The sequence below is a fragment of the Molothrus aeneus genome, chromosome 1 (assembly GCF_037042795.1).
Source record: "Molothrus aeneus isolate 106 chromosome 1, BPBGC_Maene_1.0, whole genome shotgun sequence".
Taxonomy (NCBI): domain Eukaryota; kingdom Metazoa; phylum Chordata; class Aves; order Passeriformes; family Icteridae; genus Molothrus; species Molothrus aeneus.
Genome location: NC_089646.1, coordinates 86,780,775 through 86,898,153, shown reverse-complemented (window position 1 = coordinate 86,898,153; position 117,379 = coordinate 86,780,775). Strand labels below are relative to the sequence as shown.

The window sequence follows — 117,379 nt, the reverse complement described above, 5'->3', positions numbered from 1 at the left end:
ACAATCCTAGAACACCCATGGCTCATTGAGAAATAGGAACAATGACAATGTAAACAGTGACAGTGTCTGTGGGGGATGAGTAATGGAGTCAGGGATGAGAGAAGGGCTGTGCAGTTACATGGTGCATTCCCCCACTCCTTTGAGTGGCTGTCTATAACCAGCTCTGCTGAAAATGGAGAGGTGTTTTTCTGCTGAATAAGTGTCATATGTACCTTGCTGGGTTCCTGTTACACACTTAAATGAGCAGTTGCTTTGTGATACAGACGAGGCTCATTTGAACAAGTGCAAATTCCTAACCTGGCTTGGTGCAACAAGGCTCTTCCTGCTGTTAATTTTGAACCTGGCTTGAGTTTAGTACCTTTCCCTTACTGGTGTTGCAAGGTGTGTTTTTGTATGCTACGTTGCTGATATGAAAATTAAATACAGCTCAGCAACAACTCTGCATGCTTTCTGATCTGAATAGTCTTAGGGAACTGGAAAAGCCTCTGGTACTTTTTTTAGTAATATTTGGGGCAAAATGCAGGAATTTCCTGAATTAGGGAAGAAGATCTTAGGCTCTTATCTGAGATTTGTGATGTGGGGTTCAGGTTTTCTTGTTTGGTTTCAGTTTTTGGCTTTTTTTACCGTTTGGCTGGATGAAAATTTGCCATGATAATTTTCTCATCATGCACAGGGGATTAGTACAGTGTGAAGCTTTTGAGGCATGTGAAGGGTGGTGGGTGCTTCACAATTTAAGATTCAATTTTTTTTTATGGAGGAAGAAGGTGCTGGGAGAAAAAAAAAAAGTTTGGAAAGCCAGCAGAAATATCTTTAGTGTGAGTTAGGATAAGCAGAGTGGAGAGTGCAAGGTCCCCAGGAGCCATGTGAGTCAGAGCTGCTCCCTGCCCCAGCCCCAAGCGCAGCTTCCCAGCCAGTGGAGAGCTGTGCCAGCTCTCTTCCTGCCGGTGAGCTGGCCCAGTGGAGTGGCTGCCTGTGGTGGGAGGCCCTCTGACTGACACATTCAGGCTGCCTGGGAGGAAATGTGCTGGATGCTTTCAGTTCAAGTGCATGGCAATTCTTCTGCTCCATCAAAAGGAAAAGGCTAGTATGTGTAACTGTGTATTTATTTTATTTCAAGCTTTGAACTTATATCTCTCTCAGTACCCAGCTTCCATCCTTTCTGGCTGTTTAATTATCAAAATTCCTATTATTCTTACTACTGTACTACAGAAAAATGTGTGGATTAAAAATGAAATAGTGTCTTTACTTCTTGGCTATATTGCAGGTTGTAAGTTTATCAGGTACCTAAAATGAAGCAAGAGAATATGTATAACCCCTCTGTATATCACTGAATTAGAATGAAGAGTTTAGACTTCTTAACTAACCTCTTCCTGGTTTTTTGGGTGGTGTTTTTTGTACCTACAAAGTGGGGTAACCTTTTATTGGATGGTAGGTTGAAATGAAGATAGGAAGCTGTGGTAGTTAAGAAATAGCTCCTAGTGATGGTTACATAGTGATTTGTACTATTACAATTTCCTGGCAACAGTATCCAACACGTTCAGACAAGTTTTTTGTTAATTTAGCCATTTTTAGCAGCGTTGCACAGGTGCAATTTGTGCTCTAATTTGTAAGGTTTTAACTCTTCAAAAAGTCTCAAGTTGTATTAAAACCAAAAACAACTGTTTTTTTCCATTTTGGTTGTGTATGTGTCTACTGGGTATCATGTGAATTTTCCTAGATGCTCTGGAAAAAGGAAGGATTGAAGTTCTTATGTTCACTGCTCTGTCAGGTACAAAGGAATGGATTCCTGCAGGGTAGCTTGTGGGGTTTTGGTGGTGTTTTGTACCTTATACTTTAAAAGTACTTGGAGGCTTTGATGACTTTTCAGAGCCTGCAGTGTGAACTCTTGTGATTTGCATTTGTTCCCTGCAATTTGCAGCTGCAGGCACTGCACTAGCTTTGTTTAAATATAATGCCAAATGCCTTTAAAATAGGTATTTGAACTGTGGATTAAGAAGACTACTTTGGTATTATTAAAGGCCTTTTTACTGCACACATCAAATATCTAACATGCAATGCAATCTTCCTGAAGCCGTTTCTGTATTCTTAGTAACACAAAAAGAGAAGCAGGGTCTTTAGAAATGCCTTTTGTCATTTTCCTAGTAGTCTCTCCTTCTCCAAGTTTATTTGAAAATGTGACAAATTTGACACATCAGAAATGAGCAATAAGAGTCAAAGTGCTGTTCTGTTTGCAGTTTAGTTGTTCTTTACTTGAATTTTTGGTACCAACTTTAGTAAAGTTATGTTGATACTTATCAGTGTTGTTACTTGAAGACTACTGACCAAAAATTATATTCATGCTATGCCTGGCAGGTTTTACCAAAATACTGTGAAGCAAGGAAATCCAACCCAAAAGGTTTTGTTAAATACAGATTTCACTATGGTAAAATAGAGTTTTATGCTGGGGAAAAAAAAATTACACGTAGTATTTGACTTTGATTTTAAACATGATTCTGTTTGCATACAGTATAAAAGGAAGAAACTGGGCATTGTGCAAGTTAATGGAATCCTGTATTCTGTATATCCCAAATAATTAATTATTAAGCAATATTGTGTATATTTAGGTCCTGTCTCAAAAGATTTATGAAATTAGTTTATCATATTAAATTTAATCTTTTCTTTTTTGGAAGTGAAAATGGGTTAAGAATTTCCCTATTTAGTTTGCATTCAGAGTCTGATGAATGTTTTCTGCAGTTATTCATGTGAACAAGTTCTTGATTTCCGAAAGGCTCAGCTGAGAAAGATAAAAATGTCATGATACTAATTTGCATAATCTTTAATGTAGTAACCACCTTGAAAATGCTGAGGGTTTGTAGACTGAAAAATACGTGGATTAGCTGAATAAGTAATCTGATTTATGAACATAAAATCTTGGTAGGATGGCTATTAGTTTGCAAGCAATCTGGAGACTGAGCATGGTTATATAATTAATTTATTAATAATTCTAAGGAATAAATTCACAGAAATAAAACTGTCCCATTGAATTCGTTACCAGAACAGGGGTTGAAGTCACTGAATAAATTGCTCAGAGGGATTAGCTCATGCATCTCTGCTTGTTGCAGCAAGTCTTATGGTGCTATAGCACTCTTAATTCTATAGTAACTTTGCATTTGCCTGTACATTAAGCCTGTGGTATTTTTATTGCAATTGGGATACAAATTTGAGTAAGTCTGTAATGCCAGCAGTGTCTCTAACTGTTAGTGGGCAATCTGTGGGTGCTATTTGATTTTCTCATTATTAATTCTCAACACAAGAAAAAAACTCAAAAGGTGAAGGTGCAGAATTCAACCAAGGTCTGACATCTGCTTGACGACATCTTGGCTTTGGTGGTTGTTTGTCGGTCTCACTTGTTTTTTTTCCTAAATGCTAGCTAGGACTTCAAGTGCTAGATTATCTACTCTGGTGTGTGCAGAACTAGTCAGACTGCACCCAGTGTCTGCTCTGAGTTGCTACTGTGCAAACCAGATGATTGGATGGACAAAAAAGCCCTAATTAAATGTGCAGATACTCAAGAAGAGCCCAGTTGGAGCATAAGATTAGAACTTAGAGAAAATGTTTCTGAGCTTGTCTTTTTTTGGTCTTAAAAAAAAATATGTAAATGGATCAGCACAGACAAGCACAGATTTGCACTTAAATTTCTACATCCAGTAATTTTAAAAGTCTCACCTGTTGATCCTGGGAAGTCCTTACAGTTCATGTGTAGTGACCAGAAGAAGTAAATTGATAGTGCTTAGCATCAGCGCAAAGCTAAAACTCCTAAAAAGGTTGTCTCTTCTTTAGTAGAAACTGTTCTGTGTGAAGGAAAAAAAATGAAAATGATTGGAACTCCATAAATCATGGGCTGGAGTAAAAAGGAGTGGATAACAATTGCAGTAGAAGGCATTGCAGAGCCTGGCTGATTTATGAGCTGGCTATGAATCAGTGGGATTGCAGAGCCCTGAAACGCACACGTCACACGAGCAGGAAGCCTGCAAGGCACATCCAGTATTCCCTTCTCTTGTCAAAGCTTTGCTTAGGCTCAATTTGAATGCTATGTCTGGCTTTGGGCATTACACCTCTGGGCTCTCTCCAAATCTCTCCTGTCTTGAAGAGAAGAAGAGGATGTTCTGAGGTCTAGGGAGTGCAGTCTGTGAAAAGTGGTTGAGAATTTGGGTTGTCTATGTAAGATACAGATAAGGAGGAGAAGGGGACTGGAGGAGGTTCCAGCAGGAAAGGAAGAGCTGTTCTCTGTGCCTGTTGTAGATGAACTCAATTTATTATGTGCTATAGGCCATTCTTTATATACTAAACAGACTTCACACATTTTTGGGTTTGTGTTTGTGGGTTTTATTTGTGTTTGTGTGGATTTTGGTTTTGTTTGGTTTTTATTTTTGTTTTGTTTGTTTGTTTGTTTTAATAATAATGTCCCTACTAGAAGAATCTGGTTTTTTACTTCCTATGATGCACTCAAGTGGGAATAAGTAGAGGAATTTTAATATTTGCTAAGAACAATGCTTGGATTTTTCTTTCAATGATAAGGTGACAACAGTTTGAGAGGACTTTCTAGGTTTTGGTAGAGAAGTCCAAAGGTATGAAAGGCCACTGCAAAAGGGGAGGGACCATCTCTCTCTGTGTCTGTAACAATGAAGAAATAAAGGGATTAACTTTGCAGCAAGGAAGATTCAGGTTGTATTACAAAGAGCTTTTTTTCAGAGAAGGCCTGCTTCACACTACAATAGCTTGCTTTTGAAGGTTTTGAAAAACAGGTTAGACATCTGCCACAAAAGATCATGCACATCTGATTCTACCCAGAGACAGGAGAGTAGATTAGATGACCTCTCAAGAATTTTTGCAGTTCTGTTTTCTGTGATTCTGTCAGTTCCATGGTTATTTGTTAAAGGCATGTGCTTTCACAGGGAGCAGTGAGAATGTGAGCCTGGCTGGACGAGGTCAGAGTGTTTAACCCAGTGCACCATCCCAGTGGGAGCTGAAAGCAGATGTGCAGGGAATACTGTACAAACAGGGCCACTATACAAAGTGATACTTTTACTGTAGATGGTTCCTGTGTATTTAGTAGCTTTTGTTAGATTCCAGTTCCTTGAATTTATCTGGTGCCCCTTGAACAAGTCTGAGCTTTTGGTGTTCACGGTATTCCACAACCAGAGGCTCTGGCAGCTCCATCACCTGTGTTGAAACCTTTCTCTTGGTTTTGCACTTGACCGTCTTTTAGCTTCATTTGATGCTTCTTGGCTCTCATTCTTTTAGACAGACATTATATACCCATCCTCTTTGTTGCAGCTGAAGACTTTATCAACCTCTACCTTATTCATTTTTAAACATTTTTGTGTCTTGATTCAAAAGTTCTAGCTTACATAACTATTTATTATGTGGCAGATGATGCTTGGATTTTCCTTGTTGCCGTCTTTGGAACATGTTGAGCTCTACATCCTTTCAGATGGAGGGCACAAAAGTCATATAGAAGTTAAGATGCAGTCACTGTGTAGGTAATAAAAAGATGTTCTTTGTTTTATTCTCAATTCCTTTTCAAGTAAGTGATTTCTTTCTTTTTGTGATATTGTTGAGCATTAAGCTTATGTTTCCATAATCTGCTGTCCTAACCTCAAGGTCCCTTTTCCTGAGTAATACTGGTCAGCTCATTGTTTATTTGAAATTTGGAAAGCTTTATTCTCCTGCCTCTTTTCTGGCTTTCTTATAAATACAACAAGCAGCACGAGTCCCAGGTAGATTTCTGTGAGGACTGTTAATGTCCCTAACTCTTGTAGGTGATTTTATTCTATTTTTGAAAAATTCTTCATCTGTGCAAGAGCCTTCATTATTTTTTGGTAGGTCCTTAGCTTCCTTAAGCCTTCTGGAAATCCTGATAGATTGTATCATCTGGATTTCCACTGCCTGTGTGCCTTTGGGAATAAAATTAAGACCGTAGTAGCAAACAATGTGATTATCTTGGACATGAGAAGCTATTCTACTCACCAAATGCAAATTTGTTAGTTTAGTCACACTGTCATGTTCCCAAGTTGTGACACATGGCCTTTCTGTGCTTTTTAATGCTCAGAATACAATGATTTAATCATGATTTTTTTTAATACTGGCATTATAAATGGATGCATTTTACTGCTTGCAGAAAGATTTTGATGAAGATCATTGTTAACTGAGTACTGTTGAATATGTCATGTTGTACAATAAAAAAATTGCAAAACAATTTAAACCTTTTCAGTACTAATCATGCCTATTGAAACAAACTACATTTTTTTCTCAATACTGCTTGGTGTTGTGTTATTGCTGACATGATTGACAAAAATAGATGTATTGTCTTTTATATTGTCTAATTTGTAGTTGAATATCACACAGCAAACTGAGGGAGGAAAAAGGAAAAGTAGCTTCAAATCAGGGTTATGCTCTACTGATCATGTCCATTGCTCTGGATTTGGTAAAAAGGCTGAATTTTCTTGCCTGTATTAGGTGCATGTACACAGCCCTTTGCCAACAGGAAATGTTGCTGATTGTGTCATTATATGAGCAAGCTAAGATCTCTGCCCCTTTAATGGAAAAGAGCTCATCATTAAAAATGCAATGCATATTTTCAGGTAATTAAAAATGATGCATCTGAGTACTTTTCAAGGTTTTTCCCTTCCCCCAATTCCTTCCTTCCTCCAGCACACTTCTGGCATGGGAATGTGTTGTTTCCTGTAGCAAATACTGAGGGCTGACATAAACAGAAGATATTGTCTTGATCACCTTTCATCTTTTCTGATTGAAAATGTTATCTGCATGGCTTTTTATATAAAAAATAAAAATAAACCCTACAAATATTTAAATTCCTCTCTTGAAGTGTTTTAAGGAATTTGTCTTCTCCAGCTAAGGATCTGAGAATGCATATAATTATACATAATAATTTCACCACTGTCAGATTAGATTGATTTTTAGTCACTTTTGTGCAGATTAGATTCAACTCAGGTGCTCATACTGAAAGGAGGTACATTAATCTGCAGTGACATTCAGTCTCTCCCAATTAGTAAGTTCTAAGAGATGTTAGATAATGTGAGTTTGGTGATGTGAAGCATTTTTGTTCTGCCACAGATTTAGTAAATTTAAGGAGGTTTAGGCCTTCAAAGGCAACTATCAGCAACTTAAGTGTCTGGCTAAAAAAAAAAAGAATGAAAAACTAATAGGAGAATATTTCTGACAGATTTAAAGCTTGGAAACAAATTATGGTGGTTCAGCTAAGACTTTGAGGGACACTTAAAAAAAAACTCCAACAGAACATTTCTGTAATGTAAGGATGTAACACACACATCTTTGTGCAATCAAAAGGTGTCTTAAAATTTTGGTTGGTGTATTGACTTTTAAAATGTGCATAAGTTTGCATGGTGGTTTCCCTAATGCTACATAACCTTGTTTTCTAGCATGTATGTGTTTCTGTGTAGTGTTGAAGGTCACACATTAATTTCTTCAAACTGCATGTGGTCAGACCATAATTTTAATTATTTGCAAGGCAATGGTACATTAGCATTACAGAAGAGAACAGTGAAGGACGAAGTAGTGAAAAATGAAGTGTGAATAAATGACATTGCAATGTGTGCATGTCTTCTGATTTTGCAGAATTAATGCTGTCAAGGCTGTGCTGTAGCTTGGAGTATATATGTGTTGCTTAATTATCTCAGTTACTGAATATGCTTATTGCATAATCCAGGGTAGGAGTAATTGAGTCCATTACTGTACATAAACAATTGCCAATTTATAGTACTTCAGAAAAAATTCTTGACTGTAAACAGATGTTACAGAATCTAAAATATTGATGCTATCCTGCTTTTGCCATGATGAAATCTTAAGTGATTTTCTAAATGTGTGCTTTGCCAGTGCTTGTTGAAAATTGATGGTATTTTTTTTATGTTTCTTGGAGAAAAGAGTCTACTCTAATTTTTTTTTTCCTATCCACTCTTGCTTTAATTTTTGAATGAGCTATTAGTTTATTTTTATTTGTTTACTGTTGGTGTTAGCTAATGCCATATGCCACTTCTGTTTTCTAACTTAGGATGACTGGCTTTTGATTAAATGAGAGCAACATTGGATGTGATTTTACTGATGAAGCAATGATGATTTTACAGGCAGGTAGGCAGTTTTCAGTCTCCTGATTAAAAAGATACAAGTTCATTGTATTTCAGAAATGTTACTGTACAGGAGCTTAGTATGAATACCAGAAAGTAGTTTGAACAGCCTGGCAAGATGTAAGGGTTTTTCTGCAGATCAAAATCCCTTGTAGTTTTAAGGTTTAAATTCTTAAATTTTGCCATAATGTTAACCTGCCTAGTCCCAAAGCAGTGGTCAATATCCACTTTCCCACTTTCATATGATTCTGATTGTTTAAAATTGCACATGAGGTTAAAAAGAGGAAATTTTTTCTACATCTGGAACAATACATAGAAGAAATAAACTTGGTTGGTGTGGTTTGGGGTTTGTGTTGATTGAAGTGTTTTTCCTTTATTGGTGATCATGAAATATCTACTGCTTTAAAATATGTAACTCCTGTATCAGAAGGGAGACCATAGCCTTGTCTGTGTGATTTCTGTTGGGGTGGAGCAAGGCCTGGTCTGATTCTTCTTGGAAGCAGAGGAAAGTTCTCCATTGACCATAGCTGGAGCTAGAGTTCCTGCAGAAAGAGGAGTTACTTCATACATTTAATGAGATGATATTTCTCTAAAACTGGAGTGGGAGCTCTGATGTCTTACGAGAATGAAGTTGCAACCTGTATGAAAGACTTTGTTTCTAACTGGCCCCTTGCTTTCTTATCTTACAAATTCTTCATACACTGTATGCCATACAGCAGTGATAGATTGGAGTTTATAAATATAGAAATATAAATATAGATATAAACAAAGATATATATAGATATAAATATAAATATAGATATAAGTATAAATATAAATATACTTTGATATTATGTGATTGGACGTCACATACCCAGACACAATTATGTATTTAAAAAAAGATAAAACATCCAGATAAACACATATGTAGAGGTATGAGTGAGTGTGTATAAGAAGACAACAGAGGGCTCTCCTATTATCATTAAACTTTGCTGTAGAGTACAGTAAGTGAGTACATGCCTCCTGTTATGCATAATTATTCTCCAGTCTCAAGGGGAAATTTTGTATCTTACGTCTGCAGTATGAAACTGATCTCACAAATACTCAGCCTAGAAGTGTTCATTTAATCTTGGAAGTAGTCCCACTGAATTTAATGAGCCCTTAGATGGTAAATTCTTTGGGGCTCTTATTTTCCTTTGTGCCTTATTCAATGGTAAGAACACTCTCCATTAGCTTTTACATTAGCTTCTACTGTTACTTACAGCAAAATGCTTTTAGGTTTTGGCTTGAAAATGTTAATTGAAACACAGAGGCAAAAAAACTCTGAGGCAAAACACAACAATTAAATTAGAATTATTCCAAAATCACATTTTAGGAATTTGAGTTGGCTTTCTGAAATTTCAAAAGCTGTGTTTTTGAGTGCTGCTCCAGGCCTCATCTCATTTTTGCCATCTTTGTGGCTTTTGAGAGGAAGGATTGTAGACCTTGGATGGTAAGATTCCAACCTACTGATGAATGTTGATAGTCAAGGTAACTTTGGCTTCTCTTCAGCTGGGTGTAAGTGTAGAAGATCCCAGCTTTTGTTAACTCTGATGCTGGCAGCCAAAGATATCTGCTTTATCCATCAGAGTCCTTTGAATGCCATTCCAGCTAACAACATTCTTCCAAATGACTGCAGAGGCCCTGGATGAGCCTTCTTCTCTTCATGCTTCCCAAATCACATGCATAAAGTAAGTTTTCTACAGGCTGGATTGACTCAGTAGAATTGCTGTGGCTGTATGTCAAGCGTAAGCTCATTCTAGATAATTGACACCTCATTTTTTTTTTCTTCACAGATGGTTTGAATCATTGCTTTCAGAGCAGGGGGTAATTTAACCTTGCCAGCAGAGAATTTCTAAAACTTTGCAAGTTTATAAACTTCATAAACTTTTTCATACAGTTAGAGCAGCATTTCTATTCTAGCAGTGTAAAACTATGTCCCACACTGACCAGAGCTCAGTCATGAGGCTGCAGTTCATGAGCGTACTCCTTTAGGTCCCTGCTTTGAAAGAATTAATGGGAAATTGTGCGTGGTTTCTTAGGTGTTTTTGTCTTGAGGGTTACTCTGCTAGCATCCATTATCTTCTCTTCCGAGAAAAAAGAGTAGAGTAGGAAATGGGAGAAATAGGGAACAGTAATAAATATAAATATAGGTAATAAAGCCATTAGGTTATGAGAAAATTAGGTGAGATGATTTGGTTTGTGTATTGGTTTTTACTTTAAATCTGTATTTGAAAGGCACATTATTTACTGCATTGGTTTTCATGTTAAAAAATGGTATTCTGGCTCAGCAGTACTGTCAAGAAGTACAATATGTCCCACCTCATTAAGTACTATATTTTTTCCTCTCCATCTGTCTAGAACAGCAGGAAAACTTGTTTTCAAATAGAAAAATAATCAGTTGTGTCCATTTCCATTCTTTACCTCTGTATCTTTATATGTCCAAAAATTTGTTTGAATTTGAATAGGGAAGTGTCTCTAGCACAGCAATCCTAATAAAGGCACTAGTCAGAAGATCAGGGTGTGTTGTTTGGTAGCAAGGTGATCAACTATGAGAGCCCAAACAAGAAAAAAATAAGAGTCATAGACTGGTTTGGGTTGGAAGAGACCTTAAAGATCAGCTAGTTCCAACCCCTGTGCCATGGGCAGAGACACCTTCCACTAGAGCAGGTTGCTTTTACTGGACACATGAGGGAAGGCAAATCTGCCCATTTAATAAAAATAAAAACTCTGGCTGACTGACAGCATGGGGGAAAGAAATTCAGAAAGAGAGGTATTTCCTGCTCTGTTTGAATATGTGACAAGGAGTTTATCACTATTTGGATATTAGAAGCAGCACAGCAGTTGTGACTAAAAAGCATGTTTTACATGGAAGCAAATAACATAGCCATACAACAAATAGCTGTGCCATACACAGGAGAATGCCCTGGAGGTTTTTTGATTCATTACAGACAGTACTGTTCAGATTAAGGGCCTGATCCACCATAACAAAAGGGTAATACTGGACAATGATAGACAGCAGCAAGGCTGCTGCAGGGCTGGCTTTACTACTGGAGCTAGGAGAAAAACAGCTCCAAAAGCCATGAAGAAAAGCCAATAGCAAAAATATCAAAACACTGCCTATATTTTCAGATAATTGCTTTCATCACCATTCAGCTTTTGGGAATTCCAGTGCTCTTCAGGTTAAAGTGATTTTCCTCATGGGACTCCTAGCTGTGCTATCTCCTTATTCTCTGCAGCAGCCACTCACAGGTCCTGCAAGAAATCAATTTTAAGCCTGTATTGTCTTTCTGAAGAATACTTCCAAAGACTGAATGAGGGGCTCTGATGAAACCTTTTGCTTTCAGGGGCCTCAGATCATCCTGATAATGTTCAGCTAGTTGGAGTAGTGATACTGAATGAACAAAACAGTGTTAACTTCAAAAGGTCACTCCTTTGCAAAGCCAGGGAGAGTAGCCATGGGCAGAAGTTGGCTGCACACCAGGCAAAAGTCCTGTATCAAAGGTTGGATAGAAAATAGCATTTTGCATCTGAGGTAATACCAGAGGATGTGTAACTGTGTGAAAGAGTATTGTTTGCATGAAAAGAAGTCATTTTTAAGAAGTAAATAAATACAGGTTTAGAAAATGGCAAATAGGCTAGAATAATTCATTCTCTCAATCCTAAAATATTTACATCCTTTGTTCTGTTGTAGACACAAAAGGTAAGAGACCCCAGTGAGTTAACAAAAGGAATAAGCATGCAAATCAATTTCAGACAAGAGACATCAGTCACAAATTTGCCACCGGGTGATGTTTAACAATCTGAGAGTAATGAAAAGAATTTTCAGGAAGAATAATTTACGTGTTCTGGGCTATGCATGTGCTGAAGATGATGTCATACCCTGAAAGAATAACTATGCAGACCATAAATAGTCTTTCAGCTAGAGATTTAATACTTACATTTCAAGATGGGAGTGTATTTTAGAAGAAAATGCTTTTCTCTTTATCCAAAGAAGGATACTTAAAATCATAAAGTAAGTTTTATTGTTAAAACTCTGCTACACAGTGATACATTGTAATGAAAAGTGAGATGCATGTAATAAAAGGGAAGGATGACTTAATTATGGAGCTCAGGAATGGGAGGCAGGGTGAGACCTTGAATCCTTTTGGCACTATGTCATTGACTTGCTTTGCAGCCTGAGGCAAGACCCCACTTGCCTCCCAAGAAGCAGGGAGGGAGGTCACAGGGTTGCACCTTGCATTACAGGGTCACCTGCAGTGCAGTTAGGATTCCGTGTGGCGCCTCCTGGCCTTGGTGCAAGTGTAGCTGTCTGTCTAAAAGGAATGGGGCTGAGGCAGCTGCATCTGCAAAAGCTGTGAGAACCTCAGGTTAAAAGCATGGGGGATGTGCATGTTTACTCACCTAGTACCTGCACCGACCAGTGCCAATGCTTCAATATTTAATAAAACTCAGATCTTGTGTGCGTTCGGATGAGTAGCAAACAGTTGGACTTTGTTTAGATGCAAAGGTGCAACTTTAAAACCATACTTTTGAAATTATAAAATTGTGCTTGCTCCTGGCTCTGATGGTTAACCCCAGAATTAGTACAGAACAGCTGGAATGCAATTAATAACCCTGAGCAGGTACTATTTTACCTTCCATGGCCACAGCCTGTGCTGCATCATTCTGTTGACTGCATCAGACTGACAAGTTCGCACAAAGGTTGTTGGATTTTGAAACGGTTCAAAAAGGTCATATTCCTGCACTGTCTTTGACTTTTCTTCCATTGTCTCTTTTCCATAGCAAGCTTCACTAACCCACTGGGACTTGTGGTATTTGGGCATCATATTAAGCACTTTATCTAAGCTCTCTGGAAATACCTACTTACTGAGCTGTACTCACACACATCTGCTACTTGCTTATTATACTGGAAAGCTCATAGACTTTTCCCTCTTGCATTATGGGAAGCTGTCTCAGAAATGGCACTCTGGAGAGTTAAACCTTTTTCTGGAAAAGACTGGATGAAAAGAAACCTATGAAAATATATTCATATAGAATTAAATACATTAATGCTGCTCTGCTGGTTCTAGACTATATGCTCAATCTTTTCTCACAATTTCCTAAAGTATAGCTCATTTCTTGCACAGTCTCGATGTTTGTTACATTTGAGGAAAGGATCTTTCTTACTGTCCACCTCTAGGATTTCTAATATATAATTTTAATGTATGAGATATATAATTTCTGAAAATAATGTGGTTTATTTTTAATTTAGCATAATATTTACCTGGGGGAAATATAGGAGAGGTTTCTGTGGCTGTATTGTGTAATAGGGATGAAAACATAGCCTTTCTCTTGGATCCACAAGTTTACTCTCCAGGTAGAACTGTTTGCATCATGTAAAGGATGAGTTAAAAAAATGAAGGCAAGCCACAAGGTTTTTGCCTGCCTTCCTTTCTTCCACAAGGGAAGAAGCACATCAGGCAAACCTCCCTTATTTTGTCTGTGCCAAGCACTGCTGTTTTGGCTGTGGCAGCTGCTGTAGCTCTAAGGCTGAAACAGCAGCTGCCAAGTACTGCCTTGAGGTGCTGGATTTTCTTTTCTCTAATCCCTCCATCCTGGGCTTGTGCTCAGCCACAGTGCACTCTGTTCCTGCACAGGATTTAAGAATTGGGCAGTAAGCATTAAAATAGCTCCAGGTGGAGGGATTTTCATCCACCTTGTCTAAAATCAGTGCAAGCCTGGAAGGGAGGCAGTGAATGTACTAAGATCAAAGATCATTGTTACACAACAAGACAGAAGGAAACATGTTAGAATGCCCTTACACTTAAACATATCCTGAGCCAAATTTTTATACTTGTATATACCTTGTTATTGTGGGGTAGGAGGATTTAATATATATAATGAGAATGGAGTATTAAAAATTTAGACATTTTCCTAATTCTTGAAAATTGATAATAAGGAAATCTGAGTGATGGGTTATTTCTTGGTTATACAGAAAAACATCTTTATACTTTGGATAAATTATTTGACCCACATTGATATCATCCACTATTTCCAGAATTCAAACCCCTAGGGAAGGTATGTGAATTCCCATGTTCTAGGAATGATCACAATGGAGAAACTGAATTAACACATGGAGGTGATGTTTGCCTTTTGCTTTTGCCAGCAGCTTGCTTGTCTACAAAGCTCACCTGCAGCAATTGCATACTGTTAGTACATTTCAATTAGGCATGTACTTAAGGAGACCTAACTAAGGATTGTCTTCAGGGTTATTGCCTCTGCAGACTCCTGCAAGTTGTAGAAAACAAGTGAACAGCAAGTCACCTTTGTGTTCAAAAGAGTAAGGAAACCCAAGGTCAGCTAGAAGCTGGGGAGGTGTCACCATGTGTTTGTACTGGCCTCCTTAATCTTTTCCAGGGTACTCATTTTGGGAGATGTCAGAGATGATACAAAGTTAGACACACCTTTGGTCTGTCCCAAACCATCCATTGGTGCTGGTGTAGCTCACTTGCAATGCCATTTAGGTAAATGATAAATGTAATGAAATTATTGAATTGCTGTGGGTATTAATAATTTTAAAAACCCAGTTGAGACATCAACCTGGAATCTAGATTAGGGGTGGAGTACTTTACTGAAAATAACATGTTGGAATGCTAATTAATGCACACTTTAGGAATACCAGACTAATGGAAGACTTACCAAATACTTCTTAAAGGCTTATTCTACCTGAAAATTGAGTGGGTAAGTAGTGTATTTTTATCACATCAGTCCAGTTCCTTTATCTACCAGTAATTTCTTCTGGTGCTTGTAACCAAAAAAGCCCACTAAACAACGCTCCTGCTTTCTTCTACCGCTTGTGTTTAACAAGCCATATATATAACAAATAGTGTTTTTCTAACACAACTGTTTATTAAGTTCCAATCATTGCCTTCACTAGAAAGCTGCTGAAGGCAAATGGACTATTCAGTTGTCACTGAAGGCATAGTTTAATGATGCAGTGTATCTCTAGACTGATGAATTCAGCCTTTTTATTCTGCTTAATCTATGATGTGTGAAGCAGACGGTAACTTCGCCTTGCAGACCTGTCTGTGGGAAGCCCATTTCCTCTCCTTTGCTCTTCTGTATGTGATAAACAGAGCTTGTTTATTAAAGGAGCCATCAAGGTACAAAGTTGAAGCCTCAGGTGCTGCTTTAAGAGTCCCTTTTCAGAAGGTACCGTCTCCTTCAAGCAATCAATTTCCAAGTGGCCTCAAGCATTCCCTACAAAATTGTCTTGTTTCACTTTTGGCAAAAATATTATACTGCTGACCCACTGTGTGAACAGCAATGGTAAATAGTGAAGGATAGATGGAAGCATTTGGGTGAGAAATCTGTGACAGGCTTTTATGTGAAAACATTTAGTGTCTGCTCTCACTTTAATCGCTTATTATTTTTAAGTCAGTGACAAAAACATCCTGTTGAAATAGGAACACTGGGATCCCATCTGCAGGGAGAATGGTGGTGTTAGACAGACCTTACTATCCTCTAGATGAGACAGTGTATCAGGCAAACTTATTTGTTGCTAGTTTTACTGTTGTTTTTAAAGGCTGCTCCTGAAAAGCTTTAGCCAGGCTTATGAACTTTCAAATGGCTGCATAAAATTATATCTTGTCTTTGTTTATCCATAACATAAAGTTATTGTGGTAAAAAATAAAATAGAGACTTCATCTTTTAGAAGTTTACTATACCTTTATGTTGCCCTCAGGCTGCCTCTATTTTTCTTGGGAGAAAGCACATTCATATTTCTTCCGGAATGGGACCACTTTGTATAGGCTGGAGCGGTTTGTGATAAATCTTCAGTCTTTTTGGTTGCATGTGTATTTGAATGAAACCTAATAGTTTTTGTTTTTTTTTGTCTTTTGAACATCCACATTTTGTAGCTGTGGATCAAGTGTTTTCTAATATATTGAAACTATGCTGTGACAGAAATGTGCTAGATAAACAGGACTCACCTTTTTTTTCCTGTTACAGAACTTAAAAATAAGTATCAAAACAACTTACCACATATGGAATAACAACAGGCTGTGTAAGAGTGATGAATATGTTCCAGCTTTAATGTAGATGGAAATGGAAGCACTTTCATACCTGCCAAAACCTTTTAATAATGTTTTGAAAACTGGTATTTACATTCTTTGAATTGTTTATACCTAGAAGCAACCTCCTACTTTGGCAAACTTGGTTTAAATCCTCTTGGACCTCTGACAACCAAGCTGATGAATATACTGGTATGCTCTGATGTTATCTTACCTGAAAGCTCGTTTTCATCACAAAATGGGTTTTTTGGAAGGGATCACAGTGACTCGTCTGGTTTAACCTCCCTGCTCAAGCAGGGTCATTCTAGAGCACACAGTGTAGGATTTTGTCCAGATGGTTCTTGAATATCTCCAGTTAGGAAGACTCTGCAACCTCTTTGGGCAACTTGTTCAATAGGAGAGTTAAAAACAAATAAAAATTAAAGACTGGGGTGTGAGAAACTATCTCCCAGTGAGGAACTAACAGTCTGACGATGTTATCCTCTGGTGGTTTCCTCCAGCAGGCCCAATAGGAAATGTATAGTATCAGTCAAGATGAGTTTTAGAAATATTTTTTAAAAATGCAATGCCCTTTTATCAAAAGCTTTCTTAATGATTTGTGGTCTCCTGCAACTCCTGACCCTTCTGTGGTACAATATTGGCACATAGATGTCAGGAGTGCCATGTGGCTGCTATGCAGTTTGCACATGATGCCAAATGATTTAATAATTATTAGGCTGTCAATCCCCCACATGATATCTTTAGGGCTAGGCTTACTCAATCCAGTTTTGCAGGTCCAGTCTCACTGTTTTTCTGTCCTGAATTTTCTCACTTACAGGACAGTATCCTAGCTCCAGTCCAATAGAGGGGAAGGAATTCTGTGAAGGAGACCTGTTCTCTCTCTAGTCCTTCCCAACAAAGGATCAAAGCAGACAAGGGCTGTGCACTCGGGCTCAGGAAGCATTCATGGGAAGTGAGAGTGCTGGGATCTTTGTACTCCTCATCTTGGGAGGCGAGGACAGTGTTCTTACCCTCCCTCTGGGTGTCAGGACAGATCCCAGCTGCTCCCTCCTTCCATCCTTAAAAGTCGAGTGAGATCAGCTCCAGCTGGGAGGTAGGACTGGGTTCATGAAAGACTGACAAGTTTTTGTGGTGCTCTCTCTTTCTTTTTGCCATTTGCCCCAAAGGATGTTTTAATTGATATTAAGAAAAATCCACTCAGTGTCATCATAGTTCTTTTGGAGCAAATCAATGGTGTGAGTGAGGAGTATAGAGATTACCTCCTCCTGTTGTTTGATTTTGAGCAGAGGAGATTTACCCACCTTTATTCACTGCATGTCATGGGAACAAATGGAGGGCATAAAGCACTTTGTTCTTGCTCAGGCTCAAGGGAAAAAAAAAAAAAAAAGAAAAAAAGGTTCCATTTAGAAGACAGGAGCCTGGGATTCTGGAGTAGAAGCCGTGTATGACTGCCTCTCAGATGGTGCTCCATTTCAGGAAAAGTGGTGAAAGGACATCTGTTGGCAACCCTTTTTTGGGTTATTGAAAGCAGCAAGTTGAAAAACAGAGCAGATGAGGATGTGTGGGATCCCAACTGACCATAAGAAATCAGATTGCACTCTTTAAAAGAAAACTGATTACCAGACATATTAAACTTTAATCTTATTTGCAGTTAGTAGCCCCAAAGAGAATGCTTTGTTGGAGACCTTCCAAGAAAAGCTATTTCAGACAGCTTGTAAAGCAAAGACGATGCAGTAGAAATAATGCAAATACAGTTCAACTTTTGCTATAATGAAGTTAGTTTATGACAACCTTTGTAACAACCTCAACAATAAATGCCAATATCCTCATTGGTAATTAGCTCTGGTGAGACAAACACTTCCCCAAATTCGATGTGAAGACACTATTTACATATTTCTTCCTTTTGAAAAAGCAGACTGTATCTGGCACATAAGTATACATTATATTCTAAGGTTTCTAAGCACCATCTAAATACTGAATGAGTGCAAAATGACCTCCACTAAGGTCAATGCCTGTTTGCATTCAGTTCAAATGGGATGCTGCTTCAGATGCAGCAAACTGCCAAACCCTGGCACTGTAACCTCCTTCAGCTAGGGAGTATTTTAATCCCAGTTCTGTGAGGATTCTTTGGCAAGGCTACTCCTGGCTGTTGTCCTCAGTACACTAAGTCATGCTGCTGATGTGTATTATAGTTACACGTGCCTTGCCTGTGGGATCTGGTCACTGATGCTTCCCTTTACCTTGTAGGTAGCCTGAACTTCAGCTCCTCATCTGGCAGTTTTGGCATTGTCATGGTCAATTCACCCCCCTGCAGCTGTAGGTGGGCTGCAGACATAAGATGGAGACCTGTACAGGGCACACCTGTGTCCATTAGTGCCTGGTGGAGTACAAATGACATGGGGCAGGGAGGGGCTCCTCTCCTCTATGGTTTTCCTTAGACCTGGTGTTTTGTGGGGTTCTGGGCACATGAAAGGAGTGGCACAGCTTGGGCAAACAAGTAACCAAAGTAAGAAAAAATACTCAAAGTTGTTTCTTGCTTCCCTCTAGGCAATTCTGCAGTATGTATGTTAGAGGAATTTGATAGTCTCATGAAATCAAAAGGCTAGCATTGACTATAATTACAAACCATCGCAAAGATTTTTAAAAAGTATTTATTCATTCTCATGACCTAAAGATGTGCATGTTGTAAAAGATCCCTCCAATAGTAATTTTACAAAGTTGACTTAGTAGTGCTCCACAATCCATAAACCTGAATCTCAGAATAATTCTCTAAATACAACTGCAATAAACATAGCCTTTAAATTATAGACTACATTTTTGAATGTTCACTTCAAAATTACATCTTTTTATTTACAGAGTTTAGTGAATTCATGTCACTTCTTAAAGTGTTTCTGGCTGTATCTAGACATCTCACATTGACTTTTTCTTTTCATTAAATTAATAGCATTTTTGCTAAGTGAGTTTCCTGGACTTGGCAGCAACGCAATAGAATAGTTAATTGAGGTGTCACAAAGGCATTCCACCATTCTACTTGGGATACATCCTATGGCACCATCAATCATAACAGAACAAGTGTTAATCTGCTTGCATACAATAGATCATAAAAAAAATAGTGTGAATTTAACACTTTTTTGACAGGAAAGCCTGACACTTCTTGTATTATCTGCCTGTGTATAAGTACACACATATTTAGTGCCCAGCCTATAAATGCTAAATGAAGGTAGCTCGACAGCTCCTGTGTGCATTACCTCTCACAGGGAAGCTACCTGTCAGTGCACACACTCCCTCCTGAATGTATCAGCTGAACAATGCAGCAAAGCTCAAACATTTAAGTTGTTTAAGCACACAAGGAATCCCTTTCAGCTCATGGAAGGTGAACATATGTGAGAGCCCTCCACTGGGCAAAGAATGCCTCCTTGTCCTACTGTTTATGCTTTGGCTACCTTGGTATTTTCACAGGAATGTTTACTCTGTCACCTGACTACACCATCAGGCATTTTCCATAATGTTTTTTTTTTTTTTAATATTCAAACTGTTTCAGTCAATATTAGTCAAATCCTCTTTTAGTTGAATTCTCAGTGCACCCTGGTCTTCTCAGGAATCCATCCTGCACTTTTGACTCTTCCCCAGTGAGGGGAGAAAGGCAGATGGACGTCAAATGCAACCACCGTGCTGCTGCCTGCACTCTACTGCTTTAAGAGGCTGGGCCTGAAATAGCTTCAAAATATACATCAAAATATATGGAGAAACAGAGTCCTGTATGCTACCTCACAAACCTAATGCTCATCCTCAACAGATCTGTGGGTACATGAGGATTCTGAATTCGCTGGTTTTGTCTGAAGAAAAAGCATCTCAAATGAATGGCTGGAAACCCTAAGTGCCTTTAAAAAGGTCTAAGTTACTTTGGAGGGCAGCAAGAGCAAGTGCCACAACAAAAATTAACTCTTAGGGTTAAATAAAATGAAAACACCACAACTTCAAGTGTGTTGTGGATAAAGGGCTAGACAGTGACTGAACTTAAAGATTTTTAAAGAGAGAAATAAATGGACACACCAGCAATATCCCCCTAAAAATGATGAGGCATCAGTATGACGTGTTCAGCATTCACCTACCTTTGTCTGCACACTTTTTTTTCCCCTTTCTCTGTTTAAGTTCTATTTTGAATATAGGGTTTCTGCCAAGAAACTTGTTAAAAATGTCTATAATGAACACAGCATGATTTTTGGATTCTGTAAACAAATACCTCTTTAAAGTTATATATAATTTCAGAGACTTAAGATTCACTCGTCAAGGAAACCCAGCGTTTTCTTCACTAAAACTTTGTGAGTTAGACTTTCTAAAGGGGACATACAAACTTTGATCTATAAACTTTAAAAAGCTGAATTTAAGATTAGGGAGAAGATAAAACACTTCACAGAATTTAGATGGCAGTATATATCTTGTTCTGTGTGAAGTAATTTTCTAGTTGTATGGAATAATCTTAGAACACGTAGTACTAGGGCAGGTATGTAACGTTTTGATGCTTCCTTGGCCAGGGGCCACTGCTAAGAAGAGGCTTGTTGCAGCCTAATGACCCAATGCAACATTTGTTTCAGCTATTCGTCCCAACATCGCTGCTGGGGCACCACGTTGCCGGCACACAAACTATGCCAAAGCCGTGGCCCAGCAAGGAGCTGGGAGCTACTGCTGACCCCCACCACAAGGCGTAGCAAAGACGAGCCGGTGCCACGCGGTTCCCGCTCGTCCCCGCCGACCAGACCTGCTTTAAAAGCACACGTTAAGCGCGGGTGCAGCAGGTGCCAGCGCAGCAGGGATGACACAGGAAAACACCACACCTGCTCCCCGGTACAAAGCCTGCACGGCCCGGAGAGCCGCCACCCGGCTGGCAGCCACGCACCCGCAGCCCGCAGGGCAGCGCTCGAAGCGCCGCAGGGCCCCCTCGGCCAGGGAGCGCCGGGTCGGTGCGTGTTGCACTAGAGCCCGCTAGAGCCGGCAGCCGCCCTCGCCCGGGGCAGGCTGGCACCGGGGGCACCGGAGCCCGCCGGCTTTGCTGCACCGGGCTGGGCGGCGGTTCCCGCCCCGCTCCGGGCCCCCGCACGCCCGCGACAGCGACCCCCGCCCCGGGTAGCGACATCCCCGCCACGGCGACCCCCGCACATCCGGGGCAGCGGCGGGGCGGAGCGGGGCCGCGCGGGGCGGTCACCGCCCCTTCCCTGATCCCGCCTCTCCGCGCCGCCGCCGCCGCTGCCGCCGGCGATGGAGACGCGGCGCTGAGCGGGGCTCGGGCGGCAGCGGTGGTGCGCGGGAGAGCGGGCGGGGGCGCCGCCGCCGGCGGCAGCAGCGGGAGCGGCGGAGCGCGGGGCATGCGGAGCGGGCGCCGCCGGGGGGCTGCAGCTGCGGGCTCCGAGGCGCCCAGGGAGGCGGCGGCTCCTCCGCGGGGCTCCGTGTGACCGCGCTGCTGCGCCCGGAGCGCGGCTCCCGGCAGCCGCAGGAAGAGGGGGGCCGAGGCGGCGGCGGTGCAGCGCTGCTTCCCCGGCCGCCCAGCGAGGCGGCGAGCGGAGGCGCCGGCTCCCCGGGGCCGTAGCGGCGGCCGCCTGCAGCCCGGCAGTGCAGCGGCAGCGGCGGCCGCGCCTCAACTTGGTCCGAGGCAGCGGCCGCCGCGACGAGCGGCGTGTGTGCCCGTCCCCGCCGCCGCCCGGAGGATTTACCCTGCGGGACTCTTGCGCTCGGGCGCCCAGTGACCGGGGCGGCAGCGGCGGGGCTGGCGGCGCCTCTCGCCTCGCCCCGACGTCCGCCCCGCAGCGACGGAGAGGAGGGCCGAGGTGAGTCTGGGCTCCGGGCTCCTCGGGTTCCGCTTCCCCCCGCCCCACTCCCGGCCGCGCTGGGGCTCGGGGGAAGGGAAACTCCAAGTTCATGCAGCGCCGGGCTTCTTCCCTCTCCGGCTGCCTGCGGGAGAGCCGCCGCCTCGGCCGGCCGCTGCTTCCCCCGAGCGGGGTGACCCCGCCGCGGTGCCCGCTCGGAGGCAGCCGGCGCGGGGGACGGGCACACACAGCCTACGGCTGCCTTCCGGCGGCTCCGCGAGGTGCTCTCGCCGCGGAGAGGGTCGTGGGGCTGGGGACGTCCTGTTGCTGCTTCCAGGGGTTGGAGCTGCCGTGTGTCAGCAGCCTCCGGCAGCGTGGCTGTTTGTGCCTGTGTGTGTGCAGGGGGGAGTACCAGGGCACCATTGTCGGCTCTACCTCTTCACCGCTGTCACATCAAGTTCGTTCAGTTGATGATTATTATGTAACATGTGACTTATATTTTAGAGTTTCTCTTATCTGCTGGGCTCCGGATCAGCCTTATTTTGTTGCATTTTAATTCATAAAGCTGAAGAGGCTCGGAAAAGCTCTCATTCTAATTGGTTGCCGAATGGTTTTCATGTGACTTTGGCCGTGTTAACGGAGGGTTACTACCTCCTTCCACTCTAGGAAAGCAGAAGTGCGTGTCTTCTGCCCCCTCTACCTCCGCCCCCCTCTTATACTATTAAGCATGGGCAAGTTTCTTTAGGTCCCGCTTGTTTTTAGTAGATTCTGGAACCTGCCACTTCGTGAACTTAGAGCTTGAGATACTGAAATAGAAACTGATTTTTGTGCAGCAGCTGCTGAGAGAAATAACTTTTATGGCGATGAACAGGAGTGAAACAGCCTCCTCGGTTTATATAAATGATGTTGGCACTACATGAACTGTAAATGAACATAGCCAACAGCTGTGCAAACCAAAACTATGTAACTAACCATGTATTATTATAGCTTGCTGCTCTCAACTTCATTCCTTTGCAAAGACATTGAAGATCATGCTACCCTGAACAGTTGGAGCAGCACAGAACTCGTTTTTCTTGTAAATACAAAGAATTACTTATCTTGAAGATAGCACTTGACTTTCTAGTGCCAGCTTCATCATTTTCTGTGACTTGGAATTGTGTCTGTGTCCTCCTGTGATGCTGGCTTTTTTTAAAGTGGTATTGCTAGCACTTTGAATTTGTTTGCTGCATTTTCTCAGGCTTACTTGTGAAACAAGAATGTAAACCTGAGATAGTTATTGTCAGTAGGGAAATTGTGGCAGCATGGTGATCCTCAGAAAAATGATACAAACATTACCTGGCAAGGATACCACACACAAGTCACCCTTGAGATCAAGGTGGTAAGGACAGCACATGGACTATTACTGGATGATGTCTGTCTGCTCAGAATTGTAAGCTACATGAATGAGTATACCTTATTCCTCATGTACCTTGTTCTTATAGGAATAGGGCAATTCAAAGACACTAATGTAAGTCATGAAAATGCTTTGAAAACACCATGTGACAGTCATTTCTTAGCCTAGTGGTGAGGTGGTACTGTTTCACTTTTATACGAAGATTTATTCCTCCCCACTCATCATCTCAAAGTGAATTTGTTTGAATGAGTTCAGGAATAAACTGTTCAGAAAAAGAATGGTGGTAATTTAGAATAAATTTCAATACTGAATTTCTGCTTTAGGAAAACAGTATTCTGCTGTCCTTTCATTGTTGTATATGTGTTGATAACCCATATGTTAGCTGTAAACTTTTAAAATATTTTTCTTTATTCTTTCACAAAAGGAGTGTAATCTTTGTCTTTGGTCAGAGAACAAAAAGTAGCTCCAGAGGCATGTATCTAAAAAAAAAGTACTTCCAAATATTTAAATCCTTTGAATGCAATTTGCATCATGTTTTGTTCAAGAGACAAGAGATTCTTGACAGATTTTATATTTCTAGTAGGTTTTGGTTTTTTTTTTTTTTTTTTTTCATTTTAGGGCATATGGTGTCAGACTGTCCACGTAGCACAAAAGTTTGATTCACAGGACCAAAATGGTATGGTCTTTGGCTCTGCAGTCTTCCCCAGCCTGTCTTTAGATGTCTTCTCATGGAAGTGCAGGGACCATCTCTAGACTTAAGCTGAGCTGTATCAGGAGCTGTCACTGCTTATAAAGAAAAGAAATCACTCACAAATTCAAATAAATTGATTTTTTTGTGTGTAAGGTACATTGAAATACCTTTTAATAGTTATAGTAGTGCTGTTTAAAATGGTGCTGTTTCATACTTAACCAATCACTTCATTAAGAATTTTGGAGTTCTTTTATCTGTCTTAAATTATAACCAAAATCTGGAAGCATGTTATGCTGTCCTTCAGGCCAAGTTATAGTGCATCATTTGCTTTCCTGTGTTGCTCTTTGATTTTTAAAGTTTGTTTGGAAGGAGGTGGTTTTGGTGCCCCCCTCCCCCTTTGAAGGGTCAACATGTTGATTTTAGTATTGAAATTGTGACACTGGAGTTTATCTGGAGTTCATCTGGTTGAATAACTCATGACAGACACAAGAAGTGTTAAAGAGGTAAATGTTTAATATTTCTGTCGTAGTATGTGTCTTGTACCAATACTTAATAGAGGTAGGCTTGGATCATTACATGGGATGTTCTTCATCCCAGTCAATTTTTTCTGTCCTCCTTTGAATAGTGAATAAGTGAATATTCACTTATGCTTTGTATCAAAAAAGAGTATCTCTGGACTGTGTACTTCCTGCTTTCACTGAGCAGCATCTTAATTTTTGAGGTGTAAATTATTTCCCTTCTGTTTACATTTAGTCTTCCTATAACTGTGTTTTTTCATTCTTTGTCTTCTTAAACTTTCTGTTGGATTTCTAATTCTTAACCTAGTCTAATGCTGCAGCAACCTTTTTCAAGTCATCATTAAGAATGAAGCAGTAGTTTTATATGAAGGCAGTTGTGCTAGTGCTTGCCACTGCTGCTTTTGAATTTTGATACTTTTAATTATCAGCAGTGGTGTTCTCATATTGAGCAGAGATCTTCCCTGAGTTCCACAGGGATGCTTGTAATCCTCTTGTTTGTACTAGGCCTTTTTAATTTAGAAGGTTGCTGACCATACAAGTAATTATTTAACTTTCAGTGACACTTCTTCTACATTTATTAACATTGACTTTTATCTGCCAGTGTATTACCTGTACATCATGGTTGATTAGCTTCCAGTTGGTTACATTTTTGGACTTATGTACTTGACCAACCTATATAACTATTAACTTTTCTGCTTTCTTTTTCAGCTCATTAATTAGTGCCTTTAAATGTTGCTAGCTTTGTGGATCCTTGAGGCATCCTGCTGTTAACCTTTTGTTGTGTTGCAAGTTTGATTACATATTCCTCGTTCCAACTTCCTGTTTCTTAGCTAGGAATAAAATACTTAAAAGAAAATATGACAGAAATATTGAAAATATATCTGCAGTGTTGAAATCATGGCTTTTATTCAACTGTTAGCACCAGGTCTATTCCTGACAGAAGTACTCTAAATTTAGCATCCCCAAATAAAATGTTTTAACTGCATGCTTGTCATAAAAGCACTTTGACACCATCTTCCGCTAATTCTGGCAAAGCATTTTTTCCCCTTTACAGTCTTTCTAGAGAGCTTAATCCATTATGTGAAATCAGCCCATTGTAAAAATCAATGGAATTGATATACTTTTAGCTAATGTATTAAAGAGCTGGCTAACTGCTCTATTATTCACTTTTTGATTACTTAAATACAGTTTTGCAGTATGAAATATGAAGGTTCTTTAGGGGCATTTACTTTCGGCTAAATTGGAAGCTTGTGACTTTGAGCACTGCTTAAATTATCTCATACATGGGTTGTTGTAGGAATTCCCAACTCATGGAGGCATCCTTACCATTGGGTTCACATTGAAGTCTTTTTATAACCCACAAAAGAGAATTAGCTTGAATTCTAAAGCCCTTCACTATGCATCTTACTGAGTGCAGGTTTGTAGTCCCTTACAGAAGAAGCGATTTTGATTCCTCCTGTCTTTGACCAATGGAACTGAACAGTCAGCATGGAAAAGGTGTGTTTAGCTCATAACCTCAGTTCTCACTGAAAGCAAATGTGCTTGGAGACTTGGTTAGTTAAGAAAAGGTACCGGTGGTAAGGTAGTCTTCCTAAGCTGGCTTTTGATACCATTTGCCAACCTTGTTTTTGTGATCCAGAGTTTTATTTTCAATTATTAAAAAACTCTACCACAACACGTTTTTGTTTTGGGTTTTTTTTTTCTTTCTCCTCTCTTTAAGCGGTAAACTGTGGTATGGAAATTGACTATGAAGAGACTTCAAAACAGTTTTTTTTTCTTTTTCCCAAAGTATTTAATTTTGGCATTGAAGTGGTCAGTTTAATTTCTTTGGAATTAAAAAGTTATCCTTGAGAGTGAGAGCTTTGTAATGGTGCCTTTTCTCATTGGAATCAGTGTTTAATGACCACAGCAACTCTCATTGATAGTTTCAGCTCTGTTGTCAGACTATCATTTAAGAGAAATATACAGATAGGAATTAGAGTGCTGCTTGTGCTGTGTTGCTGTTCTGTGTAATCTGATGGTCCTCAAGACATTTGTGTTTGTTCTCCTGTGAGGAGGTACCGCTAGAGAAAAACAGTGTAAAGCAGCAGCAGCTTGCTGCTGTGGACATTCAGACTCTGGGACTGGCTCATGTAAAGCTGCTGTGAAATTCACTCTTAGTTAAGGAGGGAACTGTTTTCATACTTTTTTTTTTCTTGTGCTATGCTGGTATCAACTTTTAGAAACTTTACTCTTTTAGAAAACTTATCCAACAGATAATCCAGTGCAGTGTTTTGCTGTCTAGCTGAAAGGACTTTAGCATCCTTTGGAGGCAGAATGTGTGAACTGCTCTTTTGTTCCTTAATTCTCATCTTACTTTATAAGACTTTGTCCTGTAAATTGCAAGCCAGTGTAATATTGTAATTTTTTTTGGAAAATTTTACTTTGTTTTCACTAGTACTAATATTGGTTAAACTGTGCAAGTGGTAGAATCTCTAGGAATTATATATTTTTTTAATGGGATTTCTTACTGTAGGTAAACTCTTAGTATTTTTTGTACAAATATTTCTTTGTAATGGAATGCAATACTATTTTCATGTTGAGTTCTAATATATCTTCCTGTAACAGGGTTCTTGATGTGTAGATGAGGTCATACAAGAAAATTTGTCATCCTGGTTATGTGGAACAATTGAGTCAGAATGATATTCAGCATCTAAGTTGCTTGTGAAAACTTGTTACAGGCAAGGGAGAGGGTATGTCATGCTGACTTTTTATTTTTACAGTGCATTAGAATAGACTCCAGAATTTCAGCTGGTGCTTCCTGTCAGCCACAGGAATGATGAAAATAACAGAGCACATACATATCTCTCAATAAGTAGTTTGACAGGAGGCAGGAATGCTGGTCTGATTTTACAGGTGCCACATGACAAAGGCCAACAGAACCTGAAGAACTTGAATCCCAATCTGTTTACTTTTCCATAGCCACAGGTTATTGTTATCTTATTTCTTTTTCATGCCTTTTAAACCTGCACTTAGTATGCTAGGAGTGCTTTAGTGCAAATTGTGAATGATAACCAGAATTATTCTGACAATTAAAGGGAAGGTGATTCTTCCAGGGAGAAGGAAACAAATTTTGGGGTTGGGCTTTTGAGTTTGCCCTTTTTTTTTCTTTTTTTTTTTAAAGGGTTTGTTGGTTTGGTTTGTTTTGGTGTTTTTTATTTGTTTTTCAGATGTCCGTGAGAAACAAACCAGGGGAAGATGGGAATACTGGTAACAGGTTGGAATCAATTGTCAGTATATATAGAGAGATTTGAAAATTCTTATTAGATAACTGAATGGTGAAGCTGACTAAAAAACACAATGAAAAATAGATCAAATGACCACGTATGTCTTTAAAGACAAAGAAGTATTTAGTATTGGTCTGAATTACAGAAAATGCTGAGTTGGAAAGGACCCACAAAGATCTTTGAGTCCAGCTCCTGTCCTTGCACAGGACCATCCCCAAGAGTCACACCATGTGCCTGAGAGCATTGTCCAAACACTTCTAGAACCTTGTCAGGCTGGTTGACCACTCCTCTGGAGAGCCCAGGCACTTCCAGTGCCTGACCACTCTCTGTGTGAAGAACGTTTTCCTCTTGTCCAACCCAGACCTTCCCAGACACAACTTCAGGCCACTCCCTCAGGTCCTGTCACTGTCACCTCAGAGAAGAGATCAGTGCCTGCCCCTCCTCTTCCCCTGATGAGGAATTTGTAACCATGATGGGGTCTCAGTCTTCTCCAGGTTGAACAGACCAAGTGACCTCAGCTGCTTCTCATTCAGCTTCCCTCAAGCCCTTCACTATCTTTGTTGTCTTCCTTTGGACGTTCTCTAATAGTTCTGTGTCTTTCTTGTTATTGTGGTGCCCAAAACTGAACACAGTTCAGTGTGGGATCAAGGTGAGGCTGCCTAAGAGCAGGACAATCCCCTCACTTGACCAGATGTCTCCACAACAGTATTCAAAAATGAGTTTAACTACCATGGCCAGGGTGAGCAAGGACTAAGATCAAGCATAAAGCTGCCTCTCACCCCAACCCAAAGTGGGTAACAAGTAGATGTCATTTCATGAGGTCAGTTCTTAACTGTGCTAGATGTTAATTTTTTAAAAAACAGAGTAAACAAACCCCATGTACAATAGGCTTCCAAATCTTCTGATGCCCCAAAAGCTTATTAGTTGTGGGCAAAAAATTAAGATTGATCAGAGTTGTCTTTTCACTCAGTGACATTCATCAGTTTGATTACCACTATGAATAATTTAGCATTAAGAGCAGCCAGGCTCTTATGTGCATATCCTGTTCATTATGTTTCTGCCTTAAATACATTCAATTGAGAACATTCACTGATGGAGCACTTTTAAAGTATCTTTAAGGACTCATTTAGGTTAAAATTAAACTAATGGATTTATTTAATTTTCAGTTCATTACATACTTAGGGTAATTGGGATTGATACACTTTTCAAACACAGAAGCTGAAACCTAATTTTAGGTGCAAAACTCAGCTTTAACTACTGTTTCCAGACAATACTTCTGTTAGGAATTATTTCTGTTTGTCCTGATTGGAATATTAATTTGAATGTCCACTTTCTGAGTTTGCCATCAAGAAATTAAGTATGCATCTTCACATAACTTGTTTTTTTTTAGATGACTTTGTGGTTTTAAAGGCTACTGTCTATAGTGTCATGTGAATGAATCAAATATCTGCTATCTTTATCTTTGAAAAATGGTTGAAGAGGGCACACCAGAGCAGTCCCAAAGAGATACTTAAATAACAGCTCTACTTAGAATAGCAAAGAAAACCCCCACCCCTGCTAGCAGTGTGTAACTTTGTTCATCCCTTTTCCTATATACTCTTCCAATTTTTTCTTCAGGGCTTGCTGATCGGAAGTTTTAGAAAGCTGGGTACTTAAATTAGTAATAGTTTAGTAAACTTGTTTTGTTTTCAAGTTCTGAAGATAGTGTGGATGTGTACACATCATACAACAAATATTAAGCTTCCTAAGGTGCAGCAGAGGTGCTTTGATTTATTTGAAATACGTATTTCAAGAAAAAAGAAAGTCATCCCTTAGGGCCCTCTGTCTGCAAAGAATGGATATATAGTTGAAGAACTTCTTCAGGCTGACGTTTCTAAATATTTTATTTTGAGGCTTATTTTTGTGAACTGAAAGTCTCAGAAATGGCATGAAAAATACAAAGTTGTTCAATAACTTTAGGAAGTAGAAAAGCACAGTACCACTTCCATGAGCCCTAATGCAGGTCAAAAATACACTCTGTACTTTCTTAGAGGCTTTGAAAAGCCTTTAGATTCTTACTGGGACTTGTTCCGTGCTCTGGTGCTGTGTGTGTATAAGCAGGGTTACAGATAGGAAAGCCCAGTAAGTTAAACATACATTTGCTTCAGATTTAGCTTTAATATAATTAGCTGTCCTCTTAGAAGAACAGCCTGGCAACCTTTTGGTTGAGATCTGAGATAGCTGTGAGAAAACAGCTCCGAGCTCGGAGCTGCTCAGCGGGCCCTTTCCTGCAGCTTCTGCTGTGGTTTAATTGGGCACTGAAGTGAACAGGGAGAACCACGTGACATGAGGGATGCTCAGGAATTCTTCATTCTTTGTCAAGTTCCCTGCTAGAATAGAACAGAGTGGGGCAGCTGCTGCTATGTTAGATTGCATACTCATCAAAAATGTTTTAGTTGGTTGTTTTTTGGGTTATTTTGAGCATCAAATTGGTTTTATGTATGATATCACAGGTTTTATGGACACTGGAATAAAAGAATTTGAAATTGTGTAGCCTAAGCTGCCCTTAAAGATGATGTTGATCTATACAGAGTTCCAGAAGTAAATGGCTGATAATCTAGCCTTCAAAACAACTGATGTTATGAGGGCTTAAAATTGTTCTTAGTATAGCTTTACAAAAAAAATAGTGTTCATTATAGGTTTTTGTGTGCTCTAAAATTTGTATTTGATGTTTAGCTGTGAATAGATTCATTGAATTGCTAGGAGCTGCATTAATATTTTATCAAGTCTAAAGTTGTGTTTTGGTCGTTAAAATACTGCTTGTATTTTAACTGTTGTACAAAATGTTAAAGAAGAGAAAAGCATTGGTACCATGGCTGCCCAGTGACACTCATGGACTCCTGCAGAAAATATTAAGCAATCCATCAACTCTTGCAAGAGTGCAGTTGGAAGATAAGAAGATATATAAATGTGGTACATCAGAGCATCTGAAGAAAATCTGAACTTGGATAATTGAAAGGCAGGTGGTACAGCCTTTTTTTTTTTTGCTATTACCTACTCAAATGCTATTTCATAATATTATTCACATTATTCTGCTACGGTGTCATGTCATCAAATGAAAAAGAGTGTTTAGAAAGCATGAGGAATTCAAGGAGTCTAGTGAGCAACCAGAGCTGGTTAAAACATTTTAAAGTAATTAATACATTATGTATGCAGACTCAGCACAAAACTTTTTTCTCTAGCAAAATATACTTGCCAGATTCTATATCTAATTTTGTGCTGCAGTTCTAAATCATAAAATCTTTATACCTGCAGTAGTTAATTTAAAAAAAATTACGGTAACCAATGCCCACAGGAAACAAAGTAATCTTGTGTATTGAATTTGTTAAATCTTTAAGAAAAGAAACACTATAAAAACCATTAAACCAACCCCCTTGTTACTAGACATAATTTTTTCCTCCTCGTGTTTCTTTCTTTTAGTTGCTTTTGGATCTTTCAGCACTGTCAAATCACATCTTTTATTCTGTCTTTCCATGTCCAGGAAAACTAATCACTCTTCTGCAGGCAGTTAATGCTTGAAATCTGCTGTGTGCAAGAAACCAATTGACCCAATCTCAGCTGGGATTTGATTCATGAAAGTACAACAATATGTAATTTTCTTGCTTTGGATCATATCAAAGCTTTCTTATGCAGTTTTAGACTATTATGACTATTCATTCTTCCCCCAAATTGTTCTTTCCCAAACACAGTAGGAGCTTCTAAGAGCTTGAAACAATGGTTTCTCTATATTTTGCAAGTGTTATGTATATTTGAGAGGCATCTAAGGACTCCTTTTTTAACCACATTTTCCTCTGTATGGAAAACTTCATAAAACATCTTGCTTTCTGCCAGTAAAACAATGCCTTTTATTTGGTTTTTTTTATAGTGTACCTCATGTTATTTGCAGTAGAGTTGAATAGCAGTGAGTTCTGGTCACTAGTTTGCAGTATTCTGCTAGTTTTGATTACTAGCATTTTTAATCAAAGAATCTACAATGGAATGATGTTTAAGGTGAACAAACTGTCTTTATGACCACTTCTGTGCAGAAGAGTTAAATACCATGCACATCAGGCACTTATTTCCAAATCAGATGTTTGACCTTGCAATCTTCATAGCTACATTTTCAACTCTGTGGCTGTAAAAATATTTGAAACCAACTTTCTTACAACCAAACCATCTTTTACTGCTATGATTCACTACCGCTTCCGTCGGCAGGGATGAGCTGTATGGGATATTTCTGTGGAGCAAACCCAAGAGGAATTTTTCATTATTCTAACAGACTGTTTGCTTCTTTATCTGTCACTTGTAAAATGCTGGCTAATTGTTAGTTAAAAACAGCTTATATCAATTATTGTTGTAGCACACCACCTTAGGTTTCCATGATTTGTGATTTCTCCATTTCTTCCATTTGTCTGGGTATGTGATGAGTAGTTGGGTGAATCATTAATTTTATTCAGAAGAACATGGTAATGTTTCAAGAACGAGAGTGGAGAAATGTATCCAAAGGAAGTCAAAATAATAGAGTAATTTGGGGGTTTTGATACGTGATTTCACATTTCTTAGAGATCTGGCTGTCTGAAAGTGAAGCTCAGTGTTTTCCAGAAAATCATCACTTTTAGTGTAACTCAAGAATTTAAATTAAAAAAAAAAAGGAAATTACCTCAAAGTCAGCTAACTGTGAATGTTCATTTTACTGTACTGGTGCTTGGAGAGTATCCAGAAAAGATGTAAGGTCTTTTATTTTCCTTTATATGTGAGTTATTATTGACATAATTTAATTTACTAAAGATATTTCAATGTAGTTTGAATAGCTTAATGAGTTTCTTTATGTTTTAACAATTTATTAAACTGTTACATAAAAGGTAAAACTAGGATATGTCAGGGAAGTGAGACAAGGCTTTAAGAGCAAAATGAAGACTGGTGTATTTGAAGTAGATTGAAGTCCAGTTATGGTCAGGCTTATTGAAGAGGAAATCATCACAATGGCCCAACTGACAAACACTGTGTTTAAAATTTCCATTTCCAAGTCTTAGGTTTTGAGGAGAGGAGTTTAGCTCTTTTGGTGGTGGCTGGAACTGGAGAAGTTTAACCAGTCTTATGCATACTTCTTGAAGAATTATCTTCCTTTTCCAGAAGGGATTTGTTTCAGATGGATGGGTAAAAAGCCAAAAAAAAATCGTAAAAGCTTGAATGTTTGTGGAGGAACATAAATGAAAAGCCTCCAAGCTTATGAAGTCAACTGTGTGTAGACTAGGGAAATTTTAAAACATTTCTGTGTTAAAACTGTGTATATGTCTGAAAATCTTTGTATCCACTGTAAATGAAGGTTTATGGAGGAAATACTGTTTTCTGTTCAGCTTCAAAAAGAAAGCTTAAGATGTATAAATTTTTTTTTTTTTTACTCTTTCAAGAGAGAGGAAAGTTAAGGACAAAACTTTAATACACAAAAAGTGAATACACAAAACTTGAAAACTTTTGGCTTTGCCTGCATATGTATGGATCAAATGTCCAGACTTAAGTGATGGGAGGGGCATTTCCCTGGGTGTAGCACCACTGGCTGGGATTCTGTTCTCTGCCCACAGTTTGTCTGCCTGGTTTCTGATCCTATGTCAAGTGTGGTGACATTGACATGTGGTACTCCTTTTTGTAAAAGCTAGTAGTGTTTTTACTTGAAGATTGCCCCAGTCAGGCAACAAAAATCTTTTTGGCTGGAGAGGAAGAGTTGCCTTTTCAAGACAGTTTGATCTCCTGCTCTGTTCACCCTCAGTCCTCCCTCATTGTTGCCCTGTGCCCCCACCACCCTCCTGCTCCAGTTTGTTGATTGTTGATTTTTGATGGGCAAAAATCCCCAAAATATTACATTGACACAATTTTGGAGAAATTTGAAAAAGGCAACTCAACTTTTACCTGTTGTTTTCTAGCCTGTCAGTTCAGCAGTGAGCCTTGCTTTTGACTGGCCAGATGGGATACCTGAACCTTGGAACAAACCTTAGCATCTGATACCCACTGACAATTTGGTAATTAAGAGGCATAGAAAAGATGTCTTAGTATTGTGAGGGGAATGGACATTTTGGAGGTGGAGGAATAAAGGTGAGCTTGTAAGAGGCAGCAGCAGCAAGGTGCTGAGGTTATTGTTGTCTATGGGAGACAAACCCAAAATTCTACTTTCCACAAGGCAGGATAAATTGTTTTAACAAGATATGTTTGCAGATAGACCACAATTTATTTCTAAGCATTAACATTCTGTCAGTCTTTTTTTTTTTTTTAGTGTGCTGTGGCCGATACTGCAGCTGGTCCTTTTAAATTATAAAAAAAAAGTATTCAGCTGCTGCTACAGGGCAGTTTATTAGAAGAGCATAGTGGTAAAAGTTAAACTGGTCTACTTATATTAATGGATGGTTGATCATGTTTCTTCTCCCTGAAACAAAATTTCCACAGTTTGCTTAGGAACTATTTGGTCTGAATTTATGGAAAGAGTTATTTTTGTATCTTTTATTCTTAATGGGAATAGTTGAAAGCTGCTGGTAGAAGAGACAATTAGCTGATAAAGTGACTATTTTGTAAGTATGACATCTCCTGTTCCTCTGTTGGGAAACCAAAGAGGAGCACAAGAGAGCAGACTAGATGAGAAGATTAATGTATTGTTCATACATATAAAGTGTGTAAGCTGGTGTAATTAAGAGTGATAACCCAGGTTATTTGCTTTCTGAATTGCATGAGGAAAAGGAAGGAAAGAATCTTAATTTACTGTCTTTGTGCTGATATTTCCTGCACTAAAATCAAACTGGGTACCTTATTCTTATGGGGTTACCATACTCTTATAAACAATACCTTATATACCTTGCTCTAATAAACAATACTCTTGAATTTTCTTAATGAATGCTAGTAGCTGATATGATTTTAAAGGCTTGACTGTTACTAAAGTGAAATGTTAGTGTAAGAATGGACAGATTTTTAACATTGCTGTTACCTATACTTTCATTCCAGTTTTTACCTTAATTATCTGCTTTTGTACATGTAATAAATATTAACTTTCTTGGCACAAACCAGTGTAATCATGAAAGGAGTTGGTTACATCAAGCCTTGAAATTACTAAATCCTAAGAAAAAGTGTAGGTTGTCTTAAGGTGCATTGTATCTATTTTTTAATCTCTTGGTAATGGTATCTGAATTATATGTTTAGCTTGGTCTTTCTGACAGGGATTACTCTGCATGTTAGCAAAAAAATTCCAAATTGCATGTAATATAAAACATCCTGCTACACTTGAATTTCCTGCCATTCTGGTGATGTTCATGGGTCACTGACATACTTTTCAAAGTATTATAAGTAAATCACTGGGTCACAATATTGAAAAACTGTACTGTTGGCTCCTCAGCTTGGAATTATTTCGGTAAGTGTGTACCTCATAAATAGTTAGAGGCTAGGCCTCCTGCTTTAAAAAAAAAATCTGATAATGAGACATTGCTTTGTGGAGAACTATTGCAGAAGTAGATTGCCTCAAAGAGCAAATATTTGAGATTGAGGAGAATTGGGATTGGATGGCAAGAGTGATGCTACCACGCATCTTTTAGCAGGTAAAAGTAGTTTGCATTGTGTCAGAATCAGAGGCTTTTGCAGGTTCATCAGGAGCTCAAAATAAAGTCAGACAGGTACTGGGCAGCATAAATCCTGTAGGAAAAGGGAACAGAAAAGTTGGCAAGACAGAATAAAATGTGTTGCTCTAGAAGATAACAAAATATTTCAATGGCTAAATAATATTTCACTACTTCTTCTGTCAAAAAGTGATGTTACAAAGGTATAGCAAGGTAATTAGTAAAAGAGATGGCAAATCCAGAACTGTGAAGGGAATGTGGAAGTGTTGATTTGGAACAATTCACCTATTGACAGATAAAAGTTCTGACTAGTGCCTGTTCAGCCAATTTCACATAGGAAAAACATCAGTTTGACCTTCTTCCTTCCTGTCCCTCTGGACTCTGACAAGGGCAAAATTTACTCTGACATAGGATTTAGTTTCCAGGAAAATACCAGTGGGATCTTTGCAAAATCTGGGATGGGTTTATATGCCCCAGTAAAATATAGAATAGTCACATTTTCTGCTTTCATTTAGTGCATGGGGCACACCAATATAGTCCTGGGGTGTGCTGGAATAATTGTTGGGGAGGTGGGAAAGACAGTATCTGTATTTGGATAAGACATGATGTCTCTTGAGCAAAAAGTTACATGGTATTCCAAACTGTGGACCATATATAAGAAGTTAGATGTACGTGTTCTTTAAATACTTGTAATTTTCTTTTATATTCATGAGCTGAAGATAACATTGAACTATAAGTCTTTTACAAACTTTTTTGCCATATTCATTCTCGATGAATTAGCAGAATGTCATTATGGTTTGGAAAAATCAAATTTAATTTTCCATTCTGTATGTAATTTTTCCATTAATATGGAAGGCTGATAAGGCTTTTGCTGAAAGGATCGTATTTAAGTCATCATATTTTTATTTAGAGTTTATTTAGAGCTTGCTTTCTGGAAGTGTGCAACACTTTTTGCTACAAATGTAATAAGAGCAATGCTGACAAATCACTGGTTTGAGCATTCTTGGTCTGTAGAACACTTCAGCTTGCAAAGCAAATACCCATTCTCAGCATTTGCTGTTCTTTTGAAGCTGATGAAGCACTTGGACTACTACTTATAAGTTGATTCTTAATTTTATATCAAAGTATTTTGAAGTTAAATTTTCATCTATCATCATGTAAACTCAGCTCAGATATTTTGACAAATGAATGTTCTTATTTGGTGGGAGCCTCACAGGGAGGAATTTGCAAGCCTGAGATTTTCAATTGCAGAGGAAGGTTTTAGAAATGCTGTTTTAGCTGGCACTGCTTTCTCTAGTTTAGTTACTAGTGATGAGTTGAATTTGAGTCTTTAAATAGCACAGTAGATTTCCTAACCTATACAGAAAAGTTAGTTGATACTTTCCACCTGAGCCAATGTTGAGGAGTCATTTGCAAAGCATATACCTTTGTCAAACAGTTGAGCTGAGAGCTGAATGAGTGGGGAGGCTTTGCTTTGGTCTGTCATGAGGTTGGCAGAAGTATTGAGAGCTCCCTGCTTGCTTTGCTGCATGAAAGTTAAACATTTTGGGTTAAGTGGTTTAAGACAGTATAGTGCTTCCAAATTTTTTTCCTATGTGTCCAAAGGAATTCAGTGTTGACTGAACAAAAGTAGTGTGATAATTTTTTTATTGCTTTTCATTTAATTGTATTTTTAAAAGGTGCCTTCTTTCATTTTGATGCGTGCTGAAATGTTCTCTAGCATAGAAGACACACTCATAAAATAAAAAGTTCTGATTTTATTCTTCTGTAAGTGATAGTTCTCAATATCCTGACTCTCCTTCAGCATAGTGGGTGCCTAGCCTGCTTGTCGCACTAATCTATCTTAAATAATTTTGTTTTTAGGGGCTGATTAGAAACTTCAACATTCTGCTTGTTTTCGTATTGCTACCTAGATTATGATGTATACTAGGATGAGCCTGTATATGGAAGATTCCTGTTTCATCTCTTTCTGGAATATTCAAGCAAGAATTTTTCCTCAATCCTGAATCAGGTGTTAAGGGAAGCAACTCATGTCTTTCCAGTTATTGAAAATGCTAAATGGTCAAATTCATATCTGAGTAACTGGTGGAGATTTCCAGCAATGAAAGTTTCTCATTCCCTGAAGCATTCTGCCAAATATCAGATTAATAATCCTTTCCTCATGATGTTATGATGTAATTAACAATGTTTGTGGCCCAGCTGCTCAGGAGCTGGCAAAATTGAGGTGGTAAACTAATAAAGAATAACTGAAAACCACTACAGAGTTGGACAAAATAGAAGATAGAATTACCACATAATAGGCATTTTGAGATTTAGTGTAAGAAGAGTGGAAACTCTCAAAATTTATAAATTACATTGTTAGCATCATGTGTCTGCCTCTCCTGCTGAAGTAAAGTCTTTTCCTGGTCATTCCTTCCCTTGCTCAGGCAAGTATTGTGAAATAGATTGCAAAAATTTCTCGATTGCAGTTTATTTCTGTGCTGAATTAGCTCTGAATCTGTGACTGTGATGTTGTCAGAAAGAAGTGTGGGGATAGAGCAAATGCTTAGGAACTAGGGGTGTCATTATGCAGTCCTTGAGCTGCAGTGCTGATTTTAAGCTTTCTTGACTTTTTTTTTTTCCACATCTTTTAAGCATGATGTATTTGTAAACTGCATACCTTGTTTCCTGCATACTGAAATATCTTTTGGGTTTGTGTTTGTAAAAAGAAAGATGCTGCAAGCAGCTGACTGACTCAGCAATTAGTAAATCAAATGAAATGAGATATTTCTAGGAAGAAACCTGAAGGTTTGCAGCATGATTTGGGAAACTGTGGGCTGGATTGCTGCATTGTCAAAGGCTGCATTAAAACAGCAGGGCTTTTTTTAGAAAAGCTAATTCATTGGGTTATTGTCACAGTTTCCTCATCCTTGTTTTGACAGTGTTAATGGCTTTCAGAATGCTGTTTCAACTACCTGAAAGTAGTTACTGACTTTACAAAAAAGGGACAAGAAAAATATTGGGATCTGTATTACTAACTGAATCCATTGTTTTGGAAACTTGATAACGTAATGTTTCCTGTGTTCCTCCATGGTAAACAAAACTTCCTGAATTAGGGACCATTATCTCACCTGAAGCCAGAAAAAATTTGCCTGCTTTATTTTTCTTAGAAAAATAGAATATTTTGTTGCTGCTGTTGTTTAAAGTGATCTTGCTACTCTTGCAAGTGAGAAATGATAGTCATTTGTCAGCTCAGCCAAATTTCAGATACTGTTGCAAGCAGCAGAGCTTTGCCTGGAGGCAGATGCATATATCCGAAACTAGAATTTCTGTGGGAGGGTTAGTATTTGTGCATGAAGACATATGCTCAGCCAAGCAGTTTGTTGGTTTGGGTATGTTTTCTCCTGTTGACACTGACAGACAGTCTTACTGAAAAGCTTTAAATCTGGCAGAAGGCAGAAAACCATTCCCTCTTCACTATTTCCCTCACCACAAAATTTTGTTTTTTAAATAGAACATTAATATTTTCAAAGGACTGAGTTCCTAGGCCAGACATTTTCTTTCTTTTTTTTTTTTTTTCCCTAGGGGAGGTTGTTTGTACTACTTTTGTGCCCTAGGGTAACTTTTTTTCTAAAGGTTTACTTTTGTGTACTGTAAATTTATCTGTTCCCCGAGTTAAAGTCCTCCTAATAAGCAATGTGTTATTTTGGACTTTGGAGTTATGATGTGCTTGTTCACCTCTTAAACAGCTGTCTCTATGATTTCAATTATGTACTGGGGGCTAATACTGTAATGTGTGATGATTTAAGACTTAGTAAAAGCTTGTGGACAAGAATACAGTTTTCTCATTTTCCTCTTTGATTAACAAGTGCTAATTACATAGTGCAAGAAACTGCTTCCTGTTAGATTTGTGAGGGGTTTTTTATAGTTTGATTTGGTTCCTAAGTTGGTAAATATATAAACAGTCTTTTTTAGCTCTGTGTACAGCCACAAATGATTTAATTTAGAACTCCAATATTTATATTTCTTTTGCAATGAAGTTATAGAGCTGAATAGACAGTGGTCTGTCTCATGCCAGAGTGCTGCAAGAAATGATTTCTCAGTGTCCAAAGAGACATAATTAGATGTGTGGCGCAGTGGTTTTACTTTGGGGATTTTCTACCACTTAGCACTTTGTTTATTATCTTTGTGAGAAAATATTAATATCATTGATGCCCTTTGTAAATGTTGAGAAGCATTGTGTAAATGTGACATTTGCTTTTGCAAATTTACTGGTTGATTTATTTCAAGTACTGCCTCTTGTGAATGGCAAGTCTTAGGATCTTGCTTAGTTACCTCCCCCTCCCACTTTTCTCACTCTTAAGTAATGTGCTATCATTCCTGCTATAATCCTCAATGTGTGTGAACTCAAAAAATCTAAGCCTTTGATTAGAAGAAGAACAATTCAGTTCTCTTTCTCTGCATGTAGCATAGAGTTGCTGTAACTTTATTATCCTGCAGTTGTTAACACTTGAGAACTGATTTCTTGGCCCATGGAAGGCAGAAGTTTTGGTCCTTTAAGCACCATTAAGACTGTATATTTGAATGTCTGTAATTTTGGATCTCTCTCATCATCTGAAGTAATAGGAAATATTTGTAGTTATTTCACTCTGTAGTTCCATTAGTAATTATCAGTGGAAATTAATAAAATGGGTATGGGAATAACTTATATACATTTTTTTACCCTAAACTCTGTTCTCCCGTGCCATCCACACCTGTAAGCTTTACTACTGTCTGGGTGTTTGCATCAGATCAGAGAAAGGGAGGTTACAGATTATTCATTTGAATATTAAACCTAGAATAAAGCAGGCAGCTCTCCTGAAGCCCTCTGCATGCTGTTGAAAAAAACATTGATCATAGGGCATGCAATTTTACAGAATGTAAAATTTATGAGGGCAGCTGTCATTGATTTTAATGTAGTTATGTATTTAGCTATTTTGCATTCATTATTAAATAGGATGTTTTTACTCAGTAGGTCTGGAAACATTTGGTCTTTTCTCATGAGTTGGGGAAGACTAGAAAATGTTAAAGCCCCATCTTTCTCAGCTGAAGGGGCCCTTGTTAATGCAATTGCCAGTGTTAATATTATGTACACTTTTTCTAGCAAAGAGCAGTATTTTGAAAATGGGAACTGAGCTACATTTGTAAGAACTAAGGGAAGAAATTCACATTGTATATGTGGCTATGCACACACACACACGTGTAGCTGGGGTTACTGCTGGTCTGAACCCTAGAGGAGCTGGTGATCCTGCCTGGTTGCTGCTGCTGGGTCAGAGGCTGCTGCCATACTTGTGTTTTTTGGGGAAGGTGACTTGATCTGTTAGAGTGAGTGATAACCATCTGATGTCTCCTGAGCTTCGTGTAACTTGTGGTGAAGAGTTGCGTGTGAGGTCCAAAGTCAGTGCTCTTTACACAGGAAATGTGTTGTCTACAGTGGCAGGGATGTGCATCTGCTGCTGGTCCCACCTGAGCTCTTCCCAGCAAGGGTAGAGAGGACAAGACTGCAGTTGAAATTGGATAGGAAAGTGGAATTTTTAGAGCAAAGTACAGCTCAGTCTTTATGTTTTCATAGCCTATTACAATGGAAACATTACTGGAAAACTACGCTACCCACTCTTTATAAACAAACAAATGCAAACAAAACACTTTAGTTGACACAAACATTAATTTTTTTTTGGCTTCTGGATTCCTTCATAGTGAATGTTTTGTCAGCTGAAGGGGCTGAGAGGTGTCTAATGCATTTTTCACTGTGGCTCACATCCTCCATACACACCAGTGCTGGTTGCTTTGCATACTTGTGGAACAATGAGGGTAGTGTTTCCTGGTGGCTGAAGAGAAGGTGCAGAGGGTGTCTGCCAGCTCACAGCAGTCAACACACAACTCTTTGTTGATAGTCCCACTGGAGGCAAGCATGTCTGGATTGATGCTCTGTGCTCCTACTTAAAACTGGTGTAAGTTAATGCTATCAAAATAAACTGGTTTTGCTGATTGCCTTACTAATGTTTTTGAATTATGATAGTTAAAAAATATTTCTGTCATCTTTACAAACCTGCAGTGCTTCTCCTGATTTTTAAATAATTTGGGTTTTTGTCTTTTTGGAGAGCACTTGTGAGGTTATGAAAGAGAGCTTTTTCTCTATTTTTTTTAAATTTTATTTTGTTTTTTTTTGGATGAGTTAAACAATTCTGTGTAGGTAGTTTATATTATGAAAAAGCTATTTCTTACAGTCCAAAGGGATTTAGTAGTGATGCAGAATATGACAGTATACACTTCACTGGTGAGAGCAGTAGACTGTCTTGTATTTTTGGGTTTTTTTCTGGTGCTTTCCAGCAGTGTAGTGCTCTCAAGCAACATGAAATAGAGCTTTTCAGTAGTCTTGACTTGGAGGTACAGGTTGGGGTGCATTTTACAATTGACTTCTAAAAATCATATTTACTTCAAAATACCTCTGTGGGTTCAATCACTTTTGGTCCCTTTCATACACTGCTTGTGTTGGCTTGTGCTGCTTTGAGTGCTTGTCCCCATGGGCAGCAGGAGACCTGTGAGAAGAAGGTGCTGCTGCATTGTTTGCATGACTGTGTGTGCCAGAATCATTGCTTGGTTGGTGAACAACCTGTTAGTGAAGGCCAAGAAAAGCAGTGACATGCATTTTAGATGTCAGTCTGATCAAAGCCACTGTTACCTTGACAGTTTTTTCCTAAGTTTTGGCGAGGTAATATGATAGCAGTGTGTATTTAACAGCTGTTAAACATAATTCCTGTCTTCATGGTTTTGCTGCTTCTGTTATAAATGCTGCCTATGAATCTTTTTTTGAAACAAAGTGCATGCAGGAAAAAAAAAATCTTTGAATTGTTTCCCTTAAGAAAGATTTATTCAAACGATTTTTTTACCCTTGCTGTCTTTCTGTATAAGATAAAGGTATGGAGACTTATGAAACAAAACTGTGGTTGTTTTGTTGTACACTCTGTTTTTATGTATTTTTGGCCACTTCAGGAATAACAGGAAGACAATGTGGTTTTCTCAGTGTTACAAATCTGTTTTCTTCAGAGTTTAGTGGCACCCTAATAATTTAATGCTTTTCTGTTCAGTCTCTTGCACTGATTTTTCTGACCTTGTGCAGGGTCATACCATTGTAATGAGTTGGTAGAAAAAGAAGTTGATGCAATGGAGTTGGCTCCATATTTTATGGCACGTGCGTGATTTCGTATGTGTAGGGAGGTGTTTCACTGACTACAGAAGAAATTGACTGCACAGACTAGAAAGGTAATGCATGGCTAAAAAATCATACAGTCAATCCCTGTCATATTTAGGAAGAGGTGAAAGTGGTAAGTGGAGTGTGACAAGTAGGGATAGCTATTTCATTGGGCATAGATAGCTCTGCATGATTGTTGCTGTTTTAAACATTAAATGTATCAGAAGAAAGTTCTCTGCATAATAGGAATGCAAATATTGAGACTATTCAGTTTAGTGACTTGCTTGAATATGAGACAGTTATATTTTGCACTCTACAAACATTGTAGCTGTGAATCTGGTCAGCATTTTAGATTGACTGGCTAAAATTTGTTTAGGTTTAAATAAGTTTCAAATAAACCTTTCTTCATTTTTAAGTGATGTCCTGTTTTTGGCTGTGATAGAATTAATTTTCTTCTTAGTAGCTGGTACAGAGTTGTGTTTTGGATTCAGTATGATATTGATAACACACTGATGTTTTAGTTGTTGCTAAGTAGGACTTACTCCAAGGCCAGGAATTTTTAGTGCCTCATGCTCTTGACGGTGAGGGGATTTGCAAAAAGCTGGGAGGGAGCATTGCTGGTTCAGCTGAGCCAAACTGGCCAAAGGGACATTCCATACCACAGAACATCCTGCCCTGTATGTAAGCAGGAGGTGGGGGGATGGGGAATTGACCTGGGGTACAAATAGAGGTTGGGTGGGGAGTGGTTTAGTTAGTGGATGAGAAGCTCAAGATGACCCAGCAATGTGCACTCACAGCCCAGAAGGATGAGCATGCCCTGGGCTGTTTCCAAAACAGCAGGGCAAGAGGGTGGGGGACTCTGCCCTTCTGCTCTGCTCTGCTCTAGTGAGACCCCAGCTGCAGTGCAGTGCCCAGCTCTGGGCCTCCAGCAAAGGAACCATGTGCACCTGCTGGAATGAGTCCAGAGGAGGAACACCAAGATGATCAGAGGGCTGGAGCACATCTCCTGTGCAGACAGGCTGAGAGATTTCTCCCTGGAGAAGAGAGGGCTGCAGGGAGACCTTAGACCTTCCAGTACCTAAAGGGAGCTAAAAGAGAGTTGGGGAGGGGATTTTTACAAGGACAGATAATTATAGGACAATGGGTAATGGCTTTAAACTGAAAGAGGGTAGATAGAGATTAGATATAAAAAGAACTTTATTGTGAGGGTGGTAAGGCACAAGAACAGGTTGCCCAGAGATGTTATGGATGCCCAGTCCCTGGAAGTATTCAAAGCCAGATTGGATGGGGCTTCAGCAATCTGTTCTGGTGGAAGGTGTCCCTTCCTGTGGTGGGGGGCTGGAACTGGATGGTCTTTAAGTTTCTTTCCAATCCAAACCATTTTATGATTCTGTGAAAATCAGAAATGCATAATCAAGGCAATGTAATATCCTCTCTAACAGGAAGCTTGTGGACTGGAGAAAGCCACATGCGATACTGTTACAGAGCAAACTAAGGAAATACGGCCTAGATAAAAAAAGCTATTTTAGGATATGTGTAAACTCATTAGGTTAACAGTAACCAGAGGTTTTCCAGTAGTTCTCTTTAGTAGCAAGGAAAGCCTATTGCATTGGATTTTGTAAAATTGTTTCGGCTAACTGTTCTTGTTCATACTGGCTAATTAGCGTATGGTTATGAAATCTAAAGATGTGTTTGGGAATAAATGCAGTTACACAAAGGTGGGATGGCAATTCAGAAAGATCTTAAATTTTGGAAAGATGGCCTGGCAGAATAGGATTTCATTTAGAAGAATAAGTTGAATGCTGTATATTTAGGTCAAAAGAAAATATGGAGAACATCTGTTAAGTTTCTGCTGTCACTCCATTCCTCAGCATGGATTATAAAATGAGAGCTGACAGTGCAGTATGGTTGACAAAGAAGAGATGTGTGTATGTATTGGCATGACTAATTGGTGGTCTAATCTGGAAGATGAGGAGTTGAACCTTTTGCTTTGTTCTATATTGTGAAATTCAAGTGGTGTATCTGTTTTGGCCATTGTACTTCAAGAAAGATGTAGGTGTACTTAATTTGCCTCAGGAGTGTAATGACTGATGATTTAGAAAAGGTGCTGTGTGCAGAAGGAATGATTGAATTGGCATTTTTGTAATGCAAAGAAAAGATCAAGGGAAATAATAAGCTTTTAAGTGTGTGGAAGCTCGCTACAAATAAGTGAACATCTGCGCTTGGTAGCTGTGCCTTGCTTACTAATGGCAACATGGGCCATTCCCTGTGTGTCCACCTCTCACTGTTTGGCTTCCAGTTTTGTGATTTGTAAGGACTACTTCTAGTCAGTGTCTGGACAGCACTGAGCAAAGAATCTTAGGATCCTTTGAAAAAATATAAATTAGCAAAATCACTAAAGTAAGGATCTTCATCTAACCAGACAGACGTAGAGAGAGACACTTCAGTTTTAACTTTAGACAGGTAGAAGAAAATTATCTCCCAGACTTGCCAGCCACCTGGCCAGTAACAGACCTGTTTCCCCATTGGTAAACATGGATCGTGTCCTCCACCCACCCCTGTAAGGCACCTGTGTTTTGGTGAAGAAAAGTGCTACAAAAAAGGCTAATTTAACATAAACAACATTCATAATTTTTTTGTGTGTGGGTGTATTGCATGTTACAGTGCAGTGTGTAGAACCTAGTCAGATATATCATGGAAATCTGTTTAACCTCTTGAAGGCAACAGCTAATTGGCTTTGATAAAGGAGGTTGGGTCTCTTCAGAAGGATGTCATGATCTCCTATATTAACCTGTTCAGAAAAGAAACAAACATTATTTATGTTAGGTTTCCTGCTGGATGTGTCTTGGATCATATTTTTCTGGCCATTGAAACTTCCCTGATTTTTTTCACATTTGGTACAAATTGGTATCATTTCAAGGAGCTCTTTAGCCAGTTCTATTAATAATCAGACTTTAAGACAAGACATTTTCCCCTTCTACTTTGGTATGCCAAAAAAAAAGGAAACTGCTAAGTATTACACTAATTTTATCTGCTTCAGGGTATTTTTTGGGGTAATAATTAATAGTTAGGTGGTTGACAAACACCTTTTCTATCACTGCCCATCTTAACCTTCCTTACCATATGCTTTCTCCATACTGTCGTGTTACCATAGTATCAGCAACTTTTTTTTTTTTCTGCTTTCTACAAAGTTTTTCACCTGGATAGATACCTAGAGGTAAAAGTTTAAACAGGCAGAGGCAGGCAGTCAAGAAACTTGACTAGCTTAGTAGGTTCAGATATATGGCAAGTGCAAGATACAAGCTTGAATAATACATGGCAAATATTACCCAAGTGTAGACAAATTTCAATTGCATTAAAAATTGATCAAATCTCTCTTGAATGTTAAGACACATTCTTTAGTTTTGAGCTGTTAAGAATTTCCTTCAGACATTGCTGTGTTATCTGGGCAAAGGCAGAGATTTGAAGGAATTCATTCAGTATTGCTACAGTTTTAATGGATAAGACTTGGAAAGGCTCAGGCATCATTTTTCAGGTGTCACTTTTTTTTCTAGAAGTGAAAAAACATTGCTTCTTAAGCGTCAAGTCTGTGTTACTGTAATAGCACCTTTTTTTTCCAAAAGCTGTCATTATAAATGCTAATGTTTAACTTGTGGGCGAGAGATGAAAGAATGTAAAAACCCCTACATCTATAAACTAGAATATGTATAGGAAGATTTAGTCCAAAAGAGTGATCATCTGGGGAACTGCTCATGTGAATGTGTGCTGTTTTTGAGGAGGCTGTTTTCTTGCCTTATTGAGAACAATTCATAGTTTGTTGTGCTAAGTATTCATGATTGGATAGAGAACGACATATATAGAACTCAAAAATAGATAACAGCTTATTTGGGAGGACAGGCAGTCCTCCCACTTAAATCATATCATCTGGAAGGCTAAAAAATGTTGATGACTTGTTCCACCTCTCCACTCTTCCCTGCATATGTTGTTTTCCTCACAAGCACAGTTCACTGCCTCTTTTTAGAAACAGTCTTTGACTCCTTCTCCCTTGCATGGGATTTTAGATTTTGAAATCTTAAATGGGAAACTTTCTTCCCCTTGCACCTCAAGCTCTGCCAGAACTGAGCTAGGAACTTATCTGAATTTCTGTTTTTCCTCTAGGACAGCCTTAAGACCTTTCTGGTGGAATACCTCTTTTGCTTCTACGTTCATGTTGGAATGGCCTAGGCCCGTCTGTTGCTGTATGGTTCCTGCCACAGGTGCTCTGGAGCAATGTGTCAGGATTTTGCCACCAGTGCTAGTGGACTATCCAGATGGCTGTAAACCTGCAGAGGAGGTGAGTACAAAATGTGTTCCAGGAATTTTTGGTGCTTTGGTCAGGTCTGTCTGCTTTGGGTGTGTTTCAGAGCAAAGGGACCACTTAGGCTGCATGTGTGCTTTGTCACTGGATTGCGCTGGGCTTGTGTGGCAGGGTTTTGTTAGTGATTTACTTAGAGGCCTCTTCTCTGAGAAGCTGCTAGAAACTTCCTGTGTCCAATGGAATCAATGGCAGTTATCTCCCAGAGGGACCTGCCACTGGCTGCACCCTGTGGAGGGGGGAGCCATGCTGGAGCAGTTCATGAAGAAGTGCAGCACATGGGAAGGACTCAGGTTGGAGAAGTTTGTCAAGAGCTGCTTCCTGTGGGAACAGGGGAGAAGTGTGAGTAATCCTCCCTCTGTGGAGGAAGGAGAGGCAGAGCCAGGATGTGATGAACTGATTTTAACCCTCATTCCCTGTTCCCCTGTGCTGCTAGGAGGAGGAGAAGGTTAAGAAAATTAGGAGAGAAGTTGAGCCTGGTAAGCTGGGAGGGGCACAAGGAAAGTTTTTTAAAGATTTGGTTTTACTTCTCATCCTAGTCTGATTTGATTGCTAATAAACTGAACTGATTTCCCCATCTTGAATCTGTTTGGCTGTGATAGTGAGAGATTTCTCCCTGCCCTTATCTTGACTCACAAACCCTGTGTTATATTTTCTTTCCCTTGTCCAGCTGAGGAGGGATGGGACTGTGACTTTGGTGGGCACCTGGAGTCCAGCCAGGGTCAATAGTCTGCATGAATATTCCATATTTTACTGTTCTTTCCACATCCTGTTGGACCAGTTCAGTTGTCTGCAGCTATTAAGCAAGTTTCCATAAGAATACCTTTAGATAATAGTGGAGACCTAATTAAACTGTTTCTGTGGTTTTCTCTGAGTATTGGGAAGCACAGTATCCAAGTGGATAAAGGACCTCATTATTAGTTTTCCTAAATTCACCTTTACCCTCTCAGAATATCTTGAAAAGACTTACTTAGTCCAGTGAACTGGAATTCAGATCCACTTTCCATCCAGATGACCTAAGAAAGCCTGAGTTTTATTTTCTGTGTTTCTACAACAAGCAACAGTCCCCTTAAAGCATCCTTGTCAGACAAGAGATGATTTATTAAACCACCACTGTGTAGTCATTGGCTGTGCAGTGAGGTGTTTAACAACTGAGCACTCCTGAAGCCTCCTCTCTGTGTGCGTCTCCTACGCTTTTTTTAAGCTTGATTGAAGCAAGATGGAGAACCAAAGTTTAATGGGATGGACAGGCAAAGATGTGGTGTGTATCATGGTTTAACACTGGCACAATGCCAGTGCCCCCATGAGGATACCCTCTCCCTGGTTTCTGCTGTGAGATGTGAGCAGGAATAAACAAAGCAGGCTCCCACTTAGGAAAAAAAATTTATTAACTAAACTACAAGGGAAAGGGAGAAAAAAAAAATAAAAGAAACCCACAAGGAAAATGAAAACTTCACAAATACATCTCCTTCTCCTCCTCCCCACCAAATTCCCAATACAATACATCCCCCAAATCATCGACTCTCAGTCCGGCACCACCCTTCAGAATACTCCATCCTCAGTTCATCAAGAGGAGAAGGAGTCCTTCTTGTGCTCATGGTGACCTCTTCCTTTCATGTCCAGCACTCTCACCACTGCACATGGACCAGAGCTGCTTCTAGGGTCGACTTTTAAGGATGCTTCGTCCCACTCCAAAAAAGGCACAGTCTCAACTCTGGGACACCTGTTCCCCCCCATATTTCACCCCCTGGGGCTGAGGGGCACCAACACTGAACCCTCTTGGTCCTGAGGCATTGTCTCCCCCTAGATGCAGTCTCTGTGTCACAAGGAACATGGTTCTGTCCATGGCTGTACAAAAAGAGTCCAGCAAAAGCCACTCCATCATCTCTTCCCACTAGGATTCTTCTCTAGTCTTCCAACATCTCTCACTTGCCCAGACCTCTCTCACACTTGCCCATTTCCTTCTTCATCTTCCACTCTATCTCTCTTCTAGGAAAAGTTAAAGTTCTGTAAAGTTTTCATTCTCTGCAAAGGGGTTAAAAGCTCCTACAAGCGGACGGCTGCACCCCCCCTTCTTCTCTGTCCCAGCCGTGCTGCCGGCACAGGCCCATGTTTATCCAGTTTCAAGGTTACAGTCCCAGGCAGCAGCTCTCTCTCTCTCTCTCTCTCTGTGTCTCTCAGGGGGGGCTGCCCGATGGCTCCCGGTGTCTCTCTCTCTCTCTCTCTCTTCCACCCTTCCACCCCCGGGGCTCAGGCCTACCTCTCCCGGCCACATGGCTTTCCCCTCCCCCTGCCCAGCAAGCAGCTGGGCCGGGGCAGAGACCCGAACTCTTTCCCGCCGGAAACCCAAGAGGACCCTCCCAGGGGAGAGCTCTGCTTTTAACCCCGTGTTCTCAGAGGCGGGTCCATGTCCCAATGGCCACATTAGATGCCAATATTAAAATCTGAGCACCAATTGGCCTGACCCCAACATCCCAGAGAACATATTTCCTGTCAAACCACCACAGTGTGACAGGTCCGTTTCCTTTGGCAGAAAAGTTTAACCAGTGCAATTGTATTTAGTGTGTTAAATGGTGTCTTGCACTTGAAGTCATTGGTATTGACATTTTGTTCTAATTTTTCATCCTGATTTTTTCTTTCCTGAAACCTATTAGTAGTTTTCATAGATTAGTTTTCACAGATTGAGTTCTGAAAGACTCTTTGGGTCCAATTCTGAGATTCAGGTTCAGCATTGTAAAATGGGAAAAGTGTGTTTCATGTTTGAGTGGGTCCTTTTCCAGTCAACTTCAAAAGATCTAACATGTAGTCTTAAATTCAGTCCTTCAGAAGTATAGCTGGAACAAGTATCAGTTTAGAGGAGAGGAAAAAGTATATCCAAAATTAATACCTTATACTCTTTAGTAGTAGAGGCTGATAAGAAAAAAAATCTAGGGTAAAAAAAAGTAGAGCAATATTTTACTTCTGGGTTTACTTCTTTTGGCCACTCAAGTGATATCTTCATTATTTTTTTTTTTCATGATGGCCCAATCACCTCTTCTGTGGTTGCTGACTAATGTTGAGTTTAGTGAGATCACAGATTTGAGTAGAAATAACTTCTTTTGGAGAGAATACCCGATTGGTCTGAGTCTGCACTGAGAGACTAATGTGGCTGAATAAACACAATTGTTCTTGGTTCTTTTTCAGCTGTGTCAGTTCTCTGATTAAGTTTCTTTGTTGCTGTGTAGATTTTTGCTGGCAGAGCAGAAGGCTGGTGTGTTGGAGTAGCTGCTACTTACACAGTAATAGTGTGCTGATAAATCTTTAAGCATGCTCTGGCTTCTAAGGCATCTCTACTATCTCTCCTTGTAAAGATTCTAGAGCTTTCAGAGAAGGTGAAAATATTTCAGGAAAGGTATTGAAGAGTAATTTCAATTGTCTTGGAGCACAGAATTTTAGAAGATGTTTTAAAAAATATCTGATCTTTGATTTAATTTAAATTCGAGAAGTGATTTTATTTCTCAAATTCTGTGGTTTTCAATTAATATATAGTTGAATTTCCAAAACAGCTCCATCACATTCCTTTCCTTAATATTGTCTGACAGATTGACCTTTTTTATGGTGACCTGTTTGTCTCTTGGCTTCTAGTCAGGAATTAATTTTGAATTGTAAAACAGCTCAAGTTGCTACAAGCTTTATACCTTCAAAAATCATTTTATGTCAAATTAATACACTGGCTGTTTTTTCATGAATTGCTTGACAGTTTCTGGGGGGGAAAAAAAGCCAAGTAATAAGCACCAAAGTATTGAAGAAATGTAAGTGCTTCCCTGAAGTCTGATGCATACTTGCCTTCCTGAATATTCTGCTGACTTTTTTCCTTATGCAACTATGCAGAAAATTGTTATCATCACACTTACAGGTAACTGGGGAAACACGTGAACTCTTCCACAAAATAATCTTTCTGCCTCAAATTGCATATCCCATTCTTCAGACTTCTCTGGACTGCTGTACAGCACAAGTAAAAAATTCTAAATTTTATTTACTCCTTTACCTTACTGATGCATTTTCCATATCATGATATGGCTATTTTATTTAAATTTGTCAAACTAGGATGAAAAGGTACAAGTTAGGCTAGATGAAAAACATGTCTTAGAATTACTAACTTTAAGAGTATAGTCTTGAAGTTTAATGTCTGAGAGCATTGCCAATTTTTTTTCTAAGAAATATTTAAGAAAGAAAAAGAAATATTCAAGAAATAAAATGCAGCAATGTTTGAAAAGCATTTCTTACAGAATAATGAAAATTTAGCATTTTCTTTTGAAAATTACCTTGTTTAAATAATTTCCATGGCCTAAGTGAAAACTATTTTTATAAAGTTTTATTGATTTTTGCTTTTTTAGTGTTTTCTCCTATAAATGAACTCAAAGCATGATCAGTTTGTTTTTTTAAAGAAAAAAGGGCAGATTTTTGAAGCTGTTAACAAAATAGGACTTTTATTTCTGTGGCACTCAGTTTCTGTAGTGCTGCTTTTGAGTTTGTATATAAAGTTTGTATTTTTTTTCAATGAAGTTGAAAGCTGGGAAGAAGTATGCGCATGACCAATTAAAATCTCAGTGATTTAGCCTGTATCCACTTTTACAGTTACAGATGCCTATTTATTGGATGGGTGGATACTGTGTGCCCCAGGCTTTTTGAATTATATGGGCTGCTTTATATTTCCTAGATGGGTGGGTTCTTCTGTCACTTTCTCCTCCTCTGCTTTTACAGAGAGCAGATTCATTTACAGTAGCAGATCATTTTCCATCTTGTCTCTACATTACCTGTTATCTTGATTTTTGTTGGGATGGCAGCAAACTAGGAGATGCAGTGTAAGAGCAATGGGCTAGGAGGGGGCATCTGCTTGCAGAGACCTGAATTGGTCATAGCTGCTCCCTGCCAGAGTTAGGGATAGTTTGCTTGCTTGAACAGCAAATGGAAAAAGGCACTGAAAAGGAAAGGGAGAGTAGAACTCTGTGGTGGAAATGTCTCAGTGTGAAACCAGCCCCTTTGCAAGGCTTTGCTCAAAAGTACTGATACCTCTGTGAATTCTCTTGTGATGTCAGCATATAAACCTCTGAAGCTCACCTTAAGTCTGAATTCAAGAGTTTAGGCTCAGTTCCTGTGGAGATACCAGTACTAGTGCTTAAGAACCAAGATTCCACATGGACAAAGATCCAGGATTCCAGTCCTGAAGAAGAGCCATTGCAATAACAGTCTGCTTGAAAATTATTCTAGCAACTTCTCCCTATCAGTTTCTTCTTGTCTTGTCCAGTCTTGAAAGTGTTCTCAAGTTCTGAAGGATTTCCAGGACTCTGCATTTATTATTCTGCCTTTTTAGCTTTTTATATGAGAATTCTTTTCTTCTTGTTTCCCTCTTCAGTATAGAACCCAAAATTTGGATATTGCCTATTTTAGAAATAAACTTTACATGGAAAAATTGATGAGTCTCATGGTTGAAGAAAATCTCATAGTTATTCTTTTTATACCATGTGTACATTTGCATGGATTAATAATTTAAAAAAAGGACATAAAAGTGTGGTACTTCTCAAATTTTTATTGCCAGTGATCTCTGAAAAGACAGAATTAAGAAAAACTGCCACTAAAATGAGTCTAAGAGAGAGAGGGAAGAATGGAGGTGAAGAATCTAATGTATAGATAGTGCAATACTGTGTGTTAATTAAGTACAGAACAGTTGTTAGCAGCAGAAGCTACCTGCTGGGCACACAGCTTTGTGATGTGAAAACAGGCTTAGCTGGGATTGTATGCTTAAAAGCTACATTGCCTTTCTCTATAAATACTGCCTTTTTGCTCTCTAGGTAGACTTTTTATTTGCCTATGGATATAAACCAAAGGAGCACAAGTTTTTGGGAGAAACTTTGCAAAAATTTGATGTATCCCAAAATTTGATAGTGCTAGCTTTTCTTATTTTTCTCCATATCTGATCAGTCTTTTCCTTCTAGAGAAACACCCACGTGGATTTTTTTTTGTTTGTTTGGGGTTTTTTTGTTGTTGTTTTTGCTAGACTTTTGTTGATGGAGATCTGATGTTTTCTCTGTATTTCAGAAAGTTTTAGCCCTGCAAACATGCTGACTTATTTTGGTTAGAATTTGGGTGTTTCCCTAGACATGACAAAGTGTGGTACTTTTCGATTTTTATTTTAAACTATCTGCAGTGGCACTTTTAAAGGAATGGGAGGTAAAACTTGTTAACTTGTTTGAATTCTTTGCTATTCTTCATTCTACTTGCAATATTATTCATTTTACTTGTGGTGGTAGAACCCACCATGTGTTAAGTGATTGTCACCCCTATGTTTTCAAATTTATATCCTAATTCTTCAAGTCTTCACCATTAGTCACACATGTTATCCTTTCAGCAGTTTTTAACTTAATATCTGCATTTGATTTTTCAGCAGGTTCTGCTGTTACTCTAGGCAGAATTCAGCCAGCTTCTCTATGATATACACCCTATAGCCCCAGCATGTATGATGAATTTTTCTTTACCTGTGCTTATTCAAAGCTTTTCTTCTAAAACACTTTTAAAAATATCTTTCACATATGCTGAAGGGAGAGAAAAAAATGTTCTTCAAAGTTATTTGGTATTTTTTCAATTTTCCCTGCTGGATTTTTCATCTACAGTAGAAAGTTTTCAGGATTAGAGGTTCCCTCATTTACTCACAAAAGGATGATTGAATCTATTGACTGCAATTTACTCAATGTTTCCAGAAGTCTCCTCTATAATATTTTTTTTTCTCTGATTAGCTCACTCTGCTTTTCTTTAAATCAAATTCTTGCCCATTGGTGATTCATCCTTAATGATGACTATTTTCCTATGTAATTTTCTGCCATTTTTAAAAGTGTTTGAAGAATTAATGAACAATTTTATTCCACTCTAGGTTGTGGCTTTGATACATACCTAAAAAATAATCAGAAGCTTTTTGGAGATTTGATATTTTTGAACATTTGAGACTTAGCTTGAAAGATTTAATAATTTCTTACAACATACAAGGAAGGTGTCACAGATATCTTGTATAAGATTTATTCATTTGATTGTTCAGAGCCTGCATAAGTTTTTATCTATGAAAAATATGTAGTAGTTTTGTGATGGTGAATTCACCTGACCTTCAAGTAGTGAAGGATTTCTCCTTGAAGTTTGTAATTCTTTCATACTGACACCTGAGTTTCTAGTTTTCTTCTCTTCTAACTTAATAGCAGAATAGAGAGTGAATTTGAGACCCTTTTGTCTGTGCTTATCTCTGTTTTCGAGAAGAATTTGCTTATTTCCTCAAAATACTTCAAAAGCAAATGCTGCATGACATTTTTCAGTTGACATGTGCAGACTGAATATCATAAAATCTGCAGAAAGTTCTATTATTTGACACATTTGTTTGAAGAGCAACCTATTGATAAGTATAGTATCCATTTTAGCTCTGTCTCAGCTGGTAAATTCTGAGTTTGTTGGACTTTTAAAACATTTGTTAAACAAATGTTGAACTTTTAAAACATTTTGGAAGTCAATTTGATTTTCTGAATCGTGCAGAAACATTGTAAAGGAAGACGGAAAATATGAGCATTGAGAATATGAAGCAGCTTACTGTAGTTTTACTTCCACATAGTCTAATCTAGTGCAAAAGAAGCTTGCTCACAATACTAAATTAATTTTTTTTCAGAAAGAAATTTAACTTTAAAAAAAGTCCTATCAGGTAGCTTATTCTACTTACTGCTCAACTGACACTTGCCAAGTTATTTAAAATAACTTTTGGAAACGTATGAATTTTTGATTATTAGCAATCCTTGACTGCTTGCATGCTTTTTTTCTTAGAGAACCTATGCCTTATAAGGCCAGGTGATGCTGCTTTTGTCTAGAAGCCTTCTCAGTGTTACATCCTGTCACAAGACTGAGAGCCTAAAACATGTGGAGGTGTTTACAGCTTTTCCTTGCAGACAGCTAATAGTGTACTAATAGCCTAATCTCTGCTACTGTGACACTACTCCACTGCAATATAAATTTTGGGTAGTTCACCTTTTAATTTCTTAAAAGACCATTTAGATCCAACAGGGAGCCTAAAATTACTTAGTTTGGAGCTGTTTCTTCTGAGTAATGGTAAACTTGCACTGTCTGTACCTCACATGACAGATTGTTTTGCTTGAGGAAATGGAGGTCCTCACCTAGAACACCTGTGTTGATGTGACCTCAATTTTTCTCTAAAAGTCCTGTAGTGTTGGGGTTGAAAGTCCAGCTAACACAGCTCTTCAGGGAGTTATTAAAAAGTGGAGTCAGTTTATAGCTCTGGGATGCTGATTGGCAGGAGTGTTGCTGTGCTGAAAAAGCTAAGTGCTGGGTCACCATCTGTGAGTCTTCCAAAAAGAAAAACTATTCCAGTGGTTCTAGTCCACTTCAGCCTTTCAGGGTGCTGTGAAGGGTAGCAGAAGGCTCAAATAGGTCTTACTGATGCATCTTCAGCCATTAATTATTGCATGTCAAGGCTTCATGAGCTCAGTGTTTAAATCATCTCTTGCTGCTGTTAACAACAAAAGCTTTTCACTCATGAATTGCTCATTGTCTTTGTGCTGCCTCTGATACTCAGTGATGAAAATACTGCTTGTATTCTCAAGCTGACTGTTTCTCTTAGTCAAGCACCCTCAGTAGCCCTCCCAGAGTGTGCATGCATAGTAGCTATGGTTTGGAAGAGGAATGTTTGCTCTCAGTCAGCATCTGAGGTGTCAGTAACCCAATTTAAGACTGCAGTTGTTTCAGGAGAAGAAATAACTGTCTTTCGGCTTATAAGTCTGCTTTTCAAAAAGGATTGCCTGTTCTGCACCTCTCATGAGAGGCAGTTCTGTGGTTCAGTCTAAGAGGGAAAAGATTTGAATAGCAGTGATTTGAACTTACCTGCCAGGACTGTAACAACAGCCAATAACTTAATGCCCATGCAAACACCTACTTCTCTTTGCTTCAGGGTGTTATATATATACATGTATATTCATTTTCTTATGTGTTGCAGTTAACCTGGGCTAATGATGTGTAAATATTTGAAGCAGTTCTGTAAAAAGGTGTATAGTTGTTTTTTTTTTGTTATCAGACTGGCAATATTAAGTAATGTATTTTGATTTCTCACTGGACATAATAGAAATATATTTTAAATTTTTGAGAAGTTGAGAAAATAAGAATGTGTGAAGAATCCCTGAATGAGATGTCTGGGTTTAGATAATTTTTATGCAATCTGTGGAACAATAGAGAAATGAAGTTGTTGCCTCAGATGTTTGAAATCTACTTCAAAGTCGTAGAATAGACATCTAGTAAATCTCAGCTGGTTATATGACAGCAGTAGTCTTTGTACTTTTATTGTGTTCTTAATTTCCAAATTTTAGCTATCCTCTTGAGCTCTTGCAATATTTACAGTGAGATTCTGATAGGGAATATTTCATCTCCCTCCTGGATCAATTTATTCCTTTTCTTGCATAGCAAAAATTGCTGTGAATAAAAGAATGTAAATCCAAAATCTGTGCATTGAATTGGTTTGATTTTTTTATTATTTGATTAAAATATTGTTCTTCTGGTCCTTTGAAACCTTGCCCACTACAGTTTCTTCCTGCAAGCAAGACAGGGCTTTCATAAAGTCAATCTAAACTGGCCTGATTATGACTGGGAAAAAAGTGATTTAAGTGTTTTCAAAGGTTTTCATTTGAGCAGTTGTGTAAATAATCTTTTGTTCCATTCTTAAAAATGCTGTATTGAGGGAATTTGGCATTTTTACAAACTCATTTGAGAAACCATTAAGCACCGATTTGTGAAATTATAAACTGTTTTCAGAAGTTCAGTGACTATAGTTGTTTCTGAAAACTATAAGTACCAAAATAACATTGCATTTTCAATTAACTTTCTTGCATGAACTGTAAGAACTTCTTTTAAAAGCCAAACTTTATAAGAGCCATTTTTTTCAATTCAGAAATATTACTTCCTTACTATGTAGAAGTATTTAGAGCTAATCTTAAAAGTTTAAAAGTTAAGTAAAGACTACTTGAGTAAGAAAGTCCCTTCCTACCTGAAGTATTCTATGATTCTGTGATTCTGAATAGGGAGAATCAGAGGTTCAAGTACACATTCATGTAGTTCCATATAGTTGCAAGCAGTTTGGCAGAGTTTTAGTTGGAGTGCATAGCTGTTGTTCCATTTCTGGTATTGCTTTTCTATGTGATGAGAGATTTTAACCTCACAAGAGCTTCTACTTTTGTAAGTATAATGCATTCTGTTAATTTGTAGGAAAGGAGGCATGTACCAATAGCTTCTGCCTTTGTGTATGAAGTTCATCTTTGTTTTTCAGCTGTAGTCAGCCACTTCTATGTTTGTTATTCTGCCTTTATTCCAAGGCCCACTATTTTTAGAAACATAGTTGATTTTTTCTTCAAATGGTCAATTAAAAAATTGAGTTATGAATTAAAAAAGTGCTTCTGATGAATTAAAAGTGTAGTCTTCCTACTCAGAGAGAGAAGAATAGAAATTTATTGTGCTGACCTATATTCCTCAGATTTTTCTGAAGTGCAGGTTTGCTTTTAATGAATTGTCTTCAGACTAGTATGATCTGCTTTCTCTCATTACCTTCTCAGAACTTACTTGCTGAATTGTACTGAACAGATGAATAATAAAACCTTTCAAAATCCATCAAATGAGCATAGCCCCATGAAATATTCTTCTCTTAGATTAACTTCTGAGAAGAAGACTACTGGCATCCTAAAACTCTTTAGTATTATTTTTGCCTGTTGAAGTTTACCGGATGCATTTGTGTTACTGTGAAAAAGATGAAGAATAATCTGTTTTCCACAGGTGATGGGCTGACCTAATATAAATGGTTTTTTATCACTTGCTTTCATAGCATTTAAAGGTAGTGCTTTGTTTATCCTCAAATCAACCTGTTTACTGATGTTCTGATGGTAATGAGCTCTCTGCAAACATGCACCAGAACCAATTTAGAGCATGGACCAGTAAAAAAGAAAAAAAAAAACCAAACCAAAACACATCAGCACAGCAGGAAAAGTAATTCTGGAACCTGATTGTAGTGTTGGCATCACTTCTGGTTTCAAATATATTGGACTCACTAATAGTTCAGAGATACAGAGCTGTAGACAATGCTCACAACAATTTGTGTTGGCTCCATTTTTTAGAAATTTGCTCAAAAATCCATACACATGCCTAATATGTTACCTTACAGTATGCCAGTTTTTCTCCCTCATTATTAAGTAGACTGAGAAGCTGAAAATTCAGTTTTGTGTAGGCCATCAATCTTTCCTTAGATGCTGTTCAGTTAATCATTTTCCATTTGGTATAAATTGATATTAATAGCTTAAACATAGTAAATGTTGTGTCAGGATTTTGATGAGCCCTTATTTTGTGCCAGCTTCTGTTTGTTCATATCTGAAATTCTGGAAAACAAACTTTACATCAGCTTTGTCTGGTTATGTGCTGTATCCAGTGTAGAATCCTGATTTAGCTGAATAACAGCAATGAAATCCTTTGTCAAGTCTGCCACAAAGTCGTATTGAAGACTGATCACTAGTATAAACACAGATAAAGTTGATCCAAAGACAAAAATGACTGACTATTTGTGTGCTATACTGAAAAAGAGTAGGTTTTCTTTCCCATGCCAACTGTGTTTGTAAAAGAGGTTGTTAAGTGAAACAATGTTCTTTATATGAGCAGTAATTTTAAAGATGACCTTTTCCTGTTGTGTCAAATATATCATGGATTTTGTCACGGGGAAGAAAAATTCATTTGACCTTCAGAAATAACAAGACTTGAATGTACCCATTTTTCCTCTTTTCACTTTATTCTTGATAAAGTACAACCTTTGTTCCTACCTTTTCCAAGGTGCTTTTAATACTCCTTTTTCTTCCATAGTATAAGGGTTTTGTAATCTATAATCCAGTATTTTGAAGGAATGAAAAATACTTGGTTTTGCAAAAATCTTCAATTCTATTACATTACTCTGTAGGTAAATGCAATTATGAAATCTATGCATTTGAGGATTTATTTCTGTGGTTGCTAGGCTGGTTTGTAGATGCAGTTGACTTTCTTTGCCATAAGAACACACTGCTGATTAATTTTGAATTTGCTTTTGGGCTCCAAGGATTTCTTCCTGCAGAGCAGCTTCCTAGCATGGTAGTACCCAGCCTATATAGATAATACTCGTAGAATCATAAGATGGTTTGAATTGGAAGGAACTTAAAAGGTCATATTCTAGTTCCAAGCCCCTGCCATGGGCAGGGATGCCACCAGCTAGATCAGGTTGCTCAGGGCCTTATCCAACTTGACCTTTAAGAACAGGAATTTGTACTTTTTAGTTACTGAATATTTGAGGTTTTAACCTGCCTGTTTTTCTAGCCTTTGAACGTCCCTTGAATTGGCCATCAGAACCATTCCTGCATGTTGTTTCAGGGTATTGCCTGCATGCTCCAGCCCAGCTGGGTGTCACCAGCAACCTTGCTGAGCGTGCTTTCAGTCCTGTCCCTCAGCTTCTCAGTAAAGGCACTAGCAAGCATCAGCTCCAGCTTTGGCCTCAGAGAGCCATCACCAGTTGTTGTCTGTCAACTGAACTTTGGATGGCTGGTCAGAACCCTGGTGGTCCAGCTAGCAGTCCACCCCCCTGATAACCCACTTCTTTAGATTAAATCTCACTAAGTTCTGAAAAAGTACTCTGGAAGACTGTCACAGTCCCTGTTGAAGTTAATGCAAACACCATTCACTGCTCTTCCCTTGTTCACCAAACCAATGCTCTCCTTGAAGCGAGTTGCCAAATTGTTCAAGTATGGTATGGCTTTGATGTATCTGTACTGCCTGTTTCCCTTTTAGTTTTTGTGTTGTGGTGATCTAGTTGGGATTGGGTTTGCTTTATTTTGTTGTTTGTTTTTTGGTTTGTTTTGGGATTTTGTGTGTTTGTATGTAGGATTTCTTACATAGTCTTTTCAAGGACTGAAGTGAGACTGACTTAGCAGATGGTTCTCCAGAATCTCCTTTCCTACTTGATGATAACTTTTTTCCTAATCTTGAGGATTGGGAATCTCTGGGTCACCATTTCAGACATTTCACAGATGATACAGAATGGCCCTGCAGAAAGATCAGCCTGCTCCTTCAGCACCCTCCATGCCACCTTTCTGGTGCCATGGAAGAGATCCCTGACCTAATCTGTCCCCTGCCTATGAAGTTTCACTCTTGCAGACTCTGCCTCCAATAACAAAGGGACTGAAAAAGGCATTGAGTATCTTAACCTTTGCATGCTGAGCACTGGATCTGCATTATTCTCAGCCTTTTTTAAATATTTTTTTTTTTTTTGCTATCCTTAAAGTGCCGTTCTTGTTGCTGCTTTTTGGTTTTGGTTTGTTCCAACTTGTACTCCTGGATTATATGAGAACCTCCTCACGTGCTCAGGAAATGTAACTCAGGCTTATTCATCAGTCTTTCAACAGCATCCAGGCAGTATAATTGTTGTGGAAGGGCACATCTGCAGACTTTCCTTCTGTTGCCACAATTTCCTGGGTTTGTCTCTCTCAGCCTCCATTTTTGGGAGTTTCCATCCACTTATCCTTTGAGTGCAATGCTTAGCTGTCTCTTCTTTTTTTTTTTTTGCATCATGGGGCACAGACTCGTGGCACTTCAAGGTCTCTGTGGAGATGCATCCAGCTGCTGTTCATCCTTGCTCACTTTGCTCCTTAGCCTCTTCCACTGAAGAAGCAGCACTCAGGCAGAGTGTTCCTCCCGTGGTTGAGGCCACCACCACCTTCCAGCAGCAGAGGGAGGAACCAAGCTCTGGGTGGCAGAGCTCTCTTCCTAGAGCTCTGGGTCAAGGCTCTGGTATGCTAAGAGCAGTTGCTTCATCTGAGTTTCTGGGCCCCTCTGCTTCACTGCTCTGCTGGGGAAGCAGATGGGGGAGTGCTGTCATAAAAGCAGTGGTAAAAATGCAGTGTAATTCATGAGATGATAGACTGCCCAAGGGAATGAGAGCCTTCATCTAAAGGTTCAGGGAAGGACCTTATCAATGGAAAACTGTGTGTTGAACTTTTGTATCACTGTCTTTTCATCGCTTCCCCAAACCCTCAAAGGGTTCAAAGGGTTCACAAAGTGTCTTTTTGACATTTCACTGAACTGACAAAGGAATTTGCTTTTGTTAGAGGCAGATATACTGCCAGGCTATACATTCCAAAGCACTTGATATAAAGCAGCAAGTCTAGATTGTGGTTCTCATGTGTCTTGCTAATTTGAGGACCCCAAAGCACTGTGCTCTTGTGGGTTTTACACTGTTTTACAGCCTAATGTCTCACAAGTCTGAACTTCAAGAAGTGTGAAATTAAAATAATTGGTAGAGTTTTCTTTCAAAACATGTATTTTATTAGCATTTGTGTTCTTTAAGAACAAGCAGGGTGGTGGTGTGACTTCCTTCTTTGCCAAATCATTTCTATGGTGTCCGGGTTGGACCAGAAGAAACCTATTGCATGAAGAGTTTAAGGGCAGTCATGCACTATGTCAGACAAATTTTGTCTGTATACAGTATTTGTTTCTGCCAGTGGTTGATGTGCATATCTAGGGCAGAGAATAAGGGAAACTGGAATGATACTTCCTTGCTGTACTCTCCAGAGTGACTTGAAGTTCAGTCAGCAACTGGCCAATGTAGGGGTGAGGACTTATTATTTATTTATTATTTGATGGAGAGACTTGCAGTGCTGGCAGGGGATGGTGGCAGGCAGCTCCCCAGGATGACTGCACACTGTAGGGAATAAATTCCTTTTCTGGATTTTAACCTCTTGCTGCTAAATTCACTTGATTTGTGCCAATATAAGAAGTAAAAGGTAACAGTTGATCTCTATTTACCATCTCCATACAGCTTTTGATTTTACAGACCTACTACTTGATTTAGGTTACATCTTTTCCAGCCAGGAAAAATGGTACTTTTGTCTTATAATAAAGCTGCTTTTGTTGTATTCATCCTTTTGCACTTCTCACTTGTTCCTTCTAATCCTCCTATATCCTTTTTGAAATGATAAAACTGGATGTTCATACAGCACTCAAGATGAAAGAGCACGTACTGTGTAATGGAGTAATGATGGTTTGGTTTGTATTTTCTACATAGTAGTCTGTAACAAATTTATTTTTCTTTCACTGCTGCTGATGGTTTTACAGAATTTCATAGTACAGCTCCCAAGATTTTTTTAATAGATAGGAGGATAGAGTTCAGGTCTATCCCCCTATCTATTTAAAAAAAAAAAAAAACACTGGAAAAAAAAACAACCAAAAAACTTCCAACCAAACAACCCCTGGGATTTTTTCATAATGTATGTCACTTAATGTTTCCTTGTGGTCATTTCATCTGTTACTTTATCATCAGGTTGTTAGTTACAGATACTTCTGCAGTTCCTAATTTTTTACAGTCATTCCTGTACAACAAAACTATATAGATGCAAGCTAAGATCCCAAAAATAATTAATTCTTGGCATTTGATATGCACCTATGCAGGAAGCAGAGGATTGTCCACCCTTCTAGCCTTGTACAAGTGGAAGGTCACAGGCTCCTATGCTGCTGTGCCATCCAGAGCTGTGTGACTTCAGTGTAAAGGAGTGCAGGGAGATAGGAATGTGTCTGCTGCCAATAAGAAGAAATAAGCTGTATTTAGTAAAGGGATGTCATGATCATTTCCCTTAAGAAGGGTGGGGGGAGGAAGGGGTCAAATTATGGCAATGAAATAGTAAAGGAAATGCAGTCTTAACGAGGCAGGCCTTTAATGAGGTTTTTGTGTAGTCACAACTGATGTGCTTTAACCCCAGCTGGCATCCAAGCCCCATGCAGCAGCCACTCACTCACTCCCCACCACCACAATGAGATGGAAGAGAGAATGGGAGGAATAAAAATGAAGAATGAGTTGAGTTAAAGCAAGAGCTGCACAAACAAGTAAAACAAAACAAGGAGTTTATTCACCATTACCCATGGACAAGCAGATGTTCAGCCATCCCCAGGAGAGCAGGGCTCTATCACATGCAGCAATTGCTTGGGAAAACAAAAGCCATCACACCAAACATCCCCTCCTTCATTTTTCTTGCCCCAGCTTTATATACTGAGCTTTATATGATATGGAATATCATTTGAGTCAGTTGAGGTCAGCTGTCCCTGCTGTGTTCCCTTCCAGTTTCTTGTGCACCCCAGCCTCCTCACTGGTGGGATGGGGTGAAAAGCAGAAAAGGCCTCAACAGTGTGTAAGCACTGATTAGCAGTGACAAAAACATCCCTGAATTATCAACGCTGTTTCCAGCACAAATACAAAACATGGCCTCTACTGGTCACAGTGAAGGAAATTACACCAGTCCAAACCAGCACAAACTCTTGTGATTAAAGTTCTCTTTTCAATAAATTCTTCAGTTTTCACTGAAAGTATGTAAGAAAAATTTAATGTATGTAAATTTTAAAATTCTAGCATGTCTTTAAAGTCTCCTTATTTTATTCCCTTCATTTTCTATGTCAAGAGTGTCTGCAATTCTGGTTTTAACTGGTATTCTGTTCCCACTGGTAAACATTGCAGGAGTACTTTGAGTTGAAATATGTCAGTAGTGGTTAAAAAAAAAATTAAAAATTAAACCCTACATATTTTAGTGTGAGGAAGCTCAAAGCTGTTCTTGATTCTGCCCTACTAGTCATGGAAATATGCAGTCTTTGTAACAAAATCTGTAATTTGAGTCGGGCAAAAGAGAATTTCAAAGGTTGGCATTCTAAAATTGTAATGTATACACATAAAAAAAATATAGAGAGGTTTGCTCTATAATCAAACATTAAGCTAATAAAGGCATAAAGTGTCAGACTTGCTAACTTTGGCTTTGAACACCTAGTAAATGATCCTGGTGGCTTATGGGTACTTTGTTAACCTTGCCTACTGTTTTTTTTTACCAAAAGGAATGTTTGGTTTTGGTTTGCTGGAAGTGCAAAGCATTTGTCTTTGTGATGCTTTTGTAATAGGCAATTAGACCCTGTGTAAAATCCTGGCATTTGTAGGCCAGCATTCCTAGTGATGGACCCAGAATGTCAGTGTGTGCTACATGGGAGAAGCATGAGAAATATTAGCCATGGGATTCACACAGTAGAGAGTGATACCCTACTTCCCAAGATGTTCCTGGTTTTCATTCATTTGGGTTGGCCTGGTTTCCAGAGGATCCAGAGAGTTTCTTCTCATGCCATTATATGTGCCTACCTTCTTTTCCAGTGGCTCAGCAGAGGACTCTGTTTTGGTCACTCATTTTGATGTTTCAGGTGATGAATGTTAACATCATAAAGGATTGGAATAATGCTGCTATAACTGACCCCATTTCCTTATCTCACTGAAATGCATAGGACATTAATTTTCTTGCATATATCATAAGAGAACTAAATTCTTACCTTAAAAATTGAGTTAAAATTTCTGCTTTTAGCATCTCAGGTAAATGCCGTGACTTCTTTTTCTTTTTCTTTTTTTTTTCCAGATATAGAACGTGGTCTCTCAAACTGGATTAAAAAAACCTGTTGATATTTTTATTTATACTTTTTTATTTTTGTATTTGACTTAAAGTGCCATGAAAAAATTTGCATATTGCAAGGTGGTGCTTGCCACCTCTTTGGTTTGGGTCCTTCTGGATATGTTTCTGTTGCTATACTTCAGTGAATGCAATAAATGTGATGAGAAAAAGGAACGAGGCCTGCCAGCTGGAGATGGTAAGTTTTCTGCCTAATTATTCTTTAAAATATGCTCCTTTAAAATTGCACTCTTTTTAAAGATTTGGGATTTTTTTTTCCTCAACAATGTAGCATTGTGGCAGCATTTAGGAGTCACACAATCTTCTGTGTTTCTTTGAATGACTAGAGAATAATAACCATCTTGCCTGAGCTGTATGTTGCAGACTTAAAACACTTAGGATGTAGAATTTTAAGCACTAATGTATATGAAATAACTCTAAAAAACTATGCAACAAGAAGTGCAGAAATCTAAGCCATGTTAATGCAGTCTAAAGCATATTTTAAGTTTCCATGAGTGAGGAAGCAAAGGCACTATTAACTTCATTAGACCTGCTAGTAAAACAAACCAAACCAAGCTCACTTGTCTGCCTGCCCCTGCAAAAAAAGGCTCCAACCAACCAAACTGAAAACCATCCCCTGCCCCACAACCCACCTAACCCAAAATTTGGACAAAGACTGTAGCAATAAGGCACAGTTAATATTGTAATGAAAAGGTTTATGATAGTAGTATGAACTTGGATGTAAAAGTGACAAATATGAGCACATGCTTATTGAGATAACTTTCAAGTGAGAGCTGTATTATTCAATACTAAAGGTTTTCAGATAAGCTTTCAGTTTTGTTATTGCCATCTTAAGTTTTTGAGTACCAATTAGAGAAGCTGAGTGTGGGGTTGTTTTGTTTTGGGCTTTTTTGAGAACACTACTATTGATGTTGCCAACCTTATTTTTAAAAAGTTAGCGTAGTTGATCACATGGGAGAAAGGATTGGTGCAGGGAGATTTCTCATCCCTGCAATGTCTCAGTATATGCATTTAGAACTGCAGGCACCTGCCACCTCCAGTTTGTTTGTGAAGCATCTAATTCTATAGTTTGGAGTCTCTCCCTCTGAAAAGGCTGTGTCTGTGTTTCACTGCTGATGTTGGAAACCTTTTGAGTGATGCTAATTGCTAAGTCCAGTCGGTTAATTGCACTCAAGGTTATTGCTTTTCATCACAAGAAACTTTTTCACCTGTTGAAATCAGGTGTGAACCTTGACCTTCCTGGGAAATTTTCAGTAGTATTTTAAGAATAATGTTGCTCTGTTACAGATTAACACTGGGGAGATATTTAAGAAGTGTCAGATTTGGTTTACTTGTTTTCTTTCCCTGTGATGAAAACAGGCCAATAAATCTCCACAGAGAGCACTGTATGGAATGTAGAATTTCCGTGCTCAGCACCTCTGGACTCCTGGTTTCACAACTACATGTGAACATGTCAAAGGGGTTCTAATCCACCTGAATTTTGTAGAGCTAACTTAAATTTTTCATTGCTGGCATTGCATTTTTTGAGTGTCTTTTTCAGTAAAAGGAGAGCAAAGTGGCAAGAAAATTAATGAGGCTCATGTAGAAAGTATGTCTTCTACAGGAACTCGTCTTTTTTTGAACTTTTTTTTTCCTTTTTTTTTTTTCCTCCAGAAGTTTGGAAATTCTTAGGTGGTAAGACAGTAACTGATGTGTTGTTATGTAGGAATAGATCCAATTTTTGGCTTCCCATAAAGCAGATAACTTATGCCAGAAAACAGCAGGTGATGTCAATATCTATCAACTTACTGTGATATATTGATAATGTTGAAATTTCAGATGACTTTACATATGAAGTCATTGGGGGAACCTTCAGGTGAGGGAAAGTCTTCAGTTTTGACATATTAGTATTATGACTTTCCCTATGCAACACTAATTTTACTTAGTTGAGTACAGCCTTCATTCTGACCTTTACCCAAACCCATGTGTTAAAATTCTTGATATATTTTTAAGATCTTATAGTTGGCTGGTAAACAAACAAACCTTGTATATAGCTTTGTACATTTTCTTGTTTGGGGGGGTGGGAGTTTTTCTGGGTTTTTTGGTTTTGTTTTTTTTTTGGTTGGGTTTTTTTTTTTAATGGCTGATTTGTAGTAAGGTGCAGGAATAGGTCTGCTAGAAACCTTGGTTGACCCTGTGACATTTCCTTTTAACCAAGCTGCATGCCTGATCATAGATATTCTTACTTGTTCCAGTAGTTTACTGATTTGGAATCTCTACTGGTTTTACTCCTGCTCAGAGTGCCTGGAGTCATCTGAGATAACATTGAGGCTATTTTGTCTGTGAAGCTTTTATCAAAATCTGCTTTTTCACTTCACTTTTTCCTCTGTTTTTAATTTCCATAATTGAATTAGTTTCCTTGATTCAGCATAAATTATGCTAGTGTTCTGAATTTAATATCCTCTTGTCCATGTCACTCTGCTTTATCTTTGCAATTCATGGAAGAATTCCATGGCATTTGATGAACTTACTCAACATAGGAGAAAGTTTTTCTGAAGAGTTTATATTTATTTCAGATTGTGCTTGTCCAGTTGGAAAAATCATTCTTTAGTTATTTCAGCAGGAGCAAAGGATTTTGAGGACAACTTTGGACAGTTTGGGCTTTCATGAAGTTTGAAGGATGTTTTCCATGGGTCTTTAATACAGAAAATGGAAGGATTTTCTTTTTATAGAATTAGGCAAGAGCCATAGCCAAAATTGTCTTTGGGCTCTTTCTCATTGGTATTGATGGCATAAGATACCACCATGTTAAATCAGGAACTTCAGGTTATGTGTCTAATATTGGATTTTAAGTTATACTGCTGTAATATTTTTAAAATTGCTCAAAATAAGGAATAGTAAAGGAATGTGCAACTGTGGAAAACTTAGTGTACATGGTTATAGGGAACTGTAAGGTGCATAAGATAGAAGCCTTGGTGTCTGCTCTGACAGAGATTAAATGCTTGGAGTTGAAATGACACAGGTGTGGAGTTGAGGGGCCAAAGGGTGAGGTAGAAAAGGGACAGGCCACGAGCCAGGTAGGAGGACAGCTGCCTTGGGAAAGGGGCCTGGCATGAGATCTGGAGCGTACAAGACTGAGTAACTAAGGTTATACCAGAGGGAGGGGTAGTTGGAATCCAGTGACCGTAGTTGTGTGGGATGATTTGTCTGTGGACTTAACCTTTGCTGCCACCACTGCCATGGTGGCCCACCCTCTCCACCATGGCAGAAGACCTCTGCAGTGCCTTCACCAGGTAACCTGGGGAGCTGGGATCAGAACACCCAGCAGTGTTGTTTCCAGCAGCAATCCCTGAGCTGGGAGGAGCCTGTGCTGTGCTGACTGATATTGCTGCTCTTTCTTCTCCCTGCTGTGACCACCCCAGAGGGGTTGGGAGAAAACTGGGGGAAGCCCTCTCCTAGTGCTCAGCTCTGAGGCTGCCTCACCTCCTCTGACGTGGATGGTGCACACCCCTTATCCAAAACACCACACGTGTTCTTCCTATTGCCACATCTTCTGGGTGGTGGCTCCCTGTTTGTAATTCCTGAGGATTACTCAGTAAAAGCCACAAAGAGTAATTAATTGTTGTCTCTGGAAGGTGGCTGATGTAAGTTTAAATGCTGCTGTGAATTGGAAAGAAAATCATTTAACCTCAGTAAGCATCATCCATGTTATGTAATATTTTTTTCCAAATCTATTATTCATAGGATAGTTACTTGAGCATTATTGTTTTCATATGGGGATTGGCATTGCAATTTAGATTTCACAGCCTGGAACACAGCTTACTTAATAAATGTAAACAAGTTCCAGACTTAAAGAGAGGGTTCAAGCTGTTCTCTAACAGTACAATTAGGGACCATTCTTGTAAACAAAATATACCTAGGTGGTAGCGTGGTTTTACTAATAAAGTTTTTTTTTTGTGTAGTTCTGTCTTATTTCTGTAAGAACCCTGAATGTCATCCCTCGGGTCCTGACTTAAATGGAGGTGAAATGAGTCATTCTTTACCCCCAGTTATAGGCTTCCTAAAGGTCTGATTGCAAAAAAAACAACTTCCAGCTTTGGCACTTGATGTGGTTTCTAAATAAACTTAGAGATTCATCCTCTTTCCCTTTTTTTTTCTGACCTCAAGGTGCATTCCCCTTGTGTAATGATTAGAAGCCCTGGGTGCTGGGGAATCTTTCAAAATTAGGACCGGTGAATTGCAAGAGTCATGTAATCTCAGCTCCTTGCTATTTGCACTCTTCCTGGAGCAATGACAAAGTTAAACTAAGATCAGCCATTTTTGTCAATTGCCAATCAAGACCTTGCATTCTGAATTTGGAGCTCTGGTAAAAAAGGAATCTCTAAATTGTGTCTTGGTTCTAAATTATCTCATCTACATGAAAAAATCCTAAGAAGAAAAGTGAGCAATTTCAAGATTTAATTATTGAAAATGTGAACCATTTGTCATAAATCAGTCTCATTCTATTAAGGCTGAGGTGTGTGTAAGAGGCGGAACTGCTCTGAACTTTTACCTGGCCAAACAACTTCTTGTATTTATGGTTATGCCTCCAAAGGTGACTGGACTTTGCATTGGTCAGTTTATTTGGCCTCTAAAGACATCTCACCAGAAGAATTCACCCCTTTTTCCTGGCTTTAGATGACCTTAGATTTTGAATTATCTGGTTTTTATTTGGCATATTGACTGGTAAAAAGAAATTTGTAGTCCAAAGAAATAAAGAGTTCCTGATTTTTTAATGAAGATCTGGAAAAGGTCAAGCCTTCTTTGAAACTAATGGTTTACTGATACAAATAAGAAATATCTGGAAATACATTACTAGATTTCTTATTTAATCAGGTGGTGATTCAGTCATTTATTTAGTTCTGAAACCTGTAGCTATTAATTTCATTTCTGTTTGTTAGAAGAATGCCATGAGTACATAGAGTCCTTCAAAGGAAATTTTTTTCTGTATTTAACTGACAAAAGAGCACTGTGGTTTGAATTCTTAACGATGCATTTATTACTAATTTTGGGATAACGTTGTTGGTTGGTGTTTCTGTGAAACCTACATGCTTCTGTGGGAAAACAGATAACCATAAAAAAACCCAAGAGAAGATGGTTCTCAGAAACTTGAGAGAACATCTTCTGATGGTTAATTCTTGGAAAGTCATTGCCCTCCCTGTGCCTCAGCTTGACTGTCTGCATTTAGTGAGTTGCTCAAAATATCTGGATCTAGTTAGTTGTTGCTGGATTTTTCTGCAAGGAGAATGAGGTACTGAGGTGAAATGTGTAATCAAGCAGCATGTATTTACTAATGAAATTTAAAAAGTCAACTGATGAATTTGTGGAATTTGTACATCAGTATCCAAGTCACTGATGTGCTAAACTATCATCTTAACAGGAAGATCTGCAAATGTGAGAGATGTGCTTTTGGCTGATTTAACTATTCAGTTTAACTGGTTTAGTGAAAGTTAAGAAAGAACTGGAAGTGTAAGTGAAACAGGAAATTATTTTTTTTCTTCTAAATAGGTCATTTTGTAGGATAAGACACTTGCTTTCAGAACTCAGAAAAACATGCTGCATACAACTATATTCTGATAGGGCTTTTAAAATTGTTTTAGTTATGTGGAACACCCATTGTTAAATCACTTTCTGTCTAAGTGAACCTATTGCTACATGCTTAACAAAAGTTGCTGTGATAGCCCAGATAATAATACCACGCTGAATGTATAAAATTAAGCCCAAGTAATTACTTTATTGTATAGCATAATTTTAAGTTAATTGCCCCCCCAGAAGGCACAAATTCTAGTTGAAAAGGTTATGCAATTGCAAGTCAGCAGTTTTGATGCAGGTTCCAGCCATCCCTTCTGAAGAGGCAGAGATGCAAAGCAGACTGCTTGCTCAGCTTAGCCTGTGGCTGGAACGAGCACCTCAGCCCATCTGCTCAGGATCTGCTGGAACACACTTACTCCATCAATTTTCACTGGATGAGTGGCTGGCTGGCAACTTCTAGGGTTTTATAGCTATCAAGGAGAGTTTGGTTAAAAGAAAGCACCCCTGTGATGGGAGGAGGGTGGGAGGATTTTTCTCTGCTAAATGGTCCTGTGTGAATGCAACTACTGCAATCGCTTCAGGTACTTGAAAATGAAAGTTTCTCAAGGAGCACTTTGTGCTTGTTCCCTGTTAGCACTAAATGCAGACCAGCAAAAAGCCTCATTTATTAGTAATATATCTTTAAGTCTTAGTGTTTCAGCAAGGATGGAAGGCTCAGGCATTTTTTAAAAAAATTTCTTTTTATTTTTTATGTGGCTGTTTACTCTCTGCCTAAGGTTTAATTACACTGTGCTATCCTAGATGCAAATTAAAGATAATTTGAAGTTAGGCTTGTTTCTTGGGGATTTGGTGTCTTTATTTTAAAATACTTTCTATTCCTTTGTTTAGATCTTAAATTGCTATTTTTTTAATTAAAACTTTTGCTGAATTTGTAAAGCAGTAATGTAGCTCAAATTCAGTATTTGAGCATTGCTGTTTGGGAGAAAAGTGAATGGTACTTGTAAAGAGATAGTAACTTTTTAAAAACTGTTCTGATTTTTTTACATATTTGGTTTAAAACCCTAAATAATTTAAGAGTCTGAATTCCTTTTTGTCCCATTCTTCCTCTTCAGTTTGATCAGATATTTGATATTTAAATTTCTTTGGATTTCAGATGTGAAGTGTTACTGTTTTGATACTGTTTTCTTACTTATGTTAACCTTCAAAATGTAATTTTGTTGCATAAAAATAACATTAGTACAAACAAGAGAAATTGTTTCTAAACTGTTGCTGCCAATGTCATTCTGTCAAAATAAAAATGTGGAAATAGATATAAAGCTACACTTTTACTTTAATTGAACCTTTACTGTTCTGGGACATTATTTATCGCAGAGTCACAGAATAAGCTGAGTTGGAAGGGTTCCATCAGGGTAATTGAGTCCACCTCCTGGCCCTGCATAGGACACCTGAGAGTCCCACCGTGTGCTTGACGCTCTTGTTCAAAGACTTCTTGAACTCTGTCAGGCTGGTGCTGTGACCATTTCCCTGGGGAGCCCTTTCCAGTGCCCCAACACCCTCTGGATGGAAAACCTTTTCTAATATCATATCTAGACCTCCCCAGACACAACTTCAGGCCATTCCCTTGGGTGCTGTCACTGTCACCACAGAGAAGACATCACTGCCTGCCCCTCCTCTTCCCCTCGTGAAGAAGTTGCAGACTGCAATGAGGTCTCCCCTCATTTATATCCCAGATTTTTCTTGCACATGCAGGCTTTCCTGGAAAAGTTGAATTTTCCTTTGCAGGAACTTTATAAAGTCAATTATGATGTAATGGTGGATAGAAATAAATCTTTATTGGTTTTTTACATGAATTGTGGTGTGTAAGTAAAGCTATTTAACTATATTAACTATTTCTGTTAAACTCCCAAATGTGAAGATTTGTTTTCACTTTCAAAACCTGGTGGGTTTAGGACTGTTCTAAATGTGAGCACTCCTACAGTGTAAATTAATTTGTAAACAAACTAACACAAGCTTCAAAGGAGTTAGTAACATTTTATTTTTTCAAAGTTCCAGAACCCATGCAAAAACCACATGAAGGACCTGGAGAGATGGGGAAGCCTGTGGTCATTCCAAAAGAGGAGCAAGAGAAAATGAAAGAAATGTTTAAAATAAATCAATTTAATTTAATGGCAAGTGAAATGATTGCACTCAACAGATCTTTACCTGATGTCAGGTTAGAAGGGTAAGTACTTTCTGTTGTATTTAAAAATGTACTCTCTTTAAATGAAGAATGTGTGAAGATTAATCCAAAAGAACAGGTCTCTAAGATATTACCATTCAAGCAAACAGTTGGAGGATTTCCTGTTTACAAGAATGGATGGACCAACAGAAACCAGTTTTCTTAAGTGTTATTTAACTTTGAATCTGATTATAAGTATGAAGCCTGGTAAGGGAATGGAAATTAATTTGGCTGAAGGAAAGTTAACTCTAGCATCGGCGTTTCAGGAAAAAATCATTTGTTTGAAAAATTCATGCATTGCTTGTAATGAGGCAGACTAAAATCCTGCCTTATATAAAATAAGAGATTGGGTGATGAGAGAAATACTTCAAAAATTTTCTTACCTAATGAAATGTGCAAAGGCTCATTTAGATTGCATTATAATGTTTTATAATATCCATCTGGTTTGGTTTTGATCTTGCCTCTAGAATATTGATCCTTTCAGAGCTATTTGAGTCATAAGTAATTAAAAAGAAAATTGTAGCCTTGTTTTAACAAAAAATAAGATTGCTTTACTCTCCTGGGACTATGACAGGATAGATGATGACTCCCCCCCACCTCAACCCCTCTTCTTTATGAAAGGGGCATTCAGGTTGAATAAAACTTATGAAACAAAATTTTCCTAATTATCTACATTATCTTCTTGCAAGAATAATTTCTTTAGAAGCTCTGCTTTGCTGCTGTATATACAAGGCCTAGCTCCTGGATGAATTGTTTTCATCTCCTCTGTCAGAAGATAATATTAGCAGAGTGAGATGAAGCTCTTGCTGCTTTTCATTTTTAATGAGTGATAAAGAACTGGTTTGTAGGTGCCTTCATCTGTTGTGATGAAAGTGATTCTGTGAGTTCCTGGTAGGGCTGGTGTTCTTGATGCATTGCTGGTGTTCCTAATAATGAAGGCATATTTTTCAAAATATGATTTCACAAGATTGAAATAATGTATTTTAATTTTTAATCGATTTTCAAATATGAAAACATACTTTTGAGGCTCTAAAAAGCTGACTTAATCGTTACCTTTGTGAGGTCTTGACTTTGAATTAGACAAAAATGGAAAAAGAAATTGTTGTAAACTATTAAAAAATTATTACCTAAAAAGACCCTAAAAATTATTACCATCACTCAAGTTTGCAAGCGATTGAAATTGCTCTTTCAAAATCCAGTTTAGCAAAATAGAAATTTTTGGTTTTCACATTTGGCTATGCTCTGCAGTTATTGTGTTTCACAGTGAGACATGTGCTATAAGTTTTGTAGTGTTGCATTTGCTTCTCTTTTCCATTTTTTCTGGATACAATAGTCTCATTATACTCAGAGTGTGAAAGTGGAATCTTAGTATAAAATTTTAGGTATAGTCTCAGGACAGAGTTGTTTTTTTCTGTTCTTGTAAGTTACAGCCAAAATTTTAACATTTATGTGTGTATGCATTTCTAGTGGTTTTTGAGACAAAAATGCTTCCCAAAAATCTCTTCCATTTGTCATCTTTTCAATGTGTACTTTATAAGGTCATGGTAATTAAGAAGTCATGGAGAATGTTAACCTTTCTCTGTCAAATTTGAGAATAATACTATGTTTACAATGCAAAGGTGTCTTAATCTGTATCTGTGGCTCAGTATTACTCTTTGAGAATGCTGTAACCATTTTCAGAATTGTGAACACTATAAATACACTCTGGTGTTGTGTGTATGTCTGATGAAACTATTTATCTGATTAGTCAAAATACTCCAAAGTCAAAAACACTCTGTGCTGCTGCATTAGTGGAATTACTTCTGTTATAATTCATTCTATCTACATCCCTGCTAATATGGAAATAGTTTGTGGAGAAGGAGAATGGGTAATTTTTAATCATTCCTTACCACATTTATGTGCCTACAGCACAGCTGCCAGTAGCGCTTTCAATCAAGGTTTTGAAAAAGCAGGATATGTTCAAAGGCACGCTTAGCTGTTCAACCATGTAATTATTTTCTTCACAAGTTTTGTGGGTTGCTTCCTTTAATGTGGTGTGGCGGGAAGAAGTGATTATTTCAAGTCCTCTAATTCTCCAGCATGTCAGTTTTTTTGAAGTACAGAAGCCTGCAGAGGTTTTGCCTAGCGGTTAATCATTGGAAAGCTGGTGGAATTAAGAGTGCCAGGACCAATTTGCCACATGTATTTAATGGGAATGGCATGACATGTCAGCTTGAGAGGAGTTTTTGAAGTAGACTGCTTCATCCTTCAATTAATTTCTAGTTCTGCCAAACCCCTATCACCTGTGCAAAAACAAGTGTGTTGGTCCTGGAGTGCTCATAGGTTAATCTCTGCAGATGATCCACTCTGGGCACCCTCTTTCTGTTTTGGCCAAGAAATTTTGTTCCCTTACTAGAAGAACAAAAATGTGAGCTTCTTTAATAACTTCTAGGCACTTCTCCAGCTAAGGGAACTCCTCAGTACAAGACATCTACAGAAGCTGGCATCTCTGCTCTGCCAAGTGTGCCCCAGCTGTATTTACAGGTTTATATCTATTTTTATTATTTGGCACAAAATTACTGCACACAGACACCTATAAAATCATTGACATGTGCCTGAATTGCTGGTCGCTTTGTGTCTGTAACCAGGAACATTGCTCTAGCTCTGTTTATTCCAGCTGAGTGTGATTTGCTCAACAGAAAAAGCTAAGCCAGAAGAAGTTTTTTTTAGCCTGGATACTTCCCTGAATCTGGACTGGGACATGTTAGTATAACAAACTAATATGATGGACAAGCCTACAACCTCTGGAGGAAAGCTGTTGCAGGGGAAGAAGCAGCTGTGCATACCAGATTGATTTTAAGTTGTTAATAGAATTATTCTTGCAAGCATGTCTTATTCTAGCCTGTGAATCAATCATCAAAGTGGGAGTTGATTCACAGTTGCCAGGAAAATATGCAGCTGTGGGCTTGACATGACAGCAGAGAGTAAAAGATGGATGATCAGGAACACTGGTGTCTTGCCTTGATTTTGCTGAAGATGAGGGAGACAATGAATAAAATAGGTGCCAGTGAGTAAAGTACATGCTCAGCTATGCCTGTGTGCCTTAGATTGGTGTTCAGACTGGAAAGTAGAGGGATTGAAAGCATGAAATTTCCACATGGTGTATGACTTGGTTTGGCTTTCAGTGCTGTTGGAGGTGACTTCAGAAACTGCTTTGCAAAATGAAGAATGAGTATTGTGTTCTAAGGCTGAGCTTTCCAGCCTGAACTCATTAGTTAGCAATTTGTGGAATATATAAAACTTTTAAGTAGACATTTGTTCCCTGTTGTGAGAGTTTAAACCAAATTCTGAGATTTTTTTTCCTCTTGAAAAGAGCTGCTTCAAACACTTTTTTCCCAGGCACAAGCAATCAAGTCTTCAAACAATGAAGGCATAGCTGCACAGAATGATTTTGTGTTCATGTGGGCTCTGGTTCCCACTGGAGCTGGTGATGCAGTGCTAGCAGGGTGTCATGTTCGCAGGTTGATGTTTCTTGGATTGGTGATGGGCTTCCCCAAGCAGACCTGCAGCAAGCAGGAGTATCCATGCTCCTTGCTGATCCCTCAGCAACCCTTTTTCCAAGGCTACAGGTTCTATACAATTTGTTGTAAAATATTTTCCTTTTCCTTTTTTCCAATTGGTATAATTTTGCCAGAATTAAGGGTATCAGGCATCTTATTATACCTCATTTAGTTCTGCAGAGAGTCTTGGATCTTTTAACTATCATTTTCTCAAACTGTCTGTACTCAGGAAGGTAGGTGTGCTGGTATTTTGAGTGCTATAAATCATGTTAAGGTGTAATCAGAGTTTTTAGCCAGATGACCCTACATATTTTGAGTCAGCTGTGTTTAAATCCATACAAATTACAACTTCAGCCACTTCATGGAAAAAAGAAAGGTGCATATCTCTGAGATCTTCATGTTTGACTGGTACATTAATGTTGTCAGATTGTATTATTGAAGGGTTTTTTTCTGGATCAAACTACCCTTCTCAGTTCCTGCTGCCAAGCTTGCTTCCACAATTGGGAGGAAGTAGACAATTTTCCAAGTTAAAAGACATTCTTCTATGTTATGTGTATATTGTGGAGTTCATGACAATTATGCTGGTCCTCTCCGAGTAAATCTAGTAAAATAGTAATTCTGACTGATTCTGTCATCTCTTTGGTTAGAAAGAACAGAATTTAGATTTCAGCACTGTTAATTAGATGATACAATATCATTTTTTTTCAGTTACCACAATGTAGTTTTCATATCTGTGCTTTAAAAATGTAATGTAAAAAAGTATGACATATGCATGTGAGAATATACTGGAATTCGGAATTTTAGCTTCTCAAAGCAAATTTATTTGCTCTATACTTTAGGATACTATAGTTGAATCAAAATATAACACATCCATAAAATTAGCACAATCTCAATGTGAGGAAAAGAGCTTGAGTAGAAGTATTCATAGTAAAACAAATGAAGGCACACATGCAAGAGTGTAGTCTTGGGACTCAAGTGGGATATTTCATGGGTGTTTTAAAAGACAGCACTCAAGGTATTTGCTTCTATATGAGGCTTGTGAAAGTGTGCTTTCTACTTAGTTATTTAATTTAGGAGAATAACTAAGGGGTAGTTTTATACTACATATAATTTGGTATGATTATGGACTGCAGATGAAAGACGTTTTCTCATCACTTCTGTTGATACTAATCTGATGATTGTGTGGCCTGGGTGTTTGCTGACTGGATGGACACCAAAAAGTGCAAAAAAGTATAGTTTGTTGATTCAGCAAACTGAAGCAACCCACACAGCAGCCATATGACCACCAGATCTGGTGGAAAGAAGGGGATGGGACAAAACTGTAATGGCAAAAGTTGGGTTTATTGCTTTTGGCAACAATCCACAATTGCACTGGATTTTGTGGAATGTGGTGGGGAGAAAAGCTTTCTTATAGGACCTGAGCATTAAAATCCCCATAAGGCCATGGGGATTTAAGCTCCATAAATCGTTATATACTTTGTGAACTTTGGGTAATCATTTAGCTCAGGTCATAGTAATGTAAAGACAATAAAAAAAGAGCAAAGTTGTCAACATAAGTGGTGGAAGACTCAGGAGCTTTTGACTTAAGCTAGAAATCCAGGCTGTTAATTAACCTGGCATGTGTAGAGAAATCTGCTGACCTCATCACCAGCAGCGTAACTTTCAGCAATGTCATGGACATCTGAAAGCATGTGAGGTATTAAAGACTTTTCCGTTCTTTCAAGCAGGAATGTTTTTTCATCTGGCTTTTGTGGTGCCTATAGCTTGTTACTGGCCCCTTGCAGAATCAATGTTTGGAATTGTTCTTGCTCACATTGATTTAGTGAGTTAGCTGAAAGAAATTCCCTATAAACCTTTTCCTTAGAGAAAGCTTAGAGGGGAAAAAATCACATTAAAAATCCGCTTATTTCCTGTAAACTGCTTTGGTTTTATTTTGGTGGTGGGAGGGGGTTACACTATACACACACAGATATATATATACCCAGATGTATATGTGCACAAACACTTGGCAGTCTCACAGTCTCATTCTTAATTGCAATCTTCCTATTCATGCTCATCCATTTTGGATGAGCTACCATATCCTGAAATTTATTTAGATTGTTAGGGCAGGTATGGAAAATAATTGGTTTAGAGATTTAGGTTCAATTTCAGTCTCTGAGGACAGAATTGGTTTTACTTCTGTCAAGAGATGCTTTTCTGTGATCGCTTTCAGGATAAGGAAAATAGTATTATTTTTGTGAAGTTCTGCTTGAATTCTGTAACCACAATGGTTTTAAGAACCATTTTGGATTTTGTTTTCAGGGTTTAAGAAGATTTCTACTTGACTCATGAGATAATGCGACCTTTCTTATATCCAAATCTTTGAGATCAGAAGAAAGGAAAATTTCATACTCTTGATGTCAGGTAAATTATGTAATACTATTGAAGGCAGATATTAAGCAGGCTGTGTTAAAATGTTTAAATAAGGATAAGGGATTTGCCTGCATCCAGGGCACCTGTTCAGAAAGAATAATTGAACTTGTGATATGAATTACAGAAAAGAATTCTGAATTACAGAAAAGAATTCTCTTCCTAAAAGGAATTGTTCTGATTTGATTGAAAGAACCAGATTCAGGGTAGTGTGAAGTTTTGTTGCAACCTTTTCTGCAGTGCTTTCTCTTTGTTCAGTTGCAAGTTAAAGGTGTGGTGGTATGCAAAATCTGAGTAGTGAAATGTGGTTTGGCATGTTACAACAGCTAGTGATCCCCTATCTCTCAGAAGACTTGCTTTTAGTCCTTTTAGCTGCATTGCTTCTATATGAAAATCAGATCTTTATCCAGCTTGATTGTCTTCAACTTAGGAACTTGGAGTGTTCTTAAAATTTATGGAAAAAGCAGATTTATTAGCACCCCCTCTTAAATGGTATTATGAGGCTGCTGCTTATACTCTATGATCTTTGTGGGTCCCTTCCAACTCAGCACATTCTGGGATTCTGTGATCCAGGAAAGACTAAGTCAGTGTTTACCAGAAAAACACCACATGACTTGAGTCTTGGTGGTTCTTGATGTAGTGTTTTGACTTTTTCTCTGACACCCTGCTACAAGGCATTCTCCCTTGATGGAAATATAGGTCAGTCTCAGCAGCTTCAGGGTGACTCTCAGAGTCTTATTTCAAAACTTGTTCTCACCTGGATTTAAGTAGAGAGGAGGTTTCTTGTTGGGCATAGCTGTGCCTTGGCTCTATAACATTAACTTTATTGCAGGCTATAACTTAAAGCACATGAACAGGTAAGCAATGGAATACTGACATTTTATAGCACTGCAGTGGTATTCATCAGATATCAGTAATTAAACCTGAAGTTTCATGAGGGGAGTTCAGATTTTCTGATTTTGTTTTCTATCGATCTGGAATTAACTTTTTTAACCTCAAAGGAAAATAAATGTATGTTTTCAAGTCAAAGGATACTGATGCTTACTTTCCAGAGACTCTCAATGTATTTTAATACTGAAATGTGAGTTGTTTGTACTGCATCAGTAATATGAAACAAATTTATTACAGAGGCTGTGCTGTGTAGTATTTCCTCAATACTTCAGCTCTAACCTGATTTTCAGCAAGGCTTGGATTATTCCTATGTGTCATTGTCAAATTTAAGTCCTGAGGTGCAGTTTATTTATAACTGCAGTTTTTATTTATAACTGTTGTTTGTAGTATCCAAGATGAAAGATTGTATTAAATTTGTAAGATGACTAAACATGCTTCCCTTCCTGCCCCAATCTGTTGCTAGTTCAGCTTTCAAAAATGCATTGGCACTGTGTTATCATGCTGCACGTACGAGCACCAATCTGAGCTCCACTGGGATTTCCCAACTGAGCTGCTCAGTGCACAGGAGACACTTCTACTTGTGTTCCATCTCTGTCCTTTATCAGAGTGCTCTGGGCTCTGTGCACTGGACTAGAAAACAAGGATTGCATACATGTTTTACTGCTGTTAATGTTTTTGAGCCATTGTAAATTATTGCTCATGGCTTGTTCCTTTGAAAGGCTGGTGGAACAGGGAATAGAACTGGAAAGAAGTAGAGCAAATCATAGCTCAGGTAGTGTGTGACTCTGTTAATTGTCATGATTATTGTTTTGAACAATCCATGTTAAAAAGAAGTTCCAATGTGTATCTTGTTCTCTTATTTCTCCTCTGTGGAGAATAACATGTTGGCAGCATCAAAAGGGGTAGAAATCTGCCCTGTTATACTTTAGAAATTTAGCATTTATTTCTAATGTGGACTATAATTATGGCCTCATCTTCCTAGAAAATTATCTAAAATTTATTTCATATTTTGCCTCAGTGAATGAGGTTTTCCTCATTGTGTGTCACTGCATAAGCATTATGGTAGGGTCTAACTGATTTCCTACAAGACCTCTTCCCTGCTTGTAGCTTTGTTTGGGATGTGATTTTTTTTTTAGTCTATGAAAAGGTATTTAAGAGCTATCTAAATACTAAATCCTTATTTTTCTCTTTCAGAAATGATTTAGTATGCTTTTGAAGGGTGTGCAGAGATCACTACTAACATTGTAAATATCTATCTTTCAAGACTTGCCAACATTACACATGTAGCACTCAATCTTGGGTTTCAGGAATAATTTCTAAGTAAATTGATCCATGAATGCAATTTTAAAATATTGATAAAATGCCAAGTGCTATTCTGTAATAAGATGGCTGCACAGTTGCAGGGTTTTTCTAATGTCATATTTGGAATATTTGTCAAAGACCCAACAGTAAAATGAGAGAGGCAGCATGAGGACAGCACAGGTGTTGTCCCAAGTTTCTGGAGTCTCTGCATGCCTGGCTGTGGCCAGAGTGAGTAGCTTTTTTATCTCTGATTGGACACTGAGGGGATCAGATAGGTATCAGAAGAATTTCGCCTTCTGATGAATTCAATTGAAGCATCTTGTAGGATCATCTGGTAGATTTCTTCTGCCCTTGCAGTGGTGAAATACATTTGTTCCCTTATTCCCTCACTGTATGAGAGAAGAGGAACTTCCAGTTCTGTCAGATGTTGAGATGGACTGAGTGTGTATGGTTGTGATGTTGTAGAAAGTGCAAAATGAAAAGTTGTCTTCTTTGCCTGCAAGTTTGTGCTGAAGCAACAATTAAACTCTGAGATTTAAGGGTTTAATTTTATTTGGACATAATTGCTGTACTTGTTGTCTGTTCTGGTTATTTTTGTAATGTCTCCTGTGGACTATTTGTACTCTGGGTTGAAAGAGAATGTAGGAAAGCAGTTTATTCAGAGGCTCTTCAGATGCATTTGAAGTAGCATCAGGTAGTTTTCAAGTGGTTATACTTAGTCCACTGAATAAAATTCTCTCAGGTTTTTTGTCTGAACATCTTCCTAGATAAAACCTGCAAAGCTTCTATGAAAGATTCTAATTACCTTCACAAAGAGTCACAGTAATGGACAGACCAAACAAAACTCATAGTAGCTTTTAGCCTTTCATTTAAAAACCTTTTGTAATGGACATAAAACTTTAGATTCTGGCTACAGGTGGTCAGGGACAACATGTGTTTATTTTACTGTCATTGTTCTTCTTTAGCAGTGTTACAGATAAATGCTAGGATCTGTCCACCTTTCTTTGCTTCTAGTCCATTAAATTTGATTTCGAGTTATAAAGTATTCTGGCTTCTAACACTGCCCTGTGTTCTTGGGGAGATGTGGACTAAGTATGTAGTTGTAATGAACTGGGCCAAACTATTCTCATAGAATAACAGAATCACAGAATAATGGAACAGTATGGTTTGGGTTGAAAGGAACCTTAATGATCATCTAGTTCCAGCCCCTCTGCTCTGGACACTTTTTCCTAGACTGGATTGCTGAAAGTCCCATCCAGCCTGGGTGTGAACACTTCCCAGAGTCATCCACAACCTGGGCAACTTGTTCCAGTGTCTCATCACCCTCGCACTAAAGGATTTATTCCTATTATCTAATCTAAACTGACCCTATTTCAGTTTAAAGCCATTCTCCCTTCCCATGTCATTACAGACTCTTGTAAGAAGTCCCTCTCCAGTTCATTTATACCTGCTCTAGGTCCTGAAAGGTGCTAGAAGGTCTCTCCAGAACCTTCTCTTCTCCAGGCTGAAAACCCCAGCTCTCTCTGCCTGTCTGCATAGGAGAGGTGCCCTCAGACATCTTTGTGGCTTTCCTCTGGACTTGCTTCAACAAGTGCATGTCCTTCTTATGTTGAAGGCCCCAGACCAGAATGCAGTACTCAGTATTCTGAATGTATGATGCAAGATTGCAAAAAGATAAAATTCTGTGAAGAGTAAGTGTGAGCACCTTACAAAGGTCTTCAGAGGCAGAGTCATGTCTTTATAGTGGTGTTTTTGTAAAACAGCTTTACAAAGCCTGGTACTAAACTTAATTATTTTTTCTCACATCTAATTTGGATGGGGCATTAAAAGTCTTTGATAATTTTAATTCTATTTCTTATGTAATTTCCCCTTTACTTCTGTTGTGGTTTGACCTCGACTGGCAACTAAGCCCCATGCAGCCACTTGCTCACTGCCCCCACAGTGTGCTGAGGGAGAGAATCAGAAGAGTAGAAGTGAAAAAACCCTGGCTTGAGATATTCAGTTTAATAAGGAAAGCAAAAGCCACATGTGTGGCAAGGAAGGTGGTACAAGGAATTAATGCAATACTGCCCATGGGCAGGCAGGTGTTCAGCCATCTCCTGGGAAGCAGGGCTTCATCACCTGTAACAGCAACTTGGGAAGACAAATGTCATTACTCTGTATTTTAACAATCTGAGCTATTTTTTTTCTGTCTCTGTATTTAAAATATATGATGTTTTTGGGGAGTTTCCACAATCTAAATAATATATGGAGTCACATTAGTTGAGAGTTTGCATAATCTACGGTGAATGCTGTAGATTAAAGGAAGGATGATGCATTCCATGAGGAGTAGACATTCTCAGCTGCTGTTTGGAGTCTTCATTAAATCACTGGGGATGGTATGCCTTCCTAATATTATGCACTCAATTTTAAAACAGTTTGAGGCATGATCCAACAAAAGGAACATAATGTATTAGTAGCTCATTAAAATTCAAATTGTCCTTAATTCATAGCCTGTGTGTCATACCCCTCATGGTTTTATTCTGCTTCTAATGTTGCATAACTTGGTTGAAACTAATGCTTTATTTTAAATTCTATAGTACTCCTTTCTGGGGTAATTTGTTTTCAAATGAAAGACAAAAGAATTCTTAATTTAAATGTTTGTTAATAGAATAAAACATGAGGTTTCCTTAGAACGCTAATGTCTAATCATGGGCATCAAGTGTTCTATTTTATTTGTCTTATGTTCTGCAGCAATATATTCCTGGGGCAGAAGGAGTTACCAGTGTTTTCAGAATTCAAAACAGGAGGCTTTATTTGTATGTATTCATAGCAATTTGTACAGATATAGCTAAAAGGTATATATATAGAAGGGCAGGTAAAAGAAATACTAAAAAACAGATCTCATGCTTTCAACCCTTTCAATTGTCTTGCCTGCATCAATGAATCCAGAATCATTTCATACCAAACACTTGTTAAGAACTTTCAAAAATGCCCAGCCAGTTTTGTTATGTGACCACCCCTGTGTTACTCCTGGCAGCCTTTCAGGTGTTGGTAAACACGTGCCATGGGTTAAACCCCGCCAGCAGCCAAGTGCCAGTGCAGGGTCACTCCTAACCTGTTACCCCAGGAAGGGCTGAGCAAAATGGAGCAAAAATTCTCTCTCTATTCTCTGGAGGGTGAGAATAGACACACTCCATTTTGGCAAGGTGGAGACTCACCTTCTGCAGGACAGAGAGGAGGAATGCCTTGCAATGGGGAGGAGGGTCCCCAAAAACCTCCTGTAGGCCTTCCTCTTACTGCTAAAAAGCTTCCCCTCAATGGGAGATCTCAAATGTTTCGATATATTTATACTTCAGACAGTGCAATGCTGTATAAACATTGTAGGCCCTGAACACTTGGCTGATGTTTATACCAGCTCATTGATTTGAGCTCAGTAAAATAAAATCTTCTGTAAAACCATGATAAAAGGTAAGGCTGAAGATGAGAGATTTCATAGTACAATAGTAGATCCTGTGGCTATCCCAGCATGATATTCCTGGTGAATGACACATTGTTACTTTTTTTCATAGAGAACTGCTAAGAGGCTTCTCTCAACTTTTTTACAAATATTCTTCCAAAAAGTAGAGGAGCAATTGGTAGATTTGTATTACTATTGTAGCTGAAGGTCTACAATCAGAAACTTATTTTCTGGTCTAGGGAGCAGTGCAGCAGAAGGAATAAAACATTTTGGGTTTAAAGTAGCAAAGTAGACTGAACAAATGGCAAACATGGCGATAAAATTATTTGGCTTATGATTGAATTTTTCATCTGAAATTCATAGTGTTTTTGTGAAAAGCTATTTTATTTTTCAAGGTATACCAAATAAGTAGCTTTTTCAGTTGGCATGCATTGCAAGTTTTTTGTTTTGTTTTTTTTTTTTTTAACACTTGAAATAAATCAAGATAACATAGGGATATATGGGAGCTTTCCATAAAGATTTTATAATGTTCTGTTCAGTGTGATGAATAATTAAATTTGGCATCGTTGTGTAATAAGTAGGCATAATATTGAAGGCAGATAGTGCCAGATCCGACTGCTTCAATTCTCAGAAATGGTTTCACAGAAGCCCTTCCAGGTATTTCTTCATTTGCACCTGGACTTACTGATCCTTTCTGAGATGTCTGTGCATGCTGTGCTTTTGTCACCACCTCAGAGCTGAAATGCTGGTTTGCTGTGAGAGCTGTTCTGAGAAGAGCTCTGGCTAAATGAGTTATCCAGCTAATAAAATATTGATGTTGGGAGCCTAGTTCTGGCTGACATTCCTTGTGTCACTGTTTGGCATGGTACTGGATGCTGACACCGTGATCCTGTTGTGTTGGCAGGCTGCTCCTTAAGCACTGCTTTTGGATATTTAGGGTAGAGGATATGCACTCTGTGTTTCTCAAGCCCTTGGACAGTGCTGCTGTTAGGATGATAGTCATGAATACTTGTTAATATATTGTAGCATTTAGATCAGGTTACATTACAGTGAACTGACTCAACAATTTGGGATCTAATAAAAGCTTTTTTGTTGGAATGGAGCTCCACTGAATATATTTCTTTTTCCACCTCGGTGTTTTCCTTTTGTTTGAGATCTGCATATATCTCTTTAATTTGGATTCTTTAAGAATTAATAACATCAAATCTTACATAAGTAGCTGTGTCATTTTTAAATGTGCAGGAGGAGCAGATCTGTTCAGAGAGCACTTGTAGTTATGTGGTTATTTTTTAGAGCAGAACTGGATTTTTTTCAGAATTGTGATCAGTACTTTGTGTACAGTGTATTTATTATTCTAGAAGATAATGAAAGCATCATTTGTTTCAAAATAGCATTGCAGAATGTAAAAATCTGGGATGTGGGGTGGCCATGTGGGGTTACTTGAAGTGTAAATGTCATAGTTTACATAAATGCCCTATATATGCTGTTAGGAGAGGTAAACCTATGATTTTGCATGCTAACTTTGGAAAGTGAATATAATTCTCTTTTTATTTGGTGAACTTTATAGCACTTTGCGCATGTATAAAATGTGCACTGTGTGCTCCTTTGTCACACTCTGCATAAAATTGATATATCTGGGATGTTAGCAGCGATCCTCAAGAGGGAAACCTCAGACTTGCAGCTCTAACTGAAGACTTGACCTTTACAAATACCTGCTTTCCCTTGGTTGGCAGGTGTAAAACGAAGGTGTACGCGGACAACCTTCCCACGACGAGCGTGGTGATCGTGTTCCACAACGAGGCCTGGAGCACGCTGCTGCGCACGGTGCACAGTGTCATCAACCGCTCCCCGCGGCACATGCTCGAGGAGATCGTGCTCGTCGACGACGCCAGCGAGAGAGGTAAGGACAGCGCCCGCGCCCAGCCTGCTGCTCCTTGTGCTTCCAAAACTGAAGCTGGCTTCTCTCAGAATCTCTGCTACAAGTCTCTTTTCCCAGCCCGGCCATCGAAGAAGGAGTCAGGATTCTTTTGTTCTAGTTCTCAAGGTTGTTTATTTATGCAGCCTCCTGTTGGGTTCAAGTTTGCCCCCAAGCAGGCTGCGCGGGTCTGGTTACTCAGTCCTCTTACAGGACAGACTGCCCGAATACTCAAGCAGTTCTCAGCCTCTGGCAACCTAGCATGCTTTAGTGATATCAGCTCTTTAGTGATGATCAGCTCATTGTTATTTCAGCTCTTAGCTGGGTGCCTAGGCAGGCAGACGCAGGGGAGAGAGGAGAAAGCCGTTCTGGGGTTCCACAGTAATGTCTTTATTGGATGATCTGTGAAGGTTCTAGTGACAGGTCTTCTAACCAGAATAGGCTAAAACAGCCCGTTATGTAGGAAACAGGGGGAAATTGTCAGAAATTGTCCAATAGCAGGACTTAAAGGAGAGTGACCTATAGGGTTACAGAGAGATAAGCAGGGGTCCAAAGGAGGAAGAGAGGGCCTTCTAGCTATTCACCATGACGTGGCATTTCCTATCTTTAGGCCTCTGTTTGCCACGGGGCCCTTGCAGGGCCTGTACTTGCTACAGTTTATTGTTTCTTATCTATTTCTTTATCCGACCCGCCACAGGCCTGTCTGTACGTGTACGTTATTTACCATAACTTCCCAATACCTATCACCTATGTTAGACCATGTGTTTCTACTCTAAACCAATCCAAAATGCCACCATCACGGCAGAATATGGAGGCCAAGAAGAAGAAGGAGAAAGACTGTACACGCCCAGATTCTTCCATCTTGCCCCTGAACCCCCATTCTAAAAACCCCAAAATTCTACATTCTCACCCTGTGATAAATTCCCTATCATTTTACTTAAACTTTCGTGGCTTGTAATTCCTCATATAAGGGTGGTAATTTTTTTCCATGGGTCAAGATCAAAGGCACAGGGGTCTTGGGCTCTGTGCCAAGGTCTCCGAGCCCCCTGTCAGGGTCTCAAGTCCTCCAGGGCTGTCAGAGGAATTTCCTGGGTTCCGACATCCTTGATGTGGGCTTAGCCCTCCTTTGCAAAACACAGCACCTGGGGCAGGGGAAGGCAGAGGGAGCAATGCCCATTTTGAAATACAGATGGATCATTCTGCACTGAAAGCTGGTGTAACTTCATCTGTCTGCCTGCCTTTCTGTTGGCAGCATGGACTTTGTGTTTTGCTACAGTTTTAGTGTTTCGCATTTAGAATTTGATCACATTCATATAGCTTGAGGGTGTTTAATACTTGAATCACCTGGTGAATAATAGCAAAGGCAACTCTGTTTGTTGCACACATTTAAATTTACTGTCGCTGCCACCATTAGGCTCAGTGTTCAGAGGGATCAATTTTGATTATTCAGTTCATGGGAAGTTAAAATTCAGTTTCTGTGCTGCAGGAGGTTCCATTTCTTAAGGAATAGTGCTCCAGATGAAAACTCCATGCTACAGAATGACACTTGCCATGTGTAATAAGCAAAACTTGAAGCTGATTTTTTTGTAAAATATAGTAATATTATTTAGATTTTAATCTTCATAGTATTTTAATTGCGTATATTCAAAATAAAAACAATATTCTATATAATACTTAACATTTAATTTTGGTTAATAGTTGATATTTGGCTTCTTCTTTACTTAATATATCTTGAAGGTATGGGTTATGAAGTACTTTTTTTTCTAGTGTTGGCAAATGGAGGTGAGAGGGTAGTACAGCTTTACTAAATAAAACATGTCTATATTTTTATATTGATTCACCTTTTTTTTCATTCTATTTTGAAACCAATGTAGTAGGCCACTAGAGAAAGTCTTGACAGTCACCAGTTGTAGGCTGTTGCCTGTATCAGAAGTAATTCCCATGTGTAAGACATAGAAGGGTTTTACAGCATGGTGATATCTCAGCCTGTTGCTTCTCATTCTAGTGATGCAAATTTCATGTTTTGCTGCCTATGGTAATTCCAGCTTCAGAGTAAGATGTCTGACTCTTGTCCAGATTACAAAATCTGCCCAAGATCTGTGTGTCTGAAGAGAGGAGCTGGGTTTGCCCCAAGTAGCCCCATGATACACAGGTTACAGTGTAAGGGGAGGTTTTAGGATAGTTAGGAACTTACTGTGGATATGGGGAGCTTTTGTAGCTGAAGAGGATTAGAAGTGGATTTTTGCTCTACCTCCAAGGTGGCAGCAAACATACCAAGCTGCCCCAGGTTATGTGTGTGTGCATGATGCCTGGCTGGTTGGCTGGGTCGGTGTGGGGCACAGCTGCCTGTGGAGCATGGACAGATCCCATCAGCCAGCTGAGCTCGCACCGCTCTGCTTTCCTGGGGAAGCACAGCACGCGCACTCGGCTTGTGTTTGCACTTGTCTCTGCTCCTTTCCTCTCTTGGGCACCCTCACTTGCTTTTCTTTTCCTTTTTTACCCAACTCTAAGTGCTTCAGCTAATTCCAGTGCAATTTGGGAAGAAAGAACAGAAGCATTAAATACAATTACATTCTGGCAGCAGAGGAGAAATGCCTATGCAAAGTGCCACAGAAACGTGTTCCAGATTAAATGAAAGGCATGATCAAATTTTGCTTTTACAAAGGCACAACATCAAAGTTTTGTTTTTTGCACTTCTGGGTAATTTGTAATTATACTTCTTTATTTGTTGTAGTTTTTAACCTTTATGTAAAAAATTCTACATTTTATTTATCAAAACAATTGTTAGCACTAATTCAAATCAGTGCTAATTATTATTTGTGACAGGTCAGCTTTCAGTATGACCTAGAAATAAAGAGCAAGCTAATATTAGAATGTGTAGGCATCATATTACTTTTGTTTTGCCTCTTCAGTTTCTGTTTTAGAAAAAAATCAATTTCAACATAGCAATAAGATGTCCTCACTATGAATCATAGAATTTTAGTCCACTTAAAAAAGCAAGTGGCTTTCTCTAGATAAATTTTCTCTTTCTGGTTTTGGTAGTGAAAACATATTAACTTAATTCCATGCTGAAAGATAGAGCATTTCATACTTTCTTTGGTGCTGTTACTGAACCTGTTCCAGCATTTCTTTTTGAAGCCTGTGATCTTCATTTCAGATTACTTAGGCATCTTCTATTTGTTGTTATTTTCAACAATTACTGAGAGGGGTTATTTTTGTTCTGTTTTCCAAGAGCTTGTTATGGTTCCATCAAGCATGCTTTTACATTAAACAAAACAGAAGGGTACGATGCCTGAAGATGTGAAAGGTTTGTGTTTACTACTTAAGCATTCTGTTTGTGTTGAATTAAAGCAGCGTACTTTTCCAGAAAAATACAATGTTCAGCCTGAGTATTGTATATTGAATTCTAACATCAGAGTCATTTTAATTGGAATAAAGTAAGCATTCAGTCTGCCTGAAGCACACTTTGTACCTGCTAGTGTCATGCTCTTAGAAGAATGAATTTGCATAAATAGCACGCATTTATTTACACCCAAAAGAAAAGCATTGGAGAAAGAAGACGTATCTGTAAAATTGTTCTCTAGTTACTGATCAGAACTGCAACTTTAGTTTTGAAGTGTTGATCTTTAGTAACTAGTTTGACACAATTAACAGGAGAAATCATGATTAGCTGCTACCTCTGACTAGGTCAGCACCCAGTAGCCAAGTGTGGCATCAGGATAGACCACATCCACAGAACTTAGCTACAGAGATGCAGGTCAAAGCAATGTGACTGCAACTGAATCCTGCCAACAGTACTTACAAAAATATTCATACTTCTTAAGAAAACATGTTTGCATGCTTATAAAAATGATAAACCTGTGTTTTATTGTAGTTTAATAATAAAAAAAAAAGGGTTGAAACCTAATTTTTCATTTATATGCATATCAGTGTGACTTGGTAATAGAATCAGCAAGGTATTTTTCAACTAATGCACTTAGTTGACTTGAACTGAATATATTTGCTCTTTTGTCTTCCTTAGTTCTGCTACTTCCACAGAAGATGCTTAGTCCTAGGTAAAACTATGCACCCTTTTGACAGAGAAAAGGCTTGAAAACACTATCCACCACAACAAATTATAGCTATACCTATGAAACTACATGAATTCTTAATGTTCCAAATTAGAAATATTGTGGAGATGTTTGGATTTTTTTAAACCTTATTAAACCTGTTGTAAAGTGTCTGAAGCAATGCTAAAAAGTTAGTCAGCTCTAATCCTGGGTCATTTATAAACAGCTGACTCTGTAATGCATAAAACTTCTCATCTCAGTGTTCAATATAGAATTTAGTATGACCAATAGGTTTGAATAAAAAGTCATCTTCATGGCTTTATCCTGATGTTTCTTGTAGGCCAAAGTGTATTACATTCATAAAAAGATTACGTAAATGTTTGGGTTTGGTTTTTTTTCCTCTAAGGGAAAAAATCAAGTCTTCCTTATAAAAACCTATTAGTTTCTGGATGCATGACTAATCAAAAAAGCTAGTTTTCTGCTACTTGAACAAAGGCAACAATTTGTGAGGGATGTGTATTGCTCTTAGAGAGGGTGTTCTGGAGGGAAAGTAGCTGCTTAGATTTAAACATTTTACCCTAACTGGTGGTAGCAGAAGAACTTCAGAAATCTTGATGCCTGAATTATTTACTATGCTTTTATAGGGATGAGAGATCAGGCTTTATCTTTTCTGCATATTTTGCTGGAGCTCTAGTGATATTTTAAGGACACAGTTACTGGAGGTCTGTCACGATGTTTTGTTTCTGGGAATAGTCCCTTCTGCAGTTTTGAACAATGTGATAGTACATAAGAATGTTCTTATGGCCATGGTTAAACATGAGAGAAGGACTGTTGTTAACCTTTTTCCCTTTGTAGTGAAAACACTGCACACATCTCTGATTCTTTCTTAGAGAAGTTAAAAGTACTTGATAAATTGAAATTTTAAATACTTTACCGATAAAATATAGGTAGGACTCAAGATTTTCATATGCAATACATTGAGCATGACTTTCTGTATGTGAGATTGTGTTTTATGCAAGTTCTTGACTTGCATAAGTCTGGCTGCAGTTCTATTATTGCACTCTTTCTCTCTTCCCTCTGCCAGAATTTTACCATTCTGTTAATGTAACTACATTCAATAACCAATGTCACAGGCCATATTAATTCATTTAAGTTTAAAGTGGATGGAACTACTTTAATAGCTTATCAGTATTACACCTGAGATGTGCAGAGAAACATTGATTTGTGTGACTTGCTCATGAGCATAGAGAGAAATGCTGCACACTCTCTCTGTGTACATCATGTGTACATTAAAGCTACAAACATTGCCATGATAATAGTTCTTTTAAATTAGTGGCTTTGGAAAGCTACACTGTAAAGACGTGAGACTATATTTGCTACAGACTCAGTCATGATCTCTGTGCTCCACCCCAAAAGCCTTGCAAAATGTTCTGACATGTACGCTTGGTTGGTACTAAGAAACACGTAATAATTTGAGTCCCTGTTCATATGCAAAGTAAGAATTAAGTTGCTTTGAGTTTCTCTGGAGACAAATATTTAGATGTATCAAACTCTTATGTACTTTTAGCACAGTTTAGCTTTCAAGACGCGTCAGAACTTATTTCTGTGGGTTTTAGTGGCAGTCCAACAATGCACAGAAAAACATGAGAAGGCAATTAGAACTCATTCATCTGGAGAAGTGATAAGGAATGGTAATCACCTTCACGTCAACCCTCCCTCTTGAGGTTTACAAAAGAGTCACTAAGAGTTCATGTTGAACTTCCCCCCCCACCCCTCCAGTGTCACACTTATTTCTGTATGAGCTACTTTCTACCTTATGTGAAATCCTGCTACAGGCCATGCACTGTTGTGGTACAACTTTCAACTCCCATGTGCTTTGAGTGTACAATCTAATATTCCATAGCTGAGCAGTAAGACTATTTTGCCTTTTTTACACGTTTTGAAACTGCGAGTTATTGCAGAAGTCTGTTTCTGTGACCGTCCATTGCATTCTCCCTCACTTATTTGTTCTTTCTTTGGCATCAATCATCACAACCCAATAGCTCTTTGCAGTGCAAGTAATTTTGACTCTCTGGGTGTATGGTAACTGACTGCTGTATTTTGAATAACTTGTTTTTCATAATTTGTGCTACTTTGAGATTTGTTGGTGTTACAGATTCTCATTTATGTATAGCTTATTATATATTTTTTTTAGCTGTTACGGTGATAATCTAATATAAAAAATATTAACCAGAAAACCCTAGAGAAAGCACAATAGAAAAATCAGTTTGATTGTGTTTTAAACTTCTCACAAAGAAATTATCTGTAAGTTACATTACTGTAGGAGGCAATTAATTATATTCAGCTAGTCAAAACATTTCTGTATTTCCTTGGTAAAGAAGTCCAAGAGCACTTATGCATGTTTTTGAAAATAAGTGTCACATATTCTCTGCCGTAAATACCTGTATATTCCATCTTGGTTTTGTCTAAGTGTCCAACCCTCTCTTCCTTTTTGGGTTTTCCATAATGGAGAAATAAAGAGGAGGAAGAACTTTCTGTGCTATTGAGTGAAACACTTGGGAGATGTGGAAAGGAGTATTGTGAAGTGTAGAGGAAACTATCTGAGAAAGTAGAAAAAGGATAGACAAGAACAGGGGAAATGTATCTTGATTCAAGTCTCTCCATTAAAAAAAAAAAAAGCTGAACTACATAACTAACAGTTTTGATCATTCTTTACAGACTTCTTGAAAAGACCACTGGAGAGTTATGTGAAAAAATTAAAAGTACCTGTTCATGTGATTCGAATGGAACAACGTTCTGGATTGATTAGAGCAAGATTAAAGGGGGCTGCTGCTTCTAAAGGCCAGGTCATCACCTTCTTAGATGCTCATTGTGAATGTACAGTAGGCTGGCTTGAACCTCTGCTGGCAAGGATCAAAGCTGACAGGTAATTATCCATCTATTTGCCCATCTTCGGTTTTTTCACTTATTAAGAAATTTTTCAAGTATTACAAAATAGCCTACAAGCAAATATCTACTTTCTGAAGAGATGAATAAATTGTCATTGGTTAAGGATAAAAGGCTAATTCAGTTAAACTTTTAAAAGTAAAACTCTGTTTCAAGTGAAGTCTATATTGGGATGCATGGAATAATGTGTTAAATAGTGGGAGCAATGAATAAAATTGAGGAATTAGGGGAAACTGAGGTCTTCAGTCTGCAGTTTGGCCTATTCCTTCATGAATTTGGGTAGATATTCTTGAGAAAAGAATCAAGCCCTGATTTCATGTAGCACTATCATTGTGAACAAGAACTGTTTTCAGGCTCTCGTGATTTCTTTATTACATAATGGTTTTGATTGTGGAAATCTGGGCTGTGTCTTGGTCTTCTGGAATGTATATTGTAAAGTTAGAATAATTACTGGAATCATGCTGATCTACACTTATATACACGGTGGAAATTGTATTGGGGATGAAGGTGAGAGAATTGTCTGCTTTATAAAATATCCCTACATCTGAAAAGTAGCTGTAGTTTTGCACTAGTCTGTTAGTAGTCTACATATAAAATAGAATAAAACATGGTGCTAAAGATCCCTGGTTTTTTATTGTTATAGATAAAAATCACACTACAAATTTGTTGTTACAAAATATATCTTACATAATGAGTAAGCTACAAATAATGAAGAATCTTTGTTCAGCACTGTGCAAAGACAAAGTAAACTTTGTTATCATTAATCAGGTTTTGTGAGACTAAAATACATACTTTGTTACAATTTATGCAAATATCTCGACTTAAGTCCTTTGAATTCAGTTGCAAGCAGTTTCTGAATCTTTTTACAGAGCTTCCCATGAGAAGAAGTCTGCTTTGAGCATGGTTACTTAAGTGTCTTTCAGATGATTAGAATTGGTTTCTGTTAATATGTGTGTTAATAATGTCAGGACAGTGGACAACGAGGCCACTTTCTGTCAACTATGATGTAGTAGTTGTACATTGTTAACAATTACTGTCATCTCTTAGTCCTGAGGATGTATAAAAATACTTACCCAAAGTTAATATCCAAGTTTTAATTTCAAAACATGCAAGTTATTTTTACCACGCAACTAGAAAGAAGAACCTCGTGTTTTCTATTTAATCACTCTGTAGCAATGAGAAAGTTGGGATCATTATTTCTGTCTGGAGAGGGATGAATATTTATTACTGGTAATAATGCAAATATGATTTAGAAAGATCTGGCATTGCCAAAATTGTATCAGATTTATAATTAGCAAGACAGAATTTTAGTATGTTTCCTGTTAATTTATGGAATAATGTTGTTAAAAGATGGTATTATAAAAATTTCAACTGAATGTGTAAAAACAATAATTTTAAAAAAAACCCCAAACATCATCTTTACCCTTTTGATTAATAGATTTTATTAGTTTAAAATTTAATAATTTTGCTTCTTTCCTTTTCCTAGGAGGACGGTAGTGTGTCCCATCATTGATGTAATCAGTGATGACACCTTCGAATATATGGCAGGTTCTGACATGACCTACGGTGGATTCAACTGGAAGCTGAATTTTCGTTGGTACCCGGTTCCTCAGAGAGAGATGGACCGACGGAAAGGAGACCGAACCCTCCCTGTTAGGTAATGAGAAATTATTAAATCGCTTAAAATCTTTGACTGATATTTGCTTTTTATGAAACTCAAAAGTAAGTACTTAAGGTTGTTAAATACTTAGTCAAACATTGTAGTATCTTTTTTGTCTGAAGGAACAACATAACAGTTCTTGCATGGATTGGTTGTCAGTAACTTTTGGTAGAAGTAAAGGAATGGATCACTTTGTCACTTTGAAAATATTTTTCAGTTCTATGTTAATTACTGGTGAATTACTAGTTTTCATGTAACACTTATAATGATGCACAAGATTTTAACAAAGCTTTTTTTCTTTTTTTAAACTGAATCTTGTTTTTATCTTTTATTATAACAAAGTAAACTGTATTTTGTGAACACGCATTGATTTTTTTTTTGTATATGCATGTGTATATGTATATATTTGTGCATGTGCATTTATATGCAAACTTTAAGTCTTAAAAGGTGGGATGAGACATGAATTTATACTTAGATGTGATGTCAGTTTATAAAAAAAGTAATGAGGAAGATAGCCTGTGTGTAATGTGTACCTTTTAACAATTGCAAACTTGCATTTTCTGTCCTTACTTTTCTGAAAACTGGGCATTATTTACTTACAGTAAAGCTTAGGATCCAGCCTTTGCTGGCTTTTATTTGTCTTTAGTTAAAGAAATTAAGAGGTCTGCTCAGGATATTGCTCTCTTCCCTCTGTTTCCTTTTAGTAGGGGCAAAAACACATAAGTTTTTAGTTAGCTTGTGACCTAGCTTGTATTTAATGTGTCTTTCAGAAAAAGCCCTAAACATTTCAGGAAAATAGCTAGTGATATAAAATCATTTGTGCTAAAAGTGTAAATAATTGAACTATAAAGTTATGTCATTGGCCTAACATGTAATTTACTTATTGTATGTTTGTTGTCTAAAAAAGTTGAAATCTGGGAGATGTTTCTAAAGCTCTGAGAAACTACTAGCAGAGTTTTATTTTTTTGTACCAATAAGGAATATGTAAGGAAAATCTGGATGCAACCTTGACTGTACAATTTTCTTGTATGAAGCAATAAAAGTGAAAGGAAGCAGACTGATTATTGACCTCCCAAAGCTGTTTCAAGAACAGTAGCCTGAAGTACAATTTTTCTGTGTGAAACTAGTTTCCTTTTTATGAGTTACCAGCATTGGAGGCAGAAGTCTTTCTCAGGAATGACAGCAGCTTTCTAGGGACTGTTTCTCTATCCAGACACCAGTTTGAATTGAGAAGATAAGGAGAATTGCCACTACCTAGTTCCATCTCTGAAAAAAATTGAGCTAGCAAGTACACCAATAGTAGCAGAGTTTGAAGGGAAGCTTACTGAGAAGGAATATGCTAGGAACTTGGGAAATAAACAGCTATTTTGTCAGTGTAAGTGTGAAATGTATCTAAGGATGTTTTTACAGTGACCAATGTGATTTTTTTTTTCTTCCTCCAGGACACCTACAATGGCAGGAGGCCTTTTTTCAATAGACAGAGATTACTTTCAGGAAATTGGAACATATGATGCTGGAATGGATATTTGGGGTGGAGAAAACTTAGAAATTTCCTTCAGGGTAGGTAAAACTTTGCAGGGCAGTTAAGGATGATGTTGTCAGTGCATTGTTTTATGTGCCAGTGACATGTGAGCACCTCTGTTACAAACCCTTTCTTCTTGCTCTTTACTAACTTCATGGGTTCATTTGGTTGTGGACCTAACTTGTGATATTCTCGTTTTTATTCCTACCAAATGGCACCATTTCCTTTAATTTTGTTAGCAGAAAGTACATAGGTGGGAATTCTGAAGTACTTCAGCTTTCTGAATCTGCTATTTTTCAAGATCCAAGATAAAACTGAAAGTATTTTCAGAGACTTGGGAAGTGTGTGGGTTCTTTTATGTGGAGATTCTGTTTTATAATGGACTAGTTTAGACACCTGTTAGTTCCTGTGATTCATGTGAGCCTTCTCCTTCCTTTGTGGTCAGCTTGCCCTGTTCTTTAAAGTAATCTCTGGCTGATGTGGAATTGTTCCAGGGGCTGAAGTATTTTCATATGCTGCCTTGCTTGGGCTTGTGAGCATCTTTACCCGTTGAGCAGGAAAAAACATGCAGTTCTCTTCCATGCAGTGTGCATTTGTTCTAGACCTCAGCTAATGTTGTTTCCCCACCTTGAACAGAAGCAAGTGATTAATGTTTTGGAACTTTTTTAGCAACTTGAAACTATGCAATAATTGTTCTGTTGCTTTCAGATCTGGCAGTGTGGTGGCACTTTGGAAATTGTAACTTGTTCACATGTTGGGCATGTGTTCAGGAAAGCAACACCGTACACTTTCCCAGGAGGTACAGGGCAGATAATCAACAAAAATAACAGGCGGCTCGCAGAAGTCTGGATGGATGAATTCAAAAACTTTTTCTACATTATTTCCCCAGGTGAGCAGGTCTTTGGTTATGAGAAATACTTATTAAGGATTAAAATATTAGTCCTACTGGGAAATAAAGTGAATATTTATATAAGAATGTTATTGCTTTGAAGTTTGTTAAGACAGAACTCACTTAAGGTGTACAAAAAGTAAGGTCTTAATTGAAAAATAATTTTGTTAGCCAGAGACATGTCCTGAAGGGGTTTTTGTTTGCTTTTTAACATGAACATGATTTATGAATGAGCTTCCTGTGCAATAGAATTGAAGCTCAGTAGAACATCGAAGAGCTCAGTTGTAGTGCTGAAAATTAGCCATCCAAAGTCATATTGCAATGTGCTGAATTTTGGGCTCTGGCTCCCATGTTGTAGGCATTCCATGTTGAATGCATCACAAGTGATTTAAGTGAAACACAGAAGGAGGAGTGGCAAAAGTGAGTATCTTCTGTCTTGACAGAATTTGCATTTCACTATGTAGAGTGTAGGGGCAAGTTGCCAATATAATTGACTGTGAAGATATTTATCATTGTTTCTTTATGTGGCAGTTAGCAAAACAAGAGGATGTAAAATATGTGGGGAAATTTCCCATAAAATCAGATTTTCTGAAAAAAATTTAGGAGAAGAAAGGAAGCCTGGGAAATATTGAATTATTACTTTCAAATACAGGTTATTTTTGTTGTTACATAAAAAGACAAACTTCAGGTAGCAAAAGCCAACCTTTCTAAATACTTGAGCCATTAGACTTTATGTACTAAGTGGTATTTTTATATACCGCATCTGCTTTTCCAAAGAAATTTCTTTAAAACTAGTGTTTCCTTATGACCTGCTTTTTAAACCTGCAATACTGTTGACATTAAAAGCTGTAATACCGTGTAATATGAGTCTGAACAGTGTCAAATTTTAGATTATGGATTTTACAGATGCTTCTGAAAGCAACTGACATTGTGGATTCACAGTGGTTTTGTCTTAAAAGAATGCTTTACTCAAATGAGACTGTGTAAGACATTTAATAAAAAAAAAGTCTTTGTACTATTCAAAACTTTTTAGGTGAAATCAGAAGCTAACAGCTTATTGTTATTGCCCTGTTGTGTAATTAATATATTATGAATATATAATATATAAAATATAATTATATTATACATATTAATTATATTATATATAATATTATGTTATATTATATAAATTATAATATAGAATACATATATGAATATATATATTATGAATTAATATATTATGAATTCAAACATGTACATATAGAAATATTCATAAAAATTGTATATAAATAGGTACAGTCTTTTTTGGTAAAGATTGCTCTTATGCATCCATGTCAAGCTATATTTTAAAAGGTACAAAGTTACAGGAAGACCTAATTATAAAAAATAATCAAGTTCCTTTAAAAATGTAAGTTACCGATAAGCTGTGATGAGGCTCTGTTACTTTGTGTATCACCTCTGTATGCCTTTCATTTTGTGAGGTAAGTGCAAGCTACAAAAGCAGTTACACTCTTTGAATTTTGTAGGATTGGGTTTTTTTGAGATGACTTTCATAGCATTGCAGTACTGTAGAATATGCATGCATCCCCCAAAGACAGTAAAAATTCTGAAACAGTGAAAGTAAGTTAAGCAGTTATCTGTAACTGCACTGTATATTTTCTTTCCTTTCAAAAGATGCATGTCTGCATAATTTGTATGCTAATGGCCTGAGTGATTGCTGGATAGGGATGTGCTCTGGCCAAGCTGAGCAGATCTGAGAGCATCTGCACCTGCCCCCTGTCACGTGCTCCCATTTGTGTCCTCGTGACTGTATTGACCATGCACTAAAGTTCAATGCCAGAATTTTCAAGTGTCTCGAGAACAGGATAATATTGTATCTGAATAAGCTGGGTTATTCTGAAAATTGATTTGTTGCCTGGGGCTGTGAGGAGAATGCCCAGTACTGTGGGTCATTCTTTAGCTCTGGTGAGGACCTGTTGTTCAGAGAATGAACACACAAATGTACTCAGATCCACTCATGCCTCTCACCCTCCCAAGTCCACGTAAGTTGTGAGAGCCAGTAGATATTAACAAACAAGGATTATTTTGGGAAGTTCACAAGCAGCTTATTCTTGTAATTCTGAAATCTCCCATTTTAGCTGAGTTTTGCAGACTGTGACTTTGCCCATTGACAGCAAATAGCATCTGTACAGGTTTCAGTTAAGTCCCTAAGTTGTTTGGGAACTCTGCTAGTTGTTTAGTCAATCTCTTCTAGCTTGGCTCACTTAGCTTTTCCAGATATCCTTCTAATACAAAAATTTAAAATATAGTTCTTACAGAGTGCTGGTGTAGTAATCTTCAGGCAGAACACAGTGTGCAGCCTGTGAAACTGTTTGCTGGTACAAATGTGTACTTTCAGTATTACTGTGACAATGTCACAAGCCCTTGCAAGGAGCAAGGTGAGGATTCTTAGGCAGATGCTGGTTTGCAAGCCTTTGGTGCAGATGAATGAGGAAAACAAGCAATCCTCTGTGCACCTAGGATTTTCCTCACTAGTTGATATGGATGCAAAAAATTGGATTTTGGAGGAGATAATATACTGACAAGCATCATTGAGCCTAGCTAACAAGACACACTTGTTTCCTCCTTTATATTTTTTTTTCCTCTTCCCCTAAGATAGTGAATCACAGAGGGATTCATCCAGGAAAGCAAATGTAAGATTCTCAGGTAGCTTTCCCACTTCATGTAATCTGTGTTGTCTGGGAAAAAAAGTCTTGCTGCTTGAATGATAGGAACTCAAGAGACTTTTTACTATTGATGCAATGTAGTTAGATGGAAAGCTGTCCTCTTGAAAAGTAAGCCTGAAATCCTTTCCTTCTTTTATAAGTATAACCCAATAGAAACTGCTACTTGTCTGTACTAAGCTTGTGTGAATTTTAGAAGCCACCTGTCTGCTTAGGAGTGGTTAGGTACAGATGGAGGCTGGGCAGGAACTTGTTGCAGCTGCTGCTTGGCCAGAATGGAGCCTGTCTCTTTGCAGGCAGCAGCTCCTCTCCTCAGCAGTGCAGGCGCTGGCTGCAGGCACTTCTCATGAGCTGCTGGCTTCCCTTGCAGTCATGTCTTACACCAGGGCCCTGTTTCCCAGACCATTTTCTCTTCAGCTTTCAGAAAACAAATCCACATGTGAATAATCTGTTTCCTGGCTCCAGTCATTCTTTCTGTGGACTCTGCCAGTTCTTTATTTCTAGTGCTGGTCATTCATCACTCTCTCCAGGCTAAAAGCTTAGGACTGTATTGTGCAAGGTGAAGAGGCTTCACGAGGTATTGCTGTCTTACAGCTTGCTGTGAGGGGACTGCCTTGCTTTTCATGGCAGGTGTAGAGAAGGTAATAGGGCTTCATCTCCCCTCACCTGCTGATCCTTCAACTGCATCAGCTGCTTCTAGGACTTTCTGGATTTGTCAGGGGTGTTCCTCCTGTGGGCTGGCTCCCTGGGGTTAAGTTAGAATCTGTCAGCACAGGAGGTACAGCAGTAGTCTGAAGGTGAGCAAGGGAAAGCTGCCCCTTTGGCAGCAGCAGCAGCTGCAATGCATTAGGCTGGTGAGCTTTGCCCCAAAGGGTATATTCTGAGATATATTTTGGGATGTAGCCAGGAGGTGTATTGTGCTGGGACTAAGTGGGCAGGCAGAAAGCCTGGATAGACAGCACTGTGGAATTAGCTAAGCAGGAGTCACCTAGACAGAGACAGGGGTTCAACATCCTGAAAACTGGGTCTGGAGGCCTCATATCATCACTGCATGCCCTGGTCTCTAGCCAGGCACAGCTGGTCAAGATTCAGTATGTAGAGACTAGAAATGGAAAACATTATTTATGGTTGATGGGGAGGACAGAGGAGGGACTGAGTCCACATCTTGCAGTGCATTGTTCAAAGTATAAACTAAATGTTTCCACGTGCTTTTGTGTTCAGATACCAGTCCCCATTAGCATTAATTGAGAATGCAAAGAATGTAGCTATTCAAATTGGTTTTAAATTATTATTGCTTATAGAGTTTCATAATACTAAATAAAAACAAGTTATATTATTTTTATCAGAAGGCTAGATTTAGATGAAATAGTTTTCATACTCTGCTTTTGCAAATGACTGAGCAATTTATAATCATGATGATAACAACATGCTATTTTTTTTTCAAAGGACTTTAGCATAAATATATTGCCACACATTAAACTTGGGCAAGGAAATCTTCAGCTCTTGAAAAATTGAGCATGGCACAACTGTTGCAAAATGGCTGGTGCTGGTGTGGCTGGATGATTTGAAGTAGATGTTTTTTGCATTACCAGTATTTTATGTATTATATTTTTAAAAATATTTTATATATTTTGATTATGTCTTTAAGCAGGTGTGTGGAAAAAAAAGCATGTAATTGTCCCACAGCTAACAGCAAGCTGTGTGACAAACAGAATCATCAGGGAGGCCCAAACTTTTAGATGTAATTAGGGTTAGGGGCAGGGAGGTTGAGGAAAGATATAGTTATGGTCAGATAAAGACAACAGTAGCAAGGTTTCTTAAATACTATTTCTGAATTGTGTGATGTGGATACCCCATCCCTGAAAATGTTCAAGGTCAGGTTAGATGGATCTCTGAGCAGCCTGGTGTAGAGGAAGGTGTCCCTGCCCATGGCAGAGAGGCTGGAATGAGATGATCCTGAAGTCCCTTACAACCCAAACTATTCTGTGGTTATATGATTCTTTCCTAATTTTTTGGTTTTAATGTTTAAAACAGTTTGAAAAAACAAGTGGCTATGACTGTCTTCCTCATGATTCCTTTGGAATCTGTCATAATTGTCTCCTCAGGGGAAATCTGATCTAATTTTCATTTTGCAGTTTGGTTTTTGTTTTTAGCTGAGCCTTTGAACAAATGTCCAAAGCCCCTAGAAACTTATGTGTCACTGTTGTAGGTATACATATAAATTTTACTGCTCTGTGGAGAAAATAATGATTTAAACCTGTACTTAATTTTTGGTATGCTTTATACTTTGCTGCAGTTTTCCTTGTGTTCTTCCATTCTTTTTTTCCCCAAAAGCAATTCCCTATAAGTAACTGGAGAGAAATACTTAAGCAGGTTTAGAGTAATATCAATAAGGTACCAAAACCTTGGAAACAGAAAAATTCAGCCTTACTAGAGGACACTCCAAGGGCAACTCTAACTGTTCTGCTCTTCAGTCCTTCTGTTAACCTGCTGCTAACTGTAGTCTTTGTGTATGCTTTGGTGCAGACCTGACTTCAGAGAGGATTTTTTGAAAACCTTTCTAAATAAAAATGGTTTAATAGAATACAATGTAAGAGAAAAATCAGCTGACACTTTTTTTTGTGTGTGGTGACATTTAGAACTACTCTAAAAAACAGCTTGCTTGTATGCTATTAAGTCTCACTTTACATTTAATTATTTATAGATGTGACTTTAATTCTTATTGCCATTCAGTGATATGACAAAGCCTTAAACAGTGCTGGTTTTGGGATGTCAGTGTAGCAACCTGAGTATGTTTTGAGTGTTGTTGGATGTTGTTTGTAAAGTTGTTGTGTGAGTGGCATGATAACTCTTTCATCTATCAGCTGCTTTTTCATCACTGAACAATGAAGAATCCAGTACTTAGCTGTGGTCAGAACCTTTCTGTTCTTGCATTAGCTTTTGAGAGAGTATTGCTTTCTTGTAGAGCAAATATTTGCTTTCATGAAGATAGAGCAGCATTCTGTGGCTCGGCTTTTTGGGGTTTTTTTGTTTTTTTTTAAATTTGTCTTGTGTTTCTCAGTTCTGATATTTTTTCTGTGACTTGAAAGCCCAGACAGAAATTTTCTGGGATTCTATACAAACAAGATTTCCTTTGCTTTCATTCCCTTACCAGTATAGCTTACCAATATATTTATTAAAATAAAGTCTTTCATTAAAAAAAAAATCCTAAAAACCTGGCTAACATTTTCTTCTTTCTGAAATATTATGTTTTTTTATTGGCATTTACAGACAGCTAAATTTTGATCCAATTATCTGTCTCAATTGAGTAGAAAGACACCATCTGCTGGCAAGTCCATTTAACACACAGTATGCCAGCTTAGAAATGTCTCAAACTCTTTCCAAGGTCAAGAATTTTCAAGGTAACTCGCAGTCCTCCAAGTGGAGAGATTTCTGAAAAATGTGTGCAGCTGGAGGTCTGTAATATGGTGGATAGCTGAGCCATATTTGTAGTCTGTTAGAGGAATTTAAATTGCTGGGGCCAGTTTTTGTTCTTTTTTTTTGATTTGGATTTTTTGTAGTGAACTGCATTTGACCTGTGTGATACAGAGTGTGGTGTGGGAAACAGAACAAAAGACATGATGCTTGAAAAGTAGAAATGATCCTAAATAATAATAATAATAATAATAATAATAGAGTATTAATTACAATACTGCTGGATTCAGGTGAAACAAAAATATCTGCAGTTCATGCACACCATCCTCAACCCATCTGCAGATGGGACTTGCACAAATTAATTTTCAGAGGGAATTAAAGCAATCATAAAGGAGTGGGAAGGTACAGGAAGAAGGAGCACTTTGATAAATGAGGAGCAAAGGAATAAAAAGGCAAGCAAACTACCACAAAAAAATGATAACAGTCATAATGGTGAGCATACTTCCTGCAAACGCTGCGGTTATATTGAACAAATGCTGAATTATTTAAGCTTTAGTGCTCTGTATGAAGGCTGCTTTCTAGCTGCTTCTTTGTGCAGTTAGATAGAGGATGAAGAGTCCAGCAGGTGGTACCTGGCTTACAGAAATAAATTAAATTGGAATTCTGCTTGCTCCACAGAAGGAGACTGCTGTGTTATGCTGCATAGATATGCACTCCAGTTACCACTGGGGATGGAATGGCATTAGTTACTAAAAAGGTTTCAGCCTTCTATTAACTTAGTAAGCAACTACATTCAAATTGTTCCACAAACCACTGGTAAGAAATTGTCATGCACAGCCCATATGGAGTGGTTCTATCTGTTGTGGAAAAAGAAGTCACAGGTCCTGTCAGACATGTTCATAATGCTATATTAAGCCAAACTCCCTTTGAATAGAGATTTTTTAAAATAATAGATAAAAAGAATAAAAGAGATAATAAAAAAAAAGACTTTTTAAAGAGAAAGTCTTTCATGGAAGTAGTAAACTATACTGATGGATTTTCTTATGGTTAAATGGTATTTATTGGCAGACATTGAATACAACTTCTTTTTTTTTCAGGAGTTACTAAAGTTGATTATGGGGACATATCGTCACGACTTGGGCTGAGGCGCAAGCTCCAGTGCAAGCCTTTCTCCTGGTACCTGGAGAATGTTTATCCTGATTCCCAAATCCCACGCCATTACTTTTCTCTGGGAGAGGTAAGATTTCATCTTTCATATTCGTCTTCCCTATGTGAAGTACATTGTACAGTAAGTTTTGTTTTGAACTGAGTAGTGCATGCAAGTTGACTCCAGCAAAGTTCAAGTAGCTTGCACCTGTCTTTCTGTCCCATGTAGAATGACAAATCTGGCTTCTCAGTGGGGCAGACAACTGAACTTTGGTATGCAGTACTGTAATTTGAATGTTTTCCTTTTTTTCTACTACAGTACAAAATGTCATATAAACGGCCTTAGAAATAATCCTTCAGAATTGTAGTTGTGCATAACATTCTGTATAATGTTCTCTACATTGAGTATGAGTGAAGTTTTGCTTGAAAGCTGTACTAGGTGAAGCAAGGTCTTTGCCTAAAAGCTGTCCTGAACTTTACCCCCAGAACCCTCACCAACGACCAGCAAATTCTAGTGACCCCTAAGCCTTGCTGAGCATTTCTCTTTTTTCTTTAACCTTTTTAACAGATGATGCTGTCCTAAATAAGTAGGCACCCTCTCCTCTATAAGTCATGTTGAACTAAATATCAAGTTTTCTGTAGAGTGATTTTGTACTGTTGATTTTAAAAGAAACACTTTTAGCAGAATGTGCTTCTTCATGACTATCAAGAGACTTGGTATTCATGCCTGCTTACTATATAGTGATATAGGGACTGGTACTTATGAAGGTTTTGGGCTGCAGATTCAATTGTGTCCATTCTGTTGTAGCTGAATCTTTGAGCAAAAAGTGCCCCCAAAGTGGAAGGATCCCCCAAAGAAAGCAAAGAAACAATCACGGTTCTGTAACCTGGTAGCTTGAACATTTGCTCGAGAGTTTGGACAGTGATGCCTCATTGCTAATATGAAAATAAATATGTCATTTATTTCACATAACCTCTGGTGCATGGAGAGAACTGGTGCCCACTGTGGTTTGATAAGGACCTAATTTTCTTCTAAAAATATCAGCCTTTGGTGATGTGCTCTTTTTTCCCTCCTAGATAAGAAATGTGGAGACAAATCAATGTCTGGATAACATGGCAAGAAAAGAAAATGAGAAAGTTGGAATCTTTAACTGCCATGGAATGGGTGGCAATCAGGTGACAATTTTTAAAAAGGAATTTTCTTAATGTATTGAATTATTTGAGACACTACTGCTAATTGTGACAATTCTTGGATGTTTTCAGTAGTTATCTTCAAAGTATACTTAGGAAACCCTCATGAAAGAAAATACCTGTAAGAGGAAATGCATGAGATTTGGTGTGGGTTTCTGCTTGTATGTTTTTCAGGCCTGATTGCAATACATTTTAGATCAACTTTAAAGTCAAAAACAAAATCATGGGAGGAAAATACTGCTATGAGCTAGACTTCACCACCTGTAGGTTCTTTGGAAATGCATTCTGGTTAGAACTCCTGATTGGCATTGTTACTTAAAAAAAACAAAACCAGGCCTGTGCCTGAAATATGTTTCAGTATATCTTTTTCTGGGTGTCAGTTGTGGGATTTATGTTTCATCTGGTTTTTCTGTTCTACTTTCTTAATGATTCTTGATTAATTGTTTTCACATAAACAGAGATTACATATGTTTGGGGAGTCTCCTGTTCCTTCACAGCAAGCAATCTTCAATTCAAAAAAAGTCTGTTTTGACTGAACAGCTTGTGATTGTGTTAATACTTGTTCCCGCCGAAAAAAATTTAAAAAATCTTTCCATGCCTCGCTGTTATGAAGGGAACAGAAAGCAAATGAAAAAAAAATAGTGGGAATAAAGGAAGTAATGCACAAATGCTCCACTTTCCCCTCACTCCAGGAAACTTTTGGTTGAAGCCGTTCTTTTTGAGTTCCTCTCATTCTTTCTCTCTAGGTTTTCTCATATACTGCCAACAAAGAAATTCGAACAGATGATTTGTGTTTAGATGTATCCAAACTTAACGGCCCGGTCACGATGCTCAAGTGCCACCATCTAAAAGGAAATCAGCTTTGGGAATATGATCCAGTGGTAAGTCTTCTAAGGACTTTTGACTGTAAAATGAGGCAACTTTGGCTTTTATATGAACCTGCAGAGCAACATATTCCAGTGTGGACCACTAATGGACAGACAAAATGGGAAACAAAGTCAGGATTATGTTCCCTCTGTTACAAATTCACTATGTAGTCACAGAGTGGACATCTGTGTTGATTTAATTACCTGGTGAGTTTGAGGGAGCTTTTGTAAGAGCAGGTTACATGTGCTTTGGGAACCTGTGGAGAAATATTATCTGATAGTGTAGTGTTGTGTTACAATCAGATCAAAAATGGAAAAGTATTCCAGGTATCTATTGGAGCAATAAGAGTAATGATAATAATAAAGTGGTGACAAATTTAGCACTCAGTATTTTGTCTTGCACAAAGTTAAAAGGAAATACATTTCCAAGTAAAAAATCAGCATTGCAAACTGATAAAGGTGATTTTACATTTGTAATCATGTTACGTCTAAGGTATATCTATACCTTAGATATAGCTTAAAACACCTTTACTTAAATCATGTTCTTTCTTCTACATAGTGCTCAAATTTACTTTGAAGTTCATATGTTGAACTGCCAGATCTAGAAATCATTGTCCAGTGATCAATTCATCATTAATTTGATTTGCCAGCTCTAGAAATGATTTTTTGATTGAGTAATGCAGTCAAGAACTCTGACTTGATGGATAGTTAGGAAAAAAGTAGCTCTCATGCTTGTTAATTTAATATCAGTTATTCCAAAAAACAGTTTTGAGACAATTTGTGGATGAAGAATCTTTCCAGTACTTGCAGTAACTATTTTTAAAAAGAACTTTCACATATTTAGCTAATAAAAATCATTTCACTAATTAAAAAGCAAGGTGGAGGTTATTTCTGACTAAATACACTTGCTGTAGACTACAGTAGCTGAGGTGTTAACAAAGCCTGCAGCCTTTTAGACCAAGAGCAAATATGTGTGAATGATGATTTTGTGGATGGCAGTTAACGTGGAAGACAATAGATCTCTGCTAGGGTTTCTGTACATTGCTGGCAGTTGTTGATAGGACACTGAAGAAAGCTGAAGGCTTGCAGGATTAAGTTAGTCCTGGGAACATTCATTCTTGGTTTTAATGTAGTTAGTTTACCTGACTTAAGCAGATAATATAAATAATACTACCACCTACAGTGATTTACCAAAGAGCAAGTGCTTTTTCATTAGGTTTCTACCTTATCAGTAATAATAAAAATACATCTTTAGACACTTGAATGCAATAATCTGTCTTGCAGTGATTGTCACAGACTTCCCCTATGTTGATTCTCAGCCATAAATTTGGTTATATTTGTTTTTTCTCTTTATTTCGTCAGTAGAAAATCCAGGCATAATCTTCAGAACATAACTGAAAGCTGGCTAATAAAGCACAAAAAAATTTATAGGGCACTTAAAAAGAACTCCTGCCCACATTGCTGAGTGGTTTTTTTTCCTGTGTTTTTTGGTTTTTTTTTGGTTTTGGTTTTTTTTTTTTTTTTTTTTTTTTTGTTGTTGTTGTTGTTTTTTTTCTTTTTTCCTCTGTTCAACTCTCTCCTTCATTCTTCAGCACCTCTATGAGTGCAGGAAATTGATGTGCTCAGGTTTTTGAATTTGATTTTTTTTATTACCTTTTGCTGCTTGTGCACGTAAGGCCATGACTTTTCAATTATTCCAGTGTCGTGGCTGAGCTGCTGAATGAGAGAAGAAATACAGGTAGTAATGCCTGTGGTGTTGTAGGCAAGTTGGTGCACTGGGGAGTATCTGTAGAAGGAGTATCTGTGGCAGGAAATGCAGTTTTTGAGGACCTCTTCTCCATGAGGACGGTGCTGAGGTGTAGATGGAATGGTTTACCAAAGATTGCATAAGTGGGATTAGTAGGTATTGCAAAAGATATACACTTATATTAGGTTGCACGTACTTTTCATTAAAGAACATACTTTTAAAATAGAGCCCAAAAAGTGCTGAAAGAATGTAGTGTAAGGTCAGTATTGTATCCCCAGCTGAGGAAAATAGTAGCTTTGAAAACATATTCAATGTGTTCATTCTGATCTGATAAAAGCTACTATTATAACTAATAACTGAAGTTGTATATCTTACCTACCTGTAATATCTAACTCTTCAAATATCTCTAGCTGGATAGCCCTATTTAAAGAGTGGTGGATGTTGCCTGACAAAGAACATCATTTGCAAGTTAAGACTGTTTTGTTTTTCACAAAGCACTGCTTTTAGTGTCTACCATGTCATATAGCATATTTAAGTGTTTTTAGGATAGGGATCTGCAGTCAGTAACCACAGAATCTTGTCTAGTTCCTACTTGCCTATGGAAAAGTTTTGATACCAACTAGAAATTTTTTGGTTACCTTATGCCTGGTGGTTTTTATAAAGCTAATTTCTTTTTATTTTCTCTTCAAGAAATTGACCCTGTTGCATGTGAACAGTAACCAGTGCCTGGACAAAGCCACGGAAGAGGACAGCCAGGTACCCAGCATCAGAGACTGCACTGGCAGCCGCTCCCAGCAGTGGCTGCTCCGCAATGTCACCCTTCCAGAAATATTCTGAGAGGTTCTAGAGAAGAGCAAGGATTGACTGGGCTACCTCGGCTGATACTTTGGCTACGCTGTCAAGTAGCAACAGGAGAAACTTCTGCTCTGCAGAATCCACAGTTCCTCAGCTGTTAGAACTCCTGCAGCTTCTCAGTATCTGTGAACCAGCCTTCCTGTATAAGGATGTGAAACTACCACACATAGCAGTGAAACTGTGCCCACTGATGTTTACAAGATCAAAAGAGTTTCTTCCAGCAAATAATTTAGAGAACATTTGGACAGTGGAAGCATAATCAATGAAATAGTCTCTCTGAAGAGCTACATATCGTTTTAGTTTGCTTGCACATCAGTAACCTCTGCTGAAAGTGCTATTGTAATGAAGAAAGTTTCAAGAATTCTTTTTTTCCTGGTTAGCAGTGGTAACCAGACTACTAAATATAGATCCACAAATAAATGAGAGAGCTGCAAACCAGATTCAGTATCATGACATAAGAATTCTGTGGTTTAAAAGCAAAAAGTAAACAGGGTTTAATGAAACTAAATCAGAACTATGAAAAGTACAATTTGTTATAGTGAAGTCTCAAATTTATATGTAGATTTTATACCTCAGTGGGGGAAAATAACCAAGTCAAAAGGCAATTGTTTCTCTTTTTCAATTGTGTGATAGTCCATAAATACTTTTTTTTTGTCCTGGTGAGTCTAAAATTATTTTGGGCGCAAACAAAATGAGCATAAGAATAAATTCAGCTCTTGAATGTCAGATCCACTTTCCTTTTATTTTAATTTCTTGGCTGTTGGAATTGTATCTTTTTATTACTGTCTGAAAACTGGAGGTTAACATGCTGTCTAACTCTTTTTTTTTCCAGACCTGCCATTTCAATTTATACTTGGGTCAGTCAGCTTATGGACTTTCATGGCCAAACAAAAGATTAAAGTACACTTTGAGATTAAGTTAACTTCAATATGCTTTAGCGCCCAAGACTTCTACTACTGTACTACAGTTTTGTTTTCATAGCAATAAATCTTTTGCTCCTTGTTTGATTTCAGTCATCAGAAAGCCAGAAGAAAAGATACATGATTTGAGTAGAAGATTGGCAAAACTGAAGGTTTTCTGGAATCCTTTTTCACTTCATATTCAGATGTGCTTCATTGTCAGGTGCATATTTAGATTAGACTCTGAATTGTAATGTTGATCTGCTGCTTTTTTCTAATAAAACCTAAAGAAAAATAGTGAAATTGGCATGGTTTTTAAAGTTAACGTAGCCAAAAGCAATATGACTATGTCATTACATTGGTCTGCATTTTTTGACTAAATTGCTTTGTTTTTTTAAGAAAAATCTGTGTGGGCTGATCTTGAAAATGAGCCAGTGACTGCTCAGAGTATACATTGAATTTTCTTTTGGAAAGAAAAATGAGATTTGCTTAATGGAGAGGATATTTTTATGATAAATGTCATTGTTTGGCCAACTGTCCTGTAAATCAAATTAAACCTAGACTCATGCAAAAGTTGTGTGAAATTATATTTGGCTGTTAAGGCCATTTTAGATTTACTATCCCAAGTTGCTGTTGTCAGTGTTATCTCCATTATTTCTGCAGCAGTACACAAGAGTTTTGCTACAGAATACAGGGGAAAGGTTAAAAATTTGTACTATTACCTTGCTACTTTAAAAATACATAGGATGAGACAATATGGGTTTAATATTAGATAAAACATCCAAATAGCTAACTATCTTTTATTGACCCCTTTGTCTGGATAGCCCTGCAAATCTTATGAGACTGAAGTGGATTTATGAAAGTAATTTATGAGAAATATATTGAAGTATGCCAAGAAGACTTAAAAAAAAAGGGGAAAAGTCCATTTTAGTGGTTATGTGGAAGATATTATTCCTTTCTCATGGTCAATGAAGAAGACAAGGTGGGTGACAGTGCCAACTTTTTTTTTTTATCTTAACAAACAAGCAATTTTTAGGGTGTGTGTGTGTAGTAGCGCCTAAGAATGTGGTATCTTTAACTTCAGGAACAATTTCCCAAACACAAAACATTATTTTAAAAACATTTCCAGCAAAGACGCTCTAAATCAGAGTTGGGTAAGCTTTCATGGAGTGAGAAGCAGGAGCATCAGAAATGCAGTGTGAAAGTCCTGTAAGTTTTAACAATTTCTTAATTTGTTTCAGATTTCATATGCACACAGCACATCACTGAACGCACAAAAATTTTCACTTTGTATTTTCCACTTCTGTGATCTCTGCGGTGATATCCTGTTAACAAAAACTGAAGTACTGGGGTTTGGGAGGCAACTAAACTTGTAGGCAGGCCTCAGTGTTACTGTGATTCTACCCTTCTTAGTTCAACAAGTCATTTTACATGTTGGTCACATAGAACTGCAGTACAAATAATTGCACAACTTAAAATGCATGTATCAAGTTGAAGGAGCAGTCGGATTTCCAGCCTATACATTGCCAGTTCCTCCCTGCTGGGTATGGGGAGGGGAAGGAGCAGTCCCAAGAGTGGCTGCAGCCCTGAGGGGTTTGGCTCCAAACCCCTCAGCTCAGCCAGTCCCCTGGTGGGTAGCTGGGGCTGCTTAGGGACAGCTGTTTAGGGACAGTGGGCTGTGCTGAGCCTGTCCATGTCTCCATGGCACGTACCCAGGAGCTGTGCTGTGTTGGTGAGCAGCACAGGACTTCTGCAAAAAATCCCTGCACCAATGGGCATTTCAAATATTCTGTCATTAAGCACTTTTCAAGCATAGCCATAGAACACACAGAGTTACTTAGAGCCTCTCTTGCCACTGAAGCTTGTGTCACCAGAGCTCCCAGAGCTGCTGAAAAGTGATCTTCCTTAGAACTCTGCTCAGCCATGGTCCTCCACTTACAGGCACAGTGCTTCTGTTTACCAGCTTTGAGTAGGAATATTAGTTGGCTCTATCCATTACAGAGATACTTAATTCCTTTCCATCTAGTCTGTCTTCTTGTACTTGAGTCTTCAGATAGAATTTTAAGAACCTCTGTATGTATTTTTATATAACCCGTTCTGAAAAAAACCCAAAGCATTGCCTTTGTTATTGTGTAACACACCTGTATTATGAGATTTATTAATAGTTTCCAGTAGAAATCTCACTTTAGTTCCTCAGCATTTATTGCTGTTCAGATCAGATGTAGGAGGGGGAAAAAACCCCACTGCTGTCTTATTTAACGACAGCAAATAGTTGCATGGTAGTGAAAAAAAGTCAGTAGCTATATTTTGAAGAGAATTGGTAAGCTCTCTTATTGTCCTTTGTCTGTCCTGTGCTCAGTGTATTTAGCATAAATTTCCTATGCATGCTCTAAAGGCAGTGTTCTGTTCTCCATCTCTTTTCATTTGCTCATCTGAAGACATTTATTGAGAAATACCAGTGCCTTGTAACTGAGTTGAAGTACATTATACATTATGATACAAACTTTAGATAACGACACTGAGCCAGGTCTGATTAGGTCATCTTGAGTCTCTTCAGATACTGAAAGTCACAAAGGTTATCTGTGTCTACATATGACTTCGACTGTTTTCTCAAAGTGTCAGTTTGTTTTATCAGTATTAAGTCGTATTTTAAGAGTGTTATTTTTATGGTAGCTCCATTCAAAGGGACTTGGCAGTTGCTTTTCATTTTATCACAGCAATGGTTCTTATCTGATATATGTATTGTAAGCAAAAGAGAGAATCTGTGTTACAAGTTAGAAACAAAATTAGGATGATCCTTTCTAATTCTTTCTTGTATTTGTTCAAGTAAAGTAGCGCATTCAGAGAGATGAGCAGAACACTGGCAGATTTATTCTGCTATATTTCCCCTTCAAGGTAAGTGAGGAGATGCAAATGTGCTTCAGAAGATTAACTAAGAAATAGAAACTCGAAGCTTTCCTTCACTACGTTAACTGTTCCTTCATGCTTTCAAATGAAGAAATATAGGAAAGCAAGTGCTACAGAATAAATTTTGGTAGCTTTAGGAGCCTTGTATCTGATTTGAACTAAATTGTAAACAGTAGAGATTTAGGGTAAGAGAGGAATGTGCAAAGTTTAAAACTTGCACAGTGTCAGAGTGCTGTTTGTTCTCAGTTTTATTTTAGCATTTCTTATAGTCATTTTAAAGTAAATAGTTCTCAGGTTTGCATCTTACTCTAACCACTGATGATTGAGAATTGTTCAGCTAGGTATAGTTATGGTATGTGAAGGTGGTGAGCATGGTATTTGGTATTTTGAACAACAAAATAGTACTTATATAAGTAAGTAGTTATATAGTAATTTTCAGAAAACAAAACTGACACATAACTAATAGGTTATCTAAAGACTAGAAATTATGACATTGAGATGAAAACTAATTCACTATATTGTTCACTTATTTTCTTTATGAATCTTGGAGGATGTTTTTGTAGCATTTTGCTTGCATTTCATGGAGTGTAAGCCAGGCCATTCAGCTTGGTGATGCTGCTCCATATCAGAACTGAATTCTGAGATGAAAGCAAACTGCTCTTTCTGACAACAAACCAAGTAATTGTCATAGCACTCGTTCAGGGCATAGACAGTAACCTGCCTCTGAAACAATCACGACTGTTTTCCTTGTCCCTGGAGTAAATTGTAAGACACAGAATTTCCTTCAGTTTTAAATGCATCTTCCTTTTGTCAATGGATGGATATCATTAGGAGGTCTGATAACTCTGATGTTTTTCATTGTTGTATTCTTTAGAAAAGCCTTTTAGCCTCACCTCTTGCTAAGTCCTGTCTAATTTCCATCACCTTCCTCCAAGTCTTCTTTTTTTTTTTTATTTTCAAAGGTTGGATTGTGTTTTTTAGGATAGTGATGAGGACATATATATATTGCCTTAGAGATGTGCATTATTTCTGTGTTATTTGTTAGGCATTCCAATAGTGCATTAAGTAAATGTTTTCAGGAAGTGATCTTCAGAGGCATTTTAGTCTTCTGAATATTTATCTTATTATACAGGACTATAGAAGTAATTCTTTGTTCCATTTTGCATTAAGTCAAATTTATAGATTTTTGCTTTCTTTCCATGTACACTGTTTAGTCACCTAGGGTTGGTTATTTTGCTGTCTTAAATAACTTGGGACTTCTTCCTCAGTACCTAATGATACTGATTCAGTCACAAATTTTGAATGTTCCTACTTTAGCTTTTCTCTTGGATTGGAACAGACCTTGGCAGGTCATCTGGTCTAAACCTTTGCAAAAGCAGGGGTGACTTCAAAGACAGATCAAATTGCTCGGGACCTCACCCAGTCAGCTCCTCCCTCCGTGTCTTGAATGATAAAACCTTCTGGCCAACCTGTCTGTGTCTGACACCTCTTGTGGTGAAGAATCCCCCACCTCCCCACCAGTACCTAGTCAAAACTTCCTTTCCTGCAACTTTTATGTGCCTTTCGCTGTGCATTTCAAAGTTAATCATAAATCTTTACTTTGCAGATACTGTCTGCTCTGTCATTTTCCTGCTTCTGGGACTATAACCAATTGGCTGTGTATAGTTCATATACTGAGAGTGAACTTGCAATAGAACAGAGGTTAAACCAGTGTTTCAAGAGACTTCACCACTACTTCCTCTAAATTCTAGAAATAAGTATTTCATACAAGCTTAACTTTGGCAAAGAGAGGCACCTATCCTGTGAAGTGGTCCAAGAAAAACTGTTGGGTCCATGTCCAGTCCACAGGAAGTGGGAAAGAAGCCCAGCCTTTATTGCTGTGGCAACTTCAGCATTGGAAATATTCAGACCAAAGAACTTGAGAGTAAGTTTTGTAGTTGCCTTGGCTGCACAATGAGGAGATCTGGATTGTTTCAGAAAAAAAAAACTGGTTTCACGTTCAGTGAAAACAGGAAGAATTTTCTAGCTGCTGTTTTCTCTCCTGGTTTCGATGCTCATGAATTGATTAATTGGGGTATCTGAGTCTCTAGTGGATCTTTTTGGTCTGAAAATGTTTTCAGGTAGCTAACCAGATTAGCAAAATAGCGTTTTCAGTCTAGGCCAGTTAGATAGACACAGCTCAAATGACCAGTTCTGGTGGTAAGCGTTCCAGAGTCTTGGGATATCACAGCTGTCACTACAGATGATGGCTGTAATATGGTAAGTGATGGCTTGTTGAACAGCAATGACCCTTTGCTTGCACTTTCTCCTGTACTCTTTTGAGTCAGGGAAGTGCTGGGAGTGGGAGTGTCATTTCCATTACCCAGAGTAAAGAACCTCTCCCTGTGTGAAATGATGAAAGAAATGTATGCTTGAGGCAGTGAGATCAAGTTGCACATATAGTTCCATTTAAATGTGGCTATACTTACATGGTGAATGAACTGGAAACAAATCTCAAACCCCAAAATCCTCTCTCACATTCTCAGATGCTGAAAACCACAGGAACCGACTGTATTACCCATACTTAGGGCATGCTTGAATGTAGTAGCTCCCAGAATTACCCTTTGTAGTCAAAGCCAATCATTATTCTGATCTGGCCTGGTTTTTTGTGATCTTGAATGTGAATTACTGAATGAAAACAGAGAATTATTCAATTACAGATTGTGCATATGTGTGTATTTATGTGAAGTAGTTCAGACAAAGCACATTAAACTACTTCAATTAGAACTGAAGATGAACCCGGCAGCAGGGGCAGGTACACCCAACCTCCATTAAGAGGCTGTTGTACAACTTTGTTAAATGTTCTAGGTGTGCTTAGCCCTGCCTGTCTTGTTTGGTACAGAAATTGGTCAGTGCCACCTCAACCCTGCTCAGTCAGGTCCCTGTGTGAGGAAACACTTCATGGTTCTCATTCCTTTCCACAGCTGTGGGCTGCCACAAGGCATCATGTGCCATTTCCACTATCCTGCCTTGTACTTTTGCCTTGAAAAAAATGCATTTCAACCCTGTGCAACAGTGCTGGAATGTAACTTGGAGGGAATTGTATCTTCTGAGTCATGGCTTTTGTAGAAACCAGATCCATATGGTCTGGGTTTTTTCTGGCTGTGGACTTGCCAGGGCTGGGTCTCCTGAGTAGAGTGGTAGAATGAGTAGAGATCAGTCTTTTAAGATATGCTTTGTTCCTGGAAACTTCAATCCAATGGGATCTTCCAGCCTTCTGCAGGCTTCAGAAACCATTTAAGTATAATCCATTAACCCTGTTGGTTCCTGAAGTCAGATTTGTGACAAATAAATCTGGAGCGATCTTAAATGATCACTGACATTGTTAAATTGTTTTCTTTGGGTTCCCAAAATCCCCACCCTCCCCCTCAGCACTTGGTCAGCATAGAGGAGGTTTTCTGCCTTTGCCAGGCCAGTAACTGGGGATGACTCTTCAATAATGCTCAGGCATTGGCATTTTAGAGCTCCTGGTTCACTGCATTTCAGCACACCTGATCTGCTCTGCGGTTGGTTTTGGAAACCACCAAAACCAAGAGAGTTTGGTTTCTAAAACCAAGACCAAGAGTCTCAAGTTTGCTTGAGAGCACTTCTCTGCCTCTGCCAGGGTGGTGCTACCAACTGTACAATGTGGACATCATGGACAGGTCAGATAATTCTGCATGGCAAACAGACAGTGCCTTTGGCATGGTGCAGCTGATAGCACAACATAACCAGCTGGTGTAATATCCACAAGACAGGAGCCCTTGTGTTTTGGTGTAGAAGCAGTTGACCATTGCTGTCCTTGTGCTCTGAGCCTCAGATTTGCTTCTGGCTCATTTACTGCATACTCTGAATATTCTGGTTCAAGTCTCAGTGTCTTGTGTGGGAAATATCAGAGGAATATGTAATGGACTTTCTTCCAGACATGGGGTTATTTGAGTCTGCCCATTAATTGAGTGTTTGACTTGGACATCAACGAGACACAATAATTGTTCTCATCCTGTCAGTGATGCATGGGAAATTAAAAAAGACATCCATTAGATGTGATCCCGGCTGTAGGACTGGAAAGACTGATGTACAAGGTTCCTTCATTTTTCAAAGGGATGACAGAACTAGAGCCATAGTAATGATGGCAACGTGGTTTGATGGGGAATCTGATGATAGTGGGAATGCCTTTATCACTTTCCCAAAGCTGTTCAGTGCTGTTGTCCCTCCTCCCAGACCTCATTTTGGAGAACTGTGGAGCACTGTGCCAAAGAGTTTTCCAGTGCTTTATCCCAGGCATGGATGCGAGAAAACTCTCGGGATCAAACATTTCTTCTGCCCTGCAAAATACTCTCTCAGCAGCAGAAACAATTGTACCACTTATAGAAATTTATGACTTTTTAGTAGGTTGCTCTAACAGTCCTTAATATTGCTAGTTAGAGCAGTAGGAACTGGAGAAGGCTGTGGTTTGTCCTGTTTTGCAGATATCATTAATGTAAGGAGTATTAGTTCTGTTTTGTGGGTTTTGGGTTTTTTGTATATTGTCACACTTTGATGTGTTAACATTCCATGACATTACATCTCCATAAGGAAGTTACATGAGTCTTAAACATCCTCTGATGGAACTTGTCTGGAGATGTCAAAAGGACAAATTCTACCAGAAGCACAGTGAAGGTAATAGCACTCAGAGACAACAACTCCCCTGCCCT

At 38.3% G+C, this 117,379-nt stretch overlaps 1 protein-coding gene across 2 annotated transcripts; it reads left to right on the top strand.

Moving 5' to 3' along the window:
* The first annotated feature begins 21,887 nt into the window (after positions 1 to 21,887).
* Positions 21,888 to 110,057, top strand: GALNT1 (polypeptide N-acetylgalactosaminyltransferase 1). 2 transcript variants are annotated; one of them, XM_066560221.1, is made up of 13 exons: positions 21,888 to 22,038; positions 46,869 to 47,038; positions 64,561 to 64,789; positions 72,208 to 72,382; positions 85,693 to 85,859; positions 92,642 to 92,849; positions 94,356 to 94,526; positions 95,972 to 96,089; positions 96,760 to 96,940; positions 104,154 to 104,293; positions 105,280 to 105,378; positions 106,140 to 106,274; positions 108,697 to 110,057. In XM_066560221.1, exons 3-13 carry the CDS (start codon positions 64,651 to 64,653, stop codon positions 108,841 to 108,843), a joined length of 1,680 nt encoding a protein of 559 aa, XP_066416318.1. In that variant the 5' UTR covers positions 21,888 to 22,038; positions 46,869 to 47,038; positions 64,561 to 64,650; the 3' UTR covers positions 108,844 to 110,057. The 2 variants fall into 2 exon arrangements, with proteins under 2 accessions (XP_066416318.1, XP_066416311.1); XM_066560214.1 differs by having other exon boundaries at positions 46,864 to 47,038.
* Positions 110,058 to 117,379: the final 7,322 nt, after the last annotated feature.

Excerpts from the sequence above, each read along its gene's own strand:
- GALNT1 (XM_066560221.1), top strand. The coding sequence starts at position 64,651 with ATGAAAAAATTTGCATATTGCAAGGTGGTGCTTGCCACCTCTTTGGTT. Across the intron at positions 94,527-95,971 it reads GACCGAACCCTCCCTGTTAG|GACACCTACAATGGCAGGAG; the intron begins GTAATGAGAAAT and ends TTCTTCCTCCAG. Across the intron at positions 106,275-108,696 it reads TTTGGGAATATGATCCAGTG|AAATTGACCCTGTTGCATGT; the intron begins GTAAGTCTTCTA and ends TTTCTCTTCAAG.